A 109,910-nucleotide genomic window follows, 5' to 3' on the forward strand; every position below is an offset into this window, starting at 1 on the left:
TTGTGTCCACGTCTTCTTCCACGGCCAGCCCGTTGCCTTCTAGAGCTGTGGCCTCTGCTGCTATCCCTTCCACGACTCGTACTAGCTTAGGCGAAAGTCCCACCATGGCCCAGGTGAGCGGCACTACGTCTGACGCACGTGACGAGACTTCCATTGCCCTCCTTCCCACATCTTTGTCAGCTGCTTCCGTGGTAACTAAGGCAGCCAGAGAAGAGAGGACGCAGACGGCGCCCACTGTGCCATCTAGGTCAGGGAGCTCCCTTGGGGTGTCTGTCGGGAGTGAGGCCACCAGCGCTGCCTACACATCCATGAGTCTCGACTCTAGTGCAACCAGCGTAGGTACAGTGAGTGGCAGTGCCAGCTCTGTTTCCGTGACAGCCAGATCGACAGCAGGCAGTGACTCTCCTTCCCTTGCTGGCTCCTCAGCTGCACCGTTCAGCAGCGGGCCAAGGATCAGCAGTGGTAACACTGAGCCGAGCTTGTCAGCAACGGCCCGGCCATCCACGGTCCTCACATCTGCTGTTCCCGGGTCCACTGATGGCACTACGACCACTGAGCGGGGCACTGTGACGGTTCTCACCACGACCAACCTCAACCAGGAGCAGGCCACACCACATTTTGTGCCCACGTCATCTTCCATGGCCAGCCCGTTGCCTTCTAGAGCTGTGGCCTCTGCTGGTAGCCCTTCCACGAGTCGTACTGGCTTAGGTGAAAGTGCCACCATGGGCCTGGTGAGCGGCACCACGTCTGACGCACGTGACGAGACTTCCATTTCACTCCCTCCAACATCTTTGTCAGTTGCTTCCGTGGTAACTACGGCAGCCGGAGAAGAGAGGACGCAGACGGCGCCCACTGTGCCATCCAGGACAGGGAGCTCCCTCAGGGTGTCTGGTGTAAGTCAGGCCACCACTGTTGGCTACACATCCATGAGTCGGGACAACAATGCGACCAGCATGGTCACAGTGACTGGCAGTGCGAGGTCCACTTCTCCGATGTCCAGCATGGCAGGAGGCAGTGACTCACCTTCCCTTGCTGGCACCTCAGCTGTACCGTTCAGCAGCGGGTCAAGCAGCAGCAGCAGTAGCGCTGAGCCGAGCTTGTCAGCCACGTCCCAGCCATCCACAGGCCTCCCGTCCCCGGTTCCCTGGTCCACTGCTGGCTCCATGAGTGCTGGGCGGGACACTGTGACGGTGCTCACCACGACTGTCTTCAACCAGGAGCATTCCACACCACATTTTGTGTCCACGTCTTCTTCCACGGCCAGCCCGTTGCCTTCTAGAGCTGTGGCCTCTGCTGGTAGCCCTTCCACGAGTCGTACTGGCTTAGGTGAAAGTGCCACCATGGGCCTGGTGAGCGGCACCACATCTGACGCACGTGACGAGACTTCCATTTCCCTCCTTCCCACATCTTTGTCAGCTGCTTCCGTGGTAACTACGGCAGCCGGAGAAGAGAGGACGCAGACGGCGCCCACTGTGCCATCTAGGTCAGGGAGCTCCCTTGGGGTGTCTGTCGGGAGTGAGGCCACCAGCGCTGCCTACACATCCATGAGTCTTGACTCTAATGCAACCAGCGTAGACACATCGAGTGGCAGTGCCAGCTCTGTTTCCGTGACAGCCAGATCGACAGCAGGCAGTGACTCTCCTTCCCTTGCTGGCTCCTCAGCTGCACCGTTCAGCAGCGGGCCAAGGATCAGCAGTGGTAGCACTGAGCCGAGCTTGTCAGCAACGGCCCAGCCATCCACGATCCTCACATCTCCTGTTCCTGGGTCTACTGATGGCACTACGACCACTGAGCGGGGCACTGTGATGGTTCTCACCACGACCAACCTCAACCAGGAGCAGGCCACACCACATTTTGTGTCCACGTCATCTTCCATGGCCAGCCCGTTGCCTTCTAGAGCTGTGGCCTCTGCTGGTAGCCCTTCCACGAGTCGTACTGGCTTAGGTGAAAGTGCCACCATGGGCCTGGTGAGCGGCACCACGTCTGACGCACGTGACGAGACTTCCATTTCACTCCCTCCAACATCTTTGTCAGTTGCTTCCGTGGTAACTACGGCAGCCGGAGAAGAGAGGACGCAGACGGCGCCCACTGTGCCATCCAGGACAGGGAGCTCCCTCAGGGTGTCTGGTGTAAGTCAGGCCACCAGCGCTGCCTACACATTCATGAGTCGGGACAACAATGCGACCAGCATGGTCACAGTGACTGGCAGTGCGAGGTCCACTTCTCCGATGTCCAGCATGGCAGGAGGCAGTGACTCACCTTCCCTTGCTGGCACCTCAGCTGCACCGTTCAGCAGCGGGTCAAGCAGCAGCAGCAGTAGCGCTGAGCCGAGCTTGTCAGCCACGTCCCAGCCATCCACAGGCCTCCCGTCCCCGGTTCCCTGGTCCACTGCTGGCACCATGAGTGCTGGGCGGGACACTGTGACGGTGCTCACCACGACTGTCTTCAACCAGGAGCGTTCCACACCACATTTTGTGTCCACGTCTTCTTCCACGGCCAGCCCGTTGCCTTCTAGAGCTGTGGCCTCTGCTGGTAGCCCTTCCACGAGTCGTACTGGCTTAGGTGAAAGTGCCACCATGGGCCTGGTGAGCGGCACCACATCTGACGCACGTGACGAGACTTCCATTTCCCTCCTTCCCACATCTTTGTCAGCTGCTTCCGTGGTAACTACGGCAGCCGGAGAAGAGAGGACGCAGACGGCGCCCACTGTGCCATCTAGGTCAGGGAGCTCCCTTGGGGTGTCTGTCGGGAGTGAGGCCACCAGCGCTGCCTACACATCCATGAGTCTTGACTCTAATGCAACCAGCGTAGGTACAGTGAGTGGCAGTGCCAACTCTGTTTCCATGACAGCCATATCAACAGCAGGCAGTGACTCTCCTTCCCTTGCTGGCTCCTCAGCTGCACCGTTCAGCAGCGGGCCAAGGATCAGCAGTGGTAACACTGAGCCGAGCTTGTCAGCAACGGCCCAGCCATCCACGATCCTCAACTCTGTTCCTGGGTCCACGGATGGCACTACGACCACTGAGCGGGGCACTGTGACGGTGCTCACCACGACTGTCTTCAACCAGGAGCATTCCACACCACATTTTGTGTCCACGTCTTCTTCCACGGCCAGCCCGTTGCCTTCTAGAGCTGTGGCCTCTGCTCCTAGCCCTTCCACGACTCGTTCTGGCTTAGGTGAAAGTGCCACCATGGGCCTGGTGAGCGGCACCACATCTGACGCACGTGACGAGACTTCCATTTCCCTCTTTCCCACATCTTTGTCAGCTGCTTCCGTGGTAACTACGGCAGCCGGAGAAGAGAGGATGCAGACGGCGCCCACTGTGCCATCTAGGTCAGGGAGCTCCCTTGGGGTGTCTGTCGGGAGTGAGGCCACCAGCGCTGCCTACACATCCATGAGTCTTGACTCTAGTGCAACCAGCGTAGGTACAGTGAGTGGCAGTGCCAACTCTGTTTCCATGACAGCCATATCAACAGCAGGCAGTGACTCTCCTTCCCTTTCTGGCTCCTCAGCTGCACCGTTCAGCAGCGGGCCAAGGATCAGCAGTGGTAGCACTGAGCCGAGCTTGTCAGCAACGGCCCAGCCATCCACGATCCTCAACTCTGTTCCTGGGTCCACGGATGGCACTACGACCACTGAGCGGGGCACTGTGACGGTGCTCACCACGACTGTCTTCAACCAGGAGCATTCCACACCACATTTTATGTCCACGTCTTCTTCCACGGCCAGCCCGTTGCCTTCTAGAGCTGTGGCCTCTGCTCCTAGCCCTTCCACGACTCGTTCTGGCTTAGGCGAAAGTCCCACCATGGCCCAGGTGAGCGGCACTACGTCTGACGCACGTGACGAGACTTCCATTGCCCTCCTTCCCACATCTTTGTCAGCTGCTTCCGTGGTAACTACGGCAGCCGGAGAAGAGAGCACGCAGACGGCGCCCACTGTGCCATCTAGGTCAGGGAGCTCCCTTGGGGTGTCTGTCGGGAGTGAGGCCACCAGCGCTGCCTACACATCCATGAGTCTTGACTCTAGTGCAACCAGCGTAGGTACAGTGAGTGGCAGTGCCAACTCTGTTTCCATGACAGCCATATCAACAGCAGGCAGTGACTCTCCTTCCCTTGCTGGCTCCTCAGCTGCACCGTTCAGCAGCGGGCCAAGGATCAGCAGTGGTAGCACTGAGCCGAGCTTGTCAGCAACGGCCCAGCCATCCACGATCCTCAACTCTGTTCCTGGGTCCACGGATGGCACTACGACCACTGAGCGGGGCACTGTGACGGTGCTCACCACGACTGTCTTCAACCAGGAGCATTCCACACCACATTTTATGTCCACGTCTTCTTCCACGGCCAGCCCGTTGCCTTCTAGAGCTGTGGCCTCTGCTCCTAGCCCTTCCACGACTCGTTCTGGCTTAGGCGAAAGTCCCACCATGGCCCAGGTGAGCGGCACTACGTCTGACGCACGTGACGAGACTTCCATTGCCCTCCTTCCCACATCTTTGTCAGCTGCTTCCGTGGTAACTACGGCAGCCGGAGAAGAGAGGACGCAGACGGCGCCCACTGTGCCATCTAGGTCAGGGAGCTCCCTTGGGGTGTCTGTCGGGAGTGAGGCCACCAGCGCTGCCTACACATCCATGAGTCTCGACTCTAGTGCAACCAGCGTAGACACATCGAGTGGCAGTGCCAGCTCTGTTTCCGTGACAGCCAGATCGACAGCAGGCAGTGACTCTCCTTCCCTTGCTGGCACCTCAGCTGCTCCGTTCAGCAGCGGGCCAAGGATCAGCAGTGGTAACACTGAGCCGAGCTTGTCAGCAACGGCCCAGCCATCCACGGTCCTCACATCTGCTGTTCCCGGGTCCACTGATGGCACTACGACCACTGAGCGGGGCACTGTGACGGTTCTCACCACGACCAACCTCAACCAGGAGCAGGCCACACAAAATTTTGTGTCCACGTCATCTTCCATGGCCAGCCCGTTGCCTTCTAGAGCTGTGGCCTCTGCTGGTAGCCCTTCCACGAGTCGTACTGGCTTAGGTGAAAGTGCCACCATGGGCCTGGTGAGCGGCACCACATCTGACGCACGTGACGAGACTTCCATTTCCCTCCTTCCCACATCTTTGTCAGCTGCTTCCGTGGTAACTACGGCAGCCGGAGAAGAGAGGACGCAGACGGCGCCCACTGTGCCATCTAGGTCAGGGAGCTCCCTTGGGGTGTCTGTCGGGAGTGAGGCCACCAGCGCTGCCTACACATCCATGAGTCTTGACTCTAGTGCAACCAGCGTAGGTACAGTGAGTGGCAGTGCCAGCTCTGTTTCCGTGACAGCCAGATCGACAGCAGGCAGTGACTCTCCTTCCCTTGCTGGCTCCTCAGCTGCACCGTTCAGCAGCGGGCCAAGGATCAGCAGTGGTAGCACTGAGCCGAGCTTGTCAGCCACGGCCCAGCCATCCACGGTCCTCACATCTGCTGTTCCCGGGTCCACTGATGGCACTACGACCACTGAGCGGGGCACTGTGATGGTTCTCACCACGACCAACCTCAACCAGGAGCAGGCCACACCACATTTTGTGCCCACGTCATCTTCCATGGCCAGCCCGTTGCCTTCTAGAGCTGTGGCCTCTGCTGGTAGCCCTTCCACGAGTCGTACTGGCTTAGGTGAAAGTGCCACCATGGGCCTGGTGAGCGGCACCACGTCTGACGCACGTGACGAGACTTCCATTGCCCTCCTTCCCACATCTTTGTCAGCTGCTTCCGTCGTAACTACGGCAGCCGGAGAAGAGAGGACGCAGACGGCGCCCACTGTGCCATCCAGGACAGGGAGCTCCCTCAGGGTGTCTGGTGTAAGTCAGGCCACCACTGTTGGCTACACATCCATGAGTCGGGACAACAATGCGACCAGCATGGTCACAGTGACTGGCAGTGCGATGTCCACTTCTCCGATGTCCAGCATGGCAGGAGGCAGTGACTCACCTTCCCTTGCTGGCACCTCAGCTGCACCGTTCAGCAGCGGGTCAAGCAGCAGCAGCAGTAGCGCTGAGCCGAGCTTGTCAGCCACGTCCCAGCCATCCACAGGCCTCCCGTCCCCGGTTCCCTGGTCCACTGCTGGCACCATGAGTGCTGGGCAGGACACTGTGACGGTGCTCACCACGACTGTCTTCAACCAGGAGCATTCCACACCACATTTTGTGTCCACGTCTTCTTCCACGGCCAGCCCGTTGCCTTCTAGAGCTGTGGCCTCTGCTGCTATCCCTTCCACGACTCGTACTAGCTTAGGCGAAAGTCCCACCATGGCCCAGGTGAGCGGCACTACGTCTGACGCACGTGACGAGACTTCCATTGCCCTCCTTCCCACATCTTTGTCAGCTGCTTCCGTGGTAACTAAGGCAGCCAGAGAAGAGAGGACGCAGACGGCGCCCACTGTGCCATCTAGGTCAGGGAGCTCCCTTGGGGTGTCTGTCGGGAGTGAGGCCACCAGCGCTGCCTACACATCCATGAGTCTCGACTCTAGTGCAACCAGCGTAGGTACAGTGAGTGGCAGTGCCAGCTCTGTTTCCGTGACAGCCAGATCGACAGCAGGCAGTGACTCTCCTTCCCTTGCTGGCTCCTCAGCTGCACCGTTCAGCAGCGGGCCAAGGATCAGCAGTGGTAACACTGAGCCGAGCTTGTCAGCAACGGCCCGGCCATCCACGGTCCTCACATCTGCTGTTCCCGGGTCCACTGATGGCACTACGACCACTGAGCGGGGCACTGTGACGGTTCTCACCACGACCAACCTCAACCAGGAGCAGGCCACACCACATTTTGTGCCCACGTCATCTTCCATGGCCAGCCCGTTGCCTTCTAGAGCTGTGGCCTCTGCTGGTAGCCCTTCCACGAGTCGTACTGGCTTAGGTGAAAGTGCCACCATGGGCCTGGTGAGCGGCACCACGTCTGACGCACGTGACGAGACTTCCATTTCACTCCCTCCAACATCTTTGTCAGTTGCTTCCGTGGTAACTACGGCAGCCGGAGAAGAGAGGACGCAGACGGCGCCCACTGTGCCATCCAGGACAGGGAGCTCCCTCAGGGTGTCTGGTGTAAGTCAGGCCACCACTGTTGGCTACACATCCATGAGTCGGGACAACAATGCGACCAGCATGGTCACAGTGACTGGCAGTGCGAGGTCCACTTCTCCGATGTCCAGCATGGCAGGAGGCAGTGACTCACCTTCCCTTGCTGGCACCTCAGCTGTACCGTTCAGCAGCGGGTCAAGCAGCAGCAGCAGTAGCGCTGAGCCGAGCTTGTCAGCCACGTCCCAGCCATCCACAGGCCTCCCGTCCCCGGTTCCCTGGTCCACTGCTGGCTCCATGAGTGCTGGGCGGGACACTGTGACGGTGCTCACCACGACTGTCTTCAACCAGGAGCATTCCACACCACATTTTGTGTCCACGTCTTCTTCCACGGCCAGCCCGTTGCCTTCTAGAGCTGTGGCCTCTGCTGGTAGCCCTTCCACGAGTCGTACTGGCTTAGGTGAAAGTGCCACCATGGGCCTGGTGAGCGGCACCACATCTGACGCACGTGACGAGACTTCCATTTCCCTCCTTCCCACATCTTTGTCAGCTGCTTCCGTGGTAACTACGGCAGCCGGAGAAGAGAGGACGCAGATGGCGCCCACTGTGCCATCTAGGTCAGGGAGCTCCCTTGGGGTGTCTGTCGGGAGTGAGGCCACCAGCGCTGCCTACACATCCATGAGTCTTGACTCTAGTGCAACCAGCGTAGGTACAGTGAGTGGCAGTGCCAACTCTGTTTCCATGACAGCCATATCAACAGCAGGCAGTGACTCTCCTTCCCTTGCTGGCTCCTCAGCTGCTCCGTTCAGCAGCGGGCCAAGGATCAGCAGTGGTAGCACTGAGCCGAGCTTGTCAGCAACGGCCCAGCCATCCACGATCCTCAACTCTGTTCCTGGGTCCACGGATGGCACTACGACCACTGAGCGGGGCACTGTGACGGTGCTCACCATGACTGTCTTCAACCAGGAGCATTCCACACCACATTTTGTGTCCACGTCTTCTTCCACGGCCAGCCCGTTGCCTTCTAGAGCTGTGGCCTCTGCTTCTAGCCCTTCCACGACTCGTTCTGGCTTAGGCGAAAGTCCCACCATGGCCCAGGTGAGCGGCACTACGTCTGACGCACGTGACGAGACTTCCATTTCCCTCCTTCCCACATCTTTGTCAGCTGCTTCCGTGGTAACTACGGTAGCCGGAGAAGAGAGGACGCAGACGATGCCCACTGTGCCATCTAGGTCAGGGAGCTCTCTTGGGGTGTCTGTCGGGAGTGAGGCCACCAGCGCTGCCTACACATCCATGAGTCTCGACTCTAGTGCAACCAGCATAGACACATCGAGTGGCAGTGCCAGCTCTGTTTCCGTGACAGCCAGATCGACAGCAGGCAGTGACTCTCCTTCCCTTGCTGGCTCCTCAGCTGCTCCGTTCAGCAGCGGGCCAAGGATCAGCAGTGGTAACACTGAGCCGAGCTTGTCAGCAACGGCCCAGCCATCCACGGTCCTCACATCTGCTGTTCCCGGGTCCACTGATGGCACTACGACCACTGAGCGGGGCACTGTGACGGTTCTCACCACGACCAACCTCAACCAGGAGCAGGCCACACAAAATTTTGTGTCCACGTCATCTTCCATGGCCAGCCCGTTGCCTTCTAGAGCTGTGGCCTCTGCTGGTAGCCCTTCCACGAGTCGTACTGGCTTAGGTGAAAGTGCCACCATGGGCCTGGTGAGCGGCACCACGTCTGACGCACGTGACGAGACTTCCATTTCACTCCCTCCAACATCTTTGTCAGTTGCTTCCGTGGTAACTAAGGCAGCCGGAGAAGAGAGGACGCAGACGGCGCCCACTGTGCCATCCAGGACAGGGAGCTCCCTCAGGGTGTCTGGTGTAAGTCAGGCCACCACTGTTGGCTACACATCCATGAGTCGGGACAACAATGCGACCAGCATGGTCACAGTGACTGGCAGTGCGAGGTCCACTTCTCCGATGTCCAGCATGGCAGGAGGCAGTGACTCACCTTCCCTTGCTGGCACCTCAGCTGCACCGTTCAGCAGCGGGTCAAGCAGCAGCAGCAGTAGCGCTGAGCCGAGCTTGTCAGCCACGTCCCAGCCATCCACAGGCCTCCCGTCCCCGGTTCCCTGGTCCACTGCTGGCACCATGAGTGCTGGGCGGGACACTGTGACGGTGCTCACCACGACTGTCTTCAACCAGGAGCATTCCACACCACATTTTGTGTCCACGTCTTCTTCCACGGCCAGCCCGTTGCCTTCTAGAGCTGTGGCCTCTGCTGCTATCCCTTCCACGAGTCGTACTGGCTTAGGTGAAAGTCCCACCATGGGCCTGGTGAGCGGCACCACATCTGACGCACGTGACGAGACTTCCATTTCCCTCCTTCCCACATCTTTGTCAGCTGCTTCCGTGGTAACTACGGCAGCCGAAGAAGAGAGGACGCAGACGGCGCCCACTGTGCCATCTAGGTCAGGGAGCTCCCTTGGGGTGTCTGTCGGGAGTGAGGCCACCAGCGCTGCCTACACATCCATGAGTCTTGACTCTAGTGCAACCAGCGTAGACACATCGAGTGGCAGTGCCAGCTCTGTTTCCGTGACAGCCAGATCGACAGCAGGCAGTGACTCTCCTTCCCTTGCTGGCTCCTCAGCTGCACCGTTCAGCAGCGGGCCAAGGATCAGCAGTGGTAACACTGAGCCGAGCTTGTCAGCAACGGCCCAGCCATCCACGGTCCTCACATCTGCTGTTCCCGGGTCCACTGATGGCACTACGACCACTGAGCGAGGCACTGTGACGGTTCTCACCACGACTGTCTTCAACCAGGAGCATTCCACACCACATTTTGCGTCCACGTCTTCTTCTACGGCCAGCCCGTTGCCTTCTAGAGCTGTGGCCTCTGCTCCTAGCCCTTTTACGACTCGTACTGGCTTAGGTGAAAGTGCCACCATGGGCCTGGTGAGCGGCACTACGTCTGATGCACGTGACAAGACTTCCTTTTCCCTTGGTCCTACATCTGTTTCAGCTGCTTCCGTTGTCACGGTTGCAGTTGGAGAAGGGAGCATGCGGACTACTATCTATAAGGCTAAATTTAGTCTACCTGCATCTGTTCATCCACCTTTGTCTGGATCATGTAGTGAGTATTTCTCGTTGTAACTGTAAATTTTTTAATCTATTGTTAGGATATTTTAATTTAATTATATTTTTTGTATATATTTTTTTTAATTGCATGTTTTTTAATTTTATTTTTTAATTTCATTTTTCCCTTATTATGAAGTATATTTTAATATATAACTGCAACTTGTTTATTCTCCAATCCTCATTTAAATTTCTTGTTTACTACTGCATTCAGTTTTTCATTTTTATTTCATTTATAACATATTCTTTAGATTTATTGCATCTTTAAATTAGTGTTACATAGTACTCAAGGTATTCCTTCAGTTTACTTCAGTTCTCTTTTTATTGTAGTGTACTGTATCTGAAATCCCTTTCTTGTTGGAATTTGTCAACAATGTTTTTGTCCTTTCACAGCTCTTTTTTCTTGGTTGTTGTTGTTCCCCCACCCCCCCCCACCCCCCCCCCCCCCGGGAATATTGTTCTAGTTTTTATTTATTGTTTGCCAAATGTTTACCTTTCTGCTTCATATAGTATGCCATAATTAATCTCTTTTTGCTTTTAATCGATGGAAAGGTTATCATGGAATGAAATTTGGAGAATAACTGAGCTTTTTTCCTTCAGAAATAAAAAAGACATGGTATTTTGTGTTTTATTTGGTTTTAATCTTTATTGGAAAATAATCTTCTTGTTTGAAAACAAAGCTATTGGGTTAATCCTACCCTAATTTGTTTTCATAGTGCTGTCATAGTATTCGTGATGGCATATGCATGTGTATGATGAAGAACTTGGTTTTTCATACCTTTATAAAAGCATTTTTTCGTGCTTTTTTTTTTTTCCGTAGACAACGAGTTTTGCAGTAATACTTCATTCCTAGGAACACACATACTATAAGAACATGTCTTACAGTGATTTCCTTTTTCCTTTTTAGCTCCAGTCACTCTCTCCATACGGCTGGAGAATGTGACAAGCACAACGATACAGTTCAGCTGGAAACCTCAAGGTGGCACGAGAGACAGTCCTTATCGCGTGCGTCTGTGGGAGGGGTCCAGAGAGATGGAGAACAGGAACATAAATGAAACCAGCATTGCATTTGGAAACCTGCTTTCTGATTACGAATACAGAATATCTGTGGATGTTTTAACTTGCTCTATGAATATCAGTACCTCGATGACAGTTCGGACAGGTATTTTATCAGGATCTTTTCCTTTTTTTTCATTAGTAGACTGACATACACATGGCCTGACAGTGAAGACCTTTTCCATTGTGCACCTTCCTGGACATGAATAAGCTATAAACTGAAACGAATAGGAAGAGGAAGGCCAAACTTTCAGACACTAAAAACCAATCTTCAGATTTTCAGTGGAGCTAAGATCCAAAGCTTCCTTTATCTTTCTGCCATATTCAAAACATTGCTGAATTAGAAACACTGTTCAACATGTCTGTCTCTCACAGCTCCCTTCTCAACAAGCCTGCCCTGCTCTTGTATCTTCACATGCAAGTTTTGCCCCCTTTTGAGTTCCTGGTTACGTGGTAGACAACAGGTTCAAACACACATTTGTCCTGTAGCCATGTAGCCTAGGAAATCCTGGAGTCCTGCAGCTCCTATTTCCCACTTCTCAGCTTCTTCTTGTGAGCAGCAGCTCTATGGCAAATGCTTTCAGTAAGATCTGCCAGTGCAGTTAGGTTCCCAGCTGAAATACCTGGAGTCTTGCTCTGTCCTCCCATGGGACAGCATGATTCGTGATTCCAGGATTAACTGTCTGGTACATGAATCAACATCTTGGAAGGTGCAGAGTCAATGGGGTGCAGGTCAAAGGGATGCCTCTCGCATTTTATTCAAAGCTGCCTTGCTGTGAGGCACATAGCCCAAGGGTATGGTGGACCATCCCTTCTCATAATGTCTTCTTGTCCTCTTCTCTCAGAGACACATCGAATAAAAGGTGAGGAATACAGTGGTCAGTGAGTGGCAAAAAGTGTTTAAGAGTTATGCTTTGGCCAGCTGGGGTGCAGGGAATTAACCTGTCCACATACACCTCTGGTTTGCACTTTTCCTTAGAGGTGTTTATCTGAGGAAACCTTTTTAAACAGAACCTATACTTTGGCTGGTTATTCTGTTTTTAATATCTCCACAGCTGCTAAAGTCTTAAATGGAACCACTAGGATTACTAATGAAGATTTCATACCTGAATATGAGAACAAATCAAGTAAAGCATTTAAGGACTTCAAAACTCGCTTCATTATGCAGGTATTTTCCTTAGGAATTTTAACTCCAAATTTATTTTCTGTTGGGCTCTTTTTCATGTCAACAGTCACGAGGGTCCAGGTATGAATAATCTTAAGTGTGGTTGTGAAAGAAGGTATGATGATTAGAAACAAAGCAGTACTTATCGAGGCCTTACATCTCATTTATATTGTTGTTGTCCTCTGAAGCCCTGACTTAAATGAAAATCTGTCTGGCAGTTACACATACTCCCACCCTATGGTGGATATATATAAATAATATAATTTATGTATATATAATATATATAAATGAATTATAGGCAGCATATTGCTGTAACAATTCTTAGTTTTAAAGGAGAAAAAAGATAATAACTTAAACTTTTTACCTTGCAGATAAAAGAACATCTGCCAATGGAAATCCTAAAACTAATAGTGGAAGGAAAAATGCGTATTGTAATTAATAGCATCAGGAATGGAAGTGTGGTTGTGTTCTTCAACATTGTGTTGAATGTAGGAGAAAACATAACAGTGACAGAGATTTCAGATGCTTTTACGAAGTCCCTTAACATGAGTACAGTATTGAAAGCTGATCTTAAAAGGACTGTTATAGAAGGTATGAATGCACGCGAGACTACGAATTCAAATAGTGGTGTATCTTTCATTAATGATATCATCCAGTGAAATGGGATTTAGGTGGGATTCGGCAATTGCAAATAATGTTCTGTTTATCTCTTTTTCATAGCTGATTAAAAATTTTTCTTCCTTTTCCATTTTATTTAACTGTACTGTAGCAAGGAATAGTTGTCAGCCAGGATTAAATGACTGTTCGCAACATGCTACCTGCACTGCTGAAGGAGCAAGTTATTCCTGTCAATGCAACAAAGGATTCACAGATAACAGTCCACAAGTTCCAGGGAGAGTGTGTCAACAAAAGCAGAATCCACCTTCACGTAACTATTTTTTATCATATATAAGTAATAAATAATATTTTTAAAAAGCTTAAAAATTTGCATATAATTCTTATCCCTTCCTGACCCTCTCTCGGATAATAGTTTATTATGTTTCCTTATACTGGCTTTTGATGGATGGGATTTTATATGAGAAAGGGTACCATAGCTAACTATTCAGACAAACAATGGAAGCACATTTTCTGGGCTTGTTTTTTGAAAGTTGTTTATGAAAATAAATCACATAAACTTGGTGAAACTAAAAGAAATTCTAGTCATTGCCTCCAAATTGCTATTTTACAGAACAGGTGACTACAGTCCCTCCAAAAAGTGCTACAGGTATATTTACAGGATCCACAACTAATTCCAGTTTTGCTGCCACATTTGCATCAGGAGCTTGCAGTAAGTAAATATTTAATATTGAATACTAGTATAAAAATGTTCTGAGATCAGTTATTAAAATCAGATATGATAATCTTTTTCATCAGTCATATCAGCTGTGAAGTAAATTTTCCAGATATAACTTCAGAAAGAGAAGCCTGAGATAACCACTGCAAACATATAATTATACAAATATTAGCCAAGGAAGTTTCTACATCTTGGTAAAACCATTCCGGACCCAGTGAGGTTCTACAAGGTCAAAAATGCCTACCCCTACCTCTAGTGGTTTATCACTGTGATGTGTGATTTTTGTAATGTTATTATGAAGCACAGTTGTTATATTTCTGTCTACTGCTTCGAACTTAGGGTTTCACGGTAGCTTTTTAGTGAATCCATCTTCCTGATTATATCAAACATCACTATGAGTCAAATAGCAGTCCACCTCAGAACACTCATCACAGCAGCTGCCTTGCTATGGTGAGAAAGACTAGAAGCAAGCAGAATGCCACCCATTTATGCTTTGGAGCCATCAAATAATATACATTAATATATAATTTATCTCTATAGAGCAAACTGTTTCTTTCTGCTCTTGCAGGAGAATGGGATGAAAAGCTGAAATTAGCCCACAGAAAACCAACAAAAATTTATATTGGTTAAATTTGTACTTTTTTGATTAAATATTAAATGTTTAGAATTACATAAGTGAAATGAAGTCCCTCTCAGCTGCATGAAACATTTTCACTTTGCAGTGCCAGTGTCCATAAACGTTGAGAATGTGACTGGGGAAGCAATACAATTCAGCTGGACCACAGAGGGTGGCAAGAGAGGCATTCTGTACACCATCTCCCTTGTGGATGGAAACCGAGAGAGAAATAGAACCACCAACGAGACAAAAACTATATTCAAACATCTGCTCCCTGGTCGTGTATATACAATATCTGTAAAAGTATTATCTTGTGCTGAGAATAGCAGGACTTCAGTGAGTGTGCGAACAGGTAATTCCTTGATCATACTGTCATTTCTTTTTAATGAATATACTCTCAGAATATCTTTTTACAGTATAATTTGGATTTGATTTCGTAGACTACTGTTCCTGTAAGTTGTCTTTATTTATCTGATTCATCCCATTACTTGGACAGAACTGCTTGGATTAAACAGGAGTTTGCAAGACTAAGTGTTTATTCTGTAAAATTTCTGTCCATGCTGTATTGTTGAACCAGATAATTTTGTACAAAAGTCAAGATATTTTGGTTGCAAATTTAACAGTAAACATTGTGGTAATGCAAAGCTTAGATTGCACATTCTTTTATGAATGCAGGAAGTCTTTAATTGCTATTGTTATCATTTCAATTTTATCCTAGGATATAGACATTAAAACAAACTGTTTAGTTTTGTCACCACTATATCACAAAAAGTAGAATATATGCTGTATTTTTTTCTTAAAATTTGAGATACACCTGGAAAGCATCTTTTGGGAAGTGTGCAATTCTGAATGCTTACATCCTTTCTCTACATCTAATGCTTTTGGCTAAACTTTTCATATTATGCATATGGCCTCCCAGATGACGCTGCCTTTCTTACGAATCACTTAGGGACTGTATGTATCATCTGGATCCAACAGTTTAGCTTCCAGGGCATTCAGAAGGACCTTCTTCGCTGTCTGTGCACTGATAGTTACCTCATCATGGGTAAACTATCTCTACAAAAAAAATGTTGCAGGCAGACAGGAACTTTCTTTAATTGAAAAATACTCCTCTGCCTGCCTCTGACCACACAAAAGCTGTGCAGTGCCCTTAGAGCAATGCTAAGCCATACGTGTCTCTTAACAAAGTTTGCAACAAGTGGTCTGTTAAGTATAGGTATTTATTTATAAGGTAAAAACTATCGAGGTTTCTTATCAACTCATTTATCAGTTGTCTTGAAACGCATTGGGTATTTTTCCTATACTATTACAAATAGCAAGCAGTTCCAGGGTTGTAATGCTCTGATGTTCTGAAAACACTACCAACTTGCCAGCCTAAAAGTCCAGGACAAATCCATATCAATGTGCTTTTATGCCAGCATTGTCCTCTAATTTAAATAGTTCCTCTCTCTTCCTTTCACCATATGATGCTCTCCTTCCCTGCCATATTAATAAACATTTCTGTGGACAGTGCTCTCAACCTTTGTTTTCTAGACAAGCCATTCTTTTATAGTTTCCTTTCCTAAGAAGAGTTCTTCTTTCCCTTGGAGGGCCCCATCATTCTTCATTTCTTTGAAATGGAGGTCACCTTTCTTGAATGCGAGCGACTGGGATTACACACAACAATCCAGACAAGGTTGTACGAGTGCGCTTACCACATCATTAACATTCTCATCTCTACTGGAATTGTATTGAGCGATGCATCAGAGGGTGACACATAGCTGTGATCAGCTCAGCCACTGAACCCCTTTTCTTTTCAATGCCTGTAATCCCAGGTTAGAGGAGTCATTTCTATTATTAATCCCCAAATGCCCAACCTTCAGGGAATTTCATCCCAGCTTTCAGGAAATGTCATCCCATTGCTCTTAGCTTCATCCAATTCTTTCTGGAAGGTATCTCAATTCTCCCTTGTGTCAATGATGCCTGCTAACCTTATGCCATCATCACATTTTATAAGCAAACTCCTGTATTTTCTGGCAAGATCTATAATGGAAATGCAAAGCAAGTTCTATGCCTGCACTGATTCTCAAGGAACAGCACATGTAATAGCCCTTTAGAGCAAGATTTCTTCTTTTAAAGCTACCCATTTACATCTTCCCATTAGCCTATTCCTTTAGGCACATTTTTTCCACTAAAAAAAAATTACTTGGCACTGTATTGGAAAAGATTGGAAGATATCTTAACCAGCTTGTCAAAGGAACCTATTAGGTTATTTTAGCACAGTCCCCTTTTGATAAAATTATATTGCACTTTATCATACTTTATCAGTGGCTGAGAAAATTCTCATGATTTCTTGTAATAACTTTTGAAATATCTGATTTTGACTTTTTGCATTTCTTACTTTCTTCCAGTATTTTTTGACCTCTAAATGTAACTCTCTTTCTAGCAACCTTTTTTTTCAGTTCTTTCATAGGTTGTCTGATTTTTTTCAAAACCCTTCTAGGGCTATTATTCTAGCAGTTAAATGTGAGGTCCCATCTTATGGACTTCCCTTCTATCATCAGCTTTAGGAACACAGAGCCAAGAAATTGTCAACATAATTTCCATCCAATTTGTTTCAGTGCTTCAGTCCAGTAGCTTTCATTTATTAGCTCCCCTATTTTCTAAACAACAGCAACAAAACTGCTTCCTTTTGTAGTCTGAAGCCTTACTAGAAATATGTTTGTGAGGTAATTGAAAAGATTAATCTTGGCAATAAACACCAAGTCATCTGAATTTTATGTGGAGTTACTGATTACATTACACAGTTCTGTGAGGGGAGCTAGAGTTGCACAGTATGAGCTAACCATATAAAAACTGCAGTACCAGCCTTTACTACTATTTTGAACCATTATAAGTAATTCTTATTAGCCAATCTAGATAAGCATTCTGGGGTTTCGAATCTCCATGGTGCATATTGTTTTCGAATGAAATTGCAAATGACTTTTACTTCTGAAAATTCTATCTGCAGCTTACCCAAGTAGTACAAGCACATAGCAAAACATGTATCTTTATCCCCCATAAGAACTTAGAGTTCTCAGTGTTATCTCAATAAAGTTCTCAACTACCACCTACCCACCCACCACCTGCCTCTTTTCTGATATGCTCCATTTTTATAGTCTGCAGTTCTAAATTCTCACTGGGCAAAGGGCCTGTTATGTCAGTGATTCCTTAGTTATGATTAAATCTCTTTCACCCATTTCACTTTGGAGGTATGATGGACTAGGTAGAGTGAAGAGAGGGTTTTTCAACCCATCATTTTCTTACTAGCAACAATCACCCATGCACAGAGGAAATTCTCTCTTTTTTTTTTTTTTGTTATTTGTTTTACAGATCCGGTTTCCTGTTTCAACAGAACTGGGTTTTGCATACCACAGAATCATGGCTGTCCTGACTTAAAATATGTTATATGCTCAAGTAAGTTTTACAGAGTTTTAAAATTTATTTGTTCATAAATATAGGGTATCATTTCACGGTATAGTATCTTTCATGAGTATTTTATCATCTGTTTTGTTATCTCAATTCACATAGCATCTGAAGTTCACACTTCTTTGGTAAGGAAGCTGCCTTCATCAAACTTCAGTATCAACTTCCATCTCTATTTTTAGACTGGACTTTTCTATGTAAAGAAGACTTCTTTTGGTTTAGGGCTTATCCACCTACTCAGGAGGATAGAAACATACTCAGTGTTTTCCAGAATCTAATATACTGTTCTTGCTTCTGCTGAGATCAGTGGGAGAATGGCTGTTGAATTAGGAAGTAGGATGTGCCCTAAATTATAATAGGAATGACTAAGAAGTCATGAGGATTGCGATGGCGGACAAATTTGAAGAGGAAAAGAATTCAACTCTGAAGGTTCAGAAGCCAGTACATTAGACGCAGTGACATGATATACTTCTTTCCTTCTATTTGATTAGTTTCTGTTTCTATCGATTAGTATTATAAGCTGATAGCATGAGATAACAAAGTCCATAAAGCAATTATAAAGTGACATCTCAAGATTCACCTAATATACATATTTTTTCAGATTACCAAGTATTTGCCTGCAGTGCTTTGTTAAAAAGCCAGACATTTAATCATACACTTTATGACTCTGACAGTGAAGACTACAAAGCAATGTCTGAAAGTATCAAAACAGAAGTAAGTTCCTGTAATCTCCTTTGCCACTTTAAATGTGCTAAGAATTTTTTATTCAATTAGTAGCATCGGTCACTTAGATTAATTATTAAATCAAGATTGTGACAGGAGAAAAAGATAATACCGCCTTGATAAAACAGCATATGAATCACTTGCTCAACAAGGACAGCCTTGACCAAAGCATGTTGTCTGATGAGGAGTATATTACTTTCCTAGTACTCAAAACTAAAATATTTAATGAGAAGCAGTTTAAAATTCTTTTCTTATAAGCACAAAGAACTTCCCATTCTCTGTCAAAATTTTATTTCATATTTTCAGTCACAGACTGCATTGTTCCCAAATCCTCCTTCTGTAAATATTGTAGTGGTACAGACAAAAATTACTGTCATTATTCAGTTGTTTGTTATTCCAAAGAGATAGCCCTGAAAGAATGATAAATGCAGAAAGTGAATATCCTGATGTGTGTATGCAATAATTCTTGCTCTGTCTCATTTGACTGACACAATGGAACAAATATCAATTTCCATTTACACAGATTGTTAGAGAAATGCGCATCAAACTTAAAGATGACCACTTTGATATCGTGATGGTTGGATTCAGACCTGGGAGTGTGATTGCTTATTTTATTTCTCTACTGCAAAAGCAAGAGCCCGTTGGTGTGAACGTTGTGCGGGAATACCTAAGTCAAATATTGAAGAGAAAGTTTGGTGACCAAGTCGAAGTAACTGTACAATGTAAGTGATGTTAAAACATTTTTTCTGTGATGGTTTGGGGATTAGAGTCAGATCTCCTACCCTGCATAAAAACTGATAAATTAACTTCTTCCTTTTAAGAGATTCACATATTTCAGATAACCTATTTAAACATTCATAGAAAACATATTCCAGCTATTATGTAGTTTATAGAGCTATTTTAATGAGCCAATGCATGTACCTAGTTCCAGACTTAAAGGATGGATTCTCATCATGTAGAAGGAGGGCTAAGAGAGCTTCTTGTCATAGTGTGTAGTCATTTTTGTACTATCCAAATGGATCCTAAATGATGGGCTTTTGGTGGAGAAGGGGATGAGGAGAATCCATGTTTCTTCTCTAGTGGCATCTGCAATACCGCTCTCTGGGTATGGATTTCTTCTTGTCTGATGGGCAGCCCTCAAAAACCATTGGCACCTGCTCCCCTGACCAGAGGCAGTGTGTATTTACCAACTCAGAGTACTGCAGAGCTGCTGAGAGGCAGAGAGGGAAAGTAGAAAGTGTGCAGAAGGGTATTTGTCCAAAATACAGTATCTGTCATACTCAAAGTAGTGGTAAAATACTTATTACCTTGAGCTGCTATGAGCTGGGGGGGTTTCATACAACATAGTTGCTCTTTCTACCTAAGTTAATATACTCTCTTTGTAACAGGCTGGCTAGCACTTTTAGTCTAGCACTATTAGTCTGTGTGCCTTTCCACCATTACTACATGCATCTTTACTACAGTGATGAGGTACGCTTACATGGGTTACAGGCCTTTCATTGCCTTTATCTGGAGCCTTTATCATGGAGTAAGATGTGCAGGTGTTAGTATGGATGGCAGACTAGGTCCCAATTAATTTTACAAAGTTGCTTGTGCACGTATAAGGAGGACTGTGAGGGTTACATTATGTACAGTTCCATTTCACACCCCTTTTTCACACTGTAAAGAGACTTTTTACTGAGAACTGGAATTCTTCCAGAACCTTCCAGACACTTTCCACCAAGCAAATCCTCCGATCTGCTGATAATGGATGTCACCAAGAGAGCTCAAGGACCATCAGAGAGAGAGGCATCCATAAAATTTCCTAGTTAACAAATCTTTGCTATATACAAAAATATTTTTATATTATTCAAAAACTTCAAAGCTATCCAAAAGTGAAATGCAGCTGTCACTCAGGTCTCCATGCTGTCTTATGCCTACTTTTTATTGTTTCTAGCTAACGTACCTGAAATATGTTTTAAATTTTCAGCTCTGTCTTCTCAGTCATCAACAGAAAAAACTTCCTCCTGGAAAGTGGCAGTGATTGTCCTTGGAGTTTTACTTGGAATTGCATTAGTGGTAATTTTTCTGGTAATATCAGTTTATATTTGGACGAAGAAAAGATCGGGTAAATACCTAGTTGAACCTAGAGAACTCCTAGGAAATTTTGTCTACAAGCACTTGTAATATAAGCCACCAGTTTGACTTACATATTTTGGATGGGGGGGTGGGGGGGAATTAATATATTTGTCTTAAAATCCTTTTGTCTTTGTTAATGGTTTATGTTAACCTAAGAAAACTCTACCCTTTCCTTCTCAATGTCCATTCCTGAGCTCCTAACAACCTCTGTTGAATTAGCCTTTTGACATTGCTCTTGGGTATGGAATGGGGAATTTTCCTCGTTGAATGTGTGGGAGACTGAGGCACAGAGAAACTTCCGTTCTGACGATCCACTATAAATATTGCAATGATTCCTAACCATTGGCTATAAAGAGAATCTGAACTGCTCAATACTCTCTTATATTTAGGTGACACAGCAAACTGACTGATCCTAGTACCTATAGCACGTCACTTGATTACACATCGGAGCCCAGAGTCATAGTGTTGACCTTTATGCACTTAGCAAAGGGTGATTCACCTCACCTGAGATTTTTATTACCATATGAAGATGCCTCTTTCTATCTCCAGTTAGCAGAATGAGCCAGCCCAGGACAATTCAGCATACGCAGTTTAGTTTTGAGTCTGAAAGGAAGAGGGATAGATCTGGGCTATATGGATTTACCATAGGAATCTCTGGCAGAACAGACACCTGATCCAGAGGCTTCTGAATTCAAGGCTGGTTCCTTAATTCCTGGGATGTGAAGAAACAAATGCCCATATGTGACAAATGTATAGCATGTTAGATGCAGGTGTGGTTTAACAGGAAACCAGTAATTTTATAGCCTTAACATGTTACCAAAAGATGGGGGAGGAGAGACAAACGCTTCATCTAGTTTCACCTGTCAAAAACAGCTGAGCAAGCATGTGTCATATAACGCCATTTTGCCTTGCTCCTGAGAATCCCAATGTGGAGTCCACTGAAAGCAGCCCAAGGGATCCCATGGGGTGGCTTGAGACCCTGTGTACTAGAGAAATTGAAAGAAACAGACTTTGTCTGTTTTCATGGCTCTCAGCTGCAGTCCCAATGAGGTTGCAGTCTGTTTCTTCTATGGAGTATTTTTCTCCTTGGAACATGTTGAACAAATAATAAATGACAGTGTATTGTTGTACATATTTTCAGTAGGATTTATGTATTTCATCTCAAAGCAGTTCTCCCTGTGTCTGTGTATTTTGTCTGTATGCCAATGCTCACCATTCACGCTGAAGCACTGAATATCCTGTGATGATGTTCTGAGACCGTGGCTCATGCCCCTGAATAGTTTGTGCCCCCTGTCTTTTCAGATTATGTTATGTTTAGTTGGCATGGCTTAGAGTAAGGAGATGCCCAGAACAGGACATCAGCACACAAAGGGCCTCAGTAGAGCAGTGGAGTGCTCTCCTTGGGGTGCAGCCAGGTTTTTATACTTCCTTTCCTGAGCTACAGCTTGGCCCCTGGATGAATCCTGCCAAGGGCCTTGGTTAAGCAGAAAGGTGAAGCCGTCTATGTACTGGCCTGACTGCATGTAGGCTGATTTAGTTCAGGTTGTATCAGCACCCAGATGAGGGAAGTCACACCCAGCCATGCTCCTCTCCCCTTGGCTTAGCAGCACCGTCACTGTCTGAGGCCAATGGACGCTGCTGGTTGAGAAGGGAAGGCTGTGTGTGTACCTAGGGGATCTTTGCACACAAGGTTGTGTTGGTGATTTACACTCCTGTCTGGATTTTGTATTATTTTATTTATTTCTATTTTATTTTATTTCATTGTGTTGTAGGCATCTGTGAAAGAGGGTTCTTGCATGAATTGTTCTCCCTTATCCTTCCATGTAGTATCAGCTTGGCTGTCCTTTTGCTTAGATCTGGGGTATGAAGGCATGGCCCAGCTCTGATGGAAATTCAGTATGCTTAATATTTATCAAAATTCTTTCATGTAGGTTTTAAACATAGCTGGCTTTGCTGTTATACTCACTGAGCAGTCATTTGACAATGTATTCTGTCAGTAAATACCAGTTCTCTGGTGAGCTGTGTGTTGAAAACACAAATGAACACTCTTGCTTATGTTAATACTTTTTTTCCTTCTTTTTTGAGGGGTGTACTTTGAACAGCAATCTCTCATTGTTAATAAGCCTTTTGGATATCTTTGCAAATAATGTTGAACTAAAGACCATGTACAGCAGGGTTGTACTATGGAACTCTGGGACTTGCTCCTGCAAAATATCTTTGTATCTGAAGAAAAGTGGTATTTCAAATGATTTTTTTTTCAAAAATGTTGTATAAATAAAATCTCTATTTTTACAATTTTGTATTTTGAAAGCACCTGCTCTTTCTGCTGTGTACACTGGAGCCTCTTCTGGCTGCAGGAGGGGAGGGTGACCGGTACTATCAACAGCTCTTGAGCTTCTCCGTAGCGCAAGCAGTATTAAAAACCTTTGATTTTCACCAAACTTCAGTAACCTTGGTGTACTTGAGCCTGTCTTTGGAGGCATCAGCACAGCTTCAAGTTTGACCAAGAGCTGCAACATTTTTGGAGGGGAAACAACTGAATAGACAGATGGGATGGTAAGCTGATGGTCAGCCCAGTCACACAGGTCTCATCTCCTTAGAAACTTATATTAAGCAACACCTGGCTAAACATTATTTTGGGAGTTACACTCTATTTCCAAACACTCCAAATGGAGCTCCCATGCTGCGGATCTCTCATGTGACTGACAGTAGGGCTGCTGTGAAGGCTGCTGGGCAGCCTGGCTCCTTGGTGGGAGGAACAGAGCCAACAAGAGTTACTGGGGCCATCATCTGGGATATAGCACCATACTTGGCCCTGGAGCTCTCCTGCCTCGTGTTTCACTGAAGCCTGGCACAAGGAGCTAAGCCCTCTATATGAGGGTTTTATTACTTCCCTTTGATGAAGTTGGAGTGGTGAGGCACTGGCACGGGTTGTCCAGAGAAGCTGTGGATGCCCCATCCCTGGAGGTGCTCAAGGCCAGGCTGGATGGGGCTTTGGGCAGCCTGGTCTCATGGGAGGTGTTCCTCACCATGGCAGCGGGGTATAATTAGATGATCATTAAGGTCACTTCCAACTCAAGCCATACTATGATTCTGTGATGAAGTTTGTCCCCTGCTATGATACAGGTGGCTGGAGTGTCTCACCACTGTTGTACAGTCTGTCACACAGGAGGAGAGAAAATATTTTCAAACAAAGGAGTTCTGCAGATTGTGGTGCAGAGGCAGAAAGGTTCTGGGACAACTCGTCTATGGTACTGACAGGATTTCCAGCCCAAAAGGATTCTCTACAAAACAGGAAAAATTAGAAGCAAAATACTTAAGGTTATAAATGTTGAATAAAATAAACTAAGCAGTAAGTGAAAACTTGACAACGTTAGAAAGCAAATGTTATAGGACAGCACGAAGTATGTTAGAAATATGAAAGTAGAGCACTGACCCAGCATACATCAACCATCACTTAATGTATCACACCTTTTTTTTGTAGATACAGGAGGAATGTAGCCAGACAATGATAATACATGTTTTACTCATGAGAACCTCTGTAAGATGTGCCCTCTAAAGTTTTTGGGGTGGCATTCAAATGAGAACATCAGAGAAGGTTCACCACAACCGTCAAGATGCTACACTCTTGCAACAATTGCAAGGTTTGGATGCTCCCCTTTTCAGCAGCATTTGCCTTCTGGCCTCTAAAGAGGCTCATGACATGGTATTTTTCCCATGGGTGTCAGTAGTGTAAGTATCTGGAGAGTTATTTCAGCTTCCTGTGTAAGTTTTACTATGCTGGCTTAGAAGACAAGGCCGACCTAACCCGGTATTCCATCTGCAGGTAGAAGGCAATCTCTCTTTTTAGTGGGTCTTACCCTATCGTGGGTGGTATTAGCCTCTGCCATTCAAATTTTTAGCTACCTTCTAAGTGCTAGTCACTTGATCTGCCATTCCCATTATGTATGTTGTGATCAAAGCCAAGGTTTTAGGACAGTGGCTAGAAAGCCAGTTTCTACTTCATAAACGGAGTCAAACAGCACTGATGCTAAACAGTGCATAGGTTTAAACATTTTTGCTGTCTAAACATGCCTGTTTCCAGTGTTAACTGGTTCTTTAAGGACTCCGATATCAAACATTTAAGAAATAATAGTGCTATGGTTAGAAAGCCTGCAGCGGAAGACTCAATGTGGCCAGCTCACATCCCCTTGGCTGCCTCATGGCCCCAGCTAAAAGTATGCCCTGAGCAGCTGAAGCTGCTTTGTGCTGTGTGGCCTCAGTCACACCTCCCTTCAGTAGCTCTTGCTAGCGGGGGAAGATCTGAACTTTGCATGGTCAGATATATGTGAAATCATGCTAGAACATGTAGCGATAAGAGATATTTGAAATACAGAGAAATAAGAGCTTTCTTTACTTGTGTGGAAAATACCCTTTTCTAAGCTCGCAATGATCCTTTGCTGGCAGCAATGTGAATGCAGGTTAGGTGGGACTCTAAAAGAATCGTGATCCTTTTAGGAGGACTTGGTCCTTCCACAGAATCAACTTATTGCCTATGTGGCCACTGAGATAGCTTAAGCCAAGTACAGTTTTTTTTTTTTTTCTGCAGTTCTGTGCTCTTCCAGATTGGTTCCACTTGTTGCAGAGTCAGTGTAGCTGTGTGATCCCACGGCAGATGTGCACAGTCAAGCAAACAATGTAAAAAATCTGGGGTTAATGAAAAAAGGGAATGGGGGGGCCGGGGTGGGACCAACTTCAAAGTTACTTTAGTGGCACTTATTCCCTCTCCTATATATGCTTCCAACTTCATAAAGAAAGGTGTTTTTTCTTTGTTTGGTTTTGAGACTGGATGAGCATAAGACTACATCTGCGCTTCCAAAAATCATACAAAATCAAATACATTGATTAGACACGGACAGAAGACTATTCATGAAGATATCAGATCGAGGAAATGCTGCACTGTGCAGCCGTGCCCACCAGATGGTGCTCCCTGCACCCATACCAGCTGCTCCAAGATCTGTTTAAGTCAAATCTTCCAAGAACTCCAGATTTATTGCATGTAGCCTCTCCTTTTCCCCACTCCCCAGTGCCGATGTGCAGATGGGCTGAGCAGGCAGTTCAGAGAGGCTGAGCTGCCCGTGCTGAGCCCCACGAACACCGGTGGAACACCAGTGAGAGGACACAAAGTTGATGCCCAGAGTGGGAGTGGGTGGTGGGTGGCACTTCCCTGGTAGCCCTCTGCACAGTGGGAGATCCCCCCTGCAATTTGAGTAAGTCTGTTGTCTAAAGGATAGCATATCCCCAGCAGAGCCAGCTGTGCGATCTGTGTTTGGGAGGGTGGCTGGCACAACCTGGTGAGCTGCTGTCCCTGCCTGTGACCCCGTTGCCTGTGCCTCAGGTATTCCCCTCACCGCCAGAGGGACCTGGAACATGAATACATTTCATCTTTATGTGATGAAGACTCTGTGGCCGGGCCATCACAGGCATGAAGAGCCATACGTCTCTCTAGTTACACAAGCAGTCACTAGATTACACTAGTTAAACTGTGGGATTGCAGTCCAAAAAGCAAGGGATGAAGGTGTCTGTGGGAGTCTCAGCGTGATCCTACCTGTCTCCTTGAGTGCCTAAATACCAGTTTAAAGCCTGGCCCTGAAACCCATGAAAACAATCAAAGAAAAAGGGTTAGATTTGTTTCCCCACTCTCTACTCTTCTGCTTACTTCTGGGTTGGTGCACGGTGGCATATCAGCAGCAGGTGAAGGACTCACTGCCAGCCTGAGGCAGGGACTGCTGTGTTTGCTGAACTTTGCCACCGCTGTTGTGGCATCATCTCTGTGGTCTGATAGCAGCTCCCAAACTTCAGTTCATCTCGTTTCACCGTTAAACATCCTGTTCTCCCGATTAAAATGTTAATTGTACGTCGAGTACATTCAAAATGTTAATTTGTTTTCTGCTCTCACATTCAGAAGCCTCACAGAACTGAAAGGATCTTTACAGCTGTTTCTCGTGGGGCTTTTTGCATTGGATTCACTGAGTCAGCAGCTTAAGTAAATAACTATTAAAAAGATATAATTTTGTGAGTGTGGCCAAATTATCTGTGTAAAAAAAACACCCTATAAATCAAAAAATGTAATTAAATATTAGCTCTCAGCTAATTAAAAAGTCTGATATTCCAAGTGTCATTTTCTTTAACTATTATACTAAGGTCATTTCATCTGTCTAATCGTTCCTCTTGTCTAGGGAAATGGATGGCTGCAGAGTGCCAGCTACCAGTAAGTTCTCTTGCTCTTCAGTGTCACATAGAAGAGCCTGAATATTGTGCTTTGGTTTCTAAATCCTAATCGGTGTTTAAAGAAAAGATCCTTTTCCTTCCCTCCTGCTGACTGGGGCCTAAACCCGCGGGGCACAGCTCCCCCAGGAGCTGCCCGGCTCAGGGGCAGCGGGTCTGATGTCCCCAGTGGGTGGCAGGGATTTGCTGTGTGATGTTGTGACGGGTATGAGGGCATTTGTGGTGGTCAGCAGAGAAAAGTGAGCATCTTTGGGCCATGACTCATCCGCCCTTGTTTTAGGTGTCTATTTCAGATGAGCTGGAACCACCCAGAAATGGCTCTTTCTCTCCATTGACTCTGAAGAAAAACTAGACCAACACTAACTCACGGACCTCTACATTAGGAGACAGCTGCAGCTCTCAGAGGAAACCCCTTCCCAGCTTGCATGCCTTAGCAGAAGGTACCGGCCTTGCCTGTCATGCCAGCACCTCGCGGGGTGGGTTAGCAGGTCTGTGGCAGTATAGGCCTGGGTAGGGCTCTATATTGGGTGATGGAGAACAGCAATTTTTGCAAGCCTGGGGAGCTCAGCCGCAGCAGCATCCAACTGGGAGCCTGCAGCTCTAAGAGGCACCACTGGCGCAAGATTTTTTCACTCCTTTAGTCGTAAATCTAGGACTTGTCAGTGCATACTGACAGAGCTAAGGAAACTGGCAAAGGAGAATTGTGACTGCTTCACTCCTTCATGACGAATCACCACCCAGCCTTGCAAACTCATTGTGCCTACTGCACGGGGCTCTCAGGGTGGTGAAGAAGCAGGGACGTGCTATTGCTGTGCAAGCCTGACAGGAGATGCCTGCTCTGATTCTCGCTGCTAGCAACCCGCCTGCCTCAGACAAGCAAGCTGGCAGCAGTGGATGTCTCATCCGATAGCATAATGGAAACTGGATAAACCCCTCCGCCCCTTCTTTCATATTTTTTATGGTCATGGAGCCTTGAGGTTGACCTGCTATTAATATTGATGAGTGTGGTCATACTGCTCTGTGAACAATTCCCTTTATTCTAACAGAAAGTGCTGAAAGTCTCATTTAGAGGAGAAAGAGTTTCCAGCTTATGCCATGCTTGAATTCTCCGTTCACCTCAAGTTTTTCAGTCTCACGCTAACAACTGGTACCTGCTTCGCTATGATAACTCCGTATTTGCTGGGATGTCCTTAATGCCTTTTGCAAGTCAGTGGTGCAAATGTATGGAAGGTGTATTCACAGCTCAGGAAAACAAGGGCCAGTCTGTCACTGCTGAAAAAATTCTAGCAAAGGAAGTTCTTGGGTCACTGTAAAGGGTAATCCGATTTTATTTCGCTTGTGCAATGTCAGAAGTGATCGGTATCTTAAATATGAGGAAATAAGGTTTCCTGCTTTGTCCTACAGCCTGTATTGCAATTGTCTCATTCCCTTTTATTAAATGATGTCTCCACGGGTAGCTGGGAACAGTCTCCCTTTTCATTCTTTATGTCGTACAATGCAGTATGTAATTATTTCATGATGACTTTAATTAGTCATTCTTTCATTAAGGTTACAAGCACAATATTTAGTGATTTCTTTTTTATTATAGTTGATTTCTTGGCTCTTAAGAGAGGTGGGGGAGTTGAGGGGCTTAAAAGAGAGTGAAATGGCTATTCAATTTTGGAATTACCTTTGACACAGACTCAAAGTACAAAATTGCTTGTCATTTTTTCAGTCCAAAAGCATTACACTGGAAAACTGCCAGAGTCAAACAGCTCTGCAGGAACCTGCTTGTTTTCCTGTCAGCTTGCTCAGGCTCTGGCTGGGGAGGCTGCAGGTGCTGGTCTTCAATCCACAGCGCCAGCCAGGCTGGTGGGAGCTGGGAAGTGAAAGCTTCCATCCACGACTTGTCTGTGGGCTCCTTCTTTCCCTCTCTTCTCCTCACCTTCCTTTCCCAACAAAAAGCTAGTAGGCTGCTACAAACCTGGAGGGGCATCCTCAATGAAAGGCGTCTCCATTTTCATCAGGCATTTCCATCAGATGTGGGGTTACCTTGTCACATCCCTCTGGCACATCTTCTTCTCAGAATAGTGGTCTGAGCTGAGTTCAAGAAATTGCAATGTCAGCGCGGGGTGTTTGGGCATGTGGTCCTGCCCTTCATGACACATCCTTCTGCCACTGAGCACCGGTTATACTGGGGGTATATGTGTGTGTGGTTGCAAGGAGCTTCTCACCAAGGCCACTCTACATCTGGAAACTCTGGACGTCCACAGTGCATGCACAGATGATGTGGAAAGCAGATCTGAATTATTTAATTCAGAAAAAGAAGAAAAGAAGGAAAAAAGAAAAAGAAAAGGATGCTTACTGTTCAAGCAGAGTGCAGCTTGATGGAAATAAAAGTAGTTTTTAACATGGGAGAAGCTTCAGTAGTGAACCATTGCTGGAGATCTACAAGTACCAGTTTGGTAATGTTTAAAAGCACCGTGCCTAACACAGGGAACGAGCTAGGGACTTTCTGTTTCACTGGACTGGGATCCAGTGGTTGCTGAGGGACCACTGGTGCCAGTCTGCCTCTGTGCAAGCAAGACAACAAGAGTCCCAGTAGTGCTCTGCGTGTGGGACAGACCTGCTATGAACCTGACGTGCCTGATAACACCACAGAAAACAGCAGAGTAATTTAACAAATATTTCTGTTTAGTGTTCAGAAAGGAGGTGCATGGCACGAGTAAGTCAATAAATTCAAAGAAGTATTTTCAGGCCCTTAGGGTGGAAGGAGATGCTACACAGCACTTGCTGGCACTAAACTTTTAAATCACTGACCTGGACAGTTTACGTTCTTTTACACAAATATATAACATATCTCATTAGAGAACCTCTATGAAGTTGTACGAAACTTGGAGTCCTGAAGAAATTTCATTATTCCTAAAAATGTTGCACCAGAATATAAAAAAGGCCAGAGCAATGGCTAGACTGGGTTTGGGAGTGTGATAGCAGCTTGAGGCAAAAAAAAAATAATGATTTAATGGCTTTAATAATGAACTGTACCATCAAACATAATACATAATACTACGCATTGAGAATACTGCCCTTTTCTGAGTCTGCCCTAGACAGAACGTGGCTCCATTTTTTATGAGCAGGCACCACACTGATTTATGAAAATATATGCACACTCACACATGATGCAGCTACATTCTTGCGAGGTTTGACTTGGTATCTTATGAGAACCTGTCCAGTACTGTACAGTATTATAAAATAAGCGAAATAGTTTACCAGCTGGTAAACTAACACACCTTAAGGCAGTCATCATTGGAGAAACTTCTAATGGATGTGTTTTGATTAAGATTCCTCTGGTGTTAGGCTTGAAGTGATTAAATATTTGCATCAGTGATTCGGAAGTAAATATAACTCCTTTACTGATTAAGGTGTGTGACTTATGCAGAATGGTAAACAAAGAGGCTAGGACTGTTGCACGCAACGATCTTGACTTCTTGATAAGCTTGGCCCATTTAAGTGAAATGCATTTCAGTAGTTGACTGCACAGATGCACTTTTAGGAATAAAGAAAGAAGGTCATGCCTACAGAATAAGATGCTGTATCCCAACAGGAATGGACTCAGAAAAGGATTTCGTAATCAAAGGGTAAGCAAATCAGCGTAATCTCCCACAGTTATGCTGTGGCCAAAAAAGGTTAATGGGATGCTTGGGTTAGCAGTGCATGAACAGGGCTGTAAGGTAATGCTACCTCTGGATATCGCATTAGTGAGATTGTCGCTGGAATGCTGCAAGTTTTGGCATCAGCTGTTTTAAAGAGAGGCTGAAAAGGTGTAAAAAAGCACCCCAAAGATTAGATAGCTGGAGAAACTGCCTTACAGAGAGCTCTAAAGAGTTCAGCCTGTTTAGCTGATCAAAAAGAAGATTGGATGCAACTTATTATGTCTAAATATCCATCTTTTGGGGATCAGGGAGGGAAAAATAAGAAACTGTAAAGGTTTTTTTAACCTGATTAATTACACATGTAAGCAAACAGCTTGAAACCATGGTAGGCACACAAATACTGTACAAATTATTTTACAGCAAATGACAAAATGGTGGAATAAACTATAAAAGATAACCTTCTCCTTCCTTGATTTCATGCCTTCAAATCAAACCAGAACGCTTGTCCAGAAGGTAGCTGAACATTGCTGTCTGCCATACAGGGTCACTGAGCGTGACTGGAGGACTGGTGATGTACAAGGGGTCAGACTAGCAGATACGGCCGCTTAGTTTGATGTTTATCAGTCTATCAGTGAATTAGTAAACGCTCATTGTGAAAGGTTTTCACGTCAAGCCTGTGGGATGACCAATACCAAACGTTATGTCTGTGAGGTCTGACACAAGCTCGCTCTGCAAACCACGACAAACCTGGTGCAGTTCAGGGCCCGCAGTCTGGCTGCCTTACAGGTAATGACAGCTCTGCTTCCCTGGGAGGCTTCCCAGAGATCAGGCACCTCTTGCAAAGTGAGGGCATCACGTGCATTTCTTGTTCTGAGATGTAATCTTGGACAAAAGCATTGCCAAGTACATGTAACAAGCAAATAAACTTGTACTAAGCTTCCCAGCTCCTGCTATGCTCCTTTCTTCTGCCATCCTGGTAGGTGGATGATATAAGTGCTCTGACTCTTTGTTCCCCTGTCAGTCTCACGTGGGCTACTGGGAGTGAGTGGGACAACTTTCTCAATACATCATTGGTTTTGAGGTGCTTTTTTTTTTTTTTCTTTCTTTCTTTCCCCTAAGCTAAAGCAGAACATGCAACTTCTCCATGAGGCTGATACTCCAACAGCCTGGTTTTGTTGCCTGGGAATCATGCTTATTATCTCCCAGGGACTTCGGTACTGCAGGAAATAAATGTATACATTTCCATTGATAAGGGAGGGAGCTTTATGTCAATAAAATGATAAAATGATATAAAATGATCTTTGAGATGTGTCAAATACCATGGCCTTGCAGAATAATTAACGTTTGTCTGCTAAGTCTCACATGTCTCAGAAAGAGTCTACAATCCCAAATCTCCTGTGCTTCTGCTGCCAAGCATGTAGAAAACCAGGTGAGGGTGACAGGACTGGGAAAAGTGCTGTCTCCCCTTAGGATGTCCATGGTTAAAGTGTTTTTCTAGCAAGCACCATATCTGCTCCACCTAACCTAGAGCAGGAAATTTGAATCTGAGTCTCCTGTCCTTTGTAGAAAAGCTGTATACCCTGGGGTGAAACCCCTGACTTCTTGAAGTTTTTCCACTTCACACTGAAAGCAAAGGGGAGGGTTGCATTCAGTTAGTGTTTAGCGACATTTTCAAAGCAGAACAACAGCAGTGGGAGTGACACCTACTGCTTTCCCCGGAGAATACTTATTTTAAGTGACTCAGACCTCGTCCAGTCCCACAGGCCTGTCCATGACCTTTCTTGAAACTGAGCAGAGGCTGAATGTGAAATGTCCTTTTCAGCACCAAGATGAACGTGCAGCAGCAGGATAATTGGGTGTAGTGGGATAGGTGCTGGTTGGAGCTTTCTGTCAGACAAACACGAGGCAGTACCATGGCTGAGAATCCCCTTTGGAAACAGCTTTCAGAGACTCATCCAAGTCCTCCAGGCATGAGTCTTTCCTTGGCATTTCCTTTTGCCTAACGTTTGCTGCTGACTTCTATGCATTCCTTCCCCAGGTGCCCAATGCTCTCTTTAGGCGTTGTACAGGGAGCTTAAGCTGGAGAAAAGAGTTTCAGAAGACTTGTGCCATGTCTAATTGTCGAGTTGCCTTGTGAATTGAGTCTGCAGCCTTTTCGTCAGGCTGTGAGAATATTATCTTCACCCAATCTGCTCACGACAGTGCTGCTGAAGTTTCTCCCCTTGGCCGTTACTGCATGAGCGCTGTCACTTGCTCCCTAGTGCTCAAGCCCTGAGGCTACGGTCTGTGCTGCCTGCCCCTAAAGGTGCAGTCTAGGGAGATGCGATGCTGAAAATCCAGCTGCTCTTAGCTCTGACTTACAGCCACCGCGCCCACATGTCTGGTTATGATGAAGGTGACATGGGGCTTGGAGAAGAGGGTGTTAAGCATCATGGAGGTTTGCTGAGATAGCGTGCAGGACATGATGAAGCAGGCAGCTCAGCCTCCTGGCTGCACATGGGGGTATGAAATGGGTCTTGGGTCCAGTTTACAAGGAAATGTGTGCAGTCCTGAAGGCCTTTTTAGAGAATATGGTCCAAGACATGTGAAATCATGGCAAAAGCAGAGGGATTGTGAAAGGGTTACTGCTGCTCCTGGTATGGATTTGTAGCTTATGCCCATCCCTAGAGCACACTGATTGCTTAGGCAATTCCCCTTCTTATCCCATTTCCTTTCTGAGGAGAACTGCCATGTGGGGCAGCACCGTAGGGTTGCAAAGATATGTCTGATATAGCCTCTGTACGGGGAACTTTTTCCCCAGAGGTATTCAGCTCTTATCTGCTTCCAGCACAATGTGTGGGAGACATTTTGCTATTTCTCCTCTCATGAAAACTACGGGAGTGTACTATGTCGACATCAACTGAAAGCACCGAGTTCTTATAAATTATGCTCCATCTCTGACAAGATAACTATTTGTTTGAGCAGGAAGAAAGACGATGTGTTTTCCTGTTCCCTCCTAGCATGTCTCGGGATCAACTGGCTGTGGTAACTGAGGGCTACTTAGATACAGAGTAATGGATCACCATCTTCTGCAGGGCTGAGCTAATCCGTTGCTCTTAGTGTTACTTTTTTCCAGTGTTCACCTCAGTTTGCTTGAATGAAAAAGCTCAGACAAACAAAAGCAAGTGCTGTATGCTCTACTGATTCCATCAGTACAATAGACAGTAGAAAGAGACACAGAAATGAATTTCAACTGCAAATGTTAAGAAATAAGTTGGTGTTTTGCTCTTGAATCTGTTGCCCTTGAATTTCAGAAGAAGGATGTTGGAGTACTCAGATAGAAAAACAGGAATAAAACCTCACATAAAATAAACGTGTGAAGCTTCTCTTGTTATTCCAGGAAATGTTAGTTGAAGGCAAAAGTGGACCAAGAACATAGCTTGGGTGGCATCCATCTCTATAGCACTGGCCATAGCTATTCCAGGTTAGGTGTCTGGAGCCCTTCCCAGTTGATTGGGAAACCGAGATGATCTAGAAGCTAATCCCAAATCAGGGTAAATATTTAAGAAGACTGAATTTTCCTTTGGGGATGCCCATTTCTCCCCCTGACTGAAAGAGAGTCTGCATGACTAGCTTAGATACCAATTTTCTAGGCAGCTAAAATTAGAGACAAATCCCACCCATTATACAGAGTATACCTAACATGAAAGGAATGACTGATTATGTTCTTCAATATTAAACAGATCTGAAAGCAGATCTGTTTAAACTGACTGACTGCGTTCTTCTCAAATAGCATTATGTGAGTATTACCAGTATAGATAGGGAAGTATTAATGTCATGCACAAAAAGACATGAGAAACAATGAGAGGGTTTATGATGATGTTCCACTAAATAGGGAAAGTAAACAACAGAAAGGGAAAGGGAAATCTGGCCTAGGTCGGGGCTTTACTGTGTTTTTGTAAGATCCTTCTTGAGATTTCCAGCCCACTTCCAAAAAAATACTGTAACTTTTTAGTTGGATACTCGCTGCAGAGATCCTACTAATTTCTTAGTGTTATAGGAAAATTCAATGTCACTGGTGGTTTGTTTGATGTATCATCTGAAAGTAATATATGTGTTGATGTCTTCCAAGTCTTATCACATGGGAACTTAAATAGAAAACTATCTCTTTAGTTTATATAACTTCCTTCCAGTATGACTGCTTCTTCTTTTTTTTTTTCTTTTTTTTTTTCTGTTTCTTTTTTTCTTTTTAGACTATGTTTTCCTTCCCAGCTTCACTGACAGCATAGTGAAGACTCCCAGCTCCTAGCTTCCAGAAATCCAGGCTCCCAGCATTTCTCATGATTGGACCATAAGCTTTTTCTCAACTTCATCTTCAGGCTGTTCAAACTTACCGATACTCTTTCCACTCATATTTCACTAGACCTACCAAAATATTTGGGGCAGGGCACAGGAAGAGAGAAAGCATAATTCAGAAATCATCCAAAACAATGCATATTTTGAAGTGGCAAAGTGACATTCTGTCTGGGATAAACTGTTTTTATTGGGTTTTAATTTGGGTCAATAGTTGTGTGAGCATTTTACACTGGGATATGTTTCTTTGTGCTTTCAGATCCTTTGACTTTTAGGTAGATTTAGAAACAGTTCTGAAAGGAAAAACAAATGTTTTTCTCCAGTAAATATTAAAACAAAACAAAAAAAAAAGTTCTCAAAAACTCCCTAAATCTTTTCCTCAGTGTTCCTTACACTCTGGCCAAACCACTTAAAATCAACAAGTAGCAAATTGTTAAAGTCAAGGAATTTTTTAAAAATGAAGACTCCATGTAAAATATTTTGCCTTTTGTATTTTACACTTCCCTTTTCTCATCTGCCTATTCCACATTTCTCAGTTCAACTTTTCCTATGTTGTATCTTAGCAGCTACATCCACGCTGGCCACTGTGTTCCCCCAGGCTGTATTGCTTCTCCGTGTGAACTAGTTCTTGCACAGAGACACCAGAGCTATCAATAAAACACTGAATATACTCCTGTGAGTGTACTGTAAATCTGCCCTCTCCTGCTGCTCATATGCTTCCACTTTAGCCTGCCCTTCCCAGCTCATTTCTTCTTGTGCTGTCCTTTTTCTCTCCTGTGGGTTGCACCAATCCACCGCCTGTAATGCTTACCCTGCTGTAAAGCCTGGAAGCTACTACTGTTTCCTTGTCTATTTTAGGAGTGAGAGTTTTGTCCCTGCCTGGTTGTCCTCACCTTCATTTGTAGCTGCCTTTTTTTTTTTTTTTTTGTCCTGGATTTTTTTAATCTCTCTCTCTCTCTCTCTCAATGTGTGTCTGTCTTTTTTCTTCTCAGAGTTATGTGCTTGATATTTTTTTGTCTGCAGGGACCAGGGGATCACCTGTGAAGTTAATGGAAGAGTTAATGAGGGAATGTAGGAATGCAGGAGATTGCTATTTTTAGCAGGCTTCATCTTATGTAATCATTTTTTTTCCCTGTGTGATATCAAAATAGATACCAAATTTAGTTGGTAGGTAGAATTTAGTTTCTGTGAAACCTGTTTTTACGTCTCAGTGTTTTACAAGAAGCTCTGTTAGATACTGATACAGCAGCCACTGTGAAAAAAATAGTTCCTTGGGATGGGATTGTGTACTCGTGCTCAGGCTAAAGTGGACAGTAACAGGAGTGGTGCTTGAGTAAAGGCTGCAGGTCTGAGCCCTCAGTTGTCTTCACACCATGCCTCACCTGAAGAGGGTTTGTGTCTCTTTGCCACCTTATACGAAATAATGCGACCTGTCTGGCCGTGCTGGGGTGGCTCAGGTGGGCAGCACAGGCAGTCCCAGAGCTGGCAAGCTACATGTGCCTTTCTCTGCAGGACCCTTTTGTAAAAGGCACAGTTTAGCCCTTAGTACCATAAGCTGCTTACAGCCTGAGCTAAAACTTTTGTTTGTGCAGCAGACTTCAGTACTGTAAATTTACATTGCGTCACAGCCTTCTTTCTTTTTATCTTGCTTCTTCCCAAGCCTTTAAGAAGTTGAAACAGGTGAGAAACAGAGGAGAACAAGCATTGTGCAGGGTCTGGATCGCATGCGCACTAAGATGAGGATATCTCATGCACCTTCTCTGCGTCTCCTTCTACTTGGCAGTTAAAACATCTGATGTCTTTAAGCAGTTCGTTTAACCCCATAAATGCCTTAAATGTAGTATTTCACAGCCATTTTCAGGTCTTGTGGGAGATAATTCAGCCTATGTTTCTAAGGGAAAATAGAGGAAATAAAGACTGAATAAATTTTAGATGCTATGGATATGTGTTCCAAATCAAGCAAAGTAAAACCCTGGACCCTCACTGGAACAATAGTTCATAATTTCTCTTTATTTCTAAAATTAGTGTTAATTTTATTTCAAATCTCTTTTCAAACACAGTTCAGGTCTCTGGTGAAGACTTCTGGATGGGCCTATCCATGTTTTGTCTGGTACTCCACAACAGGTACAGATTTCTTCCCCAATACATGAGTAACAAGTAAGTAATTTTCTGCAATATCTGGTGACTGAATCCAAGGTGAAGAGCAGTGAGTCTCAGTGCTCTACTCCTTGGCAACAAGATGTAGTGGATGTAAAAGATCACAGCTGTTCAAGGGGAAACCTGGCGTAGTTCATGTAAGAGACATCTTCTGAAGTTTATTAGCACATTCAGGAGTGACAGCTATATGTCAAGAAGTCCTTGAGCCCAGGATGTCTTTGGGTTGGCAGAGTATCAAGGAGACATCTGACACACACTAGCCTTGTGCTTGTGCTCTTCTTTGATCATCCATCTCTTGGCCCTGCCATGCTGGTAGGCATCTCCTCACAGCTCAGGAAGGACAAAATACTTACCTTTCTTCCAGGGGCTTTGTGAGGATTATAACCTCGGTATCTGTACAATGCTATGTGAGTGCCAAGCATTATGGCAAGCTCCCTTTAGCAGACTCCTGACGGGTAATAAATTCATGTATAAAATGTTCTGTAGACATTTGGAATCCATTTCTCAGATCCCTGCTATGAATTAGCTACCCATATATTCCTTCTGATGCTCCCTGAGGAAAGGGAGCCCCTTAGCATATGGAAAATAGGCCCAGTGGGCACACAACTTCAGAGGCCCTGGAGAAGGCTGGTGGGTGTTTCAGCATTCAGCTTCTTGGCACGGTGAAGTGCCTGGGCAGAGCTTCCTGCCGCTGGGTAGCGAGGCTAATTAATCTGACTGGAAATCTAGCTGTGGATCTATACTCATCGCAGGAGCGCCAATGCAACTCTTAACACCATCCATTGCACTTCATGGGCAAGTATGTTGTTCTGGCCCCGCCTTTGCTGCCATGTAGGTCTTAGATTTGAGGAGAAAACGATCAGAGAAGGAAACTTGGTTACAACCTTCTGTTACAACCTAGGACACCCCCCCGCCCCGCCACACAGCGGCCGCCCCGCTCCCCTCAGCCCCTCAGCGCGGCGGCGGCGGGCGGGGCCGCGCTCACCGCGGCGGGGCGGCCCCCAGCTCGGCGGAGCCGCCCTCCCTCCGTCCTTCCCTCCCTCCCTCCATCCCTCCGCCGCCAATCCGGCCGGGGAGGCGACACCCGAGGGCTGCTAACGGTGCCGGCGGAGCGGGAGCCGCCGCCGCCAGCAGCAGCAGCAGCAGCAGCAGCAGCGGGGCACATGGCATGCCTGATGGCGGCTTTCTCCCTGGGCACCGCTCTGGTAAGGGCGCTCTGCCCGCCCTTCCTTCGCGGCCGGGAGGCGGCTCGGCCGGGACGAGGGGGGAAAGGAGGGGTCCGTGGGGCTCCGTGAGGGAAGGGTGGGCGGCGGGGGGCGGCTGGAGGTGCCCGGTGCCGGTGCTTGACCGGCAGTAACCTCCCGGCTTGAGCTGCCGACGGGATTAGGGGGTTGTGCCAGCACGCTCCCTGCCCCGCCGCCGGTGGTTTCTCGAAACGGATTTACCAGGGGGGACCGTAACCTCTATTTCTGACATAATAGCCTCGGTGAAAGGCAGGCAGGCTGCGGGAGGAGGAAGGAATTGTGCGGGGAAGTTGTTTGGGGGAAAGGGTGCAGGGTGTGAGGGAGCATCGCGGTGTGGGGACGGGAGCGTGTCAGCTGCCGGGCCCGGTAAACACCAGCAGGCAGTCCAGCTCCTCACGGGAGGCTGGGGAACAAAACTGTGTGAAATCGGCTGAGATATAAGCGCCATAGGTGTGTTTGAGGTGGACACCCGTGCGAAAGACACAGCTGCATGCATACACCATCGTGTCTGGAAAAACACACGGCTTGTGCTTGTAGATACATGAAATTCCTCAGGCTCTCCTCCGATGCCGGGTTATACAGACTGGTGGCTGTATGAGCCACCAGAATTGCCCACCCTGTGGGGAATTTCAAGCAAAGACCCCACAGCACAGTGGAGTTTCAGTCACCCCGGGTGGCAGGGGACATCCTCACCCCAGCGAGGGGACCCCGGGAGGCTGGCGTCTGACCCAGGGCTGTGTCACGGTCTGCTGAGAAGAGGCGTTTCAGTCCACCGGGTGACTGAAATGGTTTGTTTGTGTCCCAGGAACAAACGTCTCTGGCTTCGTACTCACGGCTGGTTAAGTCATACTGCAAGGACCTTGTCCAAAGGATGTTTCTTCTTGAAATCATCTAAACTGGAGAAGCCCCGACTGTCCCTAGAATAGTCAGTGTGCCCTGCTCATTGGTAGTTTTTGGATATTCCCTCTGGCACGTGAATTTGCTGAGTAGTTTCTGTGAACCAAACTGTTTGAGAATGCCAAAGTAAGCCTTGAAAACATTCAGGAACATTATTAACTCACCTTCTGTTAATTTTTTAAGGGAAGAAGGAGGTTCGCGTTTTTCAATTGTTCAGGTCTAAGGTGTTTCACATTACACTTGTTATGTTCAAATTACGTGCTATTACAGTCATCTGTTTAAGAAATTGGGAGTAAGTGTTACTGGATACTTGACCTCTGAGCAACTTGAGAGCATGATTAAAATCTCTTGCTTGAGAAAATGTGGTAAGCAGAGCAGATTTTCACATCCAGAGCTACGTGCTTGCACGTGAAGAACTGGAAGATGCTTGATAACCAGTGGTTTTGAAGGACTGTATTTTAGGGTTTTTCATCAGCATTCATCAGAAGTGATTGACCTGAAAAGCACATCAATGGGGAGACCACTCCCCATGACAGAGGATGATTTTGGAGGCAGTGTGACTTAGTTGCTCTAGAGAGCGAGCAGGGAGAGACAGTGTCACGACCTACAGCTCCTTATTTGAGGGTGTTCAACATTGGTGCCTTGGAAAGAGGTGCAGCAGATCTACTTTTCAGTGGGTACCTTTGGAGACATGTAGGTTGTTGGATACGGGTGACAGGATGGAAAGCCTGGCATCTGTTACCTACAGAATTATTTTCTGATACAAATCTGTATTAAAAATACTAGATTTTATAATAGACAACTGTGCAGATGTTAGGCACTGCTTATGGCATACTCCAAACAACAGATGACAAAGGATGTCCTCCGAACTGTTCAAAATTCTGTTTAGCTGAAGAAGATTCATGGTTGTTTTCCTTTAGGCCTTGGACCTACCCTGTTGATACTGGTCCAAGGTGCCCATGCAAGTAAAAGGAATCAAAAAAGTACAGATTTTGTGTGAGTAAATAAAAAAGAAGAGAAAGGCAGGCAGCAAGCTGCTGTCACAGTCAGGAGAGGAAGGGAAAGAGCCTCTGTCCAAAAAAAGCCAAGTGGAATTGCACTGGGTGCCACGCTGGGCAAAGCATGGTAAGAGACATGGCTGTGAGCAGAGAGCATTGACCTTGCAGTGTCAGCAGTGCTGTACTGAGCAGGGTTTAGTATGTTTATGTAGCTGATAAGATTTCCATTAGGGATCACTGTCAAGCAAGGAAGGATTTTGGATGGAAATCGCTGTGCTTTCCTAACAAACCTCTAGGAAAGAAGTTGTACTGCTGCAGGTCTCAGAGTCTTCAGATCTATTGCTGCAGGAGCAGACACGGCAGAAAACAGTACATTTCAAAATTTGCAGAAGTGTAACTTGTGCAATTTCACGTTTACAGAAGTATCTTCTGATCTAAAGGCGTAAGAGCTCTTGGACTTTTTGAGAGGCTGTCTTTTGACATGTCTGCGTAAACAATTGTTCAGCTAGCTCCCTTCCCCCTTCAGCTCTGTCCTAATACAAGCCCTGGAATCAGAGCAACTAGAGCCTAATTCTTGGAGGGATGAGAAACTGAATACACTGTGACTGTACTTAGAAATTGTATTCTTCTGCTGTATTATTCTGGTGCAAGAGCCATTCTATTCTGAAGTTAGATACTGATGTGCTGCATATACCCGCTGAGAGGAAAGTGGTGCTAAGGGAACTGCTCTTTGTGTGCTACAAGCTCTTTTACCTCTTCTGTCAAGACACTGGCAGAACAAACAAAAGATTTTTTTTTTCCCTCTTTCACCCTTCAACACATTTCTGTGCTGGATTCTGTGCTTGAATTTTATTTTATATAATAACTCTTCTCATGCAGAAGGTTTTGAAATGCGTTCCTAAGGGAAAGTCTGTGAACTTTGTCCTTTCTCCAACTTTTTCCCTCTAGAACGCCAGCAGTTCTGCCTGTACTATGGCTGAGCCAAAGTCAGTGTGCGTTTCAGTGGATGAGGTGGTCTCCAATGGCACAGATAACCAAGACGTTCGACTGATGAATGGACACTTAAAAAAAGTGGACAATACTCTGACAGAAGCTCATCGTTTCTCCTACCTGCCACGCAGACCAGCTGTAAACATTGAGTTTAAAGAACTGTCGTATTCCATCCAAGAAGGGCCGTGGTGGAGGAAGAAAGGTGAGGAAAATTTAATGTTTTAACACGTTATAGCTGAAAAGAGCATAAAGAAGCTGCCCCGGGGCTGATTGAAAAACTAGGTGCAGGATTTGTCCCTGCTCTGGAAGCAGACACCACTTCCTTCTGAGGAACGTGGAGAGTCCCGCTGCCCCCAGCAGAGCAGGGAACTTCCCAGGAGCCTGATGCTCATGCTCCAAGATACTGTAGATGCAGTAATTCGTACAACTGTTTATTTTTGCCTCCCAATTCTAAAGTATCTGAAGCACATACAGTACTCCTGTGCTGCCAAATATGTGTCCTGTGATCTTGCATGTTTACAATTTGTTGTTTGAATGCTGGGGGAGGACAGGCTGAGCATGCAGGAGTTTAAAGATAGGGGTCGGGGAAAAGGGAATGCTTTTTTTAACTTTTACAATACCTTGTTTTGTCAAATGGCTGTTTTTTTCAGTACACTTGCAGAACAGCAAGCATCTCAGAATCTCAGAAGGCATTTGAAACCAAGATAGTTATTCTCTTAAAATGCTGTGTTTCAAAGTCAGTGCTGTGGGCTATTGGCATGTCAGCACATCCATGTCTCTTGGTTTTCTCAGATGGGTGTCTTTAAGTTTACCATTTCTTTTAGCAGATGAAATGACTGCCTATTGCTAGGACTAAATCCTGAGATTTAGTCAAGGACCAGCATGCTTTTTTGCTAGTTACTTCTCTAATACACAACAAACTGTTCACAGCCTGTAACACAGGGCCCACCGAAATGATGTGGATATTGGATTCGTGTGTCAAGGAAGTCAAACATTACCGCTTTCTTCTCGCAATACAATTTCACTTATAGCTCTGAGACATTGCTTCTGGTGCTGATTTATTGATGGGAGTTAGGAGGGCATATTCGACTCTGTTCTTTATATGCTCTTGGTCTATTCCAGTTCTGAAAGGTGGGTGTAACATGGCACTGCCCTTTTTCATCTGCTTTGTATTCATTCTTTTTATACTTTCATCTGGATTGTGTAGCCATGTGTTTTCTGGAGAAATTTCTTGTGTGTCTTTGTGTGACTAGTTGTCTCTTTGAAAGAAAAACTAGGTCATGCAGTAAATTCCTGCTAGCGAAAAGAAGGAAGTCCAAAAGAAAATACTGAAATCTTACGGAGAATTTTGTGTGCTAAATGACATAATTGCTCTTTCTTGAGGAATTCTCTCTTAGTAATGTAAATTGGTACGGCCGAGTGCTTTAGTTATTTTTAAGAGATAAGACCCTGCCAACGTGCTGGCTGAGCCATATTTGATACCTGGACTTGCTTTGAATCTATAAATCCACTGGCTTAAAGGTTCCACTTGAAATTGTTTCGTAAAGTACGTTGCTGCTGTCTGGAAATGTTGTCATTATCATAACACCGAGGCTTTAATAGTCTAGAAATGTGTGGTATGAAAAACACTGAGCTGTGGCCGTGCAACTGCTGCCGTATCGGGATAGCCTATGCGTGCAGTTAATTTTTTGTAGAAGGATGTGCGGTCTTGTGGCTTTAGTGTTTGTTTTTTTTTTTTTCCAACGTCAAAACTGTATGTGTACACACATGCCTTCTTTAAATTATTTAGTAACATTGCATCTAGATCTGCTGTCCATAGGAGAACAACTCGGTTTGGCAACAACTTTTGTACATTCAAAATTATTTTTTGTGTTTATGGAGCAAACTCAAATTTTGAAGTCTTTTTTTCCCCCAAGAAATAGAACTATGCCGAAGTGTTTCATGTTGGACTTGACAATTTGAGGGTTTTAACTGGTCTGTTTCTCACTGGCCAAAAATGATGAAGGGATTCCAGACCAGAAACCCACTACACTTGGATTTGAAAGAGGAGATGATCTCGCAGTGGCTTACAATTATACAAAGGGCAGCTGTGAAGACACTGGAGCCAAACTCCTGGTGGTAGAGCCAGCTGATACATAACAAGCGTCAGTGGCCAGGTGCTGCGCTTTGGGTTACAGTGGTCATTAAGAAATAGCTTTTTATCAGGAGTGTGTTGCAGTGCTGGGACAGGTCACCCTGGTGGTGTGGTTTCTCCATGCTGCGGGGTTTAGAAGAGTGGACTTGGCACAACCACAGCTGGCCTGAGCTGGTGGTAGCAATCATCTTGCTTTGAGCAGCAGGCTAGATTAGGGCACCTCCAGAGGTCCCTTCCAAGCAACGCTTTTATGATTCAGACTATAGAAACCTTCCAGAAACAAACTTCCCTCCCAACCATGTTCCCACTCCAGAGATTGACCCGATATATTGCTTTTAATAGAGAAGGTTTTCCAGTAGAGAAACAGAAAACTGAATACCAAACTGCCTAAATAGTCTCAAAGGAAGGTTGGGACCAAAATATTAGATTCCTTGAATCATTTTAGCAGTTGTGTGAATAGAACTGTTTGTGTGTAATTTTGGTTATCTCTGTTTAAAATGAGTAGGCTTGTAGATAAACACATTACACATAAAACTATTCTGAATGCCTCTTACCAGTTTCTTCTTCAGTGGGAAACTGGCACTTTGCAATGAGTTTTAATCTATGTCTGTTCAGGAAAAGGGGCATATTTCACCTCTGAACACTGGTGGCTGTTTTAGCTCTACACTTCTTGGGGCTTCCCTGCACTAAATTTCTTTCTCATTGCTGTGAAGTGAAATGTTTAAATTCACTTTTTTTTTTTTTTCTTTTCTGAGTAGCCAAGAGCATGCTCCTGAAGGTACAAAGTCCAGTGTTGGTAATCCAACTAATTAAAAACAAGCAAACAAACAAAAACCAGTAAACTTGTATGTGCAAGATGGAAAAAAACGGAAGATGTCTCTCAGTTCATTCTGTTCTTTGGTGCTGTTCATGGCAATAAGGGGTAAGGGATGCTGTTCCGAAAACATGCCTAATGGCGTTTCTATTCTGAAATGGAACTGGAAAAATTCTGCTCTTCCTACATCTTTCCCCGCAACTGTAATGAATTAGTTAAAACCTTTCAGTGAGTGTTGGATCACAAAGGGAGAAATATAGTTTCCTTGTGAAGACAATTTGTGCCAGTGTGTTAGAGAGGAATTGAACTAAAAAGCAACAACAGAAAAACGTACTCCCTTCAGTGAGGATGTTATTGTGAAGTAATGTTAAGGTTAGGCTCTAAATTAACAAAAGGAGGAATAATTAGTAATGCTGCCATTGTGTTCTGTACTTTGCTGCATTGTTCAGACAGTGAAACTCATGGTTTGTAACATCATTTACTTTTTATTAAAAGCACAAAGAAGGTGAGCTTGAATTGCTTGTCAACAACAAAAAAGCTAAATAAGCCATAGTAGACTTCAAATTAGAATTTTTCATTGATTTGTGTCTCAGCCTTAACGCACCTAATTTATCTATTAAATCTCATTTAACTTATCTATTAAATCTCTGTAAAAACAAGGAAGGGCGTTTCATTCTCAGAATTATCCGAGAAATGCTGCTTGCTGCAAACAAGCCTGGTCAACTCTTTTTATCAAATTGAGTTTTTATCAAATTCATAGTGAGGATTTGTACGAGTCTGGGTCTGATTCATTCACAGTGTAATTCCTCTCAAAGTCAGCGGTATTAACAGGAGTGAACCTGGCAGATGAGTCCTTGATCAAAGAAACTGTGTCTGACCCGGTCAGTTCAGCAGGACTTCTTATCAATATGGGAATTTGGAAGAGGTTACAGAAGTGAAATTTTTCGGAAGGTCTCACGTAACTTTGGTATTTCTTCCATAAAGCTTTTAGGGAATTACTCAGCTGGCAGAATGAACTTTTTCTTCAGTTTTGAAGGAAAGAGATTGGTAAAACGCATCTCAGTCTTTGATTCCAGTCTTTGTTCAAGCATGTGCCAGAAGTCTTGTGCGGGTCAGCAGGATTCAAGATTTCCTTAAGAAACCTCCAGGACTGCTGGAGCAAGTGGACAGCGTGTCAAGGTTAACGTGAACTGGCAAAGCCAGAAAAAAAGGAAGATTCAGCACACAAACAAACAATATTCTATAATGTCTTCTCCTTTCTGGAGAAGCTGGACGAGGGAGCCAGCTGACTCAGCCAGGGGAAGAGAGAGAACAGGAGAGTCCTCTGTTAGATCAAGTGGGGGCTCCTTAACTGAGGAAAAGCAACAGCCACAGAGCTTCAGAACAAACCTTGGCCAAAATTTCACTGCCTTATCAGACAGCCATTTATCTAAGGGTTGAAAAAGAGACTGAAGGTGGCTCGTATCATGGCTTGCGAACTGTCTGCTTAAGCTGTATTTTCAAATGACATTGAAAATGTCATTTAAAATGCAAACAACAGGAACATGTGTTGGGTTTACCAGCTTATAAAAAAAATAGTAGATGTGTAGGTTTTAAATCTAAGTCTGCTTGAAGACTGTATACAAGGGGATTTTGTAGAAAAGTCTGTGCCTTAGCTTGTCGTTGTTGTTTTATAAGCACCATAAAGAGATCTGAATAGAGTGACTGATTGAGGAGCAAAATCATGGATGGTCCCAAATATGAGGAAGCCACAAAAAGTACTTTGGAGTCTTCTGTCTTGATACAACTCTTTCCCTTCAGTGAGTTTGGTTCTGTGTACACACACCAAAGGATGTTTATCCTTTTGTTTCCAGGTTTCTGCCGTAACGTAGGATCCCAGGGAAATATCGCTCCTACCTAACGAGTGCATCTGGGAAGAAAGCAGCAATAAATTGGCTTTTAAAACTCCACCAGAATTTGGGGAGTAATTTTTTTTTTTTCCTATCACTTGTCAGTGTTCGTGGTTAATTAGGCAACAGTGTAGTTGGAAATTTCTCCACTGTTATTTTGAGGACTGCAGTGACTCACCCGTGCCGCCTGGGGATGGAAGTGCGGGTAGGATTTGATCTGTAGTAACCTCTGGGGGAAGGGGCCCCCGCCGGGCCGACTGCGACCTGCTCTTCTTACTGGGAGGATTAGCGGCCATGCAGAAATTCAGGCTCAGCAGAAAATGCCCAAATGTTATTTGGGGTTTGCTGTAAGAGCTCAGACCCCGGGAAGACGAGTGGTCGTAGAGGTCCTGTCTTTTCTTACAAGGTTTTGGGTTTGTAATGTAAAGATTCAGCACGTGAAATGTGCAGATGAGGTTTGCCGGTGTAAAGGAGGGGGATGCAGGACTGTGTTTATTCTGGCTGGCCCCGTAGTGTCTGAGGGGAAAATAGAGAATATTCGGCAGGTTGCTTGGTATTCGTAAAGGGCTGAAAGCGTCCATCACCGCCTGAGGTGGTGTCATCAGAGCAGCCCAGAGGTCTGTGTGCTGTATGAATGCTGATCTCTGAACGAGGTGGAAACATAGCCCCCTGTCAAGCCCTCAACACAGATTTGAGCAGGCTGGCTTTTGCTGCTCTGTTATGAATTCCTTATTTCTGGTACGTGTGCTCGGACAGCCCCGATTCCTTTTATTATTTAGCTGTTCGGTTTTTGTTTTGCTGCACCTTTCCCGTGACTCCTCTTCCTGGCTTCCACCCTCCGAAGACCTGAACGGAAAAGGAAAGGGGCGTGGGGGGGGGGGTGGGGGGTGGAGGGTGGGATTTGCCCTAAATTATTTGCTAATCCTTGCCAGAGGAGTCGGAAAAAGCCTGTCCTCAGCCCCAGCAGGTGCACTGCGGTAGAGGCGCCGCACGCTCGGGCGGGCTGGCTCGCGGTTACTGGCGGTCAGTGCACTGCAGTAACCCGCGGCTGCGATGCTCCGCGCCGGGGAGCGGGCCCTGGTTGGCTGCTCCGCGAGCTGTTGCTAAGAGGAGAGGAGAGAAGATGAGCAGAAAAGAGCCCCCCAAAATTAAATAAATAAAAAGCCCTTCGCGAGAGAGGGAGTTCTCGCTTCTCGCCTTTCTCCGACAGATGGGTTGCATTGTTTTCCGCAGGTTTTGCCTGTTTCGTCTGAGAGCGTGGTTTCAGCCCGGAGAGCAGAGTGTGTGCAGATTCAGAGCCGTGTGCTAGGAAGAAAAAACAAGTTAAGCTGGCTGAAACGAGCTGCGGTACTAGTAAAAGCTCTTCAGCCAAGCATTTTGTGTCGTCTTTTTCAGTGACTTAAAATGTTAGAGGGATTAATGAAAACAAAACGTGACTTCTAACAGGATTTCTAAATTTACCTTGGTAAAACCCATACAGCTTCTCTTTTACCTCTTAAGCTGTGTCAAGATAGTAAAAATATCCTAAGAAGTCACTGTCACTGGAACAGTTCACAGTGTTTTATTAAGAGATAAATAACAATTCCTAGCATCCTCTTGCATGTGTTGTATAAAATAGAGGATACTAAGGACAATTCTTGGGCAGCCCCTTTGTCTGATTGTCAGTTTCCCAGCTGAGAATGACATTCTCATAGCAGTAGTTCTGCTGAAACAGAGAAATGCTTATTTTCCTTCACATGGAGCCCGTTGTTATTACTGTGGGATTATTTTTTTTTGTATGCAGAGCTTTTTTTTTTTTTTTTTTTTTGGAAACATGTCCGAGTTTGACTCGGGGAGTCTTGGTCACTGAGCTTTTGTGTGAGTGGAACATTTTTTTTTTTCTTCTTCTTTCCCTTTATCATACTGCTGGTAAAACAATACCAACAACATTGAGAACTCGTGATCAAGGAAGGAAGTTTCAGAGGGGGACCAGTTAAAACATTTCAGAATTTATATCCCAGGGAAGCGGTGATGGCAGTGGTGATGAGCTGTTGGGAGACTGAGCTGCCGTCTCTACTGTTTCCATCTCACAGTGAGCGTGTGTTGGGGGCTGGCTGTAACTCACCCTGACAGCTCTCCGCTGCGACCTTCTGTACACTGAGTGGGATTTGATGAAGTGCTCTGCTGTCCTCTGCCCATACGCATTCATCTCTTGCTCGAGGTGTTGAGGAGGTAGCGATTGCATGCACCATCTTCAGAGGTGGTGTGTAGCTGTGCCGTGTGGATAATCATAGAATCGTAACATCATTTAGGTTGGAAAAGACCTCCAAGATCATCAAGTCCAACCATTAACCTGGCATTGCCAAGTCCATCACTAAACCATGTCCCTAAGCACCACATCTACACCTTTTTTGAAGAGCTCTAGGGATAGTGACTCAACTACTTCCCTGGGCAGCCTGTTCCAATACTTCACAACCCTTCCAGGGAAGAAATTTCTCTAATATGCAACCTAAACCTCCCCTGGTGCAATGTAAGGGGAAATTTCCTCTTGTCTTATCACTTGGTGCATGGGAGAAGAGCCTGATCCCCACCTCGTTGTAGCCTCCTTTAAGGTAATTGTAGGGTGAGATAAGGTAATGTCACAGCAAACCACAGGCTGGCATGTGGGTGTACTTTGTTTCATGCAATGGTATTTCGAAGTAGAACTCAGTCCATAGTCTGAAGATATGTCTGAAGGAAGATTGGGGAAGGATCATTTTGCAACTGAAGGCTTCAGCCATCAAATGATTGATCGGGGTCCTCTACAGCCTCAGTAAAAGTGGAGGTAAATCAAAAAAGCAGCCAAGAACAGAAGCTAGTGCAAGAGCAGAAATGCTGTCAGAGGCCATTTCCACTTGTGTATTTACATGTCATTTTGGAAAGTGCCCTCTGGAAGCCCACGGGGTCTAAACTTACATGCGTGCCAAGGCATGAGTACCAAGACTTTTGTTCTCAGGGGATTTAAGATCTCAAAATACAGCTCTATTCTCTAAGAAACTAATTCCTTCACACTTCCCTGTAGCATTGTTCTTCTATGTAAACTGGCTGGTTTTGGGAGGACAGAGCACAGAGAACATGATACTACTCAAAAATGTGGCAGACCCTGAGCAGGGATACCCTGCTGCAGTATAATTCACAACCATACCTGTTAAACTGATGGCAACTTTTGTCCCCTGTGAGGAAAAAACGTTTGGTCTTACAATGAGAATTAACACCTCAAGACTTGCTCCAAAAAATATGCAGGGAGAATCCCAGCAAAATGGGGTAGCACACGGGAAGGAACTGGTTTGGATTTAAAATGAAAGCATTGCAGACTGAAGGGTGGGTGTTCAGTCTCAAAGTGAACGTCCTTCAGGCAGAACTCAGTGCATTAACCAAAAAGGCCATGTCTTATCCTGCAGACCTCTGTGGCTTTCACACTCCTGAGCTACGTAAGGATGTATGTCTAACACTTTTTGGCAAAAATGACGTGGGAGTTTGGGTCAGTTTGCCATTGTACAAAGTCAGAGGATGCCCACCTGGCCCAGTGTCTGTTCCCTGACACCAGGCGGAAGTAAAGACTTTGCGAACGGTGTGAGAACAGGCAGGCATGCAATGTGCCCCACGTCCTTGCAACTTGCATCTCAGATTTCCAAAATCAGGTTTGTTTAGCAGCTGTTCGTGGAATTTTCTTTTGTAAAATCATTCACTTGCTCTCTGACCCTGTGCAGGCTTTCGGTGTGCGTGCTGTCACCTTGCTGTTTGCCTGCTTTTCCAAATCATTTAGGAGTAAACGCATAGCCTGATACAAATTCCCTGGTACTCGGGGGTAAACTTTCCCCACTGCCTGACCACTGACTCCTATTCTGGTGTCTCCTGTTGCTTTACCTGCTTTCTCAGTTATTTGAGAGCCGTCCATCTACCTTCTTGTCAGGTTCATTTATTTAACAACTTTAGTAAAAGACCATACTGAAACTTTCCGTGACATCCATGTAAGATGACAAAATGGCCTTTCTTTTAAGACATTACTTCCAAAAGACATCACATGCAATTTATATAACCGAATCTTGGATCAGAGACTTCCGCACAAGTTCTCCCTTTTTGTCTGTTAAAAGCGTTGGGACAGTAACAAGCTGGGATGTTAGGGGTTCAGATTGCCTGCCTACTGTGCCAGCTAGGCTCTGAACCTAGAAGCCAGCAATTTCTGTTTACCATCACCACTATGGAGGACAGCAGACACACCAGCCCTGGCTTAGACTGTACCATGTGAAAAGTTTATCTTTTAGTAACGTTGTCATCTTCTTGATATAAATGCCTGTGTTAATTAGGAAATGGAAAGACTAAGAGTCCTCAAGTCCTTCCAAATGTAGTCACTTCTTCACCAACTTTCAAAGACATTAAAAGAAGTTACAGTTTAATAAAAATGTCTGAAAGAATTACTGCTCCTTTCAACCAATTATTTAACCGGTTTGTCCCCAAAGCAATAGTTTAAATACGATGAGAAAAGGTCACAGCACATAGATAGAAGGGCAAGAAACTTCAGTTGTTTTTAGTAACTGTTTGAATCGCAATAGCCTCCTACTAGCAAGCGTCCTTATGTATTTCATTTGTTCCTTAAGTACACTATCAGGAGGCCTGTTGAAATATCCCATCGGTGATGATACACATATTTGGAAATTACTCCCTTGTGAGTTGTGTTCTTTAGTACAGACGTTTGAGGTTAATTTGGCCTTTGGATACTTCCTCTCTTAGAAAAGATTGGAGAATGAATATTTGATAGAGAATGTAAGGGGTTGTATAAAATACAGAAAGCCTGGTGTTGTGTAAGTATCTGTTGAACAAGGACAGAATAATTCCTTCTAGGAAATCGTATGGCTGGAGACTTAAACTGCAATATGTCTTTAGTCATCCTGCAGAAACCTTTTTAACTACGTTTCCTGATTGGGCTCTCTTGTCACTGTTAGGCTTGTATTCTCATTCACAGTTCATTTAGACTTTTTTGATTTTGTTGGAAGAAACAGATGCAATCTGAAGACTTAATTCTCTTCAGAGAGGATGGGGATGAGGTAGTCCAAGTTGTTAACAGAAAGAAGTACGTGGAATTACATAACAGTCAAACCGAGTTAACCACTTTTTTGTTGGTTCATCATTCATTACTTATCTGTTCCAAAGGAAAATAAATGGCAGAGACCTTGGCTTTACAAGACAATTTACCATCTGCCTCTCATCTAGTATCTGCAGCCTACATCTTCTGTGTAAGAATCATATTTCTTCCTGCTTTGCATGTTTAGAATAATAACAAATGTTGTTTATAATTGCAGTACATCTGCTGCCGCAGAGAGGAGAAAATGGAACGTGCCATGGTCAGGTTCCTGGGTAGGTGAGAGTGAGACCTCTGCTCTGCCTCATGCTGATCTTCAGAGAGCTGGCTTTCATGCAGGGCAGGAGAAGAAAGGAATTTCAAATGAAGTGATGCAGCTAGTCAATACAAAAATGAGAAAAAATCAGAAGGTTTTAATGCTCTCATTAAGCAGCAGAGTTAAATTCTGCCCTTTTGCATGTGTTTTGTGCTTATTGAAGTGCTCAAGTGGATGAGGCTGCACCAACAGAGCATGGCTGGTACAATTTCTTTAGTCATGACCCACTCACTACCTCAAGTGCTTTGGAAATTAAACACTCTAGTAGCACCAGCATTACAAGGCTAGAATTGGTAAACAAGCACACAGTTAAAAGGACGGGGATTGAAGGTAAACACTTTGCTTTTGGAGGGAGGACAGATTTTTTACCTGGGTCAAAATGCCACTAAGTTCAGCCAGCTTACTGAATAGGACTGTCAAGGCCTGTAAAATAACTATCTGAGGCCCATAAACCTGAAACCTGTGGCTGGCCATCTGGGAGTGAGCTTCTTTCTCTGCTCAGAGGGGAATGTCATATGATGGGAGGACAAGTGAAAATGCAGAGGAATGCCTCTGTGCACAGCTGCCCACGAGAAGTTACTCATTTGGGTCTTGGTTTTGACCCTGAACCTTGTAGAATCATTTGAAGGAGAATTTGCCACGGAGTAGGAATTTGACAGTAAATAAACACTAACCGTGCAGATGCTGGATGGGAGACCTTGCTGAAAACCAGTTGGGTCAGATTTGTTTTGCAATCAGAAGTGCAAGGTCTTTGCAATAAATTTGCAAGAATTTCTAATTTTGATGGCTGTAAAACAAGACAGCTAGCCATAGCCACATCTGGCGGGGTTTCGGGACCCAAGGGGATTCCTCCTGCCCCAGCCCTGTGGCTACATGGCAGCCTCGGTTCTCTGCAGGTCCAGTTGGTTACAAGGCAGGGCAGGTATTCTGTCCCACAGCTGGTTTTGCACAGGTCCCCACTTCTCTTCCCCCTGCATGGCACAATAAGTCCTATTCCACTCCAGAGAGAGAGTTTCCCCATTGATGCACCCTGGTGGGTTTTTCCCCACGGTCAGTGGTCCTGTCCTTTTCCTTCAAGAGTCTTAAGAGTGGCCGATTCAGGGGCTATGTTTGCACAGAGTAAGTTGGTTGGGCTGATACCTCTGCTGGTGCTCTCAGCCTGGGTTTTTGTTTTCGGTGTGGCTGACCTTTTATTGCATAGCTGAGCAAAGACAATTTTTAGACTTGCTTGGCCGATTTGATTTTGCTAAGCCTTCTATTTAAAAATACATGACGTCTGCCTAGCCAGTAGCTCCTTTAAGTCCGGGGAAAGTTTCCTTGTGATTTAAATCATCATTGAATTAGAACTCACACCTGAACATTTTTACCATCAGATGTGAAAGTATCAGGAAAGTTGAGTAACTGCCAGCAGGGAATAGAGGTGCTGCCATTTGTGATAATAATAAATCAGGGTCTGCTGTCTTTAAGGCTGAGTTATAACAATGTGTGTGAGTTGCTGTATTAAAAATAGTCAGAGGACCTTGACAGACATTCGCAAAGAAAGTTGACTATTTGATTTCTTGCCTGGGAAAATGATGATGTAAATCTCAAGGGAAAACATATTGCCTGAAGTAGTCACAAGTCCGTGAACCTTGGGATCACTGTAAGACTAGGTGTTTGTAGACAATGATTGTGTCTTCTTCACTAATAGTAAGACACCTGGGGACACTACAAGAAACATCAAACTCCATAACGTGAGTAATACTACTTATCATATTTACTCTTTACTATCTTTATTATTTATTATTTATCGGATGGTTGGACCAGATGATCTTGGAGGTCTTTTCCAACCTTTATGATTCTATGATCCCAGCCTCCTGAGTCACATATTCTCTAAATACCTTGTGTATGATGTATGAAAACAAACAAAAGTAAACTAAGCCTTCCCATAGTGGGCATGGCTGTGGTATTTTAACACTGTGTTTGAGTCTCATTGACAAGTGTTAAGTAGGGAAAACACACTTCATCAAGCCAAGTGGGTTGGGACAAAAAGTGACACACATTCTGCAATAAATAAACCTAACTTTGGAGCTAACCTTTGGTTCAGCTCAGACACTCAAGCAGTACTACTTAAGAAGTATATGGCGAAATGAATCTTAAAATCTCAGTAATGGCATATCGTATAACCCAAAGAATAGATATGGGTAGTGTGCCAACGGTGTTATCTTACAGTAGATCATTTTGGACCAAATTCGTCCCTGATATAAAATTAACTGAAATTAATAAAGCTTGCTGAAGGAAGAGTATGACCTACTATCTGAAAAGCACTTTTTCCACTCGTTAATGCGGTTCAGTGTTAAAACTGCTTTCCAGAAGAGTCAGAAGCTAACACAGTTCATGTCAAATGCCGGTGCTGAAAGTCAAGCAAAGTGGACTTCTGACTACCAGCATAACAAAGCAAAGCCCATCTATTTCCTACTCCCTCCCATCACCCACAGCATTAACCTGAGAAAACTGGTCCTGACTTGTGGTCCAGCTGCTGTCCAGATAACCAGCATTACAAATGTCTCCATCATCCAATGTGGGCATGTCTCAGAAGATCAGAACACCCTCTTCCTTTTCAGAGTGCAGAGAGTCATCTATGGCTTCTTCCCCAGATTTCTACATTTTCATGTTAGTACTCTATAAGTGTATTGTATGTGCCTTTTCTTTATTTTTATACGTATGATCTATTAATATGTTCAATGTAATGTAGATATATAGGTGATCTAATATATTTACATGGATATGTGTAAATATAAATGTGTATGTGCACATGTATATTTTAAATATCTATATGCACATACACCCATACAGCCAGTCAGGTGTATTTATTTATGTACAAAATCTGGCCGTGTATCACTATAGCAGATATTTTGAAGGTAATATTTTCATTGAGGTACATATTCCTCCTCCTTTTCATGACAAGGTGAAATAATTATAGAAATACAGTAAGAACCTGATGCTTTTTAATGAAAAGCAAAAGAATATTGGTTGCTTAGAAGTGGTTCAAGTCTGTTGCTACTGGATTAAGAGCATAATAAGCTAAAATAGCAGGAAAAATGACTGTAAAATGGAAGCTGTTTTATCCACCTGAATGCCACTGGTGTAAAGAATGGTATAAATAAAAGACAGCATTTTGCTGATGCTTTTCAATAGGGGCTTATTGCATTACATAAGTTGAGTAATTTTCTGCTCTCGGTAATTTCTGCTGTAATCAGATTGCTTGTGCTTTGTTTGTTCTTGCTTTCCTTAGAAGTTATAAGGAAGAATGGGTTGGAGCCCTTGTGTTTATCAATGGTAGGTCCAATTCATACATGTTTGGACAATTGTTCCCGTTTACAACTGCCAGCATCATTATCTGAATTTCCCTTTTTATTAATTTCAACATGATTGCAAGTCCCTTTCTTGCTAGGTGTAACGGAGAGTATACTTATGTGTCAGATAAATGGTTTCTACTCCTGTTTGTTTGGATAGTGGTTTGCTGGTGACAGAAAACTGGAAGAAGTCTGTATTTTGGGGTACAGAAGGAAGATATTAGGGTTTCATGTAAGCTAACGGCAATGTGCCTTTTCAGTTTGCAAAAGGCACTGATAGAGCGGTGCAAAGAAAGGGAATCTAGTAGAGGTGTTCTACTGGCTGATTTTCTTGGGGGCTAGAAATGTCCCATGACTGCTCTAGGGAGGGCAAATAACAGAGCTGATAGTGTGAGGGTGAGCACCTGAGATCTGCAAGTGGAGGGCACTTTCCAGAAATATCGCTGTGAACACTATGGGTGTCCATGTTCCCCTGTGGCTACGTTTACTTTCTGTGAGCACCTCCAGGATAGGAGGGAAGGGAGAGCACGAGTGAGGATATTGTCTGGTTGTGGTCAGACTCTGTTGCTCTCCTGGTCTTTTTTGCTAGCCACACTGGCACTAATACACCTCAAGACCTGTGTGAATTGCCCAATGTATTTTAAAAGCTTGTCTCTCCTCTCTCCTCTTTTCCAGATCTCCTAATTATCCATATTTGTGCAAGTGCTGATACTTAAACACATAGGGAGAAGTGACTCCAAGTGCTTCCAGGATGTTTACAATTGTACACAAGGAAAGGAGATTGAAGATGGAGTCAAGATTAACCTCTCCTTTTGTATCGCAGTATCATTATCTAATTAGATCAGAAGCAAAGCCCTGCAGCTTAGTCAGTATTAGAGCGTAGGCACCCATTTCAGGAGGAAGCCTTTGAGAAGAGCAATCTTCAGCCGTCCACCTACACCATTTTCTTTGCGGATTTGCAAGATGGAAAAAGTGACAGATGTAAACCTCCCCAAAGGCAATTGCATCTTCTCCTTGTGCATTGCCTTTAAAGAGACTTCTTCCCCTCGAATCACTGACTCGTGGACGATCCCCACAGGGGACCCTTGTCCTTGTTGTCTGTGAGTTGCTGGTTCAGAGACAGAACAGCTCCATTAGAGCTCAGTGGGTCAGACCTGGAAAAGATCATCTGCTGGTTTTGAATAACCCCTGCTACTTGGTTATTGGCACAGGTAGCATTCAGCAGGGAGTTGGAGCCATAATTCAGATAAGCTGTATGGAGAGGGAATGGGAAAGAGCAGGGAATTCTTCCCAGTTGCCAGAAGAGGTCCTTTCCCTGATCAAGGGCTCTGTCATCCAGTAGCTGCTGTACCTTACTGCAGAAAAAGGCCAAGATAGTTCAAGTATATGGAGAAACTCCAGCTGGGGCTCTAGCCACATGATTTATAGGTCTGATTCTTGGGGTTTATATATTGTGGAATTCATACATGGGGTTTTGAGTCTTCATCAGTTCCAAAATGACTTTCTGGTTTCTTGATACAGCAGTCATCCCTCTAGAAGAGCACGAAACTGCTCGTGTGCAGTTTCCCCAAGGATTCTTCCCATGTAACAGACAGTAAGATTTCTGTGGTCAATACCAAACCTGTAGGTTTGATTAAGTTTAAAATTTACCTTCCTATGTGAAATTATCCTAGCGTGAGCTTCACTTTCTTGACCTCTAAGACTCTTAAAGCAGTACTTTGGATTCCTGCAGGAAAACATACAGTAGCAAACCCTTCTGTTGTAAATCGATGATAAATTGGGACAGTTTATCATTTCTCAAGTGGAGAGTGTGAAAGAGAAGAACAGAGTAAAGCAGACTCTGTCCCTGCTACAGGATCTTAGTATTCGATGTCAGTTCACTGAGAACATGGGACCATGAATCTGGCCAATGTATGTAGAAGCTACTGTGACAACTGTAACAATGACTGTAAAATACTGAACTCTTGCAAATATTAAAAATGCCGAAGTGGAAACTCAACTGTTAGGGGCGGATGGCAGCGCTTAAAAGAAGTTTGCTGTGTTTCACTCGGGTCTTCACGGGAGGTGGAGGGGTGACTCAGTTTTAACATGCACGTACAGAGATTAAAAAAATAAAAAGCGGTAACATTGTCAAACTGTTGTGATCCGATGGCAGAACAATGTTCTGTGCTTGTGCCATTACCCGAATGTTGCAGCCCCTGTCGGCATGATGGGATCTCACCTGTTGGCAGAAAGACAAAGAAATCACAGGTGGTGCCTTCACCGCTTTCACACAACGATCAAAAGCATTTACCCAGCGCTGAAATGAACACCGACAATATTGGAGGTGTACTTATTTTTCCATTTGCACACAGGCTACAGCTGTCATTACTTTCCCTTGTTCTGTCACATACACTTAGAAAAATGTGCCCAGAAAAACCTGAATTTGTGCATCTCCAATTTGGCACTGAGCGCATTACCTGCAGAAGGAATGCCTGTAGCCAGGTAAACTGCAGCTGCTCTGTCCTTGTGTGTAATGGAGCTGTTAATCTCACATGAGATTTTGAATTATACTTCTGTATATCAGATATTTTTAAGACAGAAATTACGCGAGCAGTTACACTTAAGAGACAGCAGACAGCGTTTTCCCTTAGGCACCTCGCAGCAGCAAGAGACATGCCTGACAGATTCATCTGAGTAAATGTAGGTTTCTACCACATACAAGTCCGTGTCCGAGTTAGACATCAACCTCAGCACTCTTTAGAGACTGAAGAGATTTCCCTGGCAGTCAGTGGAGTTGAGGTCAGTATTCGCCTCACCCTCGGTGACCCCAACGAGCGACTCTTTCTCCACCCTGGCGAGGAGGAGCAGCTGGGGTGGGATGGCCCCGGTCAGCAGCTAAGCCCCACGCAGCCAGTCCCTCGCTGCCTCCCAGTGGGATGGGGGAGAGAATCATAAAAGCAAAACCTGGAAATTTAGGGATCGAGATTAGAGCAGTTTAATAAGCGAAGCAAAGCGACACACACAAGCAAAGCAAAATAAGGAGTTTATTCGCTACTTCCCATCGGCACGCAGATGTTCAGCCATTTCCAGTAAAGCAGCACACAGAACAGTTACTTGGGGTGACAAACGCCATAACCCCAAGCTTCCCCCCCCCACCCCCTTTCCTCCTCCTTTTGCCTGAGCTTTTATTGCTGAGCACAATGCCATATGGTGTGGGAGCTGACTTTGGTCAGCTGGCCTGGCTGGGGCCCAGCTTCTTGTGCACCCCCAGCTTCATGGCTGCAGGGGGCAGAGAGGGAAAAGGAAAAAAAACAGAAAGCCTTGATGCTGTGCAAGCACTGTTCAGCAATAGCCAAAAGTCTGGTGTGTTACCAGCATCAGAATAGCTCACATGCAAGTGTTTACATTGTGGATGTTGCAACTGGCTAAAACAAATCCCTCCTTGAGATTCAGAGTTCCTGATACATCAGTATTTCTTTCATGGAAGCTTTCCACCTTTTAATCTTTGAATATTGAAATATTGCTGTGTGTCTAGATTGTTATGAATCCCCACTTTCAATCCCTCAGCCCTGTGCCAGCCACTCAGCTAGCGTGAGCCTGTGCTGCTCAGTTGGTTTTAGCGGAGCTTTGGTAATAGTTTGGTAGCAGTTGAGGCCCCTGAGAAGATGTGTTTTTTAGGATCAAAGCATGTGTTTTGAGGTAGCATGGATATTGTTCTAACTGTGTATCATTACTGTTTCATTTAAAGTGGCACCGTGAGTGAGGACAACCATGTAAGCAGCCTGGGCTCTTAATACCTTTTTCTTTTTTGAGTGTGCAGGTGTTAACAAGTAGCACAGATAAATGACTTACTGAAGGATATTAAGTATAGATAGGCAGTCATACAAAAATCATACAGAGAATAAAGAAATCCCAAGAGACAAGTCAATTTTCGTTTTCAGGTAATGGATCTAACTGGCATTTTTCTGAAATGATGTTGTCAGTTTAGTTGGTGGTCAGAAAAAAATGGAAGCATGTCTTGACTTTGGAAAAAACAGGTGTATTTTGGAATATGGTTTACAGGGACATCTATGAAAAGGATGTGAGAAGACCAGCTTATGTGAGCCTCTCTTCCTAGTGATGCACATAAATCTTCAGGTCATTGACATAGGCATTAGATTTCTTTTGATGGGGTTACAATTTGTGGATGAACCAACTGCTTTCACTACCAAATTTTTCCTGTCTTAATAGACCAGTTGGATCAGCCTAAGCCGGTTCTTAGCTTATCCTTTGAGTTTTCATTAAACAGTTGAAGAATCTCATTGTAAAGAAGGACAAAGAGTGTCAAAAGTAGTTACAAGTGTAACTGGGAACCAAACAAATACAAAGATAAGTAAATGGACTGTTAATACGGAGGATCTCCTATGAAAATCCAACAGGAAATTTTCAATAGCTTCTTTCTGTTGGAAAATGGTAGTGCATCAGAGTAGAAATAGGTTGTTTCTTCACTATATTTTTTTTCTGACTGGATTTTCATGGAGATTTGTCAGGTCCAGGACTTTGTAGTTAGGAAGAGGAAGAGAGAAAATCTAGTCTCTCTGATGATCAGGGCCCTTGAAAATGTAGGGGATCCAAACTGGAGTTCTTGATCTGACTCGAGGACTTAGACTTGATTAACGCTCATGTCAGCGTGTCCCACTGGCTGCTGGAATGATGTTACCGGCTTGTAAAAGAAAACCCAACCAACTCAAGGTTGAGTTTTCTGTCTGCCTCAAAATAAGAATATGGAAACTTGAATGGAAATGATGCTTTTTTGTAGTGAGTCTTTGCTTTCTGAGTTGCTTTTCCAATCATTTTGTAGATAATTTAGAAAAAAACACAGGGTTTCCAAAATGCCAAACAATTTTGGTGCCTCATCTTATGTCCTGAAGTTGTGAATTAATTAGCCTTTTTTAAAAACTTCAAATAATTTTAGTTTGTACATTTGAATTGTTTTAGTATGCTAAGGAAAAGTTAATCAGCTTGATATTTATATTGCAGTCTGAGTGCATCTGTCTAGTGAACATTTCTGTTTTGTGTGTGAAATGCTAAAAAGTTTTCCTCTTGAAAGCTCTCATCTTTACATGGGCCATCTGACTGGCAAAATATTTAATTGCTTAGGAAATATGATTAGCAGCAAGAGTCAAGCTTTGTCTATGTTACTCCATAAGCTTCAGCTAATCCATAACATAAAATGTAGGTCAACTGGAGCTTTTTAAAACAGATGGAAATTGAGTAGTTCATGGTAACTCAATGGATGCCTGTCCCCACAAGGCTGCCAGCTTCTCCAGTTCCCAATTGCAGAAAAAGCAGAAATCAGCCCCCTAAAAGCCGCTTATTCCAACTCGTTTTCATTCCAGAAGCAGCCATGCCCTGTGCAGTTGGGTTCTCTTTGCAACATATTCAGCTCTGACATGCCACAGAAGATGCTAATTAGTTCAGCGGTGTTTAGAGGATTTTATATTTAGTTTGCTGACAACGAAAAGTATTTTAATTTGGGCAACTTCATTAGTGTAAATATTCAAGACGAGAGAGAAAAACACAGTTGTTTTAAGTAAAATGCAAGTACTGGGGCTAACCCAGGGTTTATTTCTGTACACCCTTCAGGTCTTCCTTTATTTTAGCATTGAGGATCATAGTTTAGATCTGTCACTCGATGAGTGCTAGGAAGAAGTAAATATATTACCCTGTGCTTCTGTTTCATGAAAGTATCAAGGAGAAAAAGGGAAGAATCAGCATGACTGTTACTAAAAAGAAGGATCTCCCAAAATAACTGCTCCTGCCAGCCATGGGGCTGGCCACCAGGATATATCCCACCGCCACGGCAGCTTCCTCAGCCTCAGCAGTTCTTCTGCATGTGACTCCTGTTCTTGTTCACTGAGCTCCTCTCCAGTTTTGGAGGCCAACTGTTGATGTTTCTGTCTGTATCTCTGCTCCTGAGTGGATGTATTGTAATTAAAGTCTTAACACCTGAGTTTAAAGTTTTCTTTTAAAACACCTCTGATATTTACCTCTCAGTGTGTTTCAAAGGGTACTAGCTATGCAGTTTGCAGAAGACATCCCATCAGATACCAATTTAACCTAGAGTTTGCGATAAAGCTGTTTGCATGAAGAGCTTCTTAGGAAAAACTTATTTTTACATCTAAGCTCTTCAGACTAGACATTACCATCAGGCCCAGCATGGAGGAAAGAGGTGCTATGTAACTTCTGCTGTATTTCTTCTGTAGCTCTGAAGAGCCCCAGAGCCTTATTCCCTAGACCTTACACAAATGTAGATAGGAGGAGAGAGCCAAAGTCTTACTTCTCCCTTTTTTTCTTCTTGCTTTGTGCATGCATGTGGGTGGGGAGAGGCTGGAAAGAAGAAGGGAGAGAACAGAAGTGAAGTGCATGGCTATTCTGAACACCAACATTAGAAGACCCAAAGAAGTCCTCTCTGAGGGAGGAAGGGTTTCTGACTCCCACTACGGAGTGACCCAGCTGCATCTGCACTTTGAAATGAAGGCAGATGGGGCAGTTCGGTTCTTAACAGCTGCAGGGCTATTTTAGAATATCTCCTGCTTGAAGATTTTTTTTTAAAGGGAAGGGATGTTGGGGAGAGTTCTGGTTTTATCTGTTTGTAAGACTGTGAATAATTCTATTTGTACTTTGAGGTATAAAGGTACTGCAATTATGAGGAAATTGCTTTTTGCCTGACTGGCATACGTAAACAGCTTTCATCTCTAAATGTATGCATCAGGCTCGTGACTTCAGTTTGTCATTCAAGAGAATGTGTCAGCCTTTCATTTCAAATTGTGTTGGCTCTTCTTTTGTAAGGAAAGACCTTTCTTGCGCATTTAAGTAACAGAAACAAAAGAAATTAAAAAACGGTAGCAAAAAGCAATTATCAAACAAGGATTGGGCTATGGATATTGCTTTGAAAAGATATTTCCAATAGATTCAGAAGAAAGACAAAGCTGTGCGTCATTCATACATGTTTTTTTTTCCCCCTTTCATGTTCCCTAACGGTTGAAGATAAATTAGGGTAGCAATTTTCTTTGCAGGCAAAGCACAAGCTATGCCCCAGATCTCCAAATGCTTCAACATGTAAATACTGCTTCTGAAGCCATCATGTCTCATTGCAAGTACAGATTTATTTGCATTCACAGTCGAAGGTTACTTTCGTTCGTTGACCCATTTAATTGTCATTCCCTATCCTCAGTTGCAGGCATATGGCTTCGTGTGCATGCCTATGAAAGACAAACAGCGTTAACTCTCTCAAACAAAAACATTCAACGAGGAAACAGACAAGAACCAAATCTTGCCGTGGACATATCTGATTAAAATGAGTACCCATATATCCTCATAATCATCCTGTAGAACTCGGTGGAAGGCTGTAACCTTGTTATAGGGCAGGCTGAAGGGAGCTACGCAAAAATGGTTTGCTTCTCTCAGCTCCCTGGGTATCCGGAGACTGCCTGCTGTCTTCCTCACTAAACCTCATTCTGGCCTTTCTTGGACTTATTTGTGAGTGGACCAAAAAGGTGTTATAATACCCTGGAAGGACTGTGTAGGAAGAGAAATAAGGAAGGTGTCATTTGCTCTTCGTAGAAGTGGATGGATTTGATGTTTGGTCTCAATGAATAAAACAAGTGGCTCAGAGCAGCTGTTCCAGTGGGATTAGTGTCATTCCGTATGAGGTATTTCTTTAACAAGAAAGATGTCAAATATTTACCTAGGTCTCGTACTACATTGATAGGTTTCTGAAATACTTCATCTCTTCCTGGTCATAGCTGTAAAGAGCATAGTCTTAGTGGGGGCTGAAATAAAACCAATTCATCTCACAGCATGGTGGGGTGGTCTAATCAGTCATAGAAGGAGCAAAGAAGTGTGCCTGCGATGCTCCTGCTTCCCATTCTGTTCCTCTGCGCTGCTGGGGGAATGGGATGTTCCAAGGAAGTCTGTAAATTGTGTCCACCTGCAAGCTCTTCATTCTCATGTTACTTGGTGGCAGGGGTTCTGGGTGCAGAAAACTCCTCGTGTTCATAGAGAGACACTGCCCAGCCAGGAGATGTGATACAGCCAGACAAGGTGAGTGAGGTTGCATAGGCTATGAAACCTTCAGACCCAAAATTAGAGGGTTGCAGAGCTTGCAGCCTAACAGACTGTCATATCTAATTAGTTACTCTGTAGAAAACCAATATTCAGATACTAAAATAGTGTGATGAGCAGCCTGCATAGTAGGGAAAGAGCGTGGTGCACACAATCCTTATTTTGAACTTTCAAAAGGGAGAAATCTTTACTTAGTCAGGGATTTTTTTATTTGACTAAACAATGTGGACTGTCAGATCCAATGTCTTGCATAAGCTTAATATCTCGTCCAGGGATCTGAAAGAACAATAAAATTAAATGGTCTTCTCAGATATTTTTTTACTCTGGGTTTTGATTTAAGATTCTCCCTCTGCTAAAATTCGGTTTCTCACCTAGATTCCCATCTTCTCGTCTACACGGTCTCTTTTATTATACAGCATTGCCTAGGGTAACTAGGGATTTCATGTCCTAAATCTTGGTTTGGGGATTCATAATCTCTCAGACGCCAATCCACCGCATGCTTTACTGACTTTCTACATGAAGAAGTTAGCTGATGCATTTAGCACATAGGAAGTGTCACGCACTAGCACTAGCACTTAGAAATCAAATCATAGGCACCCACACAAGCAGAATTCAAAAGCTGCTTTAAAAGTTGGTTCTCAACATTTAGCTTTTGTTTAAGATCTGACCTCCCAAAGCTTAAATGGAGTTTTCAGGCTTCGAGGTGTTCTGGTTAAGTGTGAACTGAGTGCTACCAAGAAAGTGATGTATTCTTGAGCTTTTATAGCTTGAAGCAAAAAAACTCTTAGAGGTTTGAACTGCCTGCAGTTGTCAGAGTGAGAAATAAGTGCTAAATACTAATAATAAAGTAAAACCACCATGCCTGTTACATTTGTACTTCCTGAAGATGGGCAGGATGCCCTCCTTGATATGTTTGTAGGAGCATCTTGGAGTGCCATGCCAACTACAAGATTTTGAATGTGCCATTTGTGTGTTTAATTACTGCTATCGTGCAAGCAAATGGAGTACTATGATCAAATTGACATTTAAGAAATACAGAAGAAGTCTTGGTAACCATTTTGTTTGTGACTGATACTGAAATCAGCCATGACTTTGTTGACAAAGGATGAGATTTGTCCCAGCATCTAGAGATTAAATGTCCAGTGCAAGCTGTGACCTGAGCTCTCACTGTAGGTGAGAGAAAGAGGCTCTCTTAACCCTTCCCTGAACAGGAATGCAAAATAGGTGGAATTAATTACCTGTTGGGGGTGCCTGTCTCTCTTTATTGGTAATAAGTGGGCCCTGAACAATTAACTTAGGTTAGGTGTCAAGCTTCTAGGTGCACATAATGAGGTAAAATGAACTCTACGAGATCGGCTGTAAGCGTGGGCTAAGCTCTCCATCTGAGTTATGAATAATCAGTCCCGTGATCACTAAGTGGGAAATGGGCTGTGGATCAAGAGCGATACCTTTCAGCTACATTAAGAAATGCAGTTTAGTCTACCACAAAGAGGTTTGCTACCCAGTGGATTTTCTTCTTTCTTTTTGGTAAAGCACGAAAGACATTATATTCCTGGGCTGAATGGAACAGATTCCTCATTTTTGAGTTGGAAAGGACAGAAACATTTGATCTGATTACTTCAAGCACTTGCTTGACTTTTCTGCCCTCTCCGTCCTGCTCTCTAGGTGCCTGGCTTGCTGTTTTACACGCATTTACATAACGAAGGTCGTTTCTCTGAGGCAGGGCACAAGAATGCATTACAAATGTAAATTCCATTAATTGTCATAAAGCAGAGCTCAGAGCTTAGACAATGGCAAATCCTATTGTTGTGTCCCTGGGATAGGTGTGAACGGAATATAAATATACGGATGTATGGATTCCAAAGTACAAAAATGATTCATAAAAGGTTTATCCACTACTAATATGCAAATGATGGTTCAGACCGTGAACCTGTGGATTTACAGCTAGGTTTCAGTTACCTTAAACATAGTTATTATTTGTAGTGTGACTTTTTCCCCCAGATTTTACAGAGGTACAGTTTGGGCCAATATATAATTAGGAAAGGTCCTATTATTGTAGCAATATATTTTTTCACTCTGATTCTCAGGAAGGCTCCTTCTATCTCATGTGTTTCCTGGAAGTTAAAAGATCCCTGGTTTTCTTCCCACGTATTGGAGCTTGTAATTGACTTTGACTTAAGCCCATTTGAGCTCAGTGGGGAGCTTGGGAAAGAAATACCTATTAAAATAATCCCTATCGAAAGGTTTTTCAAGTTCAGATTATTCAAATAATATCAATTGATACAGATAAATTTCTCATCTGAGAACCTAAACCTTGACAAACTCTATCCTTACCACCAAGAAGAAAGCACGCTGTACTCATATCGTGAGTGAGGAGCATGGTGCCCTGGCTGGTCAATAGCAGAATGAGAAATATCCAGAAAACATTGCCCTGACAGTATGGCAGTTCGTGGAAACACCTTGGCTTTGTACTAACTTTGGTTTAGTGAAGAGCCCCAGGTATCTTAATCTTATCACTGGGAAGCGATCTAATTGTTTTATATTAAAATACAGCAAGCAAGCAGCCCAGTTTGGAATGAAATGGTTTGAATGGCGTAGCATGAATTGTGCACGGGGGATAGTTGCATTTAACTTACAAGTCCGATTTTTGTTTCAGAATGAAAAAGAAGTCTCCAGATATGGACTGGATGGTGGCGTAAACTGCCTGCAATGTACCCAGCTGCTGCAAGGGCTGTCTGACCTCCCTGCCCAGCCTGTCCTGCACGCTGTGCCTCCTGGTACTGGCAGTGGCATTCCTGCAGCCCATGCAGCTGAGAACAAGCCCACTTCTTAAAATTTCCTTGGGGTGGTTTCCAGGTGGATGGGCTTGCTGTTCTCGCTGGTTGTGCCAGCTGGGAAAGTGATAGGAAGGTGTCCTGGGGAGAGGGCAGAAGGATGCTGACCCCCTTCTTGAGCTGCAGCGTCTTCTGTTGCTGTAAGCTGCTCCTGAATGTCCATGCTCCAAACAGCCCAAGCCCAGAACCTGGCCACCGCCTTGCGATGGCTGCGAGTCAGTCTGTGCATCTCCTGGCCTATATACAGCTCTCGTGTTTACATACACAAACCGGGTAGCTGGATGACTGTAAATCATCAAGAACTAATTTACATGTACAATTAGGTTATTTATATGCAAAGAAGAGCAACCTGCATCTCTTTTCATGTACAAGTGTATGCATGCATTCACCTTTGAAATATGGTCATGACACACTAAGCTGAAGGCATTCACTATCCCTGACTTCAGTGCTCTGCAGCTGCAGCCTGCTGGTCTTCTGTAAGCACATACTTGCTTATGGGGTTTATTTTCGCTCAGGGAAGGGTGATGCAGAAGAAATCAAGCACTGGGAGAATGAGTTACAGCACATGGGACAGCGATACAGCAGAGCTTTCTCTAACAGCTCCATGGGAATCTCTGCCACTATTTGCATACCCTTGCCCTGCAGGGATAAAACTGTTAGATGACGTGGACTGGCATAGTCTCTATCAGGAAACATGTAGATGTTTTGCTATGATGCATGTAAATGTTTTGCCACTATGTAGTGGCTTCCTCTCTGGAGTGGGAACAAGGATTGAGAGACACAGGATGTGAATAACAGTTTGCAAAGGACTGGGCGAGAGTTTTTGTTACTATATCTACACCTAGGTGTATGGAAGAGACTTTTTGCTGGTGTAAAAATGATAAAGAATTACGTCTCATAGATGATGCTTTATTGTATCTACAAATGTCTTTAGTATATATCTGACCTTGGACTGTTTCCTCCGTGTGTGTGTGTGTCTCATCTTGTGCTTCTCTGTAGAGTATCTGCCAGCATTCCCCAGCTGTTCAGTTTTCTGCTGCAAATCCAAAGAATTTGCAAATGAAATATTTGCAAGATTTCATGAGGATGTTTTCCTGGATGGAATTCTGCAATCTCCTTCCCACATGCACATCACTAACTTTCCCTTTAATATGAGATAGAGCATCTGTTTTGCCTGTTGTGTTGTTCCGAAGTAGGTAATCCAGGGAGTGAGTGGTCTTCAGCCATCAATGTGTGGGTATAATGGGGCTGAGGGACAGCAGCAAAATTGTGGTTCTGCTAGGAGCCTTTTTCCTAGTAGGAGGACTCCTTACTGCTGCCTCAAGGGGAAAGATGTGGGGTCTTGATACCACTTTCTCTTATTCAGGTTTTGTGTTGGAGAATCCCCTGGGTTTCAGCATAGTTTTTTATTTATTATTATTATTTATTTAAATAAGAGGGAACAAAATGAAAATTAAACCTGAATTTTAGAATAACAAAATGCAATGGAGTTTCTTTAATGCAACGGGGACAGTATAGAGTGACAAAAAACTCCTGAGGTTTCTGCTCATGATTTAACAAACCATTGTATTGATGGTAGCGTAAATGAACAGATTTGTGTATTTAAATTGCTGTTTTAAAAGTTAGTTGCTTGTTGAAGGTATTGAAATAAGGCAGGATAGTAATACAGTACTTGCCAGAAGTGTCTTCTGTATTTCCAGCTGGATGTTTCTGAGCAGTAGTAAATCGCATCTCGTCCAAAAAAGCGGCATAAAAAGACACAGAAATACAGTCCTTGTATTCGAATAAAATAGTGCACTTCTTTTTACTTTGCTGCAGGTAGGAAGTGTGGACAGAGTAGGCTATAATGACTTAGGCTTTGACTTTTAAGTGCCCGGTGCTGCTTATTTTGTAGCTTGGTTTTCAGTGGTTTCTACTTTTGCCACATTTGAACTGTTTGAGTTGAAATTTCCCACCTTACTTATTTGCAACAGTAAATTTTCTGTGAAACCTTTGAGTAACTTCAGGCCAGTGGTAGTTACAGGGCATCAACAGCTATTTCCTGCCTTCAGAAGAGCTTGTTTTGAAAGAGAACCAGTTCAGATGTATTGGGAAGGACAAATCCTGCTCTAATTGCAGCAAGCAGGGAAATCCTGCTGGGCCCACTGGGAGCTGAGGCGGGCTCTGTGTGCCTATTGATGGCTGCAGAATTAGGCCAAGATGCCTAGAAACTTCGAGGAGTCTGTGACATTTCTCCAAATACCAGATGAGTATATTACTGGTAATGAAATGCAAATGAATGAAACATTTTAATCAAAAACTTAGAGGTAGTATTTACCTGAGGATATTCACTGTAAGGGTAGGAGTTCTAGTTACTTTTTTTTTTTACTGATTCAGACACATTCTTAAGCATGTGCTCCTATCCTAAGCATGGGGAGGGGGAGGCTTGCTTCTCTTCAAGATTAATCATTATTTTTGGAAAATGATAAAACTAAATCTCTCCAGAATTCCTTGTAGAATCCACAAGGAAGCAGATTAAACCATCAACATAACGTCTCCACTGTTGAATCCATTAGCAAAAATTTTGGTTAGTTAAGCAGCAAGAGCTTCCCTGGCATCTTTATCAAATAAAAAGGTCACCCTAGATCAGCTCGTGAAACAAGGGGCTGCTGTGGGCTTTGTGCTGCAATCACACAGCGAGGGAAATCCACCTCTTGAATAGGCATCTGTTCAGGCCAGTCATGTGTTTCTGGCTCTGAATCGGGTCCAGTGTCACAGAGGTTGGGGTTTGCTTTCCGTGGGAAATCCCGACACAGAAATAAACCACTGTCGTTTCTCAGGAGAAGCAGTTGAACTCTGGAATTTAATGTTAGGTGAAATTAAGACCAAGACATTTTGCATTACCTGCATTTTCTGTTTCAGGTTTGATTCCTAATCTTTTTTCATCCTTTTTTTTAGTGGGTTGGATTGAGAAAGTTGCTAAGCTGTTGTTCTGGTTGGTGATGGTTTATTAATGTTCAGTTGAAGTAGTCCCTGAAAACTGGTATGTAGGTTCTCATGGGCATAGGACCTTAAATATATTTTTAAGGGTGAGGTCACAGTAACTCTGGGAGGGGACATTGGAAAATGAGCTGGACCAGGTAAACCGGGACTGAAGGTGGTCGGAAATTGCTAATACACGGCAGAGGGATATAAAACAGTCCCCGTGCTTTAAGAATACAATCTCCTTCAAATGCATAATCTGTTTCTCGTGAAAGACCTGTGGCCCAATATAGAAGTTTTAGGTCAAATGATTCAGTTGCAGATTAGCCTCAATATTCTGAAAGAGAAGGCTGTAGTTACTTATGGTCTTTAATTCTTGATAAAGGATTATACTGGGCACCACACTACTGCTACAATATGAAATGTTTCGGGGGGTTGCTAAATTAACCTTTGTAATAGAAAGGCTTCTTATGTGTGTCCAGTCAAAAGAAGAGAAAGCTTTGAGTTGGTAGCAATTTAGAATGCCAGTGACTGGGATTCTGATCTAAAATTATTTTTTTTCTTCTTCTTCTTAACTGTTTTGCAAATGAGTTTCAGAGACGTGTCCCATTCTGATTTAAGCATTGTGTGCAAGATATTTAAAATAGAAATCCCCAACAGATGGGCAGAAACAAGTGCAGGTGACGAGGGGGGAAGACAATATAATTAAAGGTAGCCTGATTGTCATTTGTGAAGTATTGTTTGGAAAACTGACTTTCATGGATGTAATTTTAAATCTCACAGTCGTGTTGCGAGAGGAAAGTCTTCAATTTTAGGTAAAGGCACACATGTTGGTACATGTTTTTGGATGATGAGTGTGTATTTCAGGTTGTATCTCCCTTACTATTCATGGTTGTACACATTCCTTATGCTCCCCTATAAATTTGTGCAGTATTTGCTGTCGTGACCTTAGCCCTCATTATGAGCTACTACTGACCTCCTACAAGAATGCTTTCCCCTGGTAATGTGGGTCAGAACAAGGCCATACAATAGTTGTAACAGAGAATTATGTGAATGTGAACTTCCATCATTTTGAACTGCTTTGTGGGGCAGACAGAAAACAGAGAAAGACACCAGTAAATAGTTTACCCTATACACTACATGTGGGATCCAGTCAAGGAAATCCTCTTCCAGTGGAAGTTAGTAACAGTCCAAGTTGGCCAGCTTTTGAGCAACGTGAGCAAGAGATTCCCAGCTGCATATCATTTGTGTGTGTGGTGGGTATGTGCATAATGCAAACAAGTGCTGGTAATGTCTAATGCTCGAGTCCCTTACAAATCTAATAGGCTTGGGAGGTAGCTGATTCTCATTGGACTTAAGGGGTAGTATGAAGGACTTTATTTCTGTAGATCCAATTTAATAAATATTGTCATGTTTGAAAGGTCTGAGCTCTTCCTTGTGCTTTTTCTTCAAATCCCAGTTTCCAAAAGATGGCGACGTTGGCATGAGGAACGAGATTGTTAGACCTCGTTTGGGTGCCAGGGACTTCTTTCTTCTAAACAGATGCTCCTTTTGACAGATACTTTGTGCTTTTGTTCCTAGGACTTGCCCCATCAGCAGGCAATGTGAATACACCGCTGTTTTCATACCTGGGATATCTCGGTAGCTTACAAAGCGTTGCTTCATTCAGGTCCAGGGCAAGTTTTTAGACTGAAGGATTAATGTTCTAATTAAAAAAGATAACACTTGAGTAAACCATTGTTTTGATACATTTGGTCATTTGTTTGTTTTTTGTTTTGTTTTGTTTTTGTTGGTCTTGGTTTATTTTTGTGTCCACTGCTTTCCTCCTGGGCTGGGGAATGCTTAGAGAAGAGTATTGGATGTGGATTTTGGGGATCCCACGGCAGTGTAGGATTCATGTTCTTGGTGTAAAAGTTTGCTGTCTGGCATTGGAAGTGTATGAACAGAAAATAAAGAAGAAATTTTAAGGAGAATGCTAAGTGGGGATGAAAGGAAAACAAGAAATGATGGAGTTAGGAAGAAAGAGAAGGAAGAAGACAATCCATCGTTCATTGTCTAGGAGCTTGCAGACAAGGTGATTTTTTACAGCATTTCAATGTTCCAGCTACAACCTGTGCTAATGATAATCACAGCGCTGGGATTGTTTACCTGTGGAATATAAAAGCTTCCTGAGTATGCACCAGTGTGGCAAAAAGGATTGCTGAATCCCAGCATTGTGCGTGAATGCATCTTCCACCCTTCCATTTTTGACATTATTTAATTACAAAAACAGTTTCAACATACAGCAAGATTGTTTTTTGACACCTTACTCATCATTTTTTTATGATTAGTTTAATTAAAAGTGCTGGTCTTTAAAGTGAAGCAAGCAAGCAAATAAATAAAAGGGAAAACAATTCTGAAAAGTTTAAATGCAGGTCAGGGCTCTCTCCACCCTCCTCACCTACTCATTACCCCATTAATCCTCCAGAAATCACTAAAGGAAAAAGACTTTCTCTAAATCATAAGTGGAGAGGACAAATTTGTGAATCATTATTACAGATCGTAATGAAAATCCAATTAACCGGAGATGTTTGGCAAGCAACAATCTCATTTTTACTGCACTTGAGTTTTTCAGATGTCAGCTAACTAAATGGCAACGTTTTGCTTGTTTTGCTTGTCAAAAAATGTAGTAAGCTTTTATCTATACAGATTCCCTGATTCAGTAAAATGCCTCTCCGCAATAGTTAGAAATTGTGCACCAGATATCTTGACTTCCAGCACAGGAGAGCTGATGTGTTAGAGTGTAGTATGCCTCAAATTGTGCATTGTGCAAGAAAAACTGGATGTAACTAACTCTGAATCTGCAATTCTCATGGGAGTCCAGTTTGTGTATGCCTCCAGAAACTTGGAGTTTGGGGCTTTAAGTGAAGGTTGATTGATAAAGGTCATTTTCAGGAGTAAGGTGAGGTGTTTGAAGTTTGTGTTGTAGTTATTCTAGAACAGCTTTGCCTGAAAGCATGATGGTTGTGGCTTGATCTTCTAAAGTTGTTTTGGTGAGAGGGCAGAGTTTTGGTGTTGAAGTTGCTGTGATTGGAGGATGTTCTGCTCCAAGCCTGTGGAGTTACATTAGCTGTGGAGTATTCTGTTTTGTAGCTGAGACACAAGCATCCTAAAATACTCTGAGAAGGCAATTAGAAAATGGCAGCAAGGCTTATCCCTGTCTGAAAATTTTCCTAGAGTGAATGAAGAGTGTGTGTGCTTATAAATGGATTCCTGTGATCCCATCATACTATTTGTGCAGTGGGAGAAGACTGCCACTCTCACTCAGAATTTGGCTTTCAGTAGTTATTGCAATGTGCTGATCATAATATCAGCCTCTCAGTACATACCCACTAATGCCTTATTGTTGTAGTTTTTTAGCAGAAATAAACTTATATTGTCCACCAGACATGAATATGAAGGATTCAGTGAACTTTTTGTTCTTCTTTCAGGTTATAAGACCCTTTTGAAAGGAATTTCAGGGAAGTTCAGCAGTGGAGAACTTGTTGCAATTATGGGTCCTTCGGGAGCTGGGAAGTCAACACTCATGAACATTCTGGCAGGATACAGGTCAGTAACGTGAAAATCCCAAGTAAGATAAGGATCATCTAGCCTGGTGGTTCCTTGGAGACAACAGCAGTAGAAATCTTAGCCAGTGTTTGTAGAAAATAAGTATTACACAGATTTTTATTTAGATTCTCATTGCATGTATTTTTTCTGTTTTTCCTGTTCTGGTTACTTGTGATTTATCTGTTAACAAGGCAGGTTCAAGAATAGGAAGCAATTTAAAGTCTAGAACACCAAAAAGATTTCTCTTTTCTAGCTGTAAAACAAATCTGGCTCTAATATTTGCGATATTTTAAAATCACATCTTATAAATATTTGAAAAAAAGCCCCTTTTTAATCAACACCTTCATAATGTGGATGTCTTCTAGACCAAACTGCAACATGTGAAATGACTGTGGTTTATCATCCTGAATCTTCTGGTTTATGGATAACTATGAGGTGCTTCTATGTTGTTGTCATTAGGGCATAAGGAACAAGATAGAGAAGCTTAATAAATTCGCTTCAATAGCTTCATATTTTTTCAGACGTTCATGCAAGACAGCACACATTTTGTATTGGATTGAAATTGTCAACAAAATCACATGAAGCCTCTTAAGAAAGAGAAAATAATCATGAAATAAATTCATTTCTATCCACTGTATCAGTTTTATTCCATACTAGGCAATAATTATTACCTAGGACTTCCACATAATGAGGACTGTGACAGCTCAAATGAAGGCAAGATTCACCCCTGGTTGTTTTCTTGGTTCATTTCAGAGAGACAGGAATGAAGGGAGAAATTCTCATCAACGGACAGCCTCGTGACCTGCGCTCTTTTCGCAAAGTCTCCTGCTACATCATGCAAGATGACATGCTCCTTCCTCATCTGACTGTCCAAGAAGCTATGATGGTGATCATTGTTTCTGGCTGTAATTTATCTGAGCAGGAGAAAATGGAAAATCTCCAATTGTTTATTGCACACATGTTCTTAGTAATGCCACTAGCTGTTAGCTCTATTCGATCCTGCTCAGTGTAAGTGCCTAGACTTTGATGTTGCCTTGAATTCCATTTCAGGCTCATTCTTCTATGGGTTGTCAGAGCTTCTGTTTTATTGCCTTCAATTTGTGACTGGTGTTATGATTTATAAGAAGGCTGTACTAAGTAGACCTCCTAGGCAATAGAGCCTGCAATTCAATGCAGAATGAGTCTTTGTAGGAAGCATCCTTTTTCTTGGGTGGTGGTGAAGTATTCTCTTTCCTTTCTCTCCATCTTCCATGCTCTGACTGAAAAGTTGCTCTTTTGACTTCAAGCTTGATCTCTCTGCTACTAAACTCTTACATGACTAGTCTGTAATAAAAATAGTGTAAAATTTCTTCAAAAAACAGCAAGAACAGAATAATCCCAAGATGTACAGGCAACATAAATTCTTTTTGTTGTTTATCATAGCATCAAGAGATTTATTAATTGACCAATCAATCTAGAAGAGCCTGTTGCTTAGTTTGAGAAATAAGGCTAAGGTTACTCATACTGCATGCCATCATCAGTCCACAAATTTCACTGCAGTCTTGGCTGTGCCTTATGTGGCTAATTTCCTGCAGAGGCACTTCTTGAGGAAGGTTTTCTCTTTTGTTTATTTGAACATTGTAGTCAGAATCCCATAGGACCACTTTTGTAGAAGTAGGCCCAGATGGTACTTTCTGTCCAATCAATCAAGGCTCTGACAAAAATATTTTATTCACTTAATAATTACTTTTAATTACAACTTAAAATTAATTTGTTAATTATTAACAAATAATCACTTATTTTTTTCTGTACTCATTTGTTGACTTCCTAGAGAATAGCAGTTTTTTTCGGTTATCCTCATGATATGGAGGAAGCACAGATAAACTGTGATTCCAGCATTGCCTAGGATGTTAGTGGCTGTGCAAAGACATGAGTCTCCCGTTTTCCTCTCAAGTTCTTTAACTTGAAAAACGGCCTTTCTTTCTAATATGATTTTTGTCGGATGCTTGAGTGATTGCTTAAGTAAGGTTGTACTGTTACCTAAAGCAGAGACATATATGATGCTTGTGATTTGAACATTATAGCTCAACTTAAACTTTCCCTTCAGGGTTGGAAGAGGTCATTTAAATGGTACATTGGGATGTTTTGACTCCCACTCTAACTGGTTGCGATGCCTCAGGCCAGTTTAAAATTAAATTCCATTATGTTGCATTCCAGGTATCTGCTCATCTGAAACTTCAAGAGAAAGATGAAGGAAGAAGAGAAATGGTATGTATACTATCCATCAAACTGAAGATTTTGGAGGTTGTCAAAGAGGTCTGTGAAGTGAGCTCTGTAAAGCTGACATTTTTTATCTAACGCTGAATTGCATTGGACTTGTATTGATAGAATAAATCATAACCTCAAAGTTGACAGGTATCATTATGAGTGAATGCATAGTACTGACTGTATGAAAGTTGCTTTCAGTGTGCCTGAAGCTGACGCTGAGAAGATAATTGCAAAAGATGTAGTGAAATGAATTCATGGGTTTTGTAGGATTCCTTTTATTGTCCCTTAACGCTTAGATTCTCTTACATGCAGGTCGGAGGGCTCAGGCATTCTTGTGTGTGGTCATGTCTGGCAATAGTGATTGTAGGCCAGCTGCAAAGTTCACCTTTCGAAGGATTAATAAAAAATTCAGTAGTTCTTGCAACTACTGCAGAAATTTCTGTGCTCATGTTTGAAATCTTTGATCATTATGGCTGTGCTGGTGAGCGGTGAGATATTGTTCAACTGGGCAGGCTAATGAAATTGCAGTTAAGATACGGGCTAATGTATTTTGAATCTGTTTTAAGTGACCAAGGTTTGGGTATGTAAGAAGCCAGGCTGAAACGTGCATGTATCTTTTCAAAAACACTGGGAATGAGTTACACAATTTATTCTTGCACATTTGCTGCATTGTCTAGCTGTGTCCGTCATATGACTTTCCTGAATAGGAGAGAAGCCAAGGTGGTGTTTTTTGGCTGTGGAGGCTTATAACCTAGCTGGACGTGCACTAAGTATGCTCCTCTCAGCCATCTGACTGCCGTGATTCCTTGCCATCATTTGATCTTACACAGTGCTGTCTTTTTAAAGAAAATACCTTGGAGGTGTGCAGCTAGATAGAAAGGCTTCTGACAGGTTAGCTTGTGCATGAAATGGCTTTCTCAGCTGAATTTGGTTACCTCAGTTATACTTAGAAGGGTTGGAAATGTAGCCTTTCTCCACGTTTATTCTGCACTTCATAAATCTAGGCTTGTGTATACCTAAGGCCACTCAGAGCTCAGGTGTCTGTCTGGGCTTGGGTGGAGATAGCAGGGAATGCTGAAGCATATGGGAGGAACAGTTCAGTGCTGCAAGGTGTGTTTCAAAACAATGTATATCTGGGGAGCATTATGCCTGCAGCTTAAAATAAAAAATCACGGCACTGATGAATGTAGAGGTAATTTGCATTGCTGAGAGATTTGTTAAAACTGAACCTGTAGTTCAGAGGGTGTTTGGAAGTGTTTTTGATGGCTTCAAAACTATGTTTCAATCCAGTGTAAGACAACACCAACAAGGAGACGGTAATTATTCTCTCATAGACTGCCTCCTCAAGGCAAAAACCTCCGTAATTTGAGTTAAGCTGAGTGCTAGTGGGGATTATGTGATAACATGGCCCATGGCTAAAATTGGGACTTACCTTCCAAGAAAGCTGGCTGCTCCTTCTACCTTCATTATGGACTTGTATGTTACTCTATACAGCTTTTTTCCTGTCAAGTTCAAGTTTTGGGCTTTCCATGGCTTTTCAGCGTACTCTTTTTCGTAAAGATAAAGAAGGATCAGTTTTTCATTTTGGTGCATTTTGTGCTCCCAAAGTCATACGCTGAGGAGACCTTCCATGGGCAAATTTGGAAATGGTGCAGGTGACTTGGAAGAAGCCACCTTACAGGACTCAACTGAAATAGAATCATAGAATCATAGAACGGTTTGGTTTGGAAGGGATCATATATGACCATATATGATCATATAATACAACGCCCTGCCATGGGCAGGGATACCTCCCACCAGACCAGGTTGCCCAAAGCCCCATCCAGCCTGGCCTTGAACACTTCCAGGAATGGGGCATCCACAACTTCTCTTGGCTGAAAAATAAAAGTCTGCAAAACGAAGTAGGAGATGAGCACATCTGGTTGAGGCCTGACCTTGACTTGTTGGACTTGAGCATTTCAGAGGAGTATCTTATTCTAGTAAAAGATGCCTCTGGCCATAGCTGGCATTTCTAAGCAGAAGTTTATAAAGGAAAGGGTGAAAACACTTCTAACCTGTCTGGTGAAAAGTATACCCATTGCCTGCAACATGACAATTATGGCAACTTCAAAAGTAGGGCAGCCATTTCCATGGCTGCCTTTTGTCCTTACTTATTTCCTAATTGGAACATTATAAATCTCTTCAATCTCAGAGAATCTGTGGAAATTGGAAAGAACTGTAGAGAGGGAAGCGTACATGAATCAACATATGTTTGGTAGGTTAGGATTGCTTTGATTCAGTCAAGTACTTTTTTCATAATAAGCCAAAGACACTTTTTTAATTGGAAAAAAATGTCTATGTTACTTTTTTTGTACTTTGAAAGTCTTAATTCATTTGCACTTAGAAAGTTAGGCCACGCAAGCTAATTCAGTTATCATACTGTCAGTGTAACTACAAAGAGCTCTTCGAGGAAAAGACTGTGTTGTATGCATTTATACAACAACTGTTAGAAGGGCACTCGTTTTAGTATTACTGGCCTGTACTGGAATAAGTCATTCATTTTATTGCTGTAAATTGTAAGGTAAATGTTTATCATAGATAAATTTTATGAATTTATGCACTTGTGTTATCAGGATTACAGATGGTTATTTAAAACAGTCAGGGACAAGTGAAAAATCTCCAGTGAACTATACTTTATATTTCTAGTTGGTTTATCTTGTGCTGCCCATGTTCTGTTCACCCTGTCTAGAGTTCAAGAGAAGGAAGTAGTTGGGTTCTTCTCTCTGAGAACGAGGGTTGGTGAGTTTTGTTCTTTTTCCCTCCTTGTGACTAAGAGAGGCAGCTACCAAAAATCAAATAAGGACAAGTGGCTATGATTTTATTCTATCATTCTATTAGGAGGAAATTCTTCACTCAGAGGGTGGTGAGGCACTGGAACAGGTTGTCAGAGAAGTTGTGGATGCCCCATCCCTGGCAGTGTTCAAGGCCAGGCTGGATGGGGCTTTGGGCAACCCGGTCTGGTGGGAGGTATCCCTGCCCATGGCAGGGGGGGTTGGAAGTAGACGATCTTTAAGGTCCATTCCAACCCAAGCCATTCTGTGATTCATTCTATGATTCTAAGTGATTGGTCTGACCAGTCTTTTTGATGTTAACAGCCCTGTCTGGAAAACTGCCTCCACCCGAACATTAGTTTAAAAAATAACAAACTCATTCTCCTATGCTTTGATGAAGTGTTATATATCTATGCTTCCTTTCTGCCCTTTAAGTGGTTATTTTATTAATTGCATGAGCAATATAGCAATGTAGCTTGGATTCAGCCATTTTTATGTTTGTGTTTTACTGATGCCATAGAGCTGTTTTGCTCATAGAGGGCTACAAGGTCAGATCTACAATCACTGAAACAGAAAAACTCATAGCAGCTGGGATTGTTCTTTTGTTCCAAAGACCCTGGCACAAGCTGTGCCATTCCTGAGGCTGTGCCTTGAGGAAATCCCAAACATCTGAGAGTATGTGTGACAGCTGAATTGGCTCTGAGGAGAATGAAAGCACTTACAATCAATGACCACACTTTAAAGAGTAGACTTTGAAGAACAGATATGAGAATAGGTCATGACTCTATAGAAACTACTGATTTGTGTTATACAGTTTTCCATTCCCTTGTAAATACCAACTAGAAGTTCTAATGAGAGAAACTTGTTGGTCTTGCTTTATAATGAGTTCACATACAGCAAAGGTCTTTGGGTATCTATCCCATATCCCAGAGATACTGTAAACGAACTGATTTCCACTCCATTTTCACAGGAAAGGCTTTCTACTGAGATGGGTCATGTAGGAGAGACAAGTCAAAATGTTAAGTGCTAGGCAGTTAAGCCCTGCTGAATCTAATAAATGTTTAAGACCCACCTTTCCTATATTATATAGAAATAGGCTTAGGTGCATATATACAGAAATAAAGTCAAGAGCTGGTTAACATTCACCATGAAGATCAGTGATACAGTAAAGAGGCTCTTCTTTTCTCCTAACAAATTAAATGCCACACATTTTTTTGTTTCCTCTAGGTAAAAGAAATATTGACAGCCCTCGGTTTGCTAACGTGTGCCAATACGAGGACTGGAAGTCTTTCTGGAGGCCAGAGAAAGCGTCTTGCCATTGCTTTGGAGCTGGTGAACAATCCTCCTGTCATGTTTTTTGATGAACCAACCAGGTATTTCAAGAGCAAAAAATAAGGACTGAACAATACTGCTTTATGTGGTAGAACAGTGCTGCAGAAAGATTATTCACCTCTAAGTCCTTGGAAAAGGCTCATTTTGTATTGCCTGCAAGTACTGAGGAAGGCCCAAAGAAATCCTTTGATTTGGGTACTTAGCGTCTTGGTCACTGCTGTAATCAACAGACCAAGGGACTATAAATAATATTTAAGGGAGACACAAACTGAAACAAGAAGGGAAAGAGAGAACTAATTGTTTTCAGACTGTGGCACGTGAATTTTCTTTTTCAAGCAAAGATAGCTTGAGTATAAGCATTTTGAAGACTGACTTTTAGTAATCAATAGAGCATATTTAGGATCAAATTCAGTGATCAGTTTAAGAGGAGGCTGGGAGAGCTATGAATATGTATCTTTTCATTAAAGTTGGGCACATTTAAATCTGTAGTCCTAAAACGTAGAAGTCCCTCAAGGCAGCTTTGAGAATACTCCTATTTTTCATTTTTGGGCATGCTTCCAACTTAATTAAAAGACTGGTGGAGAAATACAAGCATAATGTTGGCATATGATAAAATAAAACTGCTACAGAGAGAACTTATGAAAAGATAATAGTGAGAAACCAAAGTATTGAATACATGTGCTAGTTCTGAGTGGTATGTACGGACCAATGGATAACAAACTTATTCTTTCCTTTCATTCAGCGGCTTGGATAGTGCATCATGTTTTCAGGTTGTCTCTCTGATGAAGGCTTTAGCTCAGGGTGGCCGGTCCATCATCTGCACGATTCACCAGCCCAGTGCTAAACTGTTTGAGTTGTTTGATCAGGTATTATTCTCAAAATTATTTTCAAACTCTTTCTCTTTATGCATGGTTTAGGAAGGTTATACTTTAAAGGCTATATTCTGTAAGTAAAAACATGAGTAATTCTACTCTGTGGTTCCAAATGAAATAAATGAATTAAATTAATTGGAGCAAAATACACTTTTTGATTATGACTTTTCTTCTGGCTGTTTCCATTATTTAAATGCAGTGTTTTTAAAGAATCTGGCTGATGTGTTTGTGAAATCATGATTATCACCCTTGCAATTTTTATACCTTCACCTACTGCTGTTCCTGGGCACAAGGCTGTTGGTAAAGTAAATGAGAGATAATTTGAGAGCGAGAGAACTTTAGTACAAATGTCTGCAATGTTGCTAGTACATGTCCTCATCCTAGCTACACAGGTGCAAATTCAGAAGAGATTATTCATGTGAAATAATAACTGAAATTAAGTCAGTTGGAGATCTTTTCTCCAACCTAACATGGTGTGGACCATGTGTGTTTAGGTTAGATTTAAATTTACGTTTATCTTGTTAGGAGATCTAAATTAGAGCTGTGAGAGCTAAGAGAAAACCTACTATACCATAGGTGAACAAACTCTTGCAGATTATGAGTCTGGCAAGGGAGCTTATTTAAAGTCAATAGCATGGCTAAAAGTTAGAATAATCAAGCTATTTCCTATTGCTGTGCTGTTTCACCTCTCCTTCCATTCCTACATTCACCAGCTTTGTCTCCCAGCCAAAAATATCCGTAATGTATGGAAATTAGATGGCTTGTTTATAGAGTTTCTTGCCTATTTTCAGCATGTGTCTAAGGCTTGAATTAGTCTGTTTCTAAGTTAATGCTCTTTAAGTCCTAGAGGGAATGTTTGCAGAATTCAAATCTTCAGCATTTCATTTTCCATTAGTTGTAATTACGTGCAAAAGTAATACCGAGTGATGACAAGTGCTCCCAAGGTGTTTTTCGCACAGGGCCAACAGGATTTCATTAGGTTCATGGATTGCTGTCATACAGATAGCATGTTCAGATATTATGGTACGATTTCATGTTTTCAATGTTTCTTTTTCTTTTCTTTTCTTTTCTTTTCTTTGCCTTATGTTTCAGCTCTATGTTTTAAGTCAAGGTCAATGCATTTACCGTGGCAAAGTATTAAATCTAGTCCCATACTTGAGAGATTTGGGGTTGAATTGTCCAACCTACCACAATCCAGCAGATTTTGGTAAGGAAAATCTGAATAATTTGTTCTATTTGTTTTGTATTTCATAAGTACCTTCTTGGTAATGGGAACCATGATGTGCTTTACACTTTTGTACATACATATATATCTGTGTACATATATGTACCAAAATTTGAAATAGAATTAGATTTTTTCTAAGCAATTTGAGTGCCATCTAGTGGTAGAATTTAGTGAATATTTCTCTGTTACGGAAGTCCAGGTCCATGAAACAAAAGATAAAACATATTGCTTTGTTTCATAGGAATGAATCTTAGTGGCTTTTCAAAGTGACTCCAGTATTTGTGCTTTTTTTTTTTTTTCATGAACAATAGCACTGTAGTATCATACAGCTAGTAAAACTGAAATTCTTTTTCATTGTTCTTTCTTAATTCCAAAGACAGTAAAGACCACAAAATAGACCTTGGTCACTTTTGACTACCAATACTGCTATTTTAACTGCCTGTCCTCTGAAATGGTTCATTTAACTACCAGGATGAAGAGAACTCCCTGAAGAGTTGTGGAAAAATACGTTTAAATTATATGTATATACATATGAAATTGCATGTGGATTAGAGTCTGTTTTCAACAAAATTCATGTTTCTGTCAATGCTACAGAATCAAGGAAACCTAACAGTAAAGCCTGTAACTAACCAGTAGTAGAAACCAGTAACTCGCCTTTTGATTTGTGTAGTTATGGAAGTCGCATCTGGTGAATATGGAGACCAGAACAGCCGGCTGGTAAGGGCAGTACGGGAGAGGATATGTGACACAGACTACAAGAGAGATGGTGGTGGTGAGAATGAGCTGAATCCCTTCCTCTGGCACCGGCCCTCTGAAGAGGTATTGTGTATATCACAAGTAACGGGTATGGCTTGAGGTTGGAGAGGGAGGAAGAGAATTTAAAATCCTCAGTCAATGGAGGAGGTTTCTGGGCTCATTCAGCTGATGAGAATGGGGTTTTGTGAAAGAAAACTAAGCAAGATACTGCAAAGAAAGAAGTTTATTCTTTCTTGTGTTTCCGCAGGATTCCTCATCCACAGAAGGCTGCCACAGCTTCTCCGCCAGCTGCCTAACCCAGTTCTGTATCCTCTTCAAAAGAACTTTTCTCACCATCATGAGGGATTCAGTAAGACTGCTTTTGTAATACTTTTGTAGCCAAAAGATCTATTCAGTTGGTTGTGAGGCAGTATAATACACCTTGAAGGCATATAATACACCTGTCCACAGCCCATGCATGAAGATTGACACAGAACTTCAAAGTAAAGAGACTGATCTTTCAGCCTTGCTATTAATTGTACCACCTTAATTGTGAATCACTTTTTTCTTCAGTGGAACTGAGAAGCATCCGGGCTAAAAACCTAAAGCTTAAATCCTCTCTGTACTGGCAAGTCCCTCATACAATCATTTTTCCTAGTAAAAAGTGAGTGTAGAGTTGTACTGGTTTGTCACAAAATTAGTCTCTTCAGAGAACTGAGGATGGCAGATAAACAGTTTCAGTGTAATGTAAAGTTAATGCTTAAAGTCTTTCTCTTTCCTTGTGAAGCAGAAAATCAAATAAAAAATTTGTTTCTCTGAAAAGGAAATATTTTAGTTTTCATACATTTAAAATCAAAATGGAGTAAATATCATAAGGAAACTTGTCATTCCCAAGGGAAAAAAGTATATATTATTCACCTTTCCTAAAAATAAATAACCCCCTTCAAAATCACGAAAACTGCAGTTTTCAAGTAAGTTCATTAAATGTTTTGGGTGGCTAGTCTACATTAACAAAATGCAATGGGACTTTTTTTTTTTACTCAGGAAAGTTTTTCTTATCTCCAAGCAGCTGAGTTCTTTGTGAATTCAAGAGATGGGAGTACTTACACTATCTGAATGATGTTACTGCTTTGAAAGATCCTCCAGATAGGGTTGTTTCTTCATTAACAGGCATGAATTAAAGAGATGAGCTTCCTCAAATAGACCTTACATGCACATTTGTCCAAGGGACTCATGAGTATTCAGTATCATTGGCCCAGTGCTTTTCTAATTGGCAAATTTGCAGTTTGATAAACCTGAAGAGGGTTCATTTGCTGCTTTTTATGTGGTTTGGAATGTTTTCAGTGCTGTACATGATGGGGGAGAAAAGGCAATATATGCATTAATATATGCATTGATTTGGCATACCTGTCCTTAAGAAAGGGGAAGGCCAGACCATATATGTATGAGGTAGTTTGGAACCTCAAAGCAGTTGAGCTCCATGGATCTCAGCATGAGTGAATTACCCTTGCAGCAGAGTGAGCTTGGCTCCAGATGCTGCAGCTACGCTGCTCTTGCCCCTCACCTAGGGAGGTATCCCTTTAGGACACTACCATTTATATGTATCCCAGAGGTGTACAAATCCAAAATGTGGATCATACAAACCTCTCCACCAAGTGGAAACTATAGCTTATTTTCAGATGCATAGATAGAAGAACAGTGTTGTTTTTAAGATTTTTTTCGTGCTCAACTGTAAAGACTTGCAGTTGTTCCACAGTTAATTGTGTATTTTGTTTGTCCTTACTTCTTGTAGGAGTATAGTATTGCAGAGAAGACACAAAAAGCTTATTTATGCCAGATTGAGTTAATTTGGTCTATATATGCCCCAAATAACTCTTCTGCCTCTCTTGCCAGTCTCTTCTGCTCAGGGACATTTATCTTTTAGTCAGAGAGAAAATCTGCTTCTCCTGATGAATGAGGGCCAATGACTCAAAGACAGTCTGACAGTAAGATTTCAGATTGCAGAATTTGCAGTTTCTGCTTTTGTTTACAGGAAAAAATTTTGTGAAGCAATAGCCTTGGGTCGGATTCACATTGGCAATTTCATTACCATAAGTTTCCCTTAGCTGAGGACCAATATTCTAGTAGAATATGAACATTTCTATATATGTTCTTCTGGATATAATTACTGTTTTTCTGCAAGCTGTATATCTGATTTCAGTCATATTGCCATTGTTTCTGAATGTAGACTTTCTGAACAGAGGTATTTCTGTTTCCTATTTCCTTGCTTGTAGGTCCTGACACACTTGCGTATCACCTCACACATTGGAATTGGTCTGCTCATTGGCTTGCTCTACTTAGGCATCGGCAATGAAGCTAAGAAAGTCCTCAGCAATTCCGGCTTCCTCTTTTTTTCCATGTTGTTTCTCATGTTTGCTGCGCTCATGCCAACTGTCCTTACATGTAAGTATCAATAATAATTTTAAATTAAAGGACAAGGAGATTGCAGCAGGTTGGGAGGGTGTTGTATCTGTTACAGGTAAGGTAACATTTGACTTGTGCTTCCACTTCTAAGACAAGTATCAGGGTAAATCTTGCACTTACTAGCTGCTGTGTAGAAGCCAAAAGAGAGGAGCTTCTCTCCACAGTTCTGCCAGCGTTTCTCAACCCTGACCGTCCAATGTTACAATCCTGGACTGGGATTTCCCCTTTTCCTAAGGTGCCCGTGGATCTCTGCTTTGTCATGATCTTGTGGTTGATTTTAGAGAAACACTGTTAATTTCTCTAGGACTTCTAAATCATGACTACTGCATGAAATCAGCATAATCTTGTATCAGAAACAAACTCCTGCAGTATGGACTGCTCCATACTCCTTAGGGGAGTGCTGTTACTTTGTATTCCCTCTTGGACCAAAATGAATAACCAAGTCCCTTAAGCTTTGAAAATATTTTTACTTCAAAAAACCTCTTTGAGGAAAGTTCAGATCATCTGAGTAACCTCATGCATATTCTAAACAATGAGCAAGTCTCAGGGCTGACAACTTACATTTTGTGACAAATAATTGAAACTATTTCTGGTCTGTCAAAGGCCTTAGAGTTACAGTCTTACTGTGGGACTACAGCAGTTAAGGATTAAATATTGATTATGTTGTTATTATATTATATTATTAGATATGTTATTATGTGCAAGACTATTACACACTGACAACCTAGCTTACGAAATTGTATTCTCTGTAGTTCCTCTTGAGATGGGAGTATTTCTTAGAGAGCATCTGAACTACTGGTACAGCCTGAAAGCCTACTATCTTGCCAAAACGATGGCGGATGTTCCTTTTCAGGTATATGCTCTATTTTTAAATAAAACAAGAACCGTTTAAGTTCATGGCAAGTCCACTTGCTGAGGTTAGTAATAGTATTTTATCCATTTGAGTGGTGATGAAACTGTTCATATATGTGTGCTGAATCTTCAGTTCCAAATCAGAAGCACACAGATAACAGTATGCCCAGACCTAACCCAATATTTTTTGAATAAACACATTACCGTCTGTGGTTTTGTGCAGAAGGGGAATCATAAAGGACTGCAAGTGAATGGGATCTGCTCTCTAATACTGAAGTAGTATGATAAATATCCCACTCTGTGGCAGATGCATTCATTCTCCTCAGCTGAATGCCATGCCTGTCATGTAACATGCAAAGTCTGAGAGCTCTGAGTTAACTGGAACTCACTACATTTTTATCTTATTGAGAGTGACAGTGGATGTTTGGCTTCAATAGACTAACTACAAGTGTATCTCCTTGCAGATCATGTTTCCTGTAGCTTACTGCAGCATCGTCTACTGGATGACTTCGCAGCCATCTGATGCACTCCGATTTGTCCTCTTTGCAGCCTTGGGAACCATGACATCCCTGGTGGCACAGTCACTAGGTCTTCTCATAGGTGCAGCCTCTACATCCCTCCAGGTACTAATGGTGTTTTGTGACCTCTCAGAAATCCTGCAATCTCCTAGTACTGACTGTTTACTGTGACTGCTGCTTTGTCAACAAGACATTTGTTAAGAGATGACAGGCAAAACATTCTCTTGGTCTGGTAGAGCTATTTGATGCTTCTCGCAGCCATCAACTTTAACAGCGTGTACACCCACTGGATGCGAGGCTGTGAAGTTCCTTCCTCATCTGAATGGGACTGTGCTTGCTTGAGTGGATTGTCACTTGCTATTTTTAGGTCCTAAAAACTGCAGGACTGATGCATTTGTATGCATCTACAAAGTGGAGGTACACCATGAAGATCAGCAGCTCAGTATGGGGTCCTTCCATGTACATACAAGAAGGTTGCAGGAGGCAAGGTGGAAAAAGGATTGCCCAGAAACTAAACCTCTGCAGAGGAAGGGCAGGAAGCAGCTTTTGGTTTGACTGCCACACTGGAAGCTGGCCATCGTTCTGCCTCCTGGCAGGAAGGCTGGTGAAGTGATAATTCACAGCAGAAATGTTTTTTGGTGCCTGTAGTAATAGATGATATTGACATTAATAGGCACTGATACTATAATTTTTCTGCAGTAGAAATCTTGATTCCCTCTCTGTGCCACCCTCTGGAACTAAGCATAGGCCTGTGCTGTGACCCCTGTTCGTCTGCTTTTCCCAGAGATACGGCCTTTTGCCCTAGAGGAGATGTAGAGAAAAGAGGCTGGAGATGGGCCAAGATCTGTCTTCCCCACCAAAACCACCCAACTGGAGACAATCCTTAATGCTCTTCATCAAATTTTAGTACCAGTTGAAGCTTCCATGCATGTGGGGTTAATGAGAAGGGAACTTTGTGTGCTTGCAGAGGGGAGTGAGTGAGGAAGGATAATATTTAGGAAGATGGGTCTCACACACAGGGTATGCAAGGGAATGCCAGTGCCCATCTTGCTCAGTAAATTCTTGGTGGGTTCAAGCGTCTCAAAGGACAGATCCCAGCACAGCAGTGTGGTCAACTAGGAGCAAGGTTTAGGAAGAGGAGAGGGACCCCTTTTCCTCCACTAACTATCTAACCTCCCCCCTAAGAAACCTTGTCCAAAAAAATCAGTAATTTCTTGGTCTTTGAAACTGTGATAATTTGGGGGAGTAACATTTTCAGAAGGACTCGAGTGGCATCACTCCCAACTGCCTAAGAGAGTAGATTTTCACTGACTTATTTGGTTTGGCATGGAACAGAGGATTTCCGTAAGGAAAGTGCTTTTAAAAAGACTGATTTTCTCAATTGAGTTCAGGACATCAGATGAAAAAGCAGGTTTTTTTGTTGTTGTTGTTTGTTTTTGTTTGTTTGTTTGTGTTTTGTTTGTTTGTTTGTTTTTCTTCCTCTGTCTCTCTTGGCAATAGACTGTCTATTCCTTCTCTCCCCAGGTGGCCACTTTTGTGGGGCCAGTTACTGCCATCCCAGTGCTTCTGTTCTCTGGGTTTTTTGTCAGCTTTGATACCATCCCAACATACCTCCAGTGGATGTCCTACATTTCCTATGTCAGGTACTGCTAGGGAGGCCATTAACCTCCCATTTTGGAAATGCTGTTTGTTTTCTTTTGCTTGCTTGTTTGGTTATTTTGGGTGCCAAGGAAACTATGTTCAGAGGATGTTTCTTTAAAGTATCCATGAATATGATGTAAATGAATACCACATTATCTCAACTTCATTTTATTTGTGTATGATGTGAAATAAACTGGAACATTCAGTACAGATCATCAGCCACAAGTCTGCGTAGGTTCCATTAAATTAAATGGAATTACACAGCATTCAAATCTCCTTGGATTTTGGAACGGTGGATTTGTGAAATAATAGGAACAGTATGCCCAAATCAGAAATTGATGCCAGCGCCTCATTTTGGAAGAAAATATTGTATAAATCTCTGCAGTATCCTAGGTGGACTTGTTGGATGAAGATTTGTTTTGTTTACATTTTGCAGTAGTACTGCCATGAGAAACATGAGGTTTTTGTTATCTCTAATCTGAATTCTTAGAAGAAAACTCTGGAGGTGGACTAGTTTAGACCAGATACCTGAATATTTATGGCTGAAATTAGATGAGATGAATTCCCATGATGATGGTGAACGGGTTTTCTTTGGAATGAAACAAAATGATTAGGAAGTGCATGTTGCAGAAGGAGCTAAAATGTGTCCTTGTAAACAGTCCTTTGACCATCATTTTGTATATGGCTCATGTACTTGCAGGACCACTTTAGTATGAAGAAATAGGTTTCTAGGTGGTCCTTCCTTTGCCCACCCACCTTTTCCCCACCCTGCCTGAGCTGCACTATTACTAAGAAAACCCAAGCTAAAATATCCTCTTGTTTGACAAGTGAGGTCTTACACAGACGCCTAACAATGATTAAGAGACTACAGCCCCCCCCCCAGTTAGTAGCTAGAATTCAAGCTGAGGCCTTTAGACATTGTCTAGCTTGTGTGGGGTCTCCTGGAGCTGGTGGGAGCTATCATAGGTGTGGGAACCATGATACTGTATCTGCTTGCAAAGTCAGATCCTAAGTGCACCCAGTCCTAGGGGAGACATGGGAACTGTGCAATATTAATTAGTGAAACTACGGTGAACAGAAGGTAAGAGAAGAGACATTCTAGATTGATGCCGGTTTTAACGTATTCTGACTTCAAGCCATAATTGTATCCCTGTTGCTTAGTTTTAAAAATGGAATTAATAATGTCACTTTTAAAAGCGGAGTTTCTGAGTGTGAGCTGAAATTAGTCTGCTTTGTATTTTAACATTTTACTTCTGAGAAATTGCACTATACACTAACTGGAAGCAGTTCAAGGCAAAACTTCTGTCATTGTTCAATCTCATGTACAATGCCAGTGGCATGTCATTTGCTTCACTGTAATAGGGATAGAATTTACCTTGAGACATGTCAGAACAATGCTGAACCCCTCAGCATTTCCAGCCAAGCTCTCATAGAGAGTGTATTGCTGGTGGACTACTTCTAAACAGATCATCAACATTTTACTTTATAATAATCCATCCTTCTTCTTTCCAGATATGGGTTCGAAGGAGTAATTCTCTCCATCTATGGACTGGATCGAGAAGACCTGCATTGTGACAAAGATGACACTTGCCATTTTCAAAAATCAGAGGCCATTCTGAGAGAACTGGATGTAGAAAATGCCAAACTTTACCTGGACTTCATCGTTCTTGGAATTTTCTTCATCTCTCTGCGCCTAATTGCCTATTTTGTTCTCAGATACAAAATCCGAGCAGAGAGGTAAAGGAAAAACAACTAAAATGATGCAGTAGGAAGATCTTTAGACACGCAATAGAGGGCTCTTGACATTGTCTCACTGTGGCAGGCCCGTCTCCAGTGCCCAGCTAGATGCTGTTATGACCTAGCCCATAGAGAACCACATTGGGATAGAGGACATATAGTGTTAAGCCAATCAGTCCAGCTGGGTTGGGTCATGTTTTTATTACACTTTCTAGCTTTAACTAGGAAGAAGAAATAGAAGGGAATTTTGCAACACAGAATATCAATACTGAGACAGTGTAACTGTAATAAAAAAACTGGTTGTAGGAAATTTCCTTATGAAAACCAATCATGCGACAAGGTAATACTAGTCCTGGTAGCCAGAATTGTATAATGTCATTATAAGTGACAAGGTAATGAGATGCAAAATGGAGAATGCAAAGAAAATATAATTCTCTCATCTTTTTAAATTCAGAGTTTCATCTTTGCAGTTTTATATGTATTATTTTGCAATTATTTTCCACCGAATTACCCCTTCTGGACAAAAGTCTGTAAATGTAATAATTATTAACAAAAAATATCTTTTTAACATGGATACTTTTTAAAAACAAACAAAAAAATCTAAAATTATTCAAGTCATTATTTTTGTTTCTGTCTAAATTTAGAATTTTGGTGCTTTACTTGTCGAGCTGGTCTCATATCTGAAAATCTTGATGTTAGGAGGAAAAGGCAGATTCTGAGCCTGCACTAAACCTGTGGTCTGTATGTGGAAGCAACAATAGATAGCACAGACATGTTCAAGCTACTGCTGAATGATTGAAAATGTTCTTTTGCAGTGTCTTTTAAATCCTAAATGTTTGTTATATTGAAAATACTGACTCTGCTCATCATCCGTTTGATCTACCTCTTGTGAATGAAAAGATCAAAGCACTCCAATGCTCTTTTTTTCTTAAATTATGAAAGCAGAATCTATCCCTAAAGCCTGAGCAAGATACATCCACAGCTCAAAGCTTGGGGTGTTGTGTTAAACCACTAGCGACTGCCTCCTGTGGGAGCATTTAAAATACCTGTAACACTCTATGTGTAGGAGCCTCCTCAAAATATGCAAAGGGCCTTGTAATATTGCAGGGTTAATTATACCAAGCAGTTTTGTTCTCATCCTGAAGTCTACATGCGTGACATGGGAATTAATTCCCATCAGTGAAACCATTGCAAGAGGCATGCATTTGTCCTGCATATCTCACCTTTGTAAACTTGGTGGGGGGAATTCTGACTCCAAGTCGATGTGAATTTTGTCGCTGATTTTCCCGGGTTTGGATTGGCAACCCAAAATGACAGCATGGGACCAATGCCCATGTTGGACACCCTGGTAAACTTCTGTCAGACACCCTAGTAAACTTCTGTGTGAGTTCTCCTACCTTCCGCGGTTACTGTGTGTTTTACCTTAGTGTCACAGACATCCAGGCCAGACCTACGCATTCTATAAATGCATTATTCCTATCGGGACACTAAGGTCTTGTAGATTGGAAGCAGCTCAATGACAGCAAACCACTCAGGAGCTCAGCAGCTCGTGACAGAATAGTTGAAGAGAGAGACCTTGTGCATCTGCTGGCCACCAACAGTCACAGCTCACAGTCTGGCTTTGAGGACTCCATGACCACATCTATATTAGTAAACTAAATAGTTCCAAGGCCTGGTCTCTGTTCTTTAGGCTAGTTTTCACAGTCTGCCTTTGTCTGTCCTGTTAATCCTCAGACAGCTGGGGCTACTAGGAACAATCCCTGCACTGTACTAACTTTTAAACAGGGCCCAAACACTGTCTGGAAAAGCTCAGGTTGTGCTGAGCCGCAGCTCTACCACTTAGCAGTGAAGACAATTGTTTTCCTGGCCCGTGCCCAGGCTCTATTTTATTTGCTGGTACAGACACAAACCGTGCGTATCTATTAAGCTCAGAGTGCTTGAATTAAGCCAGTCTTCTAGACTGAAGTCAGGTCACTTGTATTAGGAAGGTCAGCTGAACTTTCTCTGGAAATAAGTTGACCTGCGAAAATAAGGTCAATCTTTACTGTAGAAGAAAAAAAGGCAAAAAAAATCCTTGTCCAACCTCTCTGCATGTTTTTGTTGCTGTTTTTTCACAAAATATCCCTGAAGCCAGTAGAGCTTTTATACAGCTCCGCAGCTTTTCCAGGTATGGGCCTCCATGGCTGTCAGATAGGAGAAATTAAGAACTTTGACTATTCTAGGTAATATTCCGAACTGTGAACAGTTTTTGAACAAGTCACGAATTCCTTGTTCCCCTGAATTCCCTTGGCACAACGTACCTTGATTATTTTAAGGCTCTCAGAATAATTTGTGAGTATTTCAGGCAGTTGCTGTTTGCAAACAGGTACAGGACTATGTTTGTCAGATTACTCTTGTTGCACACTGCTGGTCCAGCTGTAAGCTAGCTGAGTATGAAAGTGTGTTACATCCACAGCATGAAATAAATTCAGGGTTTGATTTGTGTTTATCGACACCATTTACCAAACAGCACACTGAGGATCTCTTGAAACTTGCCAAGTGAAATAACTTTGCTGATAAAACTGGTACTTCACCACTCTCAGCTCAGACAAGGATATTGCTGTCTCCTCCCCCCCAGACCGATTTAGCAGTATGAGCTCTTTGGATCCTGTCTTGTTATCTGTGCCTGTTCCCGTGTTTGTAGACTTTCTTATTTTACCTCATTAGTCTGCAACATACTGTTCTATACTGTAAGTTTGTACTGTGTTACAGTAGCCAAAAGTCTGGTCCTCCATGGGTATTCCTAAGAAAATGCATGCTTTCAGCTATTTTTGGTCACTCTTTTTTTTTTTATTAGATGTGCTTCTTCCCAGCCATCTGCTGGCAGAATTTAGCTGAAAGTTACTATTCTAAGGAACACTTTCAGACTGTAGTATCCCAGTAAGGAAATAAATGATTTTTCTTGAAGCCAATGCTACACGCAAATGAGATAATCATTCTTTCCCTCCTTAGTGCTAAAATTAACTGATATCTCTTTTGCTGATACTGTGGGACAGAAGTATTTGAAGTCCGTCCCAGTTACATTTTCGTATGCTGCAAAGTCTTTTAGCATAGGCTCAACTTGTCCTTTCTCCCTTTATGTGGAAATAAGTTCTAGCAGGCTAGTATTAAATGCTTTCCCATGTTAGTGGACTGAGCTTGCATGTGCTGTGGTGTAAGCAAGCTCATTGCCAAGCTCTGGAGGCTTCGTGCTGAGATACAATGAGGCCAGCAGGATTCTAAAGACTTCGAAACCTCATTTTATATAGCCATATATAAGTAGCCATAAACTGGTTGAAATCAATGCCATTATCACCATTCAAACCAGTCACAATCTGGCTAAAAATTGCACAAGAGGCACAAAAGTTTTCTAAAGTTCTCTTAAAGACTGAATGTGTGATTTCTGTTGTGATTACTAGAAGATGGGCATTCTTTGGCTTTCTTGTTTCGTTTGGACTTACTTTGTTCCTGTTGCTTTGGTTATAATGTGCACCAATTAACACTTTATGTGCTTCTTTTTATTTTTTATTTTTTGGCAGAAACTTGCATATAATATGAAAACCCCTGAAAGTTTTTAGGAGGAATTACTTTTATTTACAATTAAATAAAAGATTTGGAAAGTAGTCTGTACTCATAAGAAATTCAGAAAAAATCATCTTTATAGATCAAAAGGAGTAACAAAAATACCTGGTGGTTAATTCCTGTTCAATTCTTAATATTTGGAGCCCCAAATATTTCTTTTATCATTACAGTAGAGGAATATATATGCACATTAAAGAAAGAGAGATGGTATAGGTGTAATATAATGAACACTTGTGTCCAGACACTGGATGTATCAGATGGCTGGCATTTCGATCTACTCTTTTGAACCACAAATTTATTTTGAGGGGCAGAAGAGAAGGAAAATCAAGCAGAGAGATGAGTGTATATTTTCCTGCGTATTTACTGTTGTTTTACATAATTGCTTTTGTGTAATTTTAGTAAGGAAAAAGATCTGTTTTTTTCTTTCTGCACCAGAAATGCCAATCCAGGTCTGCTCTGCATACAAAAAATGCCAATGTTTATTTGTACTTTCCAAAATAAGCAGGAAGGGTTCTTTTCTCAGCATTAACTTTTACTGAAATACGGTTTTGTTCTTTTGCTTGCTGCTCTGTGATGATTACCTTCAGAAACAATAAAAAAGGGCAGAGGGAGGGACTTTATGTGCAGTGGTTATGTTCTCAAACAGAGATCCTTGGAAAATGTGTACGAGAAGGGTACAGATGGCATGCGTGCCTCTTCCACATTGCCTCTGCTCACTGAGCTGTAGGTCAACCCCACTTGGTGGCTCAGTGGGAAGACGGTGACGTGTACTTGTCCTGCCTAATGCAAGAGAGCCCCCCTTTAAAGTTTGGACTAGATGATCTTAGAGGTCTTTTCCAACCTAAACAATTCTGTGATTCGAAGAGCAAGGATATTAGAAAACATCACGGTTGGTTTTGGCACTAGCTGACCTCAGGCTCCTCCAGAGCAGGTTGAGTGTAGTAGATAATCAGGCTGGATTTCTGCATCTCAGTGGTATCAAAGATATTGTCCTGCAGGTTATTCTTTTTTCCTTTTTGTGTGTCCATTCTCCTACCAGAACACCCTGAAAGGGTGCAATTGCTCAGGAACTACTTCCCTTTTGTTCTGTATGGAAACCAGTAACGATGTCTGATAATCACAAAGGCATTTTGATAAGCTGTTGGGAACTAGAAGTAGGCAGAAGATGACGCTGTGTCATGTCCTTTCTAACAGTTTGTGACAGGCCGATCATTGCTGAGCCCATGACACGGGTCCTACTAATTGTGCAACACCACACTAGTGAGTGTTTAAATGAATTGCGAGGTCTCACTGAAGTTAATCATGGGCTTTCCTATTCCTGGACAAGGGCAGTAGCATTTTCAGGGATCAACTCCTACTGTCCTGTTCCTGAATACCTGTTCTCATAATATAGAGATTTTTCTTGTGGATCCCACCGAGTGTTTTTTTATAACCCAGATGCGTATTACAAGTCCAGAAGTTACAGGTTGAGCCTGCAAGCATCACAAGTTTGCTTTTAATTGTGTGTATGTTAGCATACTTCTCTTTCTGTACACATTTCTTACAGATTTTGCAAAAGAGTAATGGTACCTTACAGCATTAAATCTAGCTTCAATGTTTTTATTATTTTGAAATCTTATAATGAACCATAGCTTTACACAGATGTCAGTTGTAGAAGCTTCTTTTAAGAGAGTTAGATTTCTATTGAGACTAATTGCAAGAACTGTAAAAGGATGACCAGTCAAAATATGTACCCTTGTGCAAAAGAAATTCCCACGACTCAGCCTACCAGCCTGCGTCCTGTACATTGTTTATGCCTTCAAGGTACATCGAGAATTTATTGATCCATTCTCTTTCTTGGGGTTTCTGTACAGCTCTGGCCATGCAAAACAATTTCTCATGCCCTTCCATCTAGTTACTTGTTGTTGTCTACGTGGTTAAAATGAGCTTCTTGGGACCAGTGCAAAGGAGTTTGAGGTGAAGCGCTGACTTTTGAGAGTTCTTTGAGCTACTGAATACCTCACGGTCTGGATCTGAGGGTGCGCTTCTCTCTGCTCTTTCAAGAAGAACAAAATCTAAAATGTCTTTTTAAGCAGATTATAAGATGACATGGAAATCTTTATTTTTAAGTTTGTTTGTTTGTTTGTTTTACTTCAGTGACATCTGTGATGTCTTTCTTCTTACCCCATTTTAACTGGTTTTTGTAACCCGTTTAGTGTAATCGTTACACAAACTTCTTCCTCTTCCTTTAAAAAGCAGCTTTCCCACCGCGCAAAGTTGTTGAACAATTTTTTAAAATATCGAACAAATGCTCCTAAGTTACAGGATAAATACATGAAATTTAAGGAAAAAGAGTATGTGATGTATCTAAAAAGAAAACAAGTTCTGCAGTGTAGCCAAACCCTTATGTATGTCAGTAAGCCTTGTGAAATACTTTATCTGAGTCAGTTGACCTTATTGTGAGATACTACCCTTGAATCTGTAATGGAATTATTTAACATTTGTTCTTTTGTTTTTAAAGCAAGAGTCAATGCAAGTATCATTCTAAATCAGCGTGCTGAAGTGTGCATATTCTGTATATCGAATGTCATTGTTGTCTCTTTTTTCTGTAATGCATTTGCATTACTATGAGTCAATTTTATTACGCTTCTCTAGAGACTTTTGCTGCCTGCACGCTGTGATATATTTGCACTGTTGTAGATATATATATACATATATGTAATTATATTATATAAACCATGTCTTTTTCAGGTTGCTTGTTACCTTTGTAGTTAACGCTTACTGGTACAGTGGACCTGAGTAAAAATGTGGGATGTGGGGCATTCTGATGATATATGACAATAATAGAGAAATCTTTGTATATTTCTGTATACTTAATACCCGTAAGAGATTTGTATGTGCATTATTTTCCAAACTAGGGCTTTGTTTTCTGAGAATAGAGACATTTATGATAATGTAACCAAAAAAAAAATCAAATAAAGTGTTATTATTTTCAGACAGATGCCTTCGTCCCTCTTCTCTCTCAAAGGGAACTGGCAGCTGCAGTTGTAGAGATACATTTTCTCTTACTGCCCCTGGCAGTCAGCAAGGACAACAAATTGCCTGTTTTAGATATGGTTTCAGGTAACTCCCAGTACAGGTAGGTTACAGATATAACTCGTAAAAATTCTTCATAACATAAATGCAGTCACATTGGCTCAGGGCAAGGATTTGTATTGTCAAGCCCAGTGCTTGACAGCGGACAACAGCACCACTCAGGGAAGAGTGTAAGAACAGGGTAAGCATCGAGGGGTGCTTGCCTGCCAATTCAAAGACTGCCGGAGACATTGGGATTTTCTTTGTATTTTCTTGCCTTGGATGGATTTTTCTTTCATAGACTTGTCTAATTGCTGCTTGAGTCTCCTGTTGACCATGCTAGCTGCAAGTTTCAGCAGAGGTTTCCCATACTCTTACATTACAGGAAGGAGTGAATGATCATTCCCTGTCTACCTTCTGCTCAGTACTCTGGAACTTACAGATTTCCTCCTCCCTTGTTCCCAGAGAAGGGAAACCATGTATTATTCTGCCAGTCCCACCTGTCAATTTCCCATTTTACCAAGCACCATTTTCCCTTGTTCAGCCACAACACCCGTGCTATGTTCTTCTGCAGCCTCCTGTGCATTTCCATCACGTACATCATGAAAGGTCTCTTCAACTCATTTGGCTGGGTGGCTTTTCATGCTACTAATTTGTCCTTGTGCCATCCCTCCTGCCTGCCACAGCAACAAAATTAGCTGTATATCTCACCACAGTGCAAGGCTAACAGCCATAACTTCCACAAGTTAGTTAAGTGTCCAGTCCTAGACAACATCAGCAGTGATGCCTAAAGGATAAACTACCCAGAAGATGCTCCAGGACTGCATTTTCAAAACTAAGAGCAAGACAGTTTTCTAATGATAATAGAGGTCATACTTTATGTTTTATAGACCTGCAAAAAATGCTGGACTGAAGACATCATGGTCCCCAAAACTAGATGCCTCTCCATGCCAACTCTCCATAGATCAGACAAGGAAGAGGAGGAACAGGACTCCTTCGTAGCCCGAGCGGCAACTTCAATCACTTTTATTGTCTTATATTACAGTTAATGCCATTAAATAAGCCAGCCATAAACTTCTCGTTATCAACTGTACAAAAATTAATATACCTCACATGCAATTACCATCCACTCTGTTCTCTAAATGGCGTCATAAAATAAAGAGCATTAGAAAACAAAGAACCCTTGATGTTGCATTTTCCCATAGCTATCAATTTAAAAACTCCTCCATAATGCAGGATGGGAAACGCTGGAAAGACAGGGAAGGTGCTACAATAAGAATGATCCTTTCTTTCAGCATGGAAGGATGCGAGGATGTGTGCAGCGCCCAGGTGAGCGATGAGCAGCTGTCATGCTGCCATTTACCAGCACTGGGGTTTATCTTAGAAAAGCCATAATAAGGGGCTTGGCTGGGAATTCCCACCTCTGTGGCAGAAAAGCTGCAAAGGGCAGCATGAGCACTAATTGCATTTTTTTTATTAATTTCATACCCTCATTTGGTTTCCCTTTTTTCTTCTTTTTTTTTTTTGTGTCTTGATTTTTCAAGAAGATCTGTGAATTTTTTATGCCAAGTCAACTTTGTGCAATAGCACTGCTAGATACCTGACATTGCAGTTTTGTGGCAGTCCTTCATCTCTTCCACAAATGGAAAATATTAACCGAATATGAAGTTGAAACATTATCGATTTGTGACTTTGGAACAGAATTGCACCGTTTCTCCCCTAGCACCTAGTCATTGCCTTGTCCCACCACCTTTCTGCTGCCAGCTTGTCTTCTCTGCTAAGCAGAGAATGAAGTTCCACCTGTTCCTGGGAACTCCTTGCTCATTCCTCCATATCCTTACAGTCAGATATTAAAATCATTTCATGGCTTTATCAAAAGCCTTACAGGTGGTTTTTGGCTCTCTCCCATGGTACAATCAGAAAGTAGCTCCGAAGTCGTTACAGAAGAAACAGAAATGAATCAAAGCTTAGGATTTTGCTGCTGCTGTTTGCTGAAACCTGTATGTTGTTGTGGCGATGTCCCCGTTGGGTGGGATGTAATGCCAAGTCTGAGGAAGGGGAGGTAGCCAGGGAAATCCCACTCCATGGCAGGAAGGATCACGGGGCCTTTGGAGAACGTGGTCAGGTTTAACTTCTCAGATTCAGCTTCCATGAAGCTTCCTCAAAGCACAATAGATCAAAATCATCCAGCTGATGATAACTACTTCAAACCACCACCTCTCCGCTCCCGCCCTTCGTCACCCCTGTGTGACTTGTACAGACTTTTTAAAGCTGGGTATTTCCCTGGTATTCACCCTGGGTATTTCCTAGAGTTTCTGCAACAAGAAAGCTCAGCAGTGAGCTGTTTGGCTCAGCAGCGATGAAATTATTTGATTCAAGAATTCTAGTTTCATTTCAATTTTTGTGATATTTCAGTATTAAATCCTTCAAAAACTCCATTTTCCAAAAAAGCCTTTGGATATGTTGAGATACAGACGTGTATGTTGAAGGAAGCCCGGGACACCTAACTCAGAGACAGATGGGAGCAAGACCTTGAGAGAGCCTGTCTTTAGGATCTTCCTGGAGAGGTGCTTCTGGGTGCCACAATGGGTATATGAAAGGGTGCTCACTAACTACAAGAAGTTAGAAGAATAGATACACGAGTCTCCAGCAGAAAAGTACCTTCTTTTCTTACCCTCCTCAGCTCTGATAACATCACAGAAATTTTACCATTCTCTAGCAGGAGGAGACAACCAAACAGCATCCTCTTCTAGAGCATTGGTGAGTGCTACTGTATATAACCAAGTATTATGCATTGCAACACACCTATTTTTAAGCAAAGTCTGTCTATCTGGCAAATTGTCTCCTACTGCTGAGCACACGTTTGCAGTCTCCTCCTCCCGTTGTGTAGCTGGTGGTGTGTACTGGAGCAGGGACCGCACGCGCTGCACCAGGCTGTCGGGCACTTTGCTGTTTCATTTACTGACACTGGCAGCTTTCAAATGCTCTGGAAGGTTTGGATGGGGAGGAAATAGGCTACAGTGCAATACGGGACTCTTCTGCCCAAAGAGGATTTTTTTTTCTGGCAGAGAGCTGCTCGGGAAACTCTTGGCTGAACTTTGCTCCTAAAGAAGGTTTTGAAACCTGCACCTCTGAGCAGTGAATCCGCCTTTTTGGACGCAGCCTGCCAGAGAGGACAACCTCCTGGAGACTTAGTCTGGGTCTTGATACCCTCATTCTTCCTGGATTTAACAGGGAATCAGATGTAGTTCTTGGGTCTTACTTTCTGCTTTCCAAGCTGTTTGAGGGCATCATGGTCAAGTTTCCAGGTGCTTCTCTGCAACTAGGAGTCTTGAAATTCATTTGAAAATATGGGCCAAGTGTCCCTGATATTTACTGAACCCCAGGGATGAAATTTTTGAAAGTTGTTCATTGAGACTTGTGGCAGAACTGCGTGATTTAGCTGCTCTCAGCAGGAACATTTCAGTTTCTGTATTCGTTTTCACTTTGGCTTAGCACCTTACCTTAAATCTTCCTTTTGAATGGGAGCCTTGCCAGGGGAGGTGTGTGATACCAGCTCAAACAGGCAGCATACCCTTTCCAGAGATACTTGGGAATGCAATCTGCAGTAAGTGGGCATGTAAAAATATATATCTTCAGAGCTGTTTTCAGATTGCTACAGGTTTCTTCTTCTTTGTTGCTAGCACCCATCTGCACCCTGAGCTCCTTGTCTGCTCCAATTTTTCCCATTAATTCTGCATGTCAGCCAAATTCAGCTCTCTTGCATTGCTTCAAAACGTTTGACTTCTGAGACCTTTACCTTAGCTAAAATTGCTTTAAAAAACAGTCAAATATCCTCAGTCGCTGAAGACCCACACATGGAATCAATCTATATTGCCAAACAGTTTCTTTCCAGCCTTATTGGAAGCTGGGGCATCGGTTGCACACAGCTGTCTTGATTGCAGCCAGTTTAGGACCACCAGGCATGCGTAGTTTTAGACATCATTCACTAGCTGCGTAACAGCCTCACCAGCACAAATGCTTTGTGTCACAGCATTGATTCCTATTACGGTAGCACCTTTGCTGATGAAAATTGTGTAGCTGACCTACTTTTTTTTCCCCCCAGAAAAATACTAAGCACTTTGCTTACTTGTTCAGCACTAGCTGTGCAGCGATGTGGGCGTGCAAGCAAAGATACAAAGGGTGAGTCTGCATTTGTGCTTCCCATGTTTACTCGTTAAAACTGATTCACGTTTGTGACATGAGCTCTGTGCTGTTAGAAAGGCAGCCTCGTTATATGCTTATTCTGCCCCTGGACAATTGTCCCTGGACAATTCTGTTGGGGACTGGAGGACACGGGGCTGGATGAACCTCTGAAATGCCCCAGTGTGGCCACCCATCGCTCTCAGGGCATTACGGGAGCACTCAGATTTCTTTATATTTGGAAGTTTAATTTGGGTATGGTAACCAGCCTGAAACACTAACAACAGCTTTGTTCAAGTTTCCATTTGAATCTCTTTTCCAAAGGTAAGTCAGGGCTCCTGAAGAAAATAAAAAAATAAAAAAAAAATTAAGAAGGGACAGGAAAGGACAGGCTTTACACGACCCAGTCATTTGAAGCTATTTCCATTGTGCCAGCTAGTGAAGCCTGTAAATCTATTGATGCAGACCGAACGGATGAGCTGCGCGTATCTGCTCGTGTCCGTGTGCTGGCCGACGCGGGCTATGAAACGCAATCGATAGCCAGCAGCCACGTCCCCTCGGCTGGGCTTGTCTTTCTGGGGCCTCGGCCACTTCACTTTTTGAATGATCACACTGTACTTAACCCTCCCAAGTTCACCTGGGCTACACCTCCAAATCTTCATTAGCAAAGACCTTCGAAGACATTCAGAAGGCTTGTCAGTTTATTTGCTTCTATTACAACCATATTTATATCCTGTTACCGAGCCTGTTTTAATTGCAAGATAATGGAGTTTCACGAATGACTGATTTTTGCCCACTTGGATAACTTCATCATCATAAAAGAAGGCTCTAAGGAGGCTGGTGTCTTCATCATTTTCTCTCCTTGCAGCACATCCCTGCAAAACTGCTCAACTGCTCTTTCCTGCAAAGCCCCCGAGCACGGCATGCTGCTGCAGCAGCCTCATGTTACCCATTCTGTTCCCAAGGAAGCTCTTACAGACTCTTTATCTCAGCCAGAGCAGAGAAGCATTTAAGCTGCAGTGCCAAGCATTAAAAACATGCAGAGGAAAGCAGTCACACTCGCCTGGAGGCCTGGAGCTTCTCCTGTGTCTGGCGACATACCACAGGGTATGGTTCAGGTGTAGGTTGGGACCAGGGGCCCTGTTTCTTGGTTTGTTTTTAATGCTGCTGAGCTCAATCACACTTTTCCTGCACCCAAACCAGGGGACCCACTCATGAGGACACGGGCTGGCCGTGCCAGTGCTGGTTTGGCTGCTGGGGGCAGCACCGGGGGCGGGAGAGCAAAGGGGCCCTTCCCTACGGCCTGAGGGGAAAACACAAACCAGTCCCGCTGCTGACACTGTAAAAAGGGAAATGCTGGGTATTTTCAGTGTTCAAACAACAGAGGTCCATGTAACCACCCATCAGCTAACGCCTGCAAGCAGCTATTCTGTGAAGTGTGAAGTGTAAGCACTGCACCCTGCTTCTTACAGAAATGTCAGCGACCGTGCTGTCATCTGCAGGTTGCTAGGATGTCTGATTTCCCAGGAAACAAAGAAATACACGGCTTTAAAATAAAGACAGCAAAGGACTCATGGATTGTGTCTTGGTTCTTTTATTACATTGAAAAACTGTATGGTACTACCCTACTGATAGAAGAAAAGCTGTGGAAAACTTTTCTTCAGAAAGGAGAAAAAAATGACATGAAAATCGTTGTTGTTACAAATGATGAAGTTTGGGCTGGGATGTCTAGCTGTTGTTTCCCAGTTGAGTAGGCTCTTGATGGAAGTTTCTGCTTTAACAAGCTAGGGAGAAAAAAGAGGAGAAACGGATTAAGGGATTTGTTTTTTCCACAGATTTGAAAAAATGTGAGGAAGTGTTTGCCTAGAAGAAGGACATTAGAAAGGTTGTGTGCATCCAGATGTCAGATTTTAGTAATTACTTTCCCACCCATCCTTACATGTGTTTCCTAGCTATGATTCAGATCAATAAAACTGAATTATGGGGAATTGTTCCAGACACAAAACAGACTGTGAGGTGTGTTGGAAACAGCCAGGGGTATTTGCTACCTACACTAGGTGTGCTGCAAGACCAGTTACAGAAATGGAAGGAGGGGATCAGAAATTTCTGTGAGGTGCATTCCACCCTTCTAAAGTGAAGCCTTTTGCCTCCTGTGATAATGTAGATGTGGGTTTGGTAGCTACACCTTTTCCATGGTGTTAACTGAGGGCTTTTGCTCACATCAGAGCCCCGTTGCCCACAGGTCCCTGGCTCTGGTGGGCCATGGACACCACCCCTCTGTGCAAGAAGCTGGTCTTCTTTGGGTTTAGCCAGCTCTTCCTGCGTGTGCCCCGGGCACTCTGAACCCCCACTGGGAAGGAGAGGGGGGTCTGTCCTGCTTTGGAGCTGCAGGGCATCCGTGGGGACAGACGGGCAATGTCTCGTGCGAGATGTTACCTTCCTCGACTGTGCGGTGGTAGAAGCACCAGGGGACACCGGCGGGGTGTGCCCGGAAGCAGCACTTCCTATTTGTGCACTCCTTGGCTGTGATGCCAGGGTAGCCGCAGTTCACTCGGACCCGAGGGTCGGCAGGACAGACTTTCTTAACTGCAGAAAGCAAAAAGGAAGGAAGGAAGAAGGCTGCGTTACTTTATGCTCCATGTACCTGGTGGCAGAATTCACAAATGAAAGGCAAGTGCGGCCCGTGAGAGAGCTCAACAGCCACCGTGACCTTCTCCATGTTGATTTCAGGCAGCAATACCACCCAAGTCCTTGCCATACCTGGTAGGCAAAACTAAATGCCAACAGATGAGGAATTGCTGCCACACCAGAGGATCTAGAGGGGCCAAAATTCACCCCTAAAAGTGCCTGGCGGGCAGCAACCCAGCCTGTCTCCCATGGTGGTGCCACGGACACTGGCCTCAGGTCCGGGGCTGTCTCTGTCTTGGCCCAATCTTTAGAAGGCCATAGCCCACCTTTGCATGCCAGCTTCAGTAGTGGAGGGGAGGTAAGCCATCTAGGGGAAACCACAGCTCATTCAGCAAATTAAAAGTAAAATCAAAGGTGCAGAGGAAACCTTTGTGGGGATGCAGCCAACAGATAGGAACTGCAGCTGTGGAGAATCTATGTTAAGAGTCCCCTTCCACAGCATTAAAACCTTTTTTTTTTTAGTGGTTTCACCACACAGCCTGAATAATTAAGTTTTCCTCTCCTGGAAGACTCCTGCTTTAAAAATCAGCTCTGTGAAAATGACACTTTAAGATGCAGCCATTTCTTTTTCAAGATTTTCATGAAATGCAAGCAGTGTTCAAAGGCAAAATCACTTTTTGTCCTCCAACAATTCGAAGCCTTGTTGACCGATCTTGATTTGTATCAAGTTACTTTATTTGCTAGCGTTGCCTTTGTACCCCCACTTCCCCTCATTTCATGTTCCCAGGGCTGATTGTGCAACTGCTGAGGTTCTCCTAAGAAGGGGTTGGCACTGCAAGTGTAGCTTACACTCAACAGTTACATAAAATATGCACCCAGTCCTTGAAGGACTCGGGTGACCAGATCCAACCCTCTCTGAGAACACAAGGGCAAAAAATGGAAGCAGATGTTTGGATTTTCCAGGGGTCTTTAGAACGAAGAATCTAATAGAAAAAAAAAAAAAAAAAAAAAAAAAGATCTGCTCTGGGATATTTTGGAGATTTCACTGAATGAAGACTAGGAGCAAAAATAGGAAAGGAAAAAAAGAACCACCAGTGGAAATATACTGGGAAACACATAGAAAAGGAAGGGAGTGGCAAGTATCAACACAATCTAAGGAAAAAAAAAAAAGGAAAAACCTAAATGTTACAGGATACCTGTGGTGTTAAACAACCACAGATGGATTCATCTGCTGAGGACGCTTCGTGACTCTTCATGATCTCTTCAATATGCAGTGCTAAAGTCATTGTCATGCAGAAAACCCATTTAAATAAGTGCAGAGGATCCCGCGTTCCACTGATCAACAAGACCACAACTGGCAGTGAAATGTTTTTAAATAATCAGCTTGGGCTACTTGATAACTAGAAGCCTGAAGGAAAAGGAAATACCTTATGCAGAGAGGACAAGTTACAAGCCTGATGGACAGGCAGGATTTGACTTTGTACTTTCTTACCAGAGGTCTTCTAACAGAGGTGTGTGCCTGCTTCATTGGCCTAAGAGCAAAGCAGAGCTACTCCCTGGTTGTCCACATTTCTGTATGAGCAAACACTAGGTAAATCAGTGTTTTTGGTGGCGATATTACCTTTCTTTGGTTTAGCAGTGAAGCACCAGGGGACGCCAGGGACTGAAGCGTTGAAGCAGCACCCAGCTTTCCTGCAGTCCGCTGCTGAGATTCCCGGGGGACCACAGTTCTTCCGCTCCCTGGGGGCTATTTTACACTGGCATTTTGCTGTTGAGGACAGAAATCCTAAGTTACTGGGTGTCCGTTTGCACATTTGTTAGTGGAGGTGCATTTATAAGGAGGCTACTGAAAGCAGTGAACTTTCCTAGACTCTGTCCATCTTGCAAGTGTACACTTTCTGTCACTTGCTAAGACCAGAAATTGTCTGTTTTAAGATCTGCTTGTAGTAAAAAGATGGCAGGTGAAATGCTGGCCCCATTACGGTAAGGTCTGTACTTCACCCATAAGTATCTTGTGGTCTCACCTGCAGTCAACCCAGCCCAGCACAGTGGGGGCTGTGGACTTCAAATAGACCACATCAAACGGTACAAAACACAGCTTTAGATGTTACGCTAGTAAATGTTTGTTGGTTTGCCAATGTCACATGAAGAAAGAACGAGTAAAGGGTCCTGGGGGTATAAGACAGGTGTAAAAATACAAATTCTTTGCTTTGCCTTCAGTTAACTCTAAAATCATAGGGTTATGTGAGAATAGTCACAGCTTTACTTTTAATATTTTAAGTCTATTACATGGCCATCCACAACCAAGAAATTCTCGGCACGTCCCTACGTGTCTGCTGTTGGTCTGCTGAGCTCCTTGCTTTCCACTTCTTCAGTTGTCTAAATGCCTTCCATTGCGGAGGCAGATAGACTTCTCTGAGATTGTATTAACATAGAAATGTAGCATAAAATAGATAGAAGAATAGATAGAATAGTCAGAAGACTACTTAGGCAGAGCTAGCTCCTGTTCCAGTCCCTATCTTGTTCTAGTGAGCTTCTGAGCATTTCTGTCCCTCTGCCTTTGTGGCAGGTTCCCGGTTATGCCACCCACATAAGAGTTCACCTGTGGTCTTTTTTGCTGTTGTTGTTGCCATAGCTTTCTCTGAAAGACTTTTTAAAAAAGACTCCAGCTTTGGGAATAGTGTCAGAACAAGACTTTCACTGTCTGATATGTGAACTGGAGACATGCCCATGCCGCCTGTACAATCAGTAGGTTCAAGCCCACATACATACCTGCAAAAGCAACAGGAGATAAATGTACTTACTTGGTGGTGTCTTCCCTTCTGTCATGGTGAGGGCTACAACAAGGATGACGGAGAGCACGCAGATCCCTTTCAGATCCATTGCTCCTGGGAGCCCTCAGGCCTCCAGCTGCTCTGGCAGAGAAAGTTCCTGGAAGAAAGGTGCTGCTTTCCCTTGAGCAGCTCGTTTTATACGGTCCTCATGTTTGCCCAGAGAGATCTGATAACATTGTTCCCTATGAAGCTTCACCCAGATGTTGGCTTTTTTTGTTGTTGTTTAATTAGGAAATGTTGCCATGCATATTTTGATATCCCTGAGATAAATTTCTAGGTTCCCGTGATCTATTGATCACATATCTATTACGTACCCACAGATCACGTATCTATTACGTGATCCCATAATCTATTAATAGGATATTACTGCATGTCTCTGGCAGCCCGAGCTGATTTCATTGCTATTAGAGTATTTCAAATCTCTGAGCAGCTTTAAATGGTTGCCACCACTGAAAAATATATACACATATTTCCCTTCCAAGTGTGTCCTTTCTGACACAGATTTTCCCTGGCCTTAAGTTTGAGTTACGCTTACTTTGAAACCAAGTAAGGCAGGACAGCTGAAGGTGTGACACCTTCAAGCTATGGGAGACTCGGGAGAGAGAAGGAAAGTTTATATGGGATCTCAGTCTGACCCACTGGGGTCTGTAGTTGTCCAGGGGCCAGACACAAGAAGCCCAGATGATATTTTGGAGTAGTTGTCCTGCACCAGGATGTTTACCTCATGGAAATCTTGCTTCTTTAAAGAACAGCTTTTCTTCTGAATATTTTTTTCACTTTACTAGTCCCATCTAGGTGAACCTAGATACAACATACATATACTATCAATTCCAAGGGTTTGTGACTTAGCCCCCGGGGAATTCTTCCTGTTCATCATTAGATGAGGATTTAACGCATTTTTTTGATCTTCGGTAGAATTTACGTCTTCATGACTTTGATTACTATAGACGAATTTGTTTTCTGCCTCTTTCCTCAACAAGGTTTAAAGCAAGAACCTGAAAATTCTGCGGTTGTGTTTTGAAGGCAATTTATTTGTCAAGAAGCATTCTGAACCCTACAGGAGGGATTTGGGTCTACAAGGAAAATAATATCAGATCTCATTTTTCTTCTGCTTAACTTATCTGAGACTTTATTTATGTCCATCCCTATTGAATATATAGATAGCACTTCTCACCGAAAGCCATGATTCGGAAATCAGGTACTGTGTATGCTTCATCGCATGAGGTACCAAGCTGCAGGCATCAGAGGACCATGTGCCAGCCCTCACGCCTCTCACTTCCATCCCCAGGAGGGAGCATCAGACCTAAAATTCACCTGTTTTTCTCCACGCGCACAATGCTGACCGCACTCCCAAAGGTCAGCGGTGATGCCTGGCCCGAGGGAAGTCAGGAGGGACTTTTCCACCGTCCTTCCTCAGCAGGTACCAGGAGGGATGGGCTGCAACACTGCCTTTCTGCGGCAGCTGTGCGGTGTTCGTGCTGCTGCAGCAGCTCACGGGAGATTATCAGCCCACGGCATGAGTCAGGCAAGCCACCGATAACACTTGTCCCTCCTGCCTCTTACGGGACATTAGTTAAGTCCTTATCTGCAAGCTGTCACCTCCTGGGCCCGATCCCACCATGCACACAAAGGCAAATATTGCACCGAGTTCTCGCTGCGGAAAGGCTGCGTGATTGGCATCTTAAAACAAACACCCTAGAAGAAATAAGCTTCACGCTTTCTGCCAGCGGATTACTTTAAGATCTTTGATATGTTTATGTAGCAAAGCCTTGGACATTATCTGGGGTTTCTCTGCAAATGTGTTTCCTTCCCTGAGGCTGGCATCCACCCAGACCTTTCGGTAGCTCTGCGTTGAGCTCCTGAAGGGGGCTGGAAGGGCTCCTCAACCCATCAACCAACAGCACTAATTAGGTTTTCATCCAAAAGGGAGTTTGGGATCCTAAAGGGAATTTTATTCTGTGGTTAGAACGAGTGCTACATGAAATATCTGTCTGATCAATGCCACTGTACACTAGCCCACAAAATAAATCTCAAGTTTTGCACATTCATTAAAATAACTAACCATAAGAGATAAAAAGTCAGAGGCAGAGCAACAAGAAATCTCTCCCGTTTGGGGATTTTTGGGGGTTGTCTTTGGCGATTTTGCTCCTTCAAGCTGTGCCAGGGATGCTCAGCAGAGGGGAGGACCCAGGAGCAGTGCTAGTCTCACAACACCAGCTAGGCAAAGCTCACTTCATGCTGTTCACTGCAACGCTGCTTTTTAGGAGTGTTTATGGAAACCGTAGGAATGAGCAATATTCTCCTCCCTTATCGTGAGGCTTGCTGTTTGCCTTGCTTCTCGACAGCCGCTGGTGCCCTTGGCTTCCCTCACAGAGCTTCTTCTCTAGCCCGAGTAGGAAATCCCTGTGTTTTTGAAGCTAAAAGGTCAATGCTTTGAGTGGGCGTGGGAGGGATCTAACAAGGCTTTGTGTAGATGTCTGTCTGCTGTAAAACATGCCCGAGAATTTTGTTTCCCACAAAGCAAGCAGGAGGATGTTGTGCAGACCTTGTGCTGCAGCTTGGAGGTGGGCAGAGCGTGGGCGCTGCTCGCCTTTGTTGGGCACAGGCTGGGGCTGGGTTTTCCCTTTCTCTTTCAGGGAGGGCCCTGTTTCGGAAGCAGTCAGCCAAGCCAGGCTTCGCAGGGGAGCTGAGAAAAGCCACTGCTGGAAAAAAGCGACCAAACCTAACTGTGGAGTACGAGACCATAAAGCTTGAAGCTGCACATGCCAATAAGCACAGGCTGTGATAAGGGACAGGTGAGACTTTGGAAAAAATTAAACACATATTTACCAAGTCAGGAGCAAACAGAAACAGAGAGGAGCTGCGTGACCCTCACATACACCTGAATTTGGGTGAACATTCCTGCAGGAGGAGAACACGACTGCACCGTGCTTTGTGTCTGCTAAGCTCACCCTCGGTGGGACCAAAGCCTGAACTGCATGGGTCTGGAGAAAGAACTACAGAAGGAGGAAGAAGCCTTGAGCTGTAAAGGGGAGAGGAAAAGAAAAAAGAAAAATAAATTTCAAAAAAAGGGAGCAGTAAGGATAAGGGATACAACAGGGTCTCTGACAGGCCTCTGTGCTGTCTTGATGCATACGCTGGGAGCAGTGAGAAAACCCTGGCATTTCTGGAGCAAACGAGGGAGAGGGCCGTCAGCCTCCCACATATTTTAACAAGATGAATGAGCACACAAAAGCTCTCAGTTCAGGTTGTTATTTGCCTATCTACCAAATAACACTGCGGGTTCAGAAAATAAACAGAGAAAACCTTACATCTTAACCCTGGGAACGAATGGTTCAAAGTAAGCATTGAGAGCCATTCAGTCATATCGCTTAGATAAATACACCTCCACGAGATATATTAACGTAGGTGTCCAAACCAACTTTAACTTGGTATGTACAAACCTTTTCAGGGGACTTTTAAAAAAGAATACATCCTTTCTACAAACCAGAGGCAGTGCTGGAGAAGGACTTTTGTCACATTTTTGTGGTCAGCATCTATACACAAGGTAAACAAACAAAAAAATAATTATGTGAAGTTAATCAAATATGTAACTCAAGAGTTTAGTCAGATCTAAAAGTCTGAATTTCAACATCCAATACATTGCAAAAAGATTTTTTGCAACTGCAAAGCTCAGTGCCAATTTAGAAATCTAGATTTGAGCATATTATTTTTCCTAATGCTCTGGATTTTCACACATTGCTTGCATTCACTTTTTGGAGGGAGCACCAAAACATCAGAAAACGCTTACGGCTCCTGAGGTGAGGTGGGGACCAGCCTGTGGAGAAAAGGACACAGTGGCTGCGACCAGCAACAGGGAAAGACACATTCCTTCATTTCTTTTCTAGAGCCCATCACTGCAGTGACCCAGAGAGGGGAAGAAACTTCTGAAATGGGCCTGAGAAATGTGGTTCAAGAGGTAGCTGTTGAAAGGAGTCTTTATGGTAATGATCATGATGTATTGCATTTTAACATGCCCCAAGCAGTAAAAAAGCCCAAATCTTGATCTATTACGGAAATACGTAAGCCAGGGAAACATTAAAAGGAACTTAAAGGATGAGTAAAATGGGTGAAAAGCTTGCAAACAGCAGGGTGGTGCTGTTTAGAGGCGCAATATGAGACCCTCAGGAGTAAATACTTACCCCCAAAATATATATATGTGAAAAGGATATCCTCATGCACATATGTAGGCCCAGAATAGTTAAACGATAGAGCAAAGGGTGCTACTGGAAGAAAAAAGGCTGTTTGTCTCAAAGCCAAATAAAGAAAACAGAAGAAAAGACTGACTACAAGGAAGTAAAATCAGAAAGAGGTAAACAAATAACTTCTTCTAAGATAGGAGACAAAGGTCAGTTATCACAAGGGGGAGAAGAGGCTTTTTGTTGTTCAACGCACTCAGAAATGATGTGGAAATGTTGGTGAATAATGAGGTGATGAATATGCAGATGATTCAGAATTATTTTTCATATTTTTTCAAAAGTGCAGGTAACTGAAGAGTTGCAGAAATTTCTTACAAGACTGAGTGACTGAGTGATAAATGTCAAATGAAAGGCAGAGTGGGTAAGTGTAAAGTAAAGTGCATGGAGGAAAAATAACCTAATTATACGTAAACACAAAGATGGGCTGTAAATTAGCTCTTGTCACTCAGAAAGAGATCTTTGCATCACTTTGGATACACCAATTGAATATTCAAAGTGTCAAGCAGGCAAATTAAGTTTTAGTTGTTGTTAGGAAAGGGATTGAGTACAAAGAGTTTTGACACCACTGCCATCCCCGCTGTGCCCACACCTGCATCCTCTTGTGAAGTACTGGTTGCCCCCAAGTTAAAAAGGAGAAAGTGTAATTAGAAGAGATGCTGAGAAAAGCCCCCTGGCTCATGGGAGCAATGAGCTATGAAAACAAGTTTTGAAGAATGTAAGGATCTTAGAAACTATGCCGTCACA

General features: G+C 43.2%; 4 protein-coding genes and 1 long non-coding RNA gene across 5 annotated transcripts; 4 read left to right on the forward strand and 1 right to left on the reverse strand.

The window, feature by feature from the left end:
• Positions 1-2,780: 2,780 nt before the first annotated feature.
• On the forward strand, positions 2,781-6,074 carry LOC136789593 (streptococcal hemagglutinin-like; the record flags this gene model as incomplete). The annotated part of the gene is made up of 1 exon (XM_066989669.1): positions 2,781-6,074. A coding segment is annotated over exon 1 (3,294 nt), but the record flags the coding sequence as incomplete, so codon positions are not given.
• On the forward strand, positions 6,063-20,699 carry LOC106036063 (uncharacterized). Its single transcript, XM_013181239.3, has 11 exons — positions 6,063-10,167; positions 11,077-11,331; positions 12,281-12,393; positions 12,762-12,981; positions 13,160-13,318; positions 13,619-13,717; positions 14,446-14,691; positions 17,691-17,774; positions 18,385-18,497; positions 19,030-19,228; positions 20,476-20,699. The coding sequence occupies exons 1-11, from the start codon at positions 6,099-6,101 to the stop codon at positions 20,670-20,672; spliced, it is 5,754 nt and encodes a 1,917-aa protein (XP_013036693.3). The 5' UTR covers positions 6,063-6,098; the 3' UTR covers positions 20,673-20,699.
• Positions 20,700-38,046: 17,347 nt separating this feature from the next.
• Positions 38,047-95,208, forward strand: ABCG1 (ATP binding cassette subfamily G member 1). The gene is made up of 15 exons (XM_048064503.2): positions 38,047-38,217; positions 41,100-41,343; positions 72,081-72,198; positions 72,952-73,084; positions 74,395-74,445; positions 78,483-78,628; positions 79,330-79,453; positions 80,552-80,666; positions 81,355-81,503; positions 81,688-81,789; positions 83,693-83,861; positions 84,635-84,735; positions 85,199-85,357; positions 86,777-86,895; positions 88,406-95,208. The coding sequence occupies exons 1-15, from the start codon at positions 38,176-38,178 to the stop codon at positions 88,632-88,634; spliced, it is 2,001 nt and encodes a 666-aa protein (XP_047920460.1). The 5' UTR covers positions 38,047-38,175; the 3' UTR covers positions 88,635-95,208.
• Positions 47,771-60,701, forward strand: LOC106036121 (uncharacterized). The gene is made up of 2 exons (XR_007163504.2): positions 47,771-54,710; positions 55,403-60,701. It is a non-coding gene; the product is annotated as an uncharacterized lncRNA (long non-coding RNA).
• A 5,836-nt stretch (positions 95,209-101,044) lies between the features above and the next one.
• Positions 101,045-105,464, reverse strand: LOC106036076 (trefoil factor 2-like). Its single transcript, XM_066979289.1, has 4 exons — positions 104,899-105,464; positions 103,716-103,862; positions 101,903-102,052; positions 101,045-101,250 (listed from the first exon to the last, which is right to left on the reverse strand). The coding sequence occupies exons 1-4, from the start codon at positions 104,975-104,977 to the stop codon at positions 101,243-101,245; spliced, it is 384 nt and encodes a 127-aa protein (XP_066835390.1). The 5' UTR covers positions 104,978-105,464; the 3' UTR covers positions 101,045-101,242.
• Positions 105,465-109,910: the final 4,446 nt, after the last annotated feature.

Source organism: Anser cygnoides, chromosome 1 (assembly GCF_040182565.1).
Source record: "Anser cygnoides isolate HZ-2024a breed goose chromosome 1, Taihu_goose_T2T_genome, whole genome shotgun sequence".
Classification (NCBI taxonomy): domain Eukaryota; kingdom Metazoa; phylum Chordata; class Aves; order Anseriformes; family Anatidae; genus Anser; species Anser cygnoides.

Coding starts and splice junctions, on each gene's coding strand:
- ABCG1 (XM_048064503.2), top strand. CDS start 38,176: ATGGCATGCCTGATGGCGGCTTTCTCCCTGGGCACCGCTCTG. Junction 78,629..79,329: donor TTTTTTGATGAACCAACCAG/GTATTTCAAGAG, acceptor CCTTTCATTCAG/CGGCTTGGATAGTGCATCAT. Junction 79,454..80,551: donor TGTTTGAGTTGTTTGATCAG/GTATTATTCTCA, acceptor CTTATGTTTCAG/CTCTATGTTTTAAGTCAAGG.
- LOC106036076 (XM_066979289.1), bottom strand. CDS start 104,977: ATGGATCTGAAAGGGATCTGCGTGCTCTCCGTCATCCTTGTTGTAGCC. Junction 103,863..104,898: donor AGAAGGGAAGACACCACCAA/GTAAGTACATTT, acceptor TGTCCTCAACAG/CAAAATGCCAGTGTAAAATA. Junction 102,053..103,715: donor CACTGCTAAACCAAAGAAAG/GTAATATCGCCA, acceptor TGCTTTCTGCAG/TTAAGAAAGTCTGTCCTGCC.
- LOC106036063 (XM_013181239.3), top strand. CDS start 6,099: ATGAGTGCTGGGCAGGACACTGTGACGGTGCTCACCACGACTGTCTTC. Junction 17,775..18,384: donor AAAATATGTTATATGCTCAA/GTAAGTTTTACA, acceptor ATATTTTTTCAG/ATTACCAAGTATTTGCCTGC. Junction 19,229..20,475: donor AGTCGAAGTAACTGTACAAT/GTAAGTGATGTT, acceptor TTAAATTTTCAG/CTCTGTCTTCTCAGTCATCA.